This window comes from Daktulosphaira vitifoliae, unplaced genomic scaffold (genome assembly GCF_025091365.1).
Source record: "Daktulosphaira vitifoliae isolate Bord-2020 unplaced genomic scaffold, ASM2509136v1 Scaffold_5, whole genome shotgun sequence".
Taxonomy (NCBI): domain Eukaryota; kingdom Metazoa; phylum Arthropoda; class Insecta; order Hemiptera; family Phylloxeridae; genus Daktulosphaira; species Daktulosphaira vitifoliae.
In genome coordinates, this window is record NW_026099576.1 from 14,101,711 (window position 1) to 14,235,092 (window position 133,382).

At 27.1% G+C, this 133,382-nt stretch overlaps 9 protein-coding genes across 14 annotated transcripts in view; 3 read left to right on the plus strand and 6 right to left on the minus strand.

Moving 5' to 3' along the window:
• The window catches only part of LOC126908501 (Kv channel-interacting protein 4-like), a 73,505-nt gene extending 57,220 nt beyond the window's left edge, over window positions 1-16,285 (plus strand). Inside the window, exons 5-6 of the mRNA XM_050690635.1 lie at window positions 1,421-1,636; window positions 14,540-16,285. Of these exons, the coding sequence (XP_050546592.1) occupies window positions 1,421-1,636; window positions 14,540-14,638 (315 nt within the window). The 3' untranslated portion in view covers window positions 14,639-16,285. The remainder of the gene's footprint in view (window positions 1-1,420; window positions 1,637-14,539) is intronic.
• Window positions 16,286-17,747: 1,462 nt separating this feature from the next.
• On the minus strand, window positions 17,748-29,192 carry LOC126908500 (uncharacterized). The gene is made up of 3 exons (XM_050690634.1): window positions 28,896-29,192; window positions 18,663-18,875; window positions 17,748-18,557 (listed from the first exon to the last, which is right to left on the minus strand). Exons 1-3 carry the CDS (start codon window positions 29,107-29,109, stop codon window positions 18,295-18,297), a joined length of 690 nt encoding a protein of 229 aa, XP_050546591.1. The 5' UTR covers window positions 29,110-29,192; the 3' UTR covers window positions 17,748-18,294.
• Window positions 29,193-38,112: 8,920 nt separating this feature from the next.
• LOC126907110 (astakine-like) lies at window positions 38,113-50,022 on the minus strand. Its single transcript, XM_050688180.1, has 3 exons — window positions 49,130-50,022; window positions 39,002-39,145; window positions 38,113-38,601 (listed from the first exon to the last, which is right to left on the minus strand). The coding sequence occupies exons 2-3, from the start codon at window positions 39,135-39,137 to the stop codon at window positions 38,339-38,341; spliced, it is 399 nt and encodes a 132-aa protein (XP_050544137.1). The 5' UTR covers window positions 39,138-39,145; window positions 49,130-50,022; the 3' UTR covers window positions 38,113-38,338.
• A 2,749-nt stretch (window positions 50,023-52,771) lies between these two features.
• On the minus strand, window positions 52,772-86,554 carry LOC126907006 (Kv channel-interacting protein 4). Its single transcript, XM_050687987.1, has 7 exons — window positions 86,288-86,554; window positions 82,287-82,620; window positions 61,890-61,959; window positions 59,598-59,668; window positions 57,974-58,135; window positions 53,711-53,821; window positions 52,772-53,072 (listed from the first exon to the last, which is right to left on the minus strand). The coding sequence occupies exons 2-7, from the start codon at window positions 82,461-82,463 to the stop codon at window positions 53,022-53,024; spliced, it is 642 nt and encodes a 213-aa protein (XP_050543944.1). The 5' UTR covers window positions 82,464-82,620; window positions 86,288-86,554; the 3' UTR covers window positions 52,772-53,021.
• A 4,719-nt stretch (window positions 86,555-91,273) lies between these two features.
• LOC126907154 (retinol dehydrogenase 13-like) lies at window positions 91,274-94,232 on the plus strand. Its single transcript, XM_050688253.1, has 6 exons — window positions 91,274-91,470; window positions 91,541-91,706; window positions 92,207-92,315; window positions 92,421-92,735; window positions 93,364-93,568; window positions 94,010-94,232. The coding sequence occupies exons 1-6, from the start codon at window positions 91,397-91,399 to the stop codon at window positions 94,113-94,115; spliced, it is 975 nt and encodes a 324-aa protein (XP_050544210.1). The 5' UTR covers window positions 91,274-91,396; the 3' UTR covers window positions 94,116-94,232.
• LOC126907155 (uncharacterized) lies at window positions 94,113-96,527 on the minus strand. 3 transcript variants are annotated; one of them, XM_050688254.1, is made up of 4 exons: window positions 96,375-96,464; window positions 95,717-95,779; window positions 94,394-94,562; window positions 94,113-94,336 (listed from the first exon to the last, which is right to left on the minus strand). In XM_050688254.1, the coding sequence occupies exons 2-4, from the start codon at window positions 95,747-95,749 to the stop codon at window positions 94,257-94,259; spliced, it is 282 nt and encodes a 93-aa protein (XP_050544211.1). In that variant the 5' UTR covers window positions 95,750-95,779; window positions 96,375-96,464; the 3' UTR covers window positions 94,113-94,256. The 3 variants fall into 3 exon arrangements, with proteins under 3 accessions (XP_050544211.1, XP_050544212.1, XP_050544213.1); XM_050688255.1 differs by having other exon boundaries at window positions 95,713-95,779; window positions 96,375-96,415; XM_050688256.1 differs by lacking the exon at window positions 95,717-95,779 and having other exon boundaries at window positions 96,375-96,527.
• Window positions 96,528-98,711: 2,184 nt separating this feature from the next.
• Window positions 98,712-111,153, minus strand: LOC126906743 (bromodomain adjacent to zinc finger domain protein 1A-like). 3 transcript variants are annotated; one of them, XM_050687516.1, is made up of 24 exons: window positions 110,715-111,153; window positions 109,850-109,988; window positions 109,412-109,551; window positions 108,477-108,548; window positions 108,198-108,417; window positions 107,695-107,997; window positions 107,445-107,622; window positions 107,025-107,319; window positions 106,839-106,954; window positions 106,610-106,772; window positions 106,323-106,346; window positions 106,017-106,256; window positions 105,317-105,743; window positions 104,734-104,922; window positions 104,330-104,422; window positions 104,091-104,133; window positions 103,887-104,012; window positions 103,678-103,797; window positions 102,316-102,455; window positions 102,170-102,255; window positions 101,932-102,089; window positions 101,225-101,341; window positions 99,756-100,095; window positions 98,712-98,942 (listed from the first exon to the last, which is right to left on the minus strand). In XM_050687516.1, the coding sequence occupies exons 1-24, from the start codon at window positions 110,825-110,827 to the stop codon at window positions 98,822-98,824; spliced, it is 3,963 nt and encodes a 1,320-aa protein (XP_050543473.1). In that variant the 5' UTR covers window positions 110,828-111,153; the 3' UTR covers window positions 98,712-98,821. The 3 variants fall into 3 exon arrangements, with proteins under 3 accessions (XP_050543473.1, XP_050543474.1, XP_050543475.1); XM_050687517.1 differs by lacking the exon at window positions 106,323-106,346; XM_050687518.1 differs by lacking the exon at window positions 101,225-101,341.
• A 10,500-nt stretch (window positions 111,154-121,653) lies between these two features.
• LOC126906744 (uncharacterized) lies at window positions 121,654-122,729 on the plus strand. Its single transcript, XM_050687519.1, has 2 exons — window positions 121,654-122,533; window positions 122,607-122,729. Exons 1-2 carry the CDS (start codon window positions 121,663-121,665, stop codon window positions 122,675-122,677), a joined length of 942 nt encoding a protein of 313 aa, XP_050543476.1. The 5' UTR covers window positions 121,654-121,662; the 3' UTR covers window positions 122,678-122,729.
• A 95-nt stretch (window positions 122,730-122,824) lies between these two features.
• Window positions 122,825-133,382, minus strand: part of LOC126906897 (uncharacterized) — a 15,175-nt gene continuing 4,617 nt past the window's right edge. For both annotated transcript variants that reach the window (XM_050687823.1, XM_050687822.1), the window contains one exon: window positions 122,825-123,303. The gene's annotated coding sequence lies outside the window, so the exon portion shown is untranslated. The remainder of the gene's footprint in view (window positions 123,304-133,382) is intronic.

Genomic DNA, 133,382 nt, shown 5'->3' on the forward strand with positions numbered 1-133,382 from the left:
ATTTTTTTCTATTTAATAATATTTATTTCAAACTTGCAAGTTGAGTTAAAAGTTATGGTAATAAATTCATTTTTTTTTTATTAAAACTTTCACTTTAAAGAACAAAAAGAAGTAGGTTCAAAATGATTACTTTTAACATATTAAAAATCAATAATAATTTGAAAATAATTAATTATAAAAATTATATAATATATAATTAAAATAATTACTAATCTGGATATAATTAAGGAAATAGGAGTTGATGTTGGGTTGGGTTGGTTACATTTTTAACTTTATAATGCTATAACTCATTGAAAAGTGTACGAATCAACACAATTTTTTTATGAGAAATAATATTTTTTAATAATCCCTTTTTCATTCGACATACTTTATCTTAATCAGGGTATTAATAAGAAACTAGCAGATAATGTAGCTTTTGTAATTATCCACCAATTTCTTAGAATTAAACACTATCTACTGATTTGCATCGAAGCGTTTCTTATGATAGTGATTTTAATCACTGTCAGATTAAATCTATACTGGACCCAACTATGCAACATCCCCACTATGCCGCGACCCCACTGTGCTGGGTTTTTTTATAGTATATTCTTAATACCAAAAAATATAGCTTTCTCTTTTACAATATTCTTCTCAAAACAATAAAATATTAAGTTAAATTTCAGTGTTCAGTGTGATAAAATCATCAAAAGAATGTAAATAAATCATAAAATTATCTTAATACTAATTTTTAACATTAACATGATTTTTTGTGACGCTTTATAGAGTTCAACTTAAGATAAATTGAGGCAAGATTTTAGTTTCTCTTACCAATATTTACACACTGTTAAATGACAAATTTTACGTTCATACATTTTATAGCTTGAAGTTTATTGGAATTATTAGGACTACCATTATATAATTATAATAAAAATGTTACTTTAAATAATATTATAGTAGACTTCAGAACATAAAACGTGTTTACAAATTAAAATAAGGTTATAAATCTAAAGATTGGCATCGAAGCGATTTTTATGATAGTGATTTAAATAACTGTCTGATATAATTATATCTGATCCAACTATGCCTCGTCCCCCCTGTGCAGGGTTTTTTATGTATACAGAACTTTGCGACTTCTTTCGGAGTGAGTTTCCCTGCAGTTTTTTTTATTTTACATTAAAAATTTAATTGGAAAAATTTACACATATTTTAATTTTGAGATAACCTAGTTCTAGTTTGTTAAGTTACATTGCTAAAACATATCAAAGAATATATTGAAATTTGTAATTTGTTTTATTTTTTTAAATCAATTATAACTAATAATTTTTAATATTTTCGAAAATTTCTTTTAAAAATTTGCGTATATACCTTGCTGTCCATGGTTTTTAAAAATTCTAATAAACTAAATAAACATGTTATTAACCTTAAATTTATTTATTTTTAGGATATGGTGCAAGGCCTTTGGACATTATCTCGAGGAACAGTCGACGATAAACTCAGATGGGCATTTACACTGTATGATTTAGATGGTGATGGGCATATATGTCGAGATGAGATGACACGTGTGGTAACTGCTGTTTATGAACTAATGGGTAAATTTGCCGAGCCGTGGCTAAAAGACGGCACGGCGGTAGCTGCTCACGTGGATTTGGTATTCCAGGTTAGTTGTAAATTTCACATTAATTAAACTTCTAACCAGTTCAATTCAATCTTCTTCAGTATTCAATCCTGAGATTGGTTTGTAGCAATTCTCCACTCTTCCCTGTTACTTGCTTTCCTCTTTGTCTCTTCATAAGAAGTACATCCTTGGTCCTCTATTATTTGTTGCATATATTCCATTCGTGGTCTTCCTCTAGCATTTTTTCCTTCCACACAGCCTTCTATAATCAATCCTAGCAACCCACCATGTCTCAATACATGTCCAATCCATTCATTTCTCCTTTTCTTGATACTGCTCCATAAAGTTCTTCTCTCGGACATTCTTTCTAATACTTCCTCGTTTGTTACCATGCCCGTCCAACTTATTTTGAGCATTCTTCTGAAACACCACATCTCGAAAGCTTCTATTCTTCTTCGCTCTTCTTTGGCAATCGTCCACGTCTCACTGCCATACAGCATTATACTCCATACGTATGTCTTCAGGAGATATATTCTGGTACGTATGCTAATATTTTTTGAAGTAAAAAGTCCTCTCTTTTTGTTAAATGCTATCTTAGCTTGGCATATTCGCTTTACTATTTCTTTTTTACTTCTGCCATCCTTACTTACTATGCTTCCCAAGTATGCGAACTCTTCTACTTGCTTTATTTCTTGGTTATTTTGCAGATGTATTCTTGTCGTAATATTATTGCTCCTGCTGCATACGAGAACTTTGGTCTTTTTCGTATTTATTTTCATGCTCAGTTCATTGAGCAGAGTTTCTTCCATACACCTTAGCATCCTTTGCAAATCTTCTTCATTTTCAGCTATGACTGCTATATCGTCTGCGAACCGTAGCATATCGATTTTCCTGCCATTTATCTTTATACCCAAATGTATTTTCTCTCTTATTATGTTAATTGCCTCCTGGATGTATGCATTGAATATGCTAGGTGAGAGAGTACAACCCTGCCTTACTCCTTTTCTTATGCGTGCTTCTTCCTCAGTTTCGCCAAATCGTATAACAGCTGTTTCCTTCTGGTATAGATTAAAGAGTAGTCTCCTTTCAGTGTATTCTATACCTATTTTTTTAAGCATCTTGAACATTATTGCCCAGTTGACATTGTCGAACGCTTTTTCTATATCCACAAAAGCTATGTATGTAGGCTTATCTTTTCTAATTCTTTTCTCGATAATTATTCTTAAAGCCAGTATTGCTTCCCTTGTACCCATGTTTTTTCTGAATCCAAACTGGTCTTCTGACAATATGGCTTCGATCTTATATTCCATTCTTCTTGACATAATTATTGTCAGTATTTTTGACACATGTGTCAGCAAGCTAATTGTACGGTACTGATCACATTTGTTTGCGGTTGCTTTTTTCGGAATAGGAATAATCTTACACTTAGTAAAGTCTACAGGAAGTTTTCCTGAGTTAAATATCTCCTTTATGAGTTTAAAAAGCTCACTGCGCATGTTTTCGCCAGATTCTTTCCAAAGTTCTGCTTGGATTTCGTCAATTCCTGCAGCCTTCTTCTTTTTTAGATCTCTAAGTGCTTTATCAAATTCTTCTCTCAGTACACTATAATTTGAGTTATTATCCATTACTTCTTCATGCTCTATTTCTTGTCCCGTGAGTTCTGGTCCCTCATATAGCTGTTCTAGATACTTCTTCCATATGTTACCTTTATGTTTGTCCTCGTAAATAATTACTCCGTTGTTATCCTCTATTGCCCCCCTTTTTGGTTTATAATCGGTAAAAAAATTTTTAACTGATTTATACGCTGCATCTCTGCTACCATTCCTCATTTGTATCTCTATTTCTTTGCACTTTTCCTCTAAAAATATTTCCTTTGCTTCTTTTGACTTTCGTATTACACGATTTCTTAGTTCTCTGTATTTCCGCTGACTTTCAAGAGTAGTTCCATTCTTAAGCTTTCTTCTTTCTTCTATCATACTTGCTATCTCTGTTGTTATCCATTCTTTCCTAGGTACTGTCTTTTTATTTTCTTTCAGAGTTTTTGATGCTGCTTCTGTCACTGTGCTCTTTATAATACCCCACCTATAGTTTATATCGGTTCTCTCATTTATATTTATATTGTTCGTAAGTTCTTTAAACTTATCATTTGCCTTTTCTTCTTTTAATTTATTTATTTGCCATCGATCATTTTTTCTTGTTGATACTATTTTCTTGAGCTTTAGGTTACTTTTCATCATTAATAAGTTATGGTCACTATCTATGTCTGCTCCTGGGTAGCTTCTGCAGTCTTTTACTTGGTTTCTAAATCTCTCCTTGACCATAATATAATCTATTTGATATCTACCTATGTCTCCCGGCATTTTCCATGTATATCTTCTTCTTGGATGGTGATTGAAGTAGGTATTTGTTATTAATAATTTGTGTTTTGAACAGAAATCTATTAATCTGTCTCCTCTTTCATTTCGGTTTCCTAGACCATAATTTCCTATTATGTGCCCTAGGCTTTCTTTTCCTACTACAGCGTTCCAATCACCCATAATGATAAGATTTTCATCTCCTTTGACTTTTTCAATGACTTTTTCTATTCCTTCGTAGACTTCTTCCATTTCCTTCTCACTGCTATTAGAAGTAGGCATGTAAACTTGGACTATGATTGTATCCTTAGGTTTCGTTTCGATTTTGACTAATATTATTCTTTCATTGTACTGTACAAATCCTTTAACTTTTATCCCAATAGCCTTACTCATTATTATGCCTACCCCTCCAATTCCTGGGTTATTTTCCGCTGTTCCTGTGTGTATCAACCTATATTCCCCACTCCATAGATCTCCAGCTCTTGGCCATCTCATTTCTGATAGGCCAAGGATATCAATCTTCATTCTTTCCATTTCTATTTTCAAGTTTTCTAGTTTTCCGCATTGCAACATAGTTCTAACGTTCCAAGTAGCTATTCTTCTCCAATTCTTAACATTTCCTTCTTCTCCAGTAGTCCCCACCCGGAGATCCGATCGGGGGACTATTTTATCTCCGGAATATTTTACTTTAGAAGATTTCATGTTATTGCTATTTCTTGGGATGATTTATACGGTGGTCTCCCCTTGCCTTCCGTATCGCAGTGCAGCCACCAGTTATACAGTTCCCGTATCTGCTGGCTGCTGTTTGGTGTGTAGCTGTTTCTACCATTCTAGGTTACCTGCACCTACACCCAATATTGTAGTAGCTGCTGCCCTACTACAAGTCCCTTTCAGTCGCTTTTTACGACAGGCAGGAACAACCGATGGTCTATTCTAACCCCGACCAATAATAGGGGGTTCAATTCAATGTCACAAATTTATTTTGACGGCTCGAGTTGGCGTAAATTTAAGTATCAATAGCATTTTTAACCTCTGTTTTTTTTTAATTACTTAACAACATTTGTGAGTAATGCGTTGACTTATGAAACTCCAGTTTTTAAATATTCCACTGTAATCACAAGGCGTGTGTTTATTTCTATTTCAAATTAACTATCACGCTTGACGTGATTAAATACTTGTGTATGGATTGAAAATCTTCCGTTTATCCAAAAACAACGAAATCGATGTGGCCGTTTTACTGTGCGCCTCCGGCTTAACACCATCCACAATCATTGTCATTGTTTGTGATTCAACAAAAATTCAGTCCACAACTTAAGTATACCAAAAACAAAAATTACTTTTTAAAAATTAGTTTATTGACACATACATATAAATAGAATCTAAAATAATAGGTAAGACTGTACATGCAGCTTGTACTATGACTTTTGTTGCTCGGCTTCCGATCAATAGTTTTCTGTTAAGAATAACACCATTCATACAATGGAAACGGAATGACATTTAAATTAATGACATTTTTGTTTTTATTTTACAGAAAAGAATAATTAAAAAAAAATAAAAATTTCCGCATTATTGATCAAAGTATATAACTATAGGTTAACCCTTCCCCTACGCATTCGACTTTAATCAGATTAAATAGGCACTGCGACTTCTTTGATTATCAAACAAAATATTTATAATGAGGGTTATTTTTTTAATGTGTCTAAGGTAGAAAATAATGTCGACAGATATCAATATAATTTATTTACGATAATACTTGTATGACACGAGTCAGCTGACCACTTGTCCGAAATTCGCAACTTTGATCAATTTGTTTATAAATCTAATCTAAATACACGACATTGCTAGTGTATCATTAAACGAAAAAAAGCGATCAGAAAAGTCATTTGAGGGCGAGGGAGTGGGCAGTTGCCTGTTTTGATTTTTTAATAGCTCATGAAAATTATGTATTTTGCTTGCTTAAACCAAAAACGAAATAATATCATCAAAAAAAAAAAAAGAGCTAAATTATTAAATATACTTTAGAAATTTCATCATACCTAGTAAAGAAAATTCTTGTCTTTGTGTCACAACGAGAGTGCAAAAGTAAATAACATTCATTTATAAAGACGAATCAAAGGATCAAAAAATCATATTCATAAAAAGTTATAAAATAATAGTTTTTTGTTACAATTTATTTTTATTTATTATTTATTATTTATTATTATTATTATTTATTTATTTTTACATATTTTATCGATTTAAACTATTTCTGTTCAACTAACAATGATGTAAAAAATACGTTGAAAATTGTACTTAATTAGAGATACAAATATTGTCACATAATAAGTATTTAAAAAACATTTTAAATATGTTCGCAAAAATGTATTTAAAAAAACATAAAGATACACTTAATTTATTTTAGCTTCGATGAGAAGCTTAGAAGGTGTTAATTTTACTATGTTTTTTTTTTTGTGTCTGTTTTCTCAGCTCCCACCGAACTGATTTCTTTAACTTTAACTTAATTTTTGAAAGTGTTAAAAAATTTTTTACTTTTTTTGTCTTCGCGGTAAAAATGGCTACCGAATGTTACTTTTATTACTAGATTTATAAATAGGAGTAATATAAGAACTTTTCCAAATTTTCGGTAAATATCCACTAGCAAGCCATAAATAAATTAAATAATGTAGTGATTTGACTAAAACTGACTTACAAGCCTTTAAAAATGACGAATCGATTCCATCAGGACCAGAACTTGCATAAACACTTAATGAATCTAACATATTATAAATTTCATATTCTGAAATATGTAAAGAATTTAAATTAAGATTGCTTTCAACTAATGAACTGTCATATAAATCAATTTTATTAGAATAATCTGTATAAACAGGAAAGAAATATTTTGCAAATAATTCAGTTGTTTCAGTGATATGTTTAGATACTACATTATCAAGATAAACTGCATTAGGATCTATTAGTTCTCAAGGACTGGATATAATGCCAAAATGATTTAGGATTTACATTTACACCATTTTCAATTTTTTGTATGTAATTTATATGAATTTTAAAAAATTTTTAAAAAGAGCTTAATACATGTACTTCAAATAGTTTCTTTTTGTTCATGCATAAATGTTTTGTAATTTTAACATATTGTATAAAAATTGTAGCGCATGTTAAAAGTCTATAAGAGAAAGTAGTATAAGCATATTTTAATAAATTATTATAACGTTACTATAGAAGAACACATCATATTTAAAAAATTATGTGTCTAATATTATATGTAAATTTATTCCATTCAAAGTCTCTTATGAGGTATTTTTATTCTGTAGTTTTATAGAGTTTTAAATTATGTCTAAATACACTTAACAGCATAATTGTTTTACATTTAATTATATATTCCTTTTCTTATAAGTTAATACTTTGTAAGTACGTTAAAGTAGTATTTAACCGAATAAACAATTTAATTAATTTTCTTTTCAATTTGAGATATCAGAAGAAGTTTTGTTAAGGAAAAGGGTTAAAAATTATATTAAAAATAAAAAAAATTACAATTTTATAGAATTTAATACATTTTCTGATTTTTTCACAACGTGAATTTTCAAAATTATCTATATAAAAATGAATTAAAGTTAATTCTTGTTTTACATTATTTTCATCCACTGTACTACTAGTGGTGAGTTTATCGACAGAGAAAACAAAAACATCCTCTGTTCATTGTTCAAGTACACTTGACGTACTTTTAAAATGATTATCATTATAATAATAGTAACATTAAATGTTGTAATTTTAAAGATATGTCACATAATAGAAGTTAAGACTTTTTTTCGAATCAATGATTTTTTCTTAAATCAACAATATAATTGGCGACAAACAGTCTAACTATGTCGAAACGTGTTTATTAAGTGACACTTCATTTCTAACAGCTTCACTCATTTTTTGTGACATTGCAAAGAGCAAATAGTTGGTACAATATTTTTTGCAAGTACTTAATCTTATTTTACTACTCAGAATATTTTATCCTACTTCAGTTACATCACAATTAAACTAAAAATAAATGATAATTGATGAAATTTATTATAACTTTCAGCTCATTATGGATATATTTAAAATCTAAGTTTTATTATAAAAATAATTGTATAAAAAACAATAGTATTTTTAATCAAAACAAGTTGCCAATGAAAATACTTTTTAGAAAAAAATATAAAAAGTTTAAATGAATTAATTATACAAAAATTGATACCATTAATATTAGGTCATTTATTTAAAATAGTTTCAACACAGTTTATTAAGTGATATTATAAGGATATTATTTTATGTATGAATATCGTTATAATTTTCCCATATTGTTTTGTAATATTAGTGGGTTAAATAGGATTTTGTCATAAAGGGAGTGGATATGACACGCATATCTATCTCCCTATTATGCCAGTGAGTGATATCAAATTCGAACGGTATTTATATCATTTCGGTAATATTGAATTATAAATTAACAAAAAATAATTTTTGTGTTCAATTTACATTAAAAAAAAAACTATATCCATTTTTATAGATTATTTAAAATTATCTGTTACAAAAATGTACAATAATTGACATTTCCCACGAATACATGGACAATATATAAACAACATTGGATATCGTCGCTCATTTCTATAAAAAAAAGTATAATTATAGCTCCATAATTATCTTTTATCACATTTATTATTTTTAAGAAGTAGTTTTTAGAAATAGTACAACAAGTTTTAAGGGTATATTAAAATAAATCTCGATAAGATAATGTACAAGGTTGACACCACTGAGCAAAGATGGATAATTTGTGTTTTTCGTTAAAACAATATGATATATATATATAAATATAGATTTAAACAAAAAATAAAAACTATTCATGAGTGATTGCTGCTTACTTTACAATTTTTTTTCAGTTTATTTTGATAATAAAGTATGAATTATTGATGAATAGTAAATGAAAGTCAATACACTTTATATAATCCATTGAAATACTATATTTTTTTAACAATGGCTTAACTAAATATACATGACGTATACAAACTTTTGTTTGTGTAAGTTTAATGAAATGTATTGTTTCAGTGTTGTGTATGTTTTTCTGTCGCTTGATTTGCAGTTTTATATTATTAGTGAAAGTAAAAAAAAAATTGTGATTATATTATCCGAACAGCATGAAAGTCTGCTTTGAATTGAACATAATATTAAATTATAAAATAAAAAAGAAGAAAGAGCACCTGATCCTTTAGTATTTGACAATTGCGCATCATGTATGTTTGAAATACTCTAAGTCAACTAATATTTTATTTTTAGTATGTTTATCACAAACCCAACCCAACTTCACACGTTTCTCAAATTATCTACGTCGTTTTTGTAATATGAAATTCTATACATACGTAGTGTATATCTAACATTCATTATAAAATAGTTGAATTGAAAAAACTCAAAGATAAAAATAATTAAATAACCTGACAGTCTTTTTAAAATAAATAATAATAACGTAAAAGCACTATCATGTAACAGGTATAACTTTTTGTTACTTAATACTCATATTTCACTTAATGTTAGTAAAAATGTATTAAATACATTTTTCCGCGCGTTTACATATTTCTAAATAAACGGGTAAAAATAATTAGTAATATTTACCTCAAAGTAATTATTAGAACCAATCGTAAACATGTTATTAACCGTTAGCCGCAGATGTATTCAAGTGAAAAAAAATATGTTAACAGTCATACAATTAATTAATTTTGTTCAATCCCTCTTTAGCATTTGTCACTTGGGTAATATTTGCTTACCTTTTTCTGCTAATTTTGGTGCCAGTAATAATAACAATTCTATAAAATTGCTGTCAATGACATAATTTCATTCAACATTTTCGTTTTGTTCAAAACACCCGAATGAGAAACTCAAATACTCGACAGACAACTGCCAGTCATCCGTATATTCATTCAACCACTTTGAAGGGAGAAAAACAAAGTTTGAAGTGTAGTGACTTGGCACGTGTAAAATGGGTGATAGGGGCAGTTTAATTTACTTTGTTTCTTTATCTGTGTATGTTGACGACGGCAGAGGATTGATTACTGCTAGTTTCATGTATGTTTTATCGGTGAATGATGCACGAACTCGCGTTAACGCAAGAACTTTAATTTTAAATGAAAGCAGTTTGTTTAAAATCGATGGCATGTATTTTTATTATAGACAAGTATTTTTCACATCACTTACGGTAGCTGAATCAAAGAATGGTACAACTTTAAACTCAATAATAAAAATGAAATGTTGTGTCTAATAGTTTTTGAAAATTCTTTAACTTAATATGTTTTTTTAAGTAAAAACTAAAATATGACTGAACTGACGTTCGGTATATTATATTAAACTTTGTTATTAAATAAATTACATAAAAAACAAAGCTAGAAATAATAATACAATATGTAAATTTTAACTTAATTAAAATGAAAGGAAATGGAAGAAAAAAATTTACTACAAGAGGGAAATCTTTAGAAGGCTTGAGAGAAATACCATTCTTCGGGTTAGAGGTAATTTATAGTACTTTATAGTAGAATTTCTGCTATCAAAGTGTTGTTTCAGAATGATAAATATACTAGAAATTCAATAAACTATCCGACTAACAATAAAAATATTTTTAATTACTATAGATAGTTAAATTAACATGTTTATTGTTAATTTTTTTTTTCTAATGTTAAAATAACAATCTTAAATAGACTTATAGAGCTGAAAAACGTTTAAAAATAAAAATTTTATTAGCAGTAATAATAGCACAATTTTGATAATTTGCATAGTAAAATTAATTAATATTTTTATAATTACTATATGATGTAATTATGGTACTATTTCGTAAATACAATTAAAAAATGTAAATAAAATTTTACAGTAATTTTAATATAAAAATAATGAAAACTAAAAAGTTCAACACTTCTAAATTAATGTTATACATATATTTTTGTATTTTAGAAACTTAAATTTCAAATACAATAAATATTCAATCAAATTTTATTGAAATCTGAATTAAAAAAAATTTAATGAGATCACACGGTAAAATGGATAATTTCAATTTTAGCTTCGATGAGAAGCTGAGAAGGTATTGGTTTTCCAATGATGTGTTTTTTTTTTTTATGTATCTTTCGCCACTTTTTCTCAGCTCTCACCGAACCGTTTTCTTTCAATGATACGTCAAAAGATCACAAATTGTATCTAGTCGAAGACATTATCCTCAAAAATTAAAAAAATTTCCCTCGTTCCCTGTAAATGGGGGAAACCTCCAAAAAAATTACAAAATTTAAAAATCGCTAATTTTTTTAATTTTTTTTACTTAAAATTGCCATAACAATTTAAAAATAACCAATTCAATATAATATGATACATGATATCATTACCGTTCATTTGGTATATTTTTTTTATATATCTGACCCTTTACCTGCCCACAGGGGGGGTTTTAAAATGACAATTTTTTCACAAAAAATTAATTTTTTCAACTTGACTTTTGAAATTGTTCGAGAAAGTCTGATACTGTTATATATATCTTAAATTAAAGCTAATGTAATATACTTTATCATGGAAAAAAAAAATTGGGACTTTATTTTGTCTTCACAGTGAAAAAGGCTACCAAGTGCTATTTTTGTGTGAAAATTCTCGATTTTTTTTTTTAACATTTTTAACTTTATAATGCTATATATTATTGTAAAGTGTATGGATCAACACAATTTTTTTATAAGAAATAATATTTTTTAATAATCCCTTTTTCATTCGATATACTTTATCTTAATCAGGATATTAATAAGGAAATAATAGATCATGTAGCTTTTGGAAAAATTCACCAATTTTTAAAATAAACACTATCTAAAGATTTGCATCGAAGCGTCTTTTTTTTATAGTGATTTTAATCACTGTCAGATATCACTATACTTGATCCAACTATGCCACGTCACCACTATGCCACGTCACCACTATGCCACGTCACCACTATGCCGCGACCCCCCTGTGCTGGGTTTTTTTGAATTGAAGTTAAATTTCTTGAACATATTTTTAACATAACAATTTAAAAAGTTTAAACGTGGTTACCTTTTTTGTATTTCATAGATAATCACTTAATCACTAAATTGTATATACTAATTTACAATGAGTAAAATTGTACATTCCTGATTGTACTTCTTAATCAAACATTGTTTTTTTTTACTAAATATACTTGCTATTGTTTTTCCGGTTTTTTATTTGTTTTTTATTCCACGCATAAGCTTTTCAATATAAAAACTACTAATCCTACATGTTTTTCCGCCATTTGTACGTATGAATCACTCAACATATTATTTGGGTATGAATAATTTACATAAAATATTTTTTTAGCCTATTTTTAAAGTGTTTTTTTTTTTTTTGCTTAAAGTAGACTTTTATGTAGGGTTTTTATTTTCTATTAATGCTGTAGAACTATAAATAAAAGTAATAAATCACTTTTTCTCGAGTATAATAATTTGATCTCAAATAGATTAAGGATGAAATAGCTTTTTTTTTACATTTTAAAAATATTAAACTTAAGTTAGTAATCATAACATACGATTACTAATTTATTTCTTTAAAATATATCATAAAAACTGGTCATTAACTTAGATGTATTTATTTAAAAAATGCCGCGATAACATTCAAACTTCTTACAAGACTTTAAGAGTATACAATTTTTCAAAAAAGAGATTTCAATAACTTTTAAATTTTAGTAGTAACTAAGACCGATTCTTAACTAAACTATTGATGAAAACAACATAGTCTATAATACTATTATAGTTAAATATTTGTCAGTACACATTAAAACAAATATCTATTATTAAAATTTTTATATAGATTTTATCTGTTTTGGATAAATTGTCTTTAATAGATTTTAGTTTAAATAAAAACTACTCTAAGTACCCAGAGCAATAATTGCAAAATGGAAACTTTCGTCATTTCTTTTAGAATACCTTAAGTCAGGAAAATAAAATAACTTTTCTTATTTACAATTATTAGAAAAAAAATAAATGAATCATTTGACATTTTTTTAATGACTTATCAGATGGGTTGATTACCCATGGAAGTATGAATAATAATTTTGAAAAAATAATACAAAAAAAAAAATGATTGCTTTGAAAAATGAGGATTATCTTGTCGTCTTAAACACATGCTTATAGTGCTTTGAAATGGTATTTGTTTTATTTTACAATAACATAGTATTTATTTTATTTTACAAATATATAAAAAATAGGTTTGATTACAATTCATTAACATAATAAGCAAACTATAGTTTTCTGTGTTAAAACAATAATTAAATTTATGCCAGTATTTATATAAAATTAAACATATTAATTCCAATGGTTGTATAGTATGTGAATGTCTTGCGTATGATTAGTGGTTTAAATTCTGACTTTTATAACGTCGTTTTCGGTGATATCGCATTCACTGGTCCATGAACCCGAATATATTTTATATTCGTTGCCATTTTTTCATTATTTTCATTTTAATTCATATTAGAGAGAAGAAAATAAAAATGTGTTGTTCATTAAAACATATTCAAAATTACCAATGGTCTATGATAACGCATCACCAGCGCCACCACCACTGATGGAAAGCCCCATCTGATAGTGCACGTGTTACTATTTATAACAGCAAATCGTCTTATCTAAATGTACCATTACAGCTTATTATTATTAGCAAAGAGTAAGAAAAGGTCGAGTTATTAGTTAGAAAATTACAATTACGATCAAAACAATATTTCTATTGTAATACAAAATATCAATTTATTATTACTCAATATGAAACATTAATAATTAACTAATTAAGATAAATTCTAAATTGATAAATAGGCTGTTATAAATCACTTAAATAATTAATAAATAAAAAGACCGTGAGACCTACTAGAAGGAATAATTATAATGTAAAAATAAAAATATTATATTCAAAGTGATAAAACCAATAGAAATAAGTAATAATCGAAAAAGAAATTTTAGTTTTAATTTAGAAATCTAGAAAACTTATAAATGTATCAATGAGTTTCGAGTAATATATAGCCCATGGTTACAAAATAATTATCTGCAGAATTATATTTATACTAAGAGAGCAGTTATTAGTTTAAACGCTTTCAATTTCGTTAATTAATCAAAGAACTTGGTGAATGTTACATTGAACCATGAAACGTAAATCAAATATATTTTTCAAAATTGAATAATGTGCTAATATTTTTAGCTTTAATAAAATATACTTGATATAAATATTATATAAGGTTTTATGCCACTTCTGCCGTTTGTGTCACCAGTTATTACCTACTTACACTTTTCAATTTCATCATATTGTCTCTCATTTGTAGTGTTTTTCATTTTAAAATATTATTTTCAAAAAAGTAATGCATAAATTATTATAGCATAAAATTTTATAAAGTATAGTTTTACCAGTCAAAATAAACTAAACCAAAGTTAAAACAATTGATTTTTCAGTACCAGTCAAGTTTTTTAAATAATAGAGTAAATATTAACATCACTATAAAGTTATCAAATCGTGGTATTGCTACAATAGTTAAAACTTATTCATACTTAATTAAGTTTCTAACATTTTATAATATCAATTTTTATTTTTACAGAAAATGGATCTTAATTGTGATGGACTGGTGTCTTTCGAGGAGTTCATGGAGAGTTGCAAAGGTGATGAGAACATAACTCGTGCAATGGTTTCAATGTAATCATAATGACCTTTAACGCTAACATTTTTAAATATTGAATAGATAAACGATAGTCAGATGCTGTCTTTTAGTTTGACTGGTTGATAATGATATATTTCACCAGTTTTAAAATTGACGTGAAAAGTCATAATTTCAATAATTTATACAACAAAAGTATAAAGTTATACCAAGGCTTAAGTACAAAATAGATTTACTAAGCCATAATTTCTTTATATTTTATATACATACAGTACTTAACATACGTTATAATGTATGTTGAACATTGTACATATTAATATGAGGTGTTAATATGAAATTTTGATATACATACATTTATTATTTTGTCAAATTTTTAGTGAACTTAATCTTTTAATATTAAAAAGGCAAAACAAATTTTATGCCACCAATATTCTGACGAACTTTCCTCTTTTAAAATGGTGAGTGCTTTATAATTTAATGATTAAATATATTGAAAAGTTGTGTTACGGTACATAGTTGTAATCTATGTACAAAATATAATCATGATAATAATGATGATGTGATTTTATATAAATTTATAAAAATAGGTGTGATTTTTACACAGAATAAGCATTGAGTTTGCATTGTTTACCTGATAATAATATAAACAGCAATGATTATTACATGTTCATATATTTATCAATACATTTCAAGTATATCATTTGTTATCAATTATCGTTAATCCGGCGAACAGGGTACGAGAAATAATAATTAAAAATATTAAATAATAATTGACGGTATTTGAATTAGATTTGTTTTTTGTCTGTTTTATTTTTATTGTAAAATAAAAAAATATTCCATTATAACTAATTGTATTAATTATTGAGAATTACATTTCAAATGAATTATTTTTTCAAATAATAATAATAATAAATTGTTAATCACCTAGTCTGTTCGTTGTACCAGGGTTTTCTATAGGGATGGAGAATTTCAGTAAATTAACCATTTAATTAATAGTATATTAATTAATTTGTTAAATGATTTTTTTACTAAAATTCACCACTCTTAATTTTATATATATCATTTTTTTCAATCGAATTTGTGTTGCTCAAATTACTATATTGGAATTAAAACCAAAATCATCATTTTATTTATCAGTTATCTCAGCCAATTTTGAAAAAATGATTTTTTGAAAATATTCAACTTATATCAAGTTATCACGTTATAATTTATTGAAAAATATTAAAATAACTAAACTATAGATTAATTTAAAATGTTTTGATTAAAATACATTTTTAAAAAACGCTTTACTTACATTTCTTTTACATCAAATCATACATTTAAATTTAGTTGAAAAGATTATCAGTTTGTAATTTACTGTTGTAATGATAATATGAAGTTTATCTAAATGAGTATGCATAAGTTAAGTGCAAATTTAATTTGGGTTAGTGTATATTATTACAAAATTAAAAACTAAAAATTGGTACAACGACTGTTTTAAAAATTAAAAAAAATGGAGTTTATTTTAAAAATTTTAAATTTAATTACAAATTGACTAAAGTAAATGAGTAATTTTAAACATGAAACAAATTTTCTTAAAATTAAGTACAGTCACGAGGCTTTAATCAAACAAGAAATATAGTACCATTAAAATTTTTAAACTCTAAGGTGATTATACAATTGTATTTATTTTTAAATACAATTAAAAATATATTATTAATGTTAAAAGTATAATAATTATTTATATATACAAAGTGCAAATGCAATTAACTATAAAACAAAAATAATAATTATTATTATATATTTATTAAAGTACATAAATTTATATGATAAAATTTATACTAATATATGTGTCTAAAATTATATTATATACTCAAACATGTTTACTATAGTTGATGATTGTAAGTTTCGCTTGAATTATGTTGGATGTTTTCAATCTTTGCTATTTGTGTTAAATTATATGGAAAAAAAATTATAAAATAAATTATAAAAATATACGTTGTTTAAAAAATTTTGTATGTGATTTAAATTTTTTTACCTTTAAAGGAATTATCATAAAATTATTGACTTCCCATCGTTGGAGTTAATAAAACATATAGCTTCCTAAAACCTAACAGTCAATAAAAAAATCTGTCTTGTTCTATTTATTGCTATTTTATTGTAATTATGCAAGTAATACTACATAAAAGTAAATATTTTTATCTAATTAAAATCAATATTTTATAAGCAATATTAAATTTAAACAAATACAAGCTTAAAGATATATAAATTTTATCAACTTAAATTAAAGATAGTAAAATTATTTTATTTTATATTCTATAAAATTGGAACAACAGTTTCGCTGATACTTGCTGTTATTCTTTCTCTGTTACAAATAATACTGTTATAAGCCCAGAAAAAGTGGATTTGGAATAGTTAGGACAAGTAGCAGAGCCGTACCTAGAATTTTTTTTTGGGGTGGTTTTAATTTTTTGATGTTAGTATTAAATTTACAATTATATCATTAAAATAAGTAGGTATAAAATAAACTATCCTAAGTGTATTAATAAAAGCCCATAATATTTTAATACCACTGTCAAATATTAAAAGCACATTTGAAGACTTAATCTTATAAAAATAAAATTTTATTTCACCGTAACTGTAATGTACTATAATATATAATTTTTACTTCATGAAAAAAATTAGGTTAAAAATTTAAAAAGTCAATTTGGAGGTGGTTTGAACCCCCAAAACTACCTCCTAGGCACGCCCTTGACAAGTAGAGATAATATTTGTCAGTAATAAACAAAAAAAAAAAGTTTATTAAGTATAATATACTCCATTAAAATTTCATAAGAATCAATAATAATATAATTTTGAATAAGAAATAGCAATATGGAAAAAAAGGACCAATTTGTAAAGAAATTCAGGGTTTTTCAATTTATTAATGTGATATTTTCAACTAGATTAAATTAGGATTCTTTTGACATATAGATCTTTAAGATCGGCTCAGTGCGAGCTCAAATTTACATAGACAGACACAAAAAATAAAATACAAATTATGGTAAAAATAATACTTTCTCAGCTCCTCATCGAAGCGGGGATAGGAAAATGTTCCAATTTTTTCTCGATGTATTCGAAGTGTTTAATGTGTAAAAGTTGTGTAAGAGAAAATTTTGATGAATTATAATAAAAATGTTATATTTGGATTCAAAATTATAATACTTAATGTCAAAATTAACGTGTGTATTAAAAATATTTTACTGACTAATAGAAATTTTTGAACCATTTCTTATAGTGAAAGTATAATTTTCATAATTTATACAGCTTTAAAATTCACCAATTACTAATGTAAACATATATTGTAGATATTTACTGCTCATTTTCAGACACATTAAATCAATGAATGTATAAAGTAAATTAACAGTATGTACCCTTATTTAGCTTTGACGCCCTCCCATTTTGGCTTACATCCAATGAGTTTTGTGTAAACACGCACGATTTATCTACACCTACTAACCATTTACAAAAGGTTTACTTGCTGTAGAAATTTTCAATATTTCACACCCTACTATAACTTATTTAATAGTATTACTTATTTATGATCTAGATGTTATAATTTAGTCAATAAAGTAATCATGGCCAAGTCTTTTTTATAATTAATACATATTCATTATCATTCTTATACCTATAATTCGTTTAAAAAAATATTCACAAATCATAGTTGTGTCTAGTAAAAGTTATTTTAATTTTGATTGGTCTTCATAGTTTTGCCATTTTTGTACTACTGAATCCACGACAGATTTTTTGTATTCTTCCCACCTCTCAGAAGTCACAAACTTTTGAAAACATTGTTGGACAGAAAGTGTACTTAAATTTAATGAACATACTATTCGGCCCCATATGTTGGCCGTATTGTGTTTCGTCAAGAAATTCAATGGCACTAGCAAAAACTTGACTTCGCTTATTGTTACTACTAAACATCCATTTTCAGATTTTTCACCTACCATGTAAAATGAAAATCACTAAAATTATATTTTATTAATTTATAAGCCTTATGTTTAATAATATTGAATATCTGTTTTTATGTTTTAAGTTATAAATTTACCGATGTTAAATACAGATCCTGGCCCGAGTTCAGAAGTTTTAACGTAAACTGTGCGGTGTTTTGGATCTTTACAATTTTTGCAGTCGCTCTTAATAAGTCTGTATTGATATTTTCCCACCGATAAAAAACATTTTATATGCAATTTTTGAATACGTAGACAACGACCACTTAGTAAAAAGTACGCATCACCTGAACACATGCTTGAATCTTTTTCTGTTAAAATTAAAACCATAATTTACAAATTATACTTTTATATTATTTCAGTAACCCAAATTAAAAATAGCCTTTCCGTAATTTAATTATTTATGTTTTAGCTTAATACAATGCTAAGAAGGTATTCATGTTATTATGACGTGTTTTTTTAGACCGACATTGTATTTTATAGGTGTTGAAACAATTATTAACTTTATTATACAAAATTATTTAAATGATATGAAACTTATCTTTATAAATTCTAATGTAATAAACAACAGACAATATGAATTTTTGCATACAATTATTTTTAATAAATATGTCGTAAGAATGTGAAAATCAGATTTTTTGTCGTTTTCCTTAATTTTATTAGAAAAGTAAACTGAACAAAAAATTAATAATTTTTTAGAAAAAATAAGTTACAAGAATTTTAATTATATACAATTTTTTTTTTTTAGTAATTAAAAAAATTATTGCCAAAAATATAAAAAAAAAGGAAATTTTCAAAAAATGTGATTATTATCTGTTTTTATTTAGTTTTTTATAAAAAAACAATTGTCTATGCAAGTATTCTTATTGATAAGAATACTTTAAAAGTTAATTACAAATTCTACAAAAATGTTTCTGAAAACTGTTTTGAAAAATCAAAACTTTTGAGGAATTATCTAAAAACTTACATATTTTTATATTTTCTTAACCTTAAGCTTAAAGTACGCACTTTTAATCATGTCCTATAATATTCAAATTATGAAGATATTATTTTTAAGATAATTTATTTATCAGTTATTTAAGAAAAATTTCCGGGCGTCAATTCTTAGTTTTTTAAAAAATTAACCTTTTATATCTAGCCATTAATACTATACAAATTTTTAATTCTTTTAAAATACAAATTATTATTAAATCAAATTTTTAATTAATTTTTTTTAGGTAGCCCACTTCATTTAAATATGCAGTGTGCACAATTTGGAAAATAAGATCTTGTAATTGTTACAAGTAGTATAAAATACTATAGTATAAAATAAGTATAAGGAAGTACGTTATCATTAAGAGATTTTTTATTTAATGTATACAGTAGTAACCTTCTGAAATTACCTCTTCTAGATACATAGCTGTAATATCTACGTCTGTAATAATCATTTTCTGACGGCTACTTCAATAAAAACAGTATGTGTTATAACTTTACTTATATATCTGTTAATTCACATTATTCAAACCGACAAATTAAAATAACTATTCTTATTTGCAATTTGGTAGCCATTTCAATCAAAACATTATTTTGTATAAATGCATGTAAAAAATGAAATAAGACCAATCAGTGGTGAATTATTCTTATTAATCACGCAAGAAATATTTTTAGTAAAATAAATCCTACAATATTTAAAATTTTTTGTTTTCAGTTACATATCTAAGAACAACAAGAAAGTTCATACCCCTTCATCGCTTTAATTGGCGAACTTTAAATAAGAATAGTTCAAAAAAAATATTACATGTTTATTAAAAGAGTGCAAAATTCTAAATAAATTAATTCAGTGAGACATAATTTATATAATATTTAATAAATTAATAGTAGGCACTATTTTATTTATTTATAGTGTATTTAAATATGTCGTTTGTCTAGTCTAGTAGACTTATATGTATCAAATTATATTATTTGATATCTTTATATACAAATGGTTTAAAAGATAAAATTTAGTTTAAGCGTTAATTTATCTAATAAATTGATTTAACTTAAAATATAACAATATTAAAATATTATGTTAATCAAATAAAAAGTCAATTTCAATTATCAGTATATATATATACAAAACTAAAATGACTTTCTAACTTAATTAATAAATGTCAAGGCATTTGGTTATACTTGATTTTAGACACCCTTCATTAATATTATTCAGTTAAAAAAATTTTAATGCAACAAACTATATTTTGTTTTTACTATTTTCTTATTATACTAAAACTAAAATTATAGTGAAAATGAAAAATAAAATTATCCAAATAACTGAAAAGAAATACTGCGAACTTACCCCAACAATCATTTAAAAGTACTATTTTATTTGGAATAATATTTGTATAAACATTTTTAATGCTCTAAAATTAAAAATGTAAAATATCGGGATTTAAAATATTAATAATATTTATAAAAATATTTTACCGTTTATAATCGTTTTATATGATTAACTCAGATATTTTTATGTAAATACATTATGCAAATTAGTTGGTAACAAAATACGTCTAATCAAGAAAATTACACAGAGGTGTACATTTAATTTTTTTTTACTAACTTCATTAATTGTATACAATCCTTACTTTACTATGTTGGCTTTTATTAATTTGTTTGAAACAAATTAATCAAAATTAAAATGAGACAAATTGTCTCATTTTGATTCAAACCAAATATGTTTTAATTTCATTCGTTTTTATTTCAAGGAGTATTTTTTAATCAAAGTTGACACTTCATTGCAATCATTCAATATAAATTTGGTTTCGGTTAGATTAGCCATGCGTTAAAAATTACTTAATTGTAATTATTATTAACGGACATACATTTTACTTTGGGATGAATTGGGCCCAATATTCACAAACTATTCAGTATCCTGTGTATCGTCTAATATTATTCGGATGTAGTAACTAATGCCTAATTTTGAAAATTAAACTAGGTGAGTACATAGATAAAATATTGAAAGTGAGTATCGTTGCTGATAGCAAATATAAATATCGATAACACTAAAATATTAGAAAAAAAATATCGAAAAAAATTATTGGTTAAAGTTTTTTTTGGTTTATAATATACATTCTACTAAAATACAATTTGACATAAGCAAACTTCACTTTAAAAGTAAAACAATTTGTAAAAATAATTTTAATAAATTATACATTATTCAATATCATTAATAAAATTAAAACTCGGGTGTCTTATACCATTACCCCACTTTGATCATTTAATGGTAGCAGTTCTTATCACTATGTAGATGAAACATATATTGAATTATAAAATCTGTTGTAGAAAATAAACAAAAACGTAATTATTTAACACTTCATTTTTATTAAGCTTAATATCATAGAGTTATTCTTTTATTATGAAACACTTAATTAATCAAAAAATAAAATAATACTGAGATTTTTTTTTAGGTGCATATTTTTCTCAATTCATTAATCATAATGTATTATTTATGTTTATCTCATATACTTTATAAGGATGTTAATTAAATTTTTTCAAATGACAACATCATAACTAAATAACTAATTTAATAGATAATGATCTAATTAATAAAATGACTGGTCGATAACAACTTTTAAATTATGATTTCGGATGTTAACATTTTATAGTAATAGCTGGAGATGAGACACGATGTTGTTATTTTTGTCATTTACCAGCTGATTTTCTACACGTCACAGTATAAAAAAAATTATATTCATTAAGTGATTTATAATGAATAAATCACCTGTATACATCCTTATACTCCTACTTGAGTATCGTTTAAAGTAAAATATCAACACTTTACTTATATCGGCAATGAAACTACTTCAAATGGAACACTATAATAGTTAATGAAAAAAAATATAAATAATATATACTGTCAGAAAGTGGAACGCTGTAATTACTTAAAATATAACTAAATGTGATAAGAATTTAAATTGTTATAATATAACAATTAAAACGGTTTCGTATGAGGCATCTAGACCGTAGGACGGCTAGTTGTGCACTAGAATGCTGTTTTGCCTTAAGCCTGTTTAAATCGCTATTATTGAAGAGTGAGAAGGGTCACCTGGAAGGATGACGGCTAACCGCACTTCCAATAAGTAACGAGAGTAGACAATAATTAAATAACAAGTAACCACTTATATTAGAAGTTCTTCAAAGTGTATCTTAAATTTAAAGGATAACGGGGGGTCTTTAAATACCAATGGCCGGCGAAGCGGCATATAAAAAAATAATTTAACTAAATTGATACCATAGGAAAATTATAAAAAAAAAATAAAATTCAACAAACTTCAAAATGTTCCATAAATCTAACTACTGAATTAAAATAAGAATTTTTGGTATCAAAATTTTACTTTATGACTTATCTATAAAATGGCTATTTTCAAATCTTAAAAAAAATTTTAATAAAAAAATTAATTTTTAAAATATTTTTTGAAATTGCGAAAAATAACATAAAACATATTTTAAATATAGTTCTATATTGTAAAATTTTATTTTAAAAAAAGTATAAAATGTTATGTAGATCATAAGTTATATGAGTTGTCAGTTAGATCTGTTCCATTGTGTATATTCAGTAAATTAAAAGTAAATTAGATTTGTGAAAATATTGTGAACCCCTTGCATAAAATTTTTATAGCATGAAAATGTTTCACTCTTCAATGCAATAAAAAATTGCAGTCATGAACAAAGGTTCACACCTGCTCCACTCAAATGAGACCTTGAATTCTTATAAAATATTTATAGACAAGTCGTTGATAACGCACATAAATGTAAACAAATTCTAGTACTATTAATTCGAACAATATGGCACGATTAAACAGTAGTAAAATAAAATTAATAAAAACTGAATGCACGTAAGCTGCACTTAAAACAAGATGAAATTTCAGCTGAACCGTTTTTTACTTGTTTTTTTAATTCAAAATAATAAATTAGACTTTTCTATCATTAGACGCCTTTGATCGCAAAACTTTTTTATGCACGTTCGTTGTTCATAGTGTGTGTAATCATATGTCGCGTGCACCACTAGATTTAATAAATGAAAAGCTTAACTTCATAATATGTTATATAAGATATAAAGTATCCTGATGTATTTAGTTAAGTAAATTTGACATGAATCTAGTGAAATACTAACCGTAAATTTGTTTACCTTAATCAGTTGTTCCACTAAAATGAAGTCATTTTTAACAAATTTACATAACTATTTTTTAATTCAAAGTTTTAATGAAGGATCCTAAAAGTTCTTCTTATAAACCTAAGTAGTTCAAAACCGCATAAAGTTTAAAATAATATATGTAAACTCCGATGCGCTGTTATAATAGTCTTGGAGAAATATTGCCATATTAAAATTGAACTGTATAATAACTTGGAATATTTTCCGTGAAATTCAAAGTTAAAATATTTCATATTTCTTATTTTCCAAAAGGAATACTGTACACAAACGTATAATATTATTTTAAATAAATTAGGTAACTCAAGAGTGAATTAAAAAAAACACAAAATTTACTATCAAAGTTTTTATTCTGAACAATTTTTTAATAAAAATAATTTAATTGGTATAAATTATTTAATGTAATATTAAGTTCACTAAAGAATGCCCAACTTTATCTTTGGGTATAGTAGTTAAAAAAGTTTTTCTGCAAAAAAAGTAACGTATATTTATATTCATATAGCTTTCACAAAATATTTCAAATTGCAATGCGTTATAAGTTGATTATTTTTATTCTTCAGCGAATACTATGATTTTTTTTTTTTTTTTTGTGTCATCAAGTGGTTATCTTATTGATCTTAGTTCAAAGTACACTTTAAATTACAATAGAGCAATTATAATAATGATAAAGAAAAATCTTAATACTTAAATTATTGTACATTTAATGAATATATAATAAAAGATACATTTTATCCTTATACGTCTATAAGAGGTTTAGTTAGATTTGACTTAAATGCTCTTGGTGTTTATTGGAAATAACTTTCTTTTTTTACATAATGATGAATTATTTATACAATGAGTTGTGAAAATGATTAAGTTAGTCTTTTCATTGTACAATCATGTTTGTTCATTACCAGACAACAGACTTTTCTATGTAAAAATTTTTATTCATTACATAAATAATGAAAAACAAGAAGGATGGAGAACGGAAAATATTTTCATAATATTATTCGGCGTAATACTTTTTTCAAACTCATTTGTCTTACTTAATATGTTTAGCCCATTAAACATGTTTAATACCAACTCACATCTCTAAAGCTTAATAAAATGTGTAATAATCACTGTTGTTTTTATGTATTGTTTTTTTTTTTTTTTTTGACAATGACCAAAAGGTATAATAATTTAAAAAGTTTTATCATAACCTACAAGCCATCAATCAAATTAAGCATGCATTGCTTCTTTGTGTTGGCTCAAATTTATTTATAATTCATAATTCAACCATTTTGGTGTTTACAATATTTAGAGGTTTTTATATTAAATTTCGATGTTAACTCCAAAGTTGTCATTTTAAGAATTTAACTGTCTTATGTATTGTTTGACATTTAAGACAACGATGTAATAAGTTTTTGCGTATGACAATTAGTGCCATATCACAAATAAATTACAAATGACGATTAGTAACTTGGTTGTTTTGGAAGTTAAAAATAAACAAATAAATCATGAAATAAACGTCATACACAAAATCTAATGACATCAAATAAAACATAAGGTTGTAAAACTATGAAAAACTGTCCTAAAAAAATATTTTTCGAATTTTTGATCATTACCTATATTTTTCTCATAATTGTGATTTTGCTGGTTATTTGCAATATAAAATGAATATTTCTAAATTCCTCATAATATTATCCTTCTACTAGTACTAATTTCATAATTATGAAATTAATTCAATAATAGCTTAAGGGAAACTTCAGCTTTTTTTTTCTAAAAAATAGTCATCAAACTGAAATTTAATGGTCTTTAAAAAAGATTAAAAATTTGTGAAACTTTTTAATATCATCAAATTTGTTTGTTTTTTTAGTAGTTAAATTGTTTAATTATTGCTTAATTAATAATTATTAATAATCTCAAAAACTAGATATGATAAAAAAAAATTTTAAGCTAGATTCGGAATCAACGTTAAAGTTCTACAGAGAGTCTATTTTAATATCGTTAACAACAAATAATAGAGCTTAGGTTTACTTTAGTTTTGTTGCTGGAAAATTTAGGATCTATCAGTATTGGAAGAATGTTCTAACTTCAAAACTAATAGTGATGACTACACAATAGTGTACCAAAAATCTGAAAGGGTTAGCAAATTCATTTTTTAATGACTTTTGAATGATAACCATTTTAAAAAAGCAGTTCAGTGATAACTGAACGCGGCACGTGCCTCCCGTGGACCGAATTTTCTGCTGATCATAAGAGCAAAATTAAAAACATTCCTTTTATTTTTCGTAGTTTATACCTAATCAACTAGTAAAATAGACGTTATCAAAGGAAACTTATTTAAATGTATATCGCTAAAATGTAAACAATATCGGTGTGTGAATTTATCTCGTTACCAATAATTAATTAAAAATAAATAACTTAAGCTCTATTTTTACATCGAAACAATGCATATAGACGCAACTAGGTGAATTGTTATCTAAGTGTTTAAAATACATTTGTAATTCTTTTTATTGTGGGTTTATATTATTCTATTTATCTGCAATAAATTTGTGGACCTTTTTGCAAATTGGCTAATGTGCTTCCCATTATTATTAATTGATTGGGTTTTAAAAACGATTTGTATGATGCGGGCACTTTTCCACAGTAGTAAACTAATATTTATCTTTATAAATAATCATAATTATTCATAATGTTGTGAACATCAGGTTTATTATGATAACGATTTCCCGTTTACACTACAATACATTAAATGATAAGCATAATGTTTAAGGCGAATGTTCAACTACTAATTAAATTAGTAGTTAATTTAGCATTAAAACTTCCATTCTGCTAATTGTATAGATAACTATTATGTCATCTAACCTTCAAAAAGAATTCAGATAAATACAGGTGTAGGACATTAAGTTTAGTATTCGAGTAAATGTAATAACTTTTGTATTGGTGAAAAATCGAGTTAAAATTTATTGTAAAATATATTTTATATATATATATATATTTTCATACAGATATATGGAAACGAAAGAATACATTTTCTACTAAAAAAATACATCAATTCATAGATGACTATTTTTAAAATTACATTAATTTATTAATTTGTCTTATCTATTTTTTTAATTTATCTAATTCATTTTTTAAATTCGTTAAGTATTTTATACTACACCTGTTTAAAATTCGTCTATAGTTTCTATTAAATTATTAATTAAACTATTAACTTAATTTAATTCAATATAAAAATTGTTTTTGCTTGACCCAAGTCATTTTTAAATATTTGTTTAGTTTCAAAATTGTATTTTCAACTTAAATAAGAAATACATTTTGAACATATTTATAACATAAATCAATTTTGGGTATCGTCTGTAAAATTGAAAGAGTAAATAAAAGTATAATTTATTGTACCAACAGCTGTGTTAAAATGAATATTATCAATCATGTTTACAATGGATTCGTAAACTGACTTATTTATCATTCGAAGAAAAATAAATTTTCAAAGAACCCATAAAAGTAAAAAATAGTGGTCACTTATTAAGCTGAACATACGTGGTATAACTAAAATAAATAAAGTTATCTTTCTTGGGTACCTTTGGGGAGTCTAAAAAGGTCATTTTTAGTTGGCGATATTCTTTGTCTTTTTAGGTTTAGATAATCCTTAGAGACGTTCAAATTAAATGAAAAAAATCGATTTTCAAAAAAAAAAAAAAAATGCATTCGTTGTGTTGTTGTATAATGACAATAATATCTATTAATAAAAAATAAAAATCCTTCTTTAGCTCGTGAGAAATAATTATAAATAAAGTATTCAATTTTGCCTAGTTAATAACACTTTATCATTTTTCACTAAACTTAGTAAGTTTATTAAATATTTCATTGATAATTTCGAGTAAAATATTCAAATATAGCATTGTGAAGCTTATAAAAAAATGCTTGATATATAAATTATTATTAGTTTCAATAAAGATTTAATAAAAACTATAAATGAATTTTAAACAAGTGCAGATAAAACACTTAACGCATTTAAAAATAAATAAAATAAAATAGATAGATTATAAAAATAGATAAGACAAATTCATAAATAAATTTAATTTTAAAAATATTCATGTGTTTGATAGATTAAATTAGAGAAAAAAAGTTGAATTAAAACAATTCAAGCTTCAAAGATATTTTATTATACCGCAAAGATTCACATTTGTGGTACAAGTAAGTATATTTGCCATATATTTTAGAAGAAAAGAGCGAACCTTTTATAAAGTTATTGTATTTAATGCTCCTAACAATTTTCGCTCTGAATAATGAAAACCTCTTGAGACATTTTAAAGGTATATGAAAAGAAATACACAGAGATAGCCATCAAAAGGAAAAGCTTTAGGTTGAATGACCCATTGATATTCAGTCTTAAAAATGATTTATTGTTTGAACACCTTAAGTCATACAGTTAACAATTGTTGTCTTAAAAAATATCTGATAAAACGAAATATTTTTAATGCAAAATAATTTTCAATACTATTTAAGTTAAATTAAAAATAATAATTATCGACCAAAACAAGTACTCAATTTTAAAAATAAGTTAGAATTACCGAGAAACGTGAATTTTTATATAATCTAGAGGTATATCATAAAATATTATGAATATTATTATTACAACGATGTATTTTTCTATTTTTTAGGAGTTACTTTGATATTTTTAATTTTATACACAATGATTATGTTGAAATATTATGTTCAATTTTATTAAACAATTCCCTTTTTATTTTGAATATTTATATCTATTCACTCCCTCGTTTAGTAAATTGTTAAAGTCTTACAGCACTAAAACATAATTAGTTTTATTTATTAAATAAATGAGATCTATTTAGTTTTAATGTTTATTGTGGTACTAAATCGGATGCATGAACATAAATATTCTTTTGAATAACTGATTAAGTAATAGGTATTTTAATGTTTGAATATATATAAACACAATTTTACGGTTTAATTTTTAAGTAAGTCCATTAACATTTTTATGCTAGTGGGCATTTTTTTAATTATTTAAAATTTAATATTTTGACTTACGGATTATATAAAATTAAAAACTAAAGGCTTATAAAAAAAGTATCCTATTATAGGATTCCCTATGTAGCTCAAATCATTACATATAGTATAGGTTCTTAAATTTTTTATCTTAAATATTTTTATTGAAGTAAATATTTAAACATAAATATCTTAATATTACCGTGAACAATACATTTGGTCGGATAATATTTAACTGAAGATATTTTAGCACATTCGTGTTTTTCAATGTCTGTTAATTCCGCAAGAGGACGGATTTCATTTAAAGCTCTCATCACTTCCAAAAGTTGTTCTTGGACGGAAGCCATTAAATCATAGTCCAGCTGATCTTTAGGTTTACCCATTACTCGTTCTACGGCGCACCTGAACGCCTCCATGATAACAAAAGAACTTAAGATTTAGAATTACAAGTGTATTATATTACAATAATTAAGTTTACTATACGATACTATTGATTAAAATTAATAATTAATGCAGCACAAAAACACATTATAAGATGTAAGAAACAAACATAGTACATAGAAATTCACATACTAATTGTCTTCAGTTTGATCAATAATATAGTCAAGGGTCTTATCATAAATACGTTATAAATATCAGAAACATTTAAAAATATACTGACGGAATAATGAAAAAAATTGATTAAAATTAAATAGTTAAATTCTCTTTACTAAAGAAGAAAGTATTAGAAACATATAAATAAATTTTCAAGATATCCAAGAATCGTCCGTCCTATTGATTGACCCATAACAACGTGCTTTTTGAATATTATTATAATATACACATATATTTAAGATTCAATGAAAAGGTATTAATTTTACCATGATTTACATAATTATTTTTTGTGTCTATCACTACTTTTTTCGGCTATCATTGGACTGGTTTTTTAATGATATGTCAAAATATCACAAATTGTATCTAATTTTAACCTCAATAATTTGAAAAAATAACTACACATAAATGGGAGAAATCTCAAAAAAATTGTCATTTTTTAAATCGGCAAATTTAAAATTTCTTTAAACTTATAGCTTCGATACGAAGCTGAGAAGGTATTGGTTTTACTAAGATGTGTTTATTTATTATTTTTTTTTTTTTTGTGTCTGTTATCACTTTTTCTCAGCTCTCACCGAACCGATTTCTTTCAATGATACGTCAAAAGATCACAAATCGTATCTAGTCGAAGACATTACCCTCAAAAATTGAAAAAAATTCCCTCGTTCCCCGTAAATGGGGGAAACCTCCAAAAAAATTACAAATTTAAAAATCGCTAATTTTCGAAATTTTTTCAATTTTTTTTACTAAAAACTGCCGTAACTTTTTCAAAATTGAACATATTAATAAATTTTTTTTTATATAGATGCTTGATGTTTTTAACCATTATTTGATATATTTTTTTTGTAAATTTGACCCTTCACCTGCCCACAGGGGAGAATTGAAAATGACAACTTTTTCACAAAAATTTAATTTTAGCTTCGATGCGAAGCTGAGAAGGTATTGGTTTTACTAAGATGTGTTTATTTATTTGTGTTTTTTTTTTGTGTCTGTTACCACTTTTTCTCAGCTCTCACCGAACCGATTTCTTTCAATGATACGTCAAAAGATCACAAATCGTATCTAGTCGAAGACATTACCCTCACAAATTGAAAAAAATTCCCTCGTTCCCCGTAAATGGGGAAAACCTCCAAAAAAATTACAAATTTAAAAATCGCTAATTTTTTCAATTTTTTTTACTTTAAAGTGCCATAACTTTTTCAAAATTGAACATATCAATATAATTTTTTTTATATAGATTTATAATATCATAACCTTTCATTTGGTATATTTTTTTTTATATGTGACTCTTTACTTGCCCACAGGGGGGGTTTTAAAATGACAACTTTTTCATAAAAAATTAATTTTTTCAACTTGACTTTTGAAATTGTTCCGGAAAGTCTGATACTTTTATATATATCTTAAATTAAAGCTAATGTAATATACTTTATCATGAAAAAAAAAAATTTCGGACTTTATTTTATCTTCACGGTGAAAATGGCTACCGAATGCTATTTTTGTGTGAAAATTTTCGATTTTGTATTTTACATTTTTAACTTTATTATGCTATAACTTATTGAAAAGTGTATTGATCAATATAATTTTTTTATGGGAAATATTATTTTTTAATAATCCCTTTTTCATTCGACATACTTTATCTTAATCAGGATATTAATAAGGAACTAGCAGTTTATGAAGCTTTTGGAATAATCCACCAATTTTTTAAAATTAAACACTATCTAAAGATTTGCATCGAAGCGTTTTTTTTTTATAGTGATTTTAATCACTGTCAGATATCATTATATTTGATCCAACTATGCCACGTCACCACTGTGCCGCGACCCCCCTGTGCTGGGTTTTTTTTTTCTTTGAAACTATCATAACTATTTGAAAATTTAATGTATTAAAACTATTTTTTTATAAAATAGTTTTGCATAATAAGTTAACTTTTTGAACTTTTAAAAATATTTCGGAAATACTCTGAGATTTAAACATATTTTTAAACAATATTTTATATCACATACTATTAGTTAAGATAAAAAACTTTTTTCTCGACACCTTATCTTCTACTTGCAAATGACCCTCAAAGTTAAACAAATAATGTTATTTTGGCATGAAAAATCACTATTTTTTGTGGTACTATAATTTTTTGTTTCAATAATTTTTTTCAATTATTTATATTATATTATGTCAAATGGTGTAGTCATATAGGAGGAGGGTAATTCTCCCATTTAATCCCTCTTTTATAAAAATATAAATAATAAAAAATATTTAGGGGTTAGTTATAAATATTTTCAACTTTTAATGGCAATCCAATAAGTTTATTACAAGAAAGGGGTTGTCCTATCCAAAAGAGTCACGTACGCATTATGATATGTTTTTATATTACTTATAATGTAAAAAATATTTATTTATAATTGGGTAATTTTTATATGTTATGTATCTTATCCTAAAACGAACCTAGAAAATATTAAGCTATCTTGATTAAAGATCTTATCGTCTACTTTAAACTAATGTCTACTTAATAGTAGATTATCTTACAAAAAGTTAACTCAAACAACAATATATATTATTACTATTATTATCGTATATACTACATAATAATGTTATTATTACTTTAACTTCATTTTTAATATCAGTTTATGATTTATTTATTGACTATGGATGGACCACGGGTTATAATATTTCATAATGAAAAGATTTTATTAGTATCCAAAAATAAATAAACCATCAAATAAATAATAAGGGATACATGTAACTCCACATCCACATTGAATTGCATTATTTGTTAATCATTTAAATAATTTATAAAGAAAATTTACGCCATACATATTTACTTAACTATACCGATATTGATGTTCAAGATACAGTTAATAGTATTAGAGAAAATACCGGAAGCATGTACTTTAGTTACTTTAATATATTATAAGTTTAGCTATTTTGTCTAAGTTGTAGCTATCTGAATATAGATTTATTAGCATATAAAAACTATTGATGCTTCGAGTTTTATGCCATTATTCTTTATATGATTAATTATTTTAATTAATTAACCACATTATCGTTTATTATTTTAAGAAATATCATTTCTAATGATTTTTTTTAATCACCTAGAAAAATTTTTTAAATATATTACGATATATTTTTTTTTAAATAAAAACATTATTGTTGTACAGTAATTTTGAATATACATGGTAATTTTCTAACTATATGATAAGCTTCATAATAAAAAATATAATATAAAATTTTTGTTTTTTTTTTTCAAAAGTATTTAATATACTAGTTGCTTTAATTGACACAAAGAATATATATTTCTATAGATAAAAATTGTATCAACTTTAGTAACATACATATCTAACTAAGAAATAAGAAAATAATCGAATTAAGAAAAAGACTGATCGATAACAACTACTTTTAGTATTTGAGACATTATTAAGAATTAAGGAAAAGAATAGTGGTAAAGAACTGGTCTGTTTATTTTTATCTCTGAGCATTTCTAAAAAAAGGGAGGATAGAATTATATTTTTTTGTATGAATTAAAATGGGTAGGACACTAATAACTTCTGATAAATTATATTTTATCTTATTCTCTTGAAAATATTATGGCATATCAAACTGTGTTGGTAAAGAACATATAAAGTGGGTCCGGATAGTAAGTCTTAGCTTGTACTAGTCCTAGGTAAACTTATATAAGACCTAGCTAGACCTTAGACAAATCTTAATACAAATAAGCCTTATTACTTGCATCAATTTTTATTGAATAAATATTAAATATAATTATTTAGTAGTTTTGTTGAATAATATATATCTTGAAAAAATACAACTAAAAGCAAATTATCAATATTGATAACATTTTTTTTGTGATTACTAGGTTATACATATACATTGAAATATTCTTTTAATTATCTGATCGTATAAAAATTACTTTCTTACGCTTCAAATTAACATTGTGTTGTTTTTTGAAGTATTAGTAAAGATACATACACATAATGTATCTTAAAAGTAAATTACCTTACTAATTTTTTTACTATGATAAAGCTATCAATTATAACAAATTTAACAAAATTATCATTAACTATTGAATGATTACATATTAAAAACAGAAAAATTAAATTATTCGCAGTAATAAAATTTATATTCACAAAAATATAACTTAGATCTATTATCATTTTTAATTTATAAAACAAAAAAAAGATATTATGATGAGTCTTTTCAAGGAACTTGACGGAAAGTGAACACTAATGGAAATTTTTAAATCAATGTTATGGTATTCCTTCAGGATTAATTTAATTTAAATTATGAATTTTAATTAAAGATAATTTTAGTGAAAATCAAAGAATAAAAAATGTAGTTCCAGGTTAAAATAGAATTATCATTATACCAACATTAGAAAATTACTGGGAAAATTTCCTTAAAGAAATAAACAGGATCTTAAGAGTTGTCCTATCATTACATGGTATATAAAAACAAGTTTTTGTACTTAGCTTATTATAAAAAATAAGCTTTCGACCCGAATTGATTTTTCTCAAATTTATAAATTTTGAGTCGTAAAACTCGTGTTCCCGGCATTTTAAATTATAAGATAAATGAGTTCAATGACGAACAAATTATAAAAAATTACAAATTTCAAATTACGACTCACAGTTAGCACAAGCTTAGATAACTACTGGTACGAGTGGCGTTATTGATAATTTATGTTTGATAATTAAACAAAATAATTTCTTTTTCAAACTATTATTATATTAATAAATGTTCTTACATCACTTTATTTTTCTGTATTTTACGTTTTCTCATCAAACCCTCGTACTCATACCCCGAGATAAAATTATATTATATCATTATATTCAATAAATACATAGTAACTTGATCATTCTCATGCTCATACGAGACCAACCAGTAACAAATACTATTAAATCATTTTAATCATAGTTTCCAAAATTTTTATTTTTATACTTTATTTTGATTTACTATAATAGAAAAAGTCAATTAAATTTGATTATATGAACAACATCGTTAAAAGTGCCTCGAAAAATTGCATCCAGTTTGAAAATTGAGAAATAATCATCAACCATTAGAGTTATTAGATCCATAATTACTGGTTTTAATTACTGGTCATCTAACATAAAAATTCAAAGTAATTCTAATAATAATATTGTTTCTAGTAATCATAAAATAGACTCAGTGATATGATTAATTTAACGACCATTAATAAAGATTATAATAAAATGAATTGCATATTTTAGATAAAATAATAAATTCTTTCAAAATCAAAATAAAATATTGAAATTACATTTTAATAAAATAGTCATCTCACAAGATATCGAATAATTAATGAACGTTGTACTAGAATTTTGATCAATTGTCAAAAACGTTAACTTCTTCAATCTGCTAAAAAACTTTATTACTTAAGCCATATACTTTTTGAGCAACAAAGTTTTGAACACATTCAATCTTTCAGCAAAGTTTCAGTTTAGTATAAAAATAGTTAAGCCACTGTTTCATCGAGTTAAATTTATTATTAAAGTGTCAGTTGATCGTTTCAAGTATGTTATTTTGTATTAGAAGTTTTACAATGTGGATATTGATTGGGGCGCCTATAGCCGACAATAGTGGACAAATCGTAAGTGATTAATGTTTGTTTTATAATATATTGCCATCCGACGATTGTACTTTGATTTTGAATTCGGTCGGCACTTTTAAAATACGCCCCGAATATGTGGTTCGGGTGATGAAACAATAAATGGCAACGTGATATCCCTATCGCCAACAGGCTTACTGCTGTCAAAACATTTATTAATGCTTGAATTTTACTTTAGTATAGCTTGGTCGATTCCACGTTGTTTATACTTTCTTAAAAAAAATATCCGAATTTTCACATGCATTTATTAGAACTTGTTAACACATAAATCGTAAAAGAAATTTTTGATAAAAAGTTATGATAAAAATGTCTGTGTACGAATTTTTGGTCCTTTATGTCAAAATTACACTACTTGTCGGTAATATTAACGTGTGTATTGAAAACATTACATTTATGTACATGAATGAATTTCTAGATGATTTTTTACAGTGTACATTTACAGCTTACCATAATTGACATAGAAACTTTGACAATTGTTTTTATCCCTATGGTGTTATATAATGTGTAATCGAGTGGAAAATACCTTAAAGAGTCTAATAAAATAAAATTGTATAGTTACGTCTTGCAAAATATATTTTCTTAGTTAGCAAAGACAAAATTTCAATACTAGTTCAGGTGAACTTATGATAAAATACGTTAAACTAATACATCTTAAATTTTTCAGTGTTAAAGTATACAGCTTTGTAAGTTTAATAAAAAAACAAATAGTTAGTTTTTATAATAAATAGTTAATATTTAGAAGATGCTGTATAATAATATGTATAATGAAAAAATTAGTGTGTTATGAAAAATTCTTTATGAGAAATATAATTCTCGCAATAATTTTTTATAGAATTTTTAGGAATATTTATACTTTTTACACTTATAAACTCAAGTAATTTGCATTTTATATTCTTCAATAGGAAAATTGTATTACAATGTTGATTTTTATAAGTATTTAGTGAAAATGACTTTCATTATAAAATCGTCTTATTATTTATTCTACAATAATGTGAGCAATATTTTTACTGGATTATAATACGTCGTATTTATATTTAAATATTGATTTTTTTAAACTACTCGAATGTTCAAAATATTACATTATTTAGCAAATCAAAACGATAAATTAATAATTACCTAGTAACTTGGCTAATACAGTTATTTTCATGTATTTTTTTTATTTATTTACTTTGTCAATCAACAGAGAATAAAACTAAAAAATAATCACATTTTATTTTTTAATAATTAATAATAATATATTAATTAATGATAATTGTATAATAATAATAATAATAATTAGTTCTCAGTGTGATTTATTATGAATACTACCCACGTTTTTTTCATTATTTCTTGAAAACAAACTAAATAAAGTTCAATTATTCATATAAATTATAGTTAAGAACCAAGATTATTTAAAAAATATAATTTTTGAGGGTAGTTTTTTGAGCAACTGTTAAAAAACAAATAGGAAATTAAAATTAATTACTTAAAATTTCATAGAGAATGGACTAATTAAAATTTTTAGTGGACAATAATCAGCTTGTAAATTTAACTTTTAATATATTATGAAATTTATACATGGTAATCAATTTTGGGTAAGACACTTATTTTTTCAGAAATTAGATAATAATTTCTTTACAAAAATTTTAAATGTTTAAAATATTCTAAAAAATGTGTCCCTTACCCAAAATATATCACCCTGTTTATTTTTTAATCTACTAATAAATTAGTATATTATAAAATATTTAATATATTTTTATAAGTAATAAAATTTATGGAACACAGTAATAATTAAAAAAGAGTAATTTAAGTAAACTTATATAGCCATGTTTAAAGTTAAGAGAAGTGATCAAGTTTTTAAAAAAGTATACAAAAATAAATTTCTTTAATTTTGCCCAAAAAATATCACTGATTTAAGTACTTCTACAAATACATTTGGCAATTTTTTAACAAAAACATAATTATTATTTCAGAAAATCGAGAGATTAGCGTTAAAACAATCACTCTGTATTTAGTAAAACCTTAAAAAAATACATTAAAATTTTGTATTACCATATTTATTACGATTCAAATTTGTCTGGGTTTCCAAAAGATGCGTATGTAACGTTACGTTCATATTGAAATAATGTATTTTCTAGTTTTATGGCTATTTCTCTGGTGAACGGCAAACAAAAGTTGCTATTTGTTAGCAACTTTTTATACCTTTTTTCTTGCTAGAAAAAAGGTTCATAAACTACTTGTTTTGTCATAGAGTAAAATTGAGTTTGTTTTTACAATAACTATTTAGCCATAATTCGTTATTAGCTTCGATGCGAAGATGAGAAGGTATTAATTTTACTATGATGTGTTTTTTTTGTGTGTGTGTGTGTTACCACTTTTTTCAGCTCTCACCGAACCGTTTTCTTTCAACGATACGTCAAAAAATTACAAATCATAACTAGTTGATGACATACACTCAAAAATTGAAAAAATTTCCCTAGTTCCCCGTAAATGGAGGAAACCTCCAAAAAACTTACAAATTTTAAAATAACTAATTTTCAAAAATTTTTCAATTTTTTTTACTTAAAACTACCATAAGCTTTCAAAAGTGAACAAATCAATATAATTTTTTTTATAGATGATTGATGTTTTTACCAATCATTTGGTATATTTTTTTTATAAATCTGACCCTTTACCTGCACACAGGGGGGGATTTAAAATGAGAACTTTTCACAAAAAAATTACTTTTTCAACTTAACTTTTGAAAATGTTCCAGAAAGTCTGACACTTTTATATATATCTTAAATTAAAGCTAATGTAATGTATATTTTTATGAAAAAAAAAAATGTCGGACTTTATTTTGTCTTCATGGTGAAAATGGCTACTAAATGCTATTTTTGTGTGAAAATTCTCGATTTTATATTTTACACATTTAACTTTATATTTATATAACTTTTTGAAAAATGAATGGATCAATACAATTTTTTTATGATAAATACTATTAATATACCTCTTTTCGATATATTTTTTTTTAAGTAAAACCATTTTCCTTTTTATATTTATATACTATAATTAAATAAATATATAAATTTTTTTTGTTGTTTTTTAACACCTCCTCAGAATAAATGTATTATTGACTTTTAACTAAATTACAACAAATCAATTTTAAATACAATAATATTTTTAGACGCCTAGAATTTTTAAAGAATATGAACTTAGAGAATTTTAGGAATAATAAATATAAACTAACAACAAGTATTAAATCAATAATTGAATTTTATATCTATTTAACAGCTTAATAAATAAAATATAATTATATATGTACATAATTTTACGATGCTAATTAATAAGTAATACTATACACGATAAATAATGTATAATTGAACATTATATCAATACACATATTTTTACGTATACATTGATTTAAATAGATACTTAATAGCTGATAATTAACTGTAGATCTCTGCAATATGTATATAATTTTATAGCCTATTAATATCGTCTATGTCAGTATAATCTTCTCTTAGCAACAATTTGCCGGCGCCTTCCAGTCCCAAACAAGTACTGGTAAGGTCAGAACACTCCAAACCTACAGCGCATGGACATATAACGAAGTGGGCACTAATATCGGCAGAAGACCCATCTGGATACGAAACAGTAATGTTATGTGGTTCTTCTGACTGGCGGCATGTGTCTCCTACACTAGCCAATGGTTTACACGTTGGAACGCTGTATCTATTCATACCTGTAAAGAACAATACAATTGCGTCAACAAAGTTAAAGAAACAGCTCTTTAATATTTTATTAAATAAAAAGGAAAAACGTTCACTGTTTTTTAGTAATAAATAGAATCATATTTTTATTTCCTAGTAGCTAAATGAAAATCTAATCAAATGATTGATAACTACTAAACATTGAAACTTCTAAAACGTTGTTAAGAGTAAAATTTTAATTACAAAGCATTTTTACGTTTGTATTTGTCATAAACTGTTTAAATATTTTTTATTTTTGACTAGAAAATTAATAATAATTTACATTTACATGCGATTATTAAATTACGTTTGTTAGTCAAGTTCATCTAATTTAGTATGGTCATTAAAAATATTCTTTATAACTTTTTGTTCATAGTTATTATATGTGTATACCTATTACGCAGCATTCATCAACTCCGCAGTCATCTGGACCAACGCAACCAAGAAAAGATGGTTTGCTAGGATAAGTCGAAACAGCAGCCACAAATGTAGCAATTACAACCAATAGCATTTTGGATGTACTTTCCATTTTGAATTCTGAAAAAAAAAATCGATTAATAATTATTATTATTTATAAAAGTATTTGGTGCAACCAACTCAAATAGCCATCTATACAAGAATATTCTCAAAATAATAAGACACAAGAAATTTTTGAAACATCTTTTACATGACCTATGATTTTTGTGCTAATATGCATTACACACTATTTTTAATATTGCGAATAAAAGCATTTTTGAGAATTATAAATAAGGGTTGTTGCCCTGGAGGTATACATAAAATATATAATAACAATATTAGTCAAGTATAAAAATTTCAGTGCCCTTTTTTAAAAATAATTGGATGCTAGTGGGTTATAATGATACTAGTCGTTTGTGACACGGCTTACACTTAATATACGAGCACGTAATATACTGCTTAAAAAGAACAAGGCTGTAACTAAACTGAATTTATGGCAATAAAAAAAATACAATTTGTCCATATTGATATTGTCATTATAGATATTGATTTTAACAAGTTTTCATCCATAAACTTTTATTTCATTAGGTCAATTCATTATAAAACTTGTAAACTTGAATGGAGTAGAGAATTAAATTTAAAATTCTATATTTACTCATTAAACAATTTATGACATTACAATCTGTAATAATACAAAAAGTATTGTGATAATGACAATAGAAAATATCAAATCTTCAAAAATATTTTATTGTTATGAAATGTAATATTAAATGTTTGCACATAGAATTCAACACAATATTACTTCCTAATCTTTGCACTCATTGCACTATCGTGTATGTTTTGTAAAAATAACAGCATGCAACTTTCCGTAAATGGACTATATGCTATTGCCAAACAGACTGTAAAGTCTATTGTTCCATAAATGATTCCTGTTAGATATTATTTGAATAATTAATATTTAAAAAACGACAATAACAACAACAAAGTTTTCACTACAAGGTTATCATATTATTTAGTACTGGTCATCTTAAAATGATATTTGCAATGACATATCACCCAACGTAACATAAAATTTATTGTATTTATTAATGTCAATCATTTTTTAATTGAATACTTTTATTGTAGCACTTCTATTATTAGAAAATTACGTACATAATATTTAACATAAAATGTATTCGTAAATTTTAAGTATAATATTATACTACATAACTGTAAATACTTAATTTTTTTTATCAAAAAGTTGACAAACAACTTTTTAATAATTTAGAGATGTATTTTTACTGTAAAAAAAATGATGAAAATGTACGGAAAGTTTTTCGTAAAACCCGTAGATTTGTAAATTATGCTTAAAATTAAAAATATAAATATTACTAAAAATATATAACTTTACTTAAATTATTTTAAACAATTTTGTTCGCGAAATGAATAGAATGGGCCATAATGTTTTGACAAATTTATTAACTTTTGATCTACTAAATATTTTGTGTTAATCTTTTTTAAATAATTTATACATTCTTAGACTACATTAAAGTCATATTTTTTATTATTTGTTTTAAATTATAAAAATAATTAAATGTGTTTCGAATTCTAATTCTAATTTTTGTAAGATAATTATAATATAACTAAAACTATATAAATATGAAAGAACACAATAAATATTATTTATCATAGTAATTAGGCGTACTAAAAGTTATGTATTAAATAATACATAATAATAATAATAATGAAAAATACTAATACGTCGTCAACAAATATATTTTTTATCCTTCTGTATAATCTGTAACTCCACTATTAAAATTTCGGAAAAAAAAAAAAAAAAAGAGTACTGTAAAATTTATATAAATTTATTTTTACAATTAAACTTTAACTGGTAATTTCATTGACAAACAGATATAATCAGACTAAGTTGATCTACACTATAATAATTACATAAAGTAATTGTACATTAGCATTGTTAGTTTTGCAATAAGATAAATGGACATGAAAGTGGAATATTAACAAACGCAATAAAATTTCACTTCAACGCAATCTGTGAGAATGATTTTATTTTATTTTTTATTTTAGAAAAACACAAAGAGAGCGCTTCAACCCTAAATGTAGGTATATTACATTGTTTAAAAAGAAAGATTAAAACAAATAAATTCATATCGACAAATATTTAACTAAAACAAAAAATATTTCTTATTACAATAAAAATAAAAAATTGTATAAAACGCGTTGTTAAGATTAACTTAGTTGTTATAGAAGTGGGCAAGAACTGCCTATAAACTCTAACCTTTATGCACAAAGATTATCTTAAAATAACATTTATTATTTTAATTTCTCTTATTAACCTAACCTATTAAAAAGTTTTTTTGAAAATTACAATTTAATAACTTCATAATTAATATTTCTTAAACGTCTACCATAATAAATAATTATTGGAACAATCAACAATTTCATATATCCATTTTCATATTACACAATATTATAATAACTCAATTGTGAGTATGGTAAAATTGAACAAAATATACTATTCCATTTGTTTTGTTTTTTTGAAAAAAAATAATATCATTATAGAATAAAAATTTGAAAGTATGTTATTAATATATATATAATCTTAGTTTTATAAAAACTAAAAGTTTTAATGTTAGTCTATAAAATAGAACATGAATAAGTAAAACGTAAAATAAAAATTTTTTGAAACATTTTCAAATAAAGTGAGTTGAATTACAAATTCCAACTTCAAAACACATATTTAGAAACTAAGAGGGAATAGCAAATGACACTATTTAATCTTAATATGATTTTGTCTTTCCAAAAAAAATCTTATATAAACCTTTAAAAAGTAAAAAGTGTGCTTATATTTTTGGTATTATAGTGAAATATTTGCATTAATACAAAAAATGAAATACAGACTTTTTTCTTTAAAAATATTTCTTATTAATTATTATTTTCATAAAAATAAAAACTATTTTTCTGCTGTATATACTATTGTTATTATACATTGAAAATATAATGAAATCGCTTTTGTAAAAATGCTTCCTAAATAAAAAATAATAATTAAAAGGTTTTGAAAATAACCAAAATAATTTAGATAAGCAATTAAGATATATACATCAAATTTTCTTGTATTGTTTTAAAAACTTTAAAATGTAAAATAATAATTTTTTTTATACAATTTTAACATGATACTTTTTAAAACATAGTACTTGATTATTTGTTTAAGTAGCCATCATGTCCTTATCCTAATTTTAACTACAAAAATATAGTGTTTTAAGCTCATTTTATTTATCTTAGTACCAGTCCCTATCGAAGTGGAATATTTTAAAGTCACAAACAGCTATTTTAAATTTTTATAAATGGCATTACGTTTAAATTATCTGTGCTCATAAACTATACACTTCATATAAAAATCAATTATATCAAATGGAACATTTTAAGCTGCTATAAATTATAACAGTAGTTTTAACATTTCCAGATTCATTAACTTTTATAATAAGAATTAGTCACTTATTTCTAATATTGAGTGCATGGGCAGTTATGTTCTTAGGCCTATAAGTCCATTGTGCACACCCCTTGCCGAATTATATTTCTTCAGTTTCTTCCACCGAAATGTTGTTGTCATTGTTGAATACTCAAGATAGAACGTCTTACTAGGCCACGCCTATATATATTCAAGGAGTCCTGTTTCTCATGGGAAATTAAGTCTCTATTTGGGTTTCAAGTTTATTGCCTCCCTTATATTAATTATAATCCCTAAAATTTCACAAAATTACGAATTGTAAAAAATGGCATTAATCAAATTCTTTTTGTGAATTTAAAAATTGCAAAAACTATTTTTTAAGTCTTATCCTTACAATGCTGCGCTTTATATTCCGCGACCTTAGTGTGTCACAACCTTACTATGTTGGATTAATTATTATTTTAACAAAGTCTAAATATGTGAATGATCTTTTTGTGATTCTAGATACATAGAAAAAATAAGTAGATATTTAAAACCAAAATTATGAACAATTGAATGAAAATCTACTATTTTTTCATGTTTAATGTACTACACATTAAATATATACGATTAATCACTAAAAAATATTTTAATAAAAATCTAATACCTATTTTTTTATACAAGATAGATATTTTTTTTTAATTTCCTTTGCTCAAGAACAAAAGGTATGAAAGGAAATAATCTCTTAATTTAGTAGAATTTCTAGAAGCGTCTTTAAAACCCTATTGTGGGAGTTCAATTTTTTAACAATGATATTTTGATAAAGAATATATTTTTGCTAAAATATTCTAAAAAAATTAGAGACAACCAAAAAAGGGTATTATTAAAATATATATTTCAAAAATATGAATGCTACTTTAAGAGTCTTAGAATTGACCACCCCCTTAAAATATGCCACTGAAAATTTCTTATAAAAATTAATTTTACGCGAAAGATGTAACATACGTAAATGTAGACTATGATGTTATTTAATACGTAAAAAAAAAATTATTAAAATTCATAGAGTGGCACATATTTTATTCTATTGATTACTCATACATTCAAGTATGCGGACGTGTATTTTTTTTAACATATTTAAAATCTCAAAAACAACTTAATGTTAGTTATGCAAAAATACATATTTTCTAATTAGTTAAAAGTTCAAGACATTATTAAAGGATTAAAATATTTTTTGTACTATTCAATAATTTTAGCATTATGGGCAGTATTAAAAATAAATTACAAACCATAAAGATTATAAGTGATCATTATTGGTGAATTCTTTAAAAAAACTATTAACCAAAAATTAAACACAAAAATATTAAATGTATTTTTGTTAATATTTTTTTTATTCTAAAAAACTAATACAAAATTATTTATAAGTAAACTATTTGGAAGGTCTCAAAAATAGTTTTGCAAAAAATATATGTAATGAGTTAGCATAACTCAAGACACTACTCAATTTATTATACAAATAACAAAGTATGTTTGATTCAAAACGCTCCCACGGCCATGAAGCACATAGAAAAACATCTTTATTTTCATACAAATACATCGTAGGTAAAAATAAGCTTATTGCGAAAACCCATTATTAAATGGAATATATTGTGAAGTATATGCGTAGGACTAATATTTTTTTTTACTTAACGTGTATAGACTTTAAAAGAAGTCCAGATGATTCGCATACGTCACTTAGCAGCGACTCAAAGTGTGTTTATTGGCTAACTTATTACTCAATATACATTTTCTGTAGTTGTAAACATCAGCTTAACTTCCCTGGAATGATCAAACTCCCAAGCAAAACTAAATGTTTAATGTATAATTCCTAAGAAAACATAGAATTACACTTGTCTCAGGTATTAATATTTACAGGAATTTTAGAAATGTAGAACTTGATAAAAAATTATATGACGTCTGATAAATAAAAAGTTAAAATCGTTCAAGTTCAACAACCTTTTTGAGCCAAACAAAAATTTTATGCTTATAATAAAAAGAGTGGGTTAAACCTTGAAGACAAATTTTTATAGCTACACTAATAATAGTTATTTTTCCTATCTAAATTACCAGTTAGTATTCACGTAGTAACTTTGTTCTTTAAATATGTCTTAAAATTATATACTAATACTTAATTGAATCGTAATAATAAATATTATGATCACTATTTTTTTTTTGGTTTAACTTGAATTATATATAAAGGAAAAATAAATTTATGAATAAAATGTAAAATAATACAATAGTTTCTTCATTCGTATTAGATGAACTAGCGTTTTTCATAGCGTCCGTTCACGAAATTTATTTAACACATCAAAAAGGTCATGCGATCTATAAGTTTGATCATCTTTATATATTGATTGGAACGTAAAAAAGTATTGCCCGAGGTTTAAATATCTAATTCACATCATTAGAAGAAGTTATTTTTTAAATTATATTTAGAAATAAAAAACCATTTCCAAAATATCGGTTTTTAAAGCTATGATAGCATTTAAATTATTCAATAGTTCTGCTATAATATGGAATTCTTAATATATTTTTGTTCTATAATTGTAACAATTCTATATACCTCACACACGGATCAACAAACTTTATGGTGCGGATTAAGCGAAGTAATCTTGTTATAATTGACTTCTGTCTACTGTTTATAATAACGATAATTCATTCTATACACAATTAGGATTGTAGAGAAATAAGCTCTTTAAATTCTATTTGAAATTAGTCTGTAAACTTTACGACGTCTCATTTACGACTAGGTTACAGTTGAAGTAACATTCACACAAACATAATAGGTAGATTCGATACAGTGATCAATATCACTGTATTGAAATATTTATCATTCGTTATTGGCATAAACAAGCACTAGGCTTCAAAGTAAATAATGATAGTATAGATAAATTACTTCTTAATTCGATTTTTAAACACCAAGTTGGGGTCAACATAAATGTAAAATTAACTTTAAAATGAAATCACCCATAAAACTTTTAATTAAAATTTTCATTTGACGTTGTTAAATATGTAGATTATACATATTTAACAATGTACATTTTATAAGTTACCGTAAAACTTGGAACTGTAGTTATATACTTGAAACAGTTTATATTTTACATGCATTATCATTTAATTTTTGTAAACAAATATTTTATATTTATTAACAGTTTTTGTAAACATTTTACAAGTACTGTAGGTAGATAAGATTAAATATCTATTATTATTATTTTATTAAATATTAAAGATTGTAATGTTTAGTCTTGAGGGAGATGTACAAAAGAAATTGTATTACTAACTATTCCAAAATACATCTTAGTCATGTATTTATTCCTACGCGAGAACACCCATATTACTACCTTATTTGATAGTTATATATTTATAAATATATAATTATTTGTCATTTGAATATGAAATATTTTCATAACATTTTCCGTCATTTTTCATTAATAACAAATTTTATAAGTATTAGTTGATGTCTCAACGATTTCACTTGGTTTTTTGAGTTAGATGTCTCAATTTCTGCATAAAGTTCAATGATTTTTGTGTCAATTATAAAAAGCAAAAAATGTTTAATACAACTACTCGTTTTAAGATAAATATAATGAGCCAAATGTAGCATTTCAATTTCTGACTGCCAGAATTATTTAAAATAAAATAAGAAACTCTGCGTAAAATATCTATTTTATTTATTTATCATACCTTAATTATTGAATTAATATACTAAAGTATTAAGCACTGTATTCTTGATTAAAAACGCCCGCATGAAATATAACAAGCTGTTTGTTAAGCGGAAGCAACTGGTAACGCGTTACTTAATTACAATTTAATTACCCCGATTTTTAAATAGAATATCAACAAAATACCAGCAGATTGTAATGTTTTGTAATTTTAATTGTAATGTATTTATAATAAAATCATTCTACTAAAAACAATAACAATTATTTTAAGCCGCACCAGGAACCCGCTGACTTTCTATAGGTATTTCACTACCGCGATAAAAATTTCATAATATTGTAAGTATCACATTCACTTTGTGGCAGACCGTATTCGTGCAGTTGGTGACCGCAAATCATCGAACGTTTTTGTATATGTTACACAACCGAAGATGATAGTAGAGATGCGGCGTTATCTTTAAAACATTACAAATAGCAGCCTATAAAGACGTATAAAATAATCGTTTTCCCTGTTGTCGAGGATTTCATTAATGAATAATAATTACGTTGTTTTTTAAAAAGATTTCAAAATTATTAGAGGGTACACCTCGGGCAAAAAAATATATAATAATAATTCCAATAAGATTCTTCACGACCGGAGCGAATCTGCGTAAAGCGTCCTGTTATAATTATTGTTATTGCCATTATGCCAACAGTTCTTTTGTTTCACCAACCCATTACTTACATAAAAACAATGCGGATCGTATGTGAGAGATTTCAAACATATTCTTGTAATACCTTAGTCCTTGAACGTGCTATCATTAAGATTAATACTCACACAATCGAACTACAGTAATGCATGTCATTTTTCTGCTAAATGCATTAGTTCTTAGTTACGATTATTTTGATTTAGTCTATTATTCACTTAACCGCGACCTTCCTATTACTAGATAAAATAACCAGAAAATTTGATGACACATACATACGCACTATTTGACCTAACGACCGTAACCGGAATATAGGAAGAGGATCAAACAGTCAAGGACGCGTGGTGCAAACCAAAAATTAAAATTCAGTCGAATGTTTTTTTTATTTTTTTAAGTAATAATTTTTAATTCTAGATAATTGTAGCTATTTGAACGTTTTATCGTTAATATTATACATTTTTTCGTTTCGAATGATGATAACACGCGATGAAAACAATTAGTACTTTTGTATAATTGAATTTCACAGTTAGTGATTTAATATAAAATGACTTATAAATGAAGTGCTGGAAATTTACTTATCATATTGAATTATCGAAGTTTATAAACAGGATTTATACAAAAACTCAATTATAAAAGGGTTTACCTCTTCTAATTCTTCAATTAAGAAAGGCCTCACACTACAGAAATTATTTATTTGTAAACTGACGTAATAATATTAGATTGACATTGTTTGCAACAGAAGAGTTCAAGTTAATCTAATTGAAATTGTATAATTATGTTTGCAGCCACTAAATTTTAGAGTGAAATTTAAAATATTGCATTCATTACCCGAAATATTAATTGTTACATCCATAAAATCAATTACTAAAGTCAAGTTATTTGTATCATTAAAACAAACAAAAAATTCAAAAGTGTTAAGTTTCATTATTTTTGACATAAAAGATTGTTACAATGTAAATAGATTTACTATAATCTTCATATTTTAGGAATATCTCGTGACTATAAATTCAAACAAAACAAAAATGAGTAGGTAGCGACAATTGATCAAAATTTAATAACGCAGAATGAACAATATGAATTAATTAGAATTTAACAACTTTATTTTATAGATAACATACACTAAAATACTACGCTATAACATTTTTTTAATTTCAATACTTTCAAAGAAAATTCCATGAAATAAAAAATTTATTTTGCAGTAAAAATATTCATAGCCTTAAGGTTAAATTTTATGAACTCATAAAAAAAATTTAAAAAAAAAGTTAACTTTTTAAAATTGTAGCTAAATAAATCGTTATAAATATAAAATAATAATAAAAGTCTTATTTTCTTATATTATTTTTCTTTTTAATTTTTCAGTGTTTCTATTAATTTAAACTTATGATCATACATGACAATGTTTATAAAATTAAAAGTCCATTGATTGTATAAAACATTTTCTTTTTAATCTTTAAGTTTTTTTTATACTGTATACCATATTTTAAAATGAATTATTGATTAATGTTTTTCAATAACTAAACATGATTTATCACACAACAATTGTATTATTTTAATATTGCATCTTTTATTACAACATAAAAGTTTCAAATTTAATCATTTTTTAAATTATTTTTTTACACAACTATATTTATTTAGTTAGAAAAAATATTACGTATATATATATATATATTTAGAACTGTTAAGACCATCATTTATGACAAATATTAAATATAATTTTTATATAATAAGTACAAAATGTTTGTGTAATAATACAAACATAAGGTACAGTCAATAAATCTTATTTTTTATATACGCAACCATATGAACAGTCGTAATTTTATTCTAACTTTTTTTTAATTAGTAACTTAAAAATTTTAATTTAGTGTTGAAAAGTAAGTCAGTCACATTGAAATTAATTATTTGAGTTTAATTTAAAAAAAAAAAAAAAAAAAATTGGTAAAGAGAAGTAGTTTTATTTATTGCGTGCTGTTCAGTGTGACATTTGGACATTTTTATCACACCATAAAAAAATTACACTTTACTAGCGAGCTTTACGCTGTCATGACAAGGATGAGGAAACTGTGAATTAAAGCTGTCGTTGTATGTTACAAATGAATCTTTCATTCCAAGCGTCGTTAACCCTTAATTGAGCAAAAAACCCTGACGCTTATCTGTTGCTGTGCATCCGGTCAATACAATAGTCGGCCTTGTTTTGTTGCTTAATACTTGGTCATGGCGTTTTAGTGTGTGACAAATATATTTATAAAGTAAAGTAACTTACCCAAATTGGTTTGTATTTCTACCAAGTGTTATCCACCGGGTTGAAAGGTGATCGACTTGAGGCCTTAACTTGTGACTCACGTTAAAAACGGCACCGAGTGTTATTGGAAATAAAAATCTTAAAAATCAAACTGATTAATTAATAGGAAAATTCATGAGTGCAAAACCGGTTGGCACAACGGTTCCGTGACAATTGATCGGGCACGCGCGTCTCACCTGAAGTTATATAGATATAAATGATGATGTACTGGTCGCAAGCATTAAGTCCTCCTCTGACACCCTCGGGGAGGGGACTGGCTGAGGTCACGGGTACGCGAATCGCGAGTGTCCCGTACGGTATTTGTAAGTTTTATGGTGCCCACGTTTCTAATCGCAGTAATTTTCAAGTGACGTCAGGGCACGCGGAACACCAGTATAGTATTACATAGTTTATCTTTAACACAAAACTGAAATGTCAGACCGTCGTGGGCGTTTACTTACTTGGTCTTGGGGCAGTTGTCTGCCGAACGGTACAACCGCATAATATTATGCATGATAAGTAATAACACCAAACAAGACTATAATATATACCAACAGTCACGGCTGTGGCCGAGTCGTGGGACCACCTTTGGAGGAGGCGTTTGGAAAGGATGCGAACACAGCACTATGCAGCTCTTCCACCACACTGTAGACTATTTCAGATCTGTCACTTGCATTCATATTTTATATTTCCCGATTATTGACCTCGTCCTCGTACTTAAAAACCACACAGAAACGAGTCAACGTCTTATCGGTCATCAACAAACGGTAGAACTTCCATGTAACAAAGTTTTTTTGAACATTTCGAACAGTACGTTAATATTTATTAGCTTTTTTTGGTAACTGTTACACAATAGTATTACAGTATGTGAAATCGTGTGCTAAATCATACACTGTAGACCGACGTTGTCTTCCGTAATAAAAAAAATAATGACAGCAGCAGTTTGTTTCTTGATTGTCCTTGATTGACCCCCGAATACTACTGAGGATTTCCCCTGATAACCTTTTCAGTAGGATGTATTATGTGGTTCTAAATGACTAATCATGTTCAAATTTTCTCGAAGATAGTTTGTAAACAGATCGTTATCAAACCGGTTTATCTAATGCTCATAATACATAAACATAATATGTAAATTTTACACTTAAACTCTTGTATTTCTTTAACTCTATTATTAAAATATTAATAAATTTAAATGGTCAAAGTATCTAAATAGCTCAGAAAAGTTACTTTATGTTTCTATTTATTCTATAAACTTGTAATTGTTGCTTGTATTAATTTAACAGGGAAAACTGCGGGGGCTAAGTAGATAGTCCAGCAGGCAAAGAAGTCCCTTAAAATTAAAAAATTATATAGTGAACTCCATAAGATAAACTTTTGAATCGGTAAACTTTTTTTTTTATAAATAATTTTTAATCTTGAACATATTTTTACATTTTTTTCAAAATTACAATATAGCTATTTTTTAATTATTTTCTTACGAAAAAATTGAATGGGTCGATAGCAATGTTAGGATAATTACTAATTGAGTTACAAACATTTAAATACATAGGTAGGTATGTAGTGTGAGTGGGTACAGCTCGTACAAGTGTATATTTATAATGAATACTACATCCGTGTTCTATAATCACTTTATATATAAAATTCTTGTAACTTGATAATTACTCATTCTAAAATTATTATCAACTCCTCAACATATTTTGTAAGAAATAGGCTAAAAAATGGCTATTTTAAAATTGAAAAAAACACAAATTAGGTTTTTATTATTAAAAACAAACAGTAAAATTTATAACTTTAACGTAATGTAAGAATGTAAAAATTATTTAAAAAAAAACTTACAGTTAAATTTTAATTGTATAAAAAGTTGTAAGAGTTGTCAATTCGATCTGTTGCACTATGTATATTTTTAAAATAAAAAATTTTAGGTTAAGGAAAAATTAATTTTGCAATACCAAAAATGATAATTAAAAAAGCAAATAAATGTGAACAAGATTTTTCTGATTATTCCAAAAATACTTCGAAAATATTCATTTTTAGCATATTATGCTTTAATTTTTAAAAGAAGTCGTTAATGAATATATGTTCTCTAAGTTAAACAGATATTCAACCTCATACTTTGAAGGAAGCATCTTAAGCACTTGACCTATATTATCTTATTTGTCCATTACACCATTCTTAAATAACATTTTAATTTTATGGATACTTATATGATAATCCTTAGAAATTGGTTCATGTAAAAACGAACTAAACTACAATAATTGTAGTTTAAATCATTACATTTCACTAAAGTATGACATAACATTTATTGTGATCTCATATTTCAAAGACTTATACAAAAATTGGATTTAAAACATATTCAGAACTTTTCAATGTGTAAATCATATATCTAAAAAAAAAAAAATCATGAAATAAAATCAACATATAATTTATTATAAATTTATTGGACGATTAATACAATTGACAAGTTTTATTAAAGTTATAGTATCTCTTTCAAGTCTTATAAATCATTATTACTTCTTCATAATAAACGACACAAATACAAATGGGTAGAATTATTTTAAATATTATAAATATAAAATAAAACAAATTACAACTAATATTTAATCCCAAATTATACTAAAACATAATAATATTATTAATTAAATTACTAGTATTAAATATGATATTTGCTCATTAACAACGTGCAATAATTCGATTAATACCAACACAATTTTAAAGTCAACTACAAAACTATGATCAAGCGTGGGTTTATTAGATATCTATAAAAATCACTCTTAATCTTTTAAAATTAAAATTACACTTGCTAAAGTCTATCGCTATTAATTGTATAGTATGGTTATTACAGCTAAATTTACTTACATTAAATATAATATAGCCATAATTTTTAATCAACGTATACGTAATAATACGTTTTAATATTTCTTTTTTTTTAATGAAATTAGCTTACTGATAGGAATGGTTTACTGAAATAGTAGTAAAATAGTTAAATCGAGCGTTAAAACGTGTTTTATCGAATAACAATGTAAGACCAATAAATTCAAACTAAAATAACGGGGTGGGTTGGGTTAGGATGAGTTTCAAGATACAGGATTTATACACATCTATAAGTTTGTAGGCGGATATATTAATTTTCTTTTAGGGATCAAAAATAGTGTAGATAAAAAAATAATCACCAAATCAAGTAAATATTCACGATCGAAATAAATTCTCTCTTAATATTTGTTATTACTATTATTATTTATTTAATACAAATAAATAATTAACTATTTTACATCCTTCCGACATAATTTACTACTATTTTTATGTATTACATAATGATATTCCGCAACTTTACTAGAGTTTTATTGCAATAGTTATTATTTAATTAATTCGCTTAAAAATATATTATATTTTAATTACACAATCGGTTGTTGATTATGCGATCGATTTTTACAATATTATTGTTCTTATTAACATTATTTTTTAATGTATAATTATAGTACATCAGTTTATGTGTGCGGTAACAACGTGAAGGACGGACAAAGCGATTGAACAATGACGCCAATACTTTATTTAGTTATGAAAACGACATTAAATATTTAAGAAAGATAATTGAAACAATTAATATTTAAAAAAATTACACACAACTTAAAATATGTTAACGGTGTTATAATTTAAAATTTCACTTACAATCCTAAGAAGATCGATAAATTAATATATTTTTATGATAATGATATAATTAAAAATCAAAGAAAATATTGTTTTGGGAAGACTGCTGCTGATTGCCTGCTGATCGCGTTTGACATTGATCCTCCGCCATTTTCTCTTCCTGATCTTGCTCAGATTGTTCACAAGACAAGAGTGATACTTCTACAGAATTGACGGAGGATAGCGATAATCACAGAGATCTCGAATCAAACACTTGTAATGAGTTGGTAATTCCTTCATCCTGAAAATGATATTGAACAATTTTTAATTTTTACAATAATTTTATTTATATATTTATATTAAATATTTTAATTTTTTAATTTTTAATGTATCTCAAAAAATTAAAAAAAAAACAGCTCATATTATAAGTAATAATTTTTAATTCCCGTATAATGTAAATTAATTACAAATTATTGTAACTGAAGTCTTAAGTAAACTAAGCAATTAATACTAAACTGTTTTATATATTGAGCTTATATTTAACAGACTGCATTTAGTAATTTGTTTAAATCATTATAATTGCATAATTTTACAAATAATTACAAAAACTAGTGAGCAACTAAGTACACTTCATAAACTCAATTTAATTGTGCTATGTTTTTTTTTTTTAATGATTATAATGATAAATAAATTCTATCTAAATAATTAAAAATGTAATTTATTGATATTAATTATTTTACAGACGTCTCATATTTGTTAACTAATAGTTGTGTTCTGAGATTTTTTAAAAGTTATTTTATCGATTCATTTACAATAAATATTTCAAATTTTAGAATATTGTAATTCAATTTAAATCTTAGATGCAAACTTAAAAAATGAACTGACTGTCAATCAAAATGTAATAATGGTTTATTCGGTTTTGAGTGGAATTAGTTTTACCTTTAAACAAGATTCAATGAATTCTTCAAATGTTATAACACCATCTTGGTTGATATCAAGCTTTTGAAAAACCATATCTGTTTGATCCTTTGATTTGCTATTGCTACGGCCCTATAGTAAAAATAATAATAATACACGATAATTTAATAAACTGTAAACTCTTAGCATTTTATTATTATATAACAAATTTAACAAAACGGTAGAACAGTGTATACGTGACATAGTTGGTTAAAATCACTATCATAGAAACGCTTCAATGCAAATTTATAAATTGTGTTTAATATTATGGAATTGATGTATTATTACAAAAGCAAAATTAACTCCTATTTCCTTCATTATGCCTAATTAGTAGTTTTATGATTTATAAGTATAATGTATGAATAAATGTCTATTATAGCAATTAAACGAAGTATGAAATTGATATTTAATAATTTATTATTTACGCTTTATTTCCATTTTTTCAGATACAAGAAAGTCCATTGGACAGCGCTGCATATTAACTTTTATTCAAAAGATTATAATATAATATACTTTTATCCAATACAATGAAAAATAATGCTTGTAAACTCTTTTTATATTACATATCAGTCACAATAGGAACTTGCAATTTTAAAGATATACAAAAAAAAATAAAAAAAAAGCATTTATTTACTACAAACTATTAAAAAGTAAATAAACAATTAAGCTATACGACCCAAGTAGTATCAATTAGTATTAAGTACACCCTCGCTGCCCTCATAATTGTCTCTTTTTTTTTTTTTATTAGTCTAGTCTTTGCTACAATTATTGCCTACTAGTCTAACATTGATTGTAAGCTGCACCTCTGGGTAACTTTTCTATTATTTCTTTCTTAACCTTCTAAATTTAATATTTTGCTATTTCGACGGTGTTCGTAACTGAATTAATCTACTGTTTCAACCGTGATCAAAGATTTATAAATTTCAATTTATAAAGTTAGTTAATCTTCAACGGTGCATGATCACCTTCGAGTTATTACGTGATCAAGATAACTGGTTTCTTCTCTTATCCCTTTAATCTTTTGCAACGGTATTATAATAATACGTTATCAACCGTGATCCAAAGGGTTATACTTATCTCTTTACTTAATTTAATTAGTTCCTAAAGCAAGTCTGATATGATAGGAAATTATTATTTATTAATTAATAATATTTAATAATTATTTATTATAGACATTTTTTGTTTCTTTTTAAATAAAACGAAATAAGCTGGTTATTTGAGAAAATTGTGTTGTGCTTTCATTTCATTGGTAATTTTAAGTTAAGTAAAAACGTTTTTATAGTTCTGAATATTTCAATTGTAGCATCTATTTAAACACCAAGGTTTACATAGAAATGAATTCTAATACTTCTATTTAAATGATTTATTATAATAAAACATTTTTAACGAAATTTTGAATTTTTCTTATAAATTTACAGATAATAATAATTATATAAGTTTCGGATCACATATCAATCTAAAGAATAGAATATTTTATTCTACATAAAATTTTCTATTTAATGATTTTAATTCTAAACTTTCAAGTTGAAATAAAAGTTGTTGAAAAGTTCAACATTTTTAAATTATAATATTTCATAAAAATTAACTTTAAAGGATCATGAAAAGAAGTTAAAATGTCATTTTGCACAGAATATTTTTAAAAACTATAATAACCTCATAAAAAAATTAATTTTTTTATGGATTTCTCCCATTTACATTGAACGAGGAAATTTTTTTTTCAATTTTTAAGAGAAATGTCTTTAACTAGGTACGATTTGTGATTTATTGACATATTATTGAAATAAATCGGTTCGACTAGAGCTAAAAAAAATTGTTGATAGATATAAAAATTAATACTTCTCAGCTCGTATCGATGCTAAAAAAACAATATCATAGTAAAATTAATACCTTCTCAAGTGCGCATCAAAGTTATAATGATTAAATCGTAATATTGTTTACTTAAATCTACTCTTTGCGTTGTTAGACAAAATCATCAGTTTTATGTAATCTTGACTTCTTTTGACATCATTGTCATTTTACCTTCTTATTAAGCAAACAATTTCTATTAGGCATCATTAAAATGTGTTTCGAACATTTTATGGAAACTATAACCTACAGCATGAAAAATTTCTCGATAGAAGTAATAGAGTTAGTTTCTATAAAAAGTAATGTTTTTAACTTTCGAATAAATTTATCTATATTTTTTCTTCAAATTTATATATAGGTAACATTGTAAGTTATTTAATAAGAATACATAACATTTTTAAAAAGTTAGTATCAAAAGTTTGTATAGATTATTTAATAACTACTATTAATTTTGTTATAAAATCAGTTTACATTTAGATATTCAAAATTAAGAGCTACTATTTCTTTACTGTACACTTATAGAAAATATTTATTCAATATAAATAATACTAACAATATTCATTTAATCTTTTTATTTAGCTACTTGATTAAAAAATCTGTTAATATTAAATAAAACATTTTTTAGTGAATTTTATTCATATTTTTGTTAATTATTTATTTAATATAAATCTTCTTCTTTTTTTCCTCTCCTTTATTACAATTACTTGAAGTCAGCTCCCCTTATCTTAAACTTGACATGATCTCCCATATCATATACGGTCACAGCTTCTGATTCTTCTCTCCTCATAACATAACCAAACCATCTAAGTCTATGTTCTGTCATCTTATCCACAATTGATGCAACCCTCTTATATGCTCGACCCTTGTCCTATCTTTTCTAGTCAATCCACTAGTCCATCATTCTCATCTTTGCTACACTCATTCTCTACTCTATTCTCGTTTCAACCGCCATTCTTAGGTAATATTCTTATAGAACTTACCTTTCAGCCTCATTGAAATTCTCTTACTAAACTCTCTTAGATGCACTACTACTCTTACCCTAAAATCTTCCGTTACTCTAGCCACACTTTTTACCCTGGTACAAGTGCTATCTTTATTATATTGTCCCAGATAGACATTTTGAAAAATAATTTTATAAAAACATTTTCATAACATTAATATAATGTTATATGTAATAATAACGTTGTAAAAACATTATTATAACATTATTTTTAAAAAATGATGTCTGGTAATGTAACTTTTGTGACTTTTCTTATCATTAACATTCACTTTAAAACCTTTCTCGGTATTTTATCATAATCTTCTCTTAATTTATAAATACCATACACAGCTTTTTCTTCTTTTCCCTAAACTTTTCTATTAGTTGTCTTACACAAAATACTGGTTCCTTCGTTGACTTTCAAGGCAAAAAAACAAATTGGTTCTTTGTTACAGATGTTTCTTCTTTATTTCTTTGTTTATTACCTTTTTTCAAATCTTCATACCATGACTCATAAGCTTTATGCCTCTATAATTTCTACACACCATATATCTCCTTTACCTTTAAATAGCGATTACTCAATACTATTTCTTTATTTTTTTAGAATTTTTCCTTTAATAGTATTTTATTTAAAAGATCCTTCAAACACCTTTTGCCAACACTGTCTATTATTTTTTATACTTTTACTGGCACTTCATCTGGTCCTATTGATTTATTCTTTTTCATTAATGCCACAGCCTACCATACCTCTTTCTTGCTAATTAAATCTACCATTTCCTCATTTCAATAGATATCCTCAAATGTCTCTCTTCGATTATCCATATTCAGTAATTTCTCAAAATATTCTTTTCATCTCTTTTTCACATTATTATCGATTTTTTGAACTCTTTTATCATGACTTTTTATACACCTTACATTGTGATAATCTTCAGACCATATGTTCTTACTTTTTCAAGTAAATTTCTGAAAAATAAGTCTTTTTTACCTTCCTTTGTTCCTAGCCTATAATATAACTCATCATATCTTTTTATTTGATATAAATTCAACAAAATATTAGTAATTCAATAAAATGCTGAGTAAAATATTTTATGCATACTATTACATATTTTAAAAACTTTTCAATAGACTGATATCACTTATGACAATCGATGAAAACTTTATAAAATTGTTTGAAAATAATATCTGCAATTAACATTTTTAAAGTAATGTTCACACGTTTAAAAAAAAAATGTTTAATAACTAGTAATTAAATAAAATTAATTTGTTAACTAAAATTTAATATTGAACATATATCTCTCCATTATCCTGTCAACTATATTATTCAATGAAACCTAGCTTTCATTTTGTTCGAGTCATTTATAATTAGGACTTCGAGAGATTAGAGATAGGGGATGAAGAGAAATTATATTGTAGTCACGTACTTGTGGTCTCTTGCCCATTAGCTCGTGAATGGCCAGCACGATTTGACCGAGCTCAGACCTTGTTATGCATCCGTCACCATTCAAATCGTAAAGCTTAAAAGTCCATCGGAGCTTTTCGTAAATAGATCCACGCAGTAGTGTGGATAATGTCATTAACATATCCTATAAACAATAAAAAAAAATAATTTCATTACAATTTAAGTAAATTCATTTTAATAAGTTATTTTTCTCTCACTCTCTTCCGAGTTTATAGAACTATTGCAGTTAGGCAATTTATATAATATATACATTTATTAAAATAAATATATATATATCGTTACTTAAACAGTTTGAAAAAAAATCTTTTAAATATTACAACGAATTTTTTCCAAATTTATAATTGAGTAAGAAAACGGATCATGAGTATTTCAATCTAATCATGTTCAAATGAGAATATATCAAAAATACAAGATAGAATTCTACATTTCTATTGAAATTTTGACTAACTGTGTTTATTTTTTTAGGACGTTTCCGTTTACTTAAAATAAGCTCATAAAGCCTTATAATATTATTATTCGTTTTAGCATCCGTAACAGATTATGCTGGAAAATTTTAAAGCTCATCATCTTTGTACACAACGATCGATAGTTTCAAAACTTGAAACCCAACAATGCTCCAGTAGAATGACGAGAGGCAACGTAAAATATAATAGTTTCTAACCAGCCATATTCAATGATCAAACATCACAAATAAGAAAACTAATGTCATCTTGTTGAATACATTCAAGTAAAATAAAATTCTAAAAACGATCGAATAGTATTAAAATATGCTTTTCTACTTTTTTGTTAAACATCAATAACAACATGGATTTATGCTCGAATAAATTGAAAAAGTTTTTACCGTTCTCACAACATATTGAATAAATATTTTTAAAGTATCTTAAATTCAAACTGTATATTTGTTTAAATATGATTTTACCTATTACAAATAATAACTTTTATTAAATACGCATTTTTTTTTTTGAAAGCTAAAAAAGTGTTTGTAGAATATTTAGGTGTAAGAACAAAACTCAAAGTACATACATGTTTATAGATTGACAAACAAACAATAAATTAATATACAAATGATTAATAAATTTTATTTAATATTAGTGATTAACATTTTTAAGGATTAACTTCTGAAAATTTTCCCTACTTTTTGAGAAATATTATTTAATATTTAATGCATTTAAATATAATTTTAAATATTTCTATATTACCTCAAGGGAAAACATTATTTTTCTAATTAAATAAAACTAATTTCATAATATTCATTTAGATTTAACCGAATTTATAAAAACAAACCGAGCACCACATTGAATACTAAACATTGTTCGACTAAATTAATGACTAAGAGGAGAATTATTTAAAGGATTAATGTTTTCCACATAATAAAATAATTACATTAAAATCGTCTATTCAAATTGGGTATCAAGTATATTTTATAATATTGTAATTTAAATGCATTTCTTGGCTTCTAAAAAAATACAAAACAGCACTTGAACGATTTCCTTCTTAAAAATTCCATTGCACGCAATACTTATGCTTGCAAAAAGTTGCATGTTGTATTGTTTTGATAATGTACATTATTGAAATTTAATACTTACTTTAAAACTAATTGCGCCGTTGCATTTGACATCGAATGCTTTGAACACAAAATGAGCATATAAATTCGAATCTAAACAGACAAATTTAATATAAGTACTAAACTTTATTACAAAGTGTTTAGACTAACTGTAATAAATACAATGAAAATGAAATGCTGGTGGCTAAAAATTTTATCGAATTTTTTGGTTGGTCAAGAAATATCTCCCGTTTAATATTTGGAATATTTTCTGATAAAGAAAAAATTAAGGACTACCCGTTTTATTATTTAAGTATAATCTCTGAATTATTATTATCATTGTTATTATTATTTAAAATAATTTTATTCTTGTGGAAGAGGCTTAGAATAATTCTACAGCCCTTCTGGTAGTTGTAAGAGATGACAAATAAAGTTATATCAGGTGAACAGCCAAAATTCTGTCAAAAAATATGAGGAATCCTAAAAAAAACTAGGGNGTAGTTGTAAGAGATGACAAATAAAGTTATATCAGGTGAACAGCCAAAATTCTGTCAAAAAATATGAGGAATCCTAAAAAAAAATTGCACGAATTGTCTCATGTCAGATGTCACTACTAAACTTTTGGTTAATCTTGTATCTAGGTGCGACAGATAGATATACAGCGAAAATAGGTACGTGAAATGTTGCTACGTTAACTTGTGGGATCAAAAAATTAGTAGGCGTTTTAAAAAGAAGAATAGTTAGTATTTGTTATGACCAGATACTATGCCTGTTGCCTACAGAATAACGAAAGAAGAGATGAAAAGTAATGTAATAGACGTTAAGAAAAAGGATACAATGATTGCAGTAAAATTAATTTTTAAGGAAAAAAACTTAAATCTGCATATTGTCCACAAGTATGCTCTGAAGAAAAAAGAATATACTAAAAATTATGATTTTAGCAGAAAATTGAGGCTAAAGGAAAAGTCTTAGATTTTACAATATCGTGATTTTGATGTAGCTAATACCGATTTTAGGAAGAGGGAAGAGCATAACATATCTAATCATAAAGGGAGTAATAGACCACAAATTGATTATTTTATGCGGAAGAGAGAAAGCGTGTAAAGTTTGACAATAGCAGAAGACAAAAAGATTGGAAAGAGTACTGAAGTTTGTGTAAAGAAATAAAAGGTGGAGTAAGTAAGGCAAAGTTTATGAGATATGAGTTTTATGATAAGTTAGGAACAAAGAAAGGTGAAAAAAGCTTTACATGATATTCATAAATTTAGAGAAAATGTGTGATAGAGTACCAAGACAGATTTTTAATTGGATGTAATAAGAAAAGTAGTTCCAAAAACATATGTATGAAGGTATTTGAACTTGGATAAAAAGTGTATATGGAAAAACAGAGGATTTAAGTGTAAAAGTAAGTGTACAGCAAAGTTCGACTTTAAGCCCTTATCTATTTGAATGAAATTACTAAAGAAATACAAAGAGAAGTTGAGATTAGACCTTGAAGATAAGGGATTAAGGATCAGTTGGTGTAAGACAGAGTATACAAATAGAGTATAAATTTGACGAAATATAACATGAGGTCAATTTATTTTGTGTACTTTATAAACAAGTAAATAATTTAGACATCACTTTAGCGCGCTGTTTTAGCTATGCTATTTGCAAATGGGTGACCATATTGGAGCTTAACAGTGATAAACAGTTTTGCCTCCTTACTGGCTCCCTCGGCCACAATGAGGTTACACCAGACAGACAGCCGGTGTAAAACTACAATCGTATCGTAAGGTAGAGTCAACATCAAATAGTTGAGATAGAAGCTAAGGAGATAATGATGACTTTATAGACCCAATAAAAATTAAGTAAAATTCAGGAGATGTGTTTGGATGGAGTACATTTATTTCCCCTTTTAAAATATATTTTATATAACAAAATAATTTTTTGTAAATGGATGGTAAAAAATGAAATGGGAGAAGGGACTAAATCTATCTTCCTCTATTAAGCACGACTTGTGAAAATGGTCTGAACACGACTACCAATATATTAACTAACATAAACCACTTAAATGTCAACTATACAGTTGAAATGTATGCTAAACAAAAGTTTAAAAACATTTAAATTCATGTAGACATATAATTTACAATGTTATACCATTGTTTTTGTTTCTTTATACAAAATTGTAGTGTTCCTCAAATATTTAAAAAAAACACAATTGTATGCTTTAACATACACTGGTTCGTTGTGTTTTATCTGAAAATTAGTTTTAACATACACCACAATAAGATAACAAAATAAATTAAGTTATGTGATAATTTAAATTACACATTTTGTGTAAACGTTCACGTACTTCCGTGAGGGAAAAACTTGGAGTATATATCTTTGAACAAATCTTCATGCACAACTCCTTCCGGACATTTCTGTAACATAACAAATATAACATACAATTAGTATAAAATAAAATTATAATAAATGGTAAGTATATTATTACTTTAATTGTATCTCCCTATCTTTGTATGATATTTATAATATAGAATAAACATTTTTAATGTGATTGAAAAAACTAATTAAGTATAAATTTAATACTACACTTAGTTATTTTAAAATAAAAGTTTACAATTTGAATTTTTTTTTATTTTTATGGTAAATTCTAAATCAATAACCAAATAAAGTGCTTTAGAAACCACTGTAATATCAAAAAGTTCTCGGAAATAAAATACAAGGAAAAAAATACCAAAATAAATTAAAAAAAAGTATTCCTTTACAAAATAAAAAAAGGGGTCCAAATTGTAGTAGAATGATAATACCTCAACAAAAAGGAATTTATAGTCCGAATTATCCTGTAAAACTATAGTTGCTATTAAGACAAATAATTTTAAATAATTATAAACACACTGGATGAGCTTAAAAAATTACAAAATTAATTAATATTTTGTATAAATAGTATTAATAACAATTTTATAATTTAAAGTTAAACGTTTACACGCACTCATTAATAAAAATTTAAATACAATTTTTATATTTACAATTTGAATGTCGTGAAATATTTAAAAAGGAAAAGAAATTAAATACTTAAAAATTTGAATATTACATTATACAACTCCTAAAATTTAATACAACATGTTATCTTTATAATATACTAATTATAATTTACCACTTGAGGATTTTTTAAGGTCAATGAATTCTCAAAGATACCCTTGGCTAAAATTAAGCTGTGTGTTTTTTATATTTTCGGCAAGAAACCATAAAACAAACTTTATGGTGTACCATTATGTTTAAGTTAGTTAAATACTTCAACAGGTTGAAATCGCTTAAGACCACAAAGCTATTTGGCGCTGAGCCCTAATAAAGTTATTTACCACAAAAGAAAATTAGATATTAAATTTTACGAGTAATAATTGATACTGTCAAACACACACATGTATCAAAATTGCCGACCAAAACTCCGTGTTTTATTTTAAAAATTGAAATAATAAAGTTTTATTATAACTATATTTATGAATTTTTATGCATTTGAATATTTTTTTTATTACGGTAAATAAAAAAATTTATTTGACAAAAAATGTTGACATTAATTTGTATAATAAAAAATAATCTAATAAAATATTTTTGTTTAAAATGTCGATTGTTTTAGTATGTTCACATATTTTTTTTGCTTCACTTATTCGTGCACATTTAAATGCGAAATAACTTAATAATAATTATATAGCGTCATATTGTACATTTAATAACAACTATGAATAGCAACAGTGTTTTAAACTAAAATATTTATTAATTTTTAAATGTATTGTATTAATGTATTAATATTACATATTTCAATTTTAAATTTTCTTTGTATTTTAAGAATTAAACTAACCATTATTAAATATTATGAAAAACAACATATTATAATGTAGAAAGTGTTTTAATTTTATGAATTTACGTACATTATTATTAAATTAATTTTAAATAGCAAATAATGCGTTTTAGACAATTTTAATCATTTTTTATAATAATTCAAATTATTAGAACACTGAACCTATTCAAATTCCAGAACAAGTATAAAACATTTTTTTTCATTTTATTGATTGATTGGTTAGATTTTTTTCAAATATTTTTTAATTCATTCAATAAACCTACATACAATATTATTGGTTCAAAGAAATGAGATATATCTTTTAAAAATTTGATTGATGTCATAACTTCACCTAGAGTTATATATTTTATATATACATAAATAATTAAATTTGACGATTGAAAAGATGACCTTTTTAGATGGAATTCGTCAGAAAAATTACTCGATGCCTAATTTTTGACTTCTTCCCTAAAATTTAAAAAACTCAAGTAATTTTTTTGTTTATAACTCCCCGTAATATTGAATTCAATCACGTTATATTTATATTAAACATAGTTTTACTATATAAAACAAACTATTGTTGTATTAATAAACGTCACTGTTAAATTGCTAGTCATAATAATTTATAAACATTTACTAGAAATTTGTCAAATTTAATTATATTATCTTTTAAATTACACAAGACAACATTTGTATGCCCTTTTTTGTTTAAAATTTCAAAGGAACACCTCTTCAGTTGATTAGTATAATTTTTGTAGACATTTAATAAATATTTAAAAATACACGTTTTTACAAAATATTAATACTATATATTAATCTGTAGATAAAAACTTTGAACCAACGCATAATTTTATTTAATATGTTTATCTACTNTATATATTAATCTGTAGATAAAAACTTTGAACCAACGCATAATTTTATTTAATATGTTTATCTACTACGTGTGTATAAAAAATTAGATACAATTTTTTTTTGTCAACGTTAGACGGTTTATCAAAAAAAATATTGTAATACAGGTATGAATTTATACGAAATTTAACATTTTTTCCACGTAACGTTTATAACAGACAGAAAAAAACAAAGTTTTATTTTGTATATTATTTTGTTACAATAAATTTTAATACGTAAACACGAACCGGCACGTTCGGAGAGATTGTAAGTACAGAATGATAAAACGTTTTTCCTGTCAGCCGCTCGCCCTTTTCCTCACGGTAACAGTTGTGAGTACTTTTTCTTTCATTTCCCACAGGTGCCGCCGCCCCCTTTAGTAGTGTGTACCTCGTTGTGAGCTGCAAAGATATTATATTAACAAAGAGAANTCATTTTTACCTCGTTGGGAGCTGCAAAGATATTATATTAACAAAGAGAAGCGCGCGCACGAGATAGAAGGGAAAGTATTCCGGTAAGCTCAATGTTCAATTCAATTGGCTATCTCGACCACCGTAACTGTCAGATTAGCCGAGTACACTCACAGGACACGACGATATATACGTGTACAATATTTATTTGCACATGTGATATATATGAGGGGATTGCGGTGAGGGGGTACGCGGAGAATATAATGTCACAGCCACCCACAGAATGCCCCTTTGCACTATCCGGTCGTTGTAAAAAAGCACTGTAACCGTGACGTCACCGGAACTCATCGATTGTTGTAAACGACATTGGAGAACTGGCTGTGGCAGCAGTCCCTGAGAGAGTAAAACCATCAGCGGTGCTGTTAGCGTGACACTGCGGGTTAACAGGAAGACGCTAAGGCCACGACTATATTGCGCTTTTTCAATTATTTGCTTTACTTGTTTTTACCTTTAGTTGTTGCATTTCCCATCTACTTTATATGTTCGCGACTCTATAACATTCCTGTTACACTTCCCACAGTATGAATACTATACGGTTAATCAATAAATTCAATTATAAAAAAAATATGAAATGAAGCAAACTTATTTCTACGACAAAGCATCAAGCACTACCCACTTCAATCTCTTTGCTCTCGGCTAATACCCCTAAACCAACCCCCGCCTTCAGTAAAGTAATAAATTTTTATGAACTTTGATTACGTATACGAAAGAAAAATAACTTTTCACTTCCTATGCTGACTATAATAGATTCGATAGTGTAAATACATAACTTTAAGATAGAATTCAATGAATTTAAAAAGACAAAAACGGTCTAAAATATTTTTTTTATCTATACATTTTAATGTTTCAAAACCTATAGAACCCACTTCAAATATCTTTTTTTGTGAAAATTCAATGAAAATCAGAAAGTACAGAAAGGGTTTAAAAAAGACCACCACGCATGTAAAAAAAAGCGTTTTCAACTCGATTTTTGAAATGTTTTTAATAAAACATTTTATTAATCAATTTAAAGGAAATTTTGAATAAATAGTGTTTAAAATATTATAATTGTGAACGAATTTTCGATATTTTATGTCAAATTTACAATGCTAGTGTATACAATTAACATGTGTATTAAAAATATCATACTGAGATTTGAGAACTTTTAAATCATTTATTATAGTGTATTAACAAAGTTATAACCGTTGTTTTAAAAAAATATCGTTTGTTGCAATTGAACGAATAAATGACAAAGATATGTTGAACAACATTTTTTTTTACACATTAACATTTTAAAAATAAAAGGAAATTCGTTTAATGTTAACCAACAGATTTCTTTTAAAATAATAAAAAAAAAATTTATTTTTTTATAATTTATATACTTCTTGATTTATTAATTATTAAAAAATTTAGGCTATTCATTATAAATTATAATAATGTAAATTTTATTTTTTAAGCAACAACATGTATATATACATATGTAGTTTATATAAATGAAAATGGTCTTATAATGAAAATAACTGGTTGATACCAACTTTTTGTCCAGTACTTTTGAAGTTCTTAAAATTGCATACCTAGGCGAAGGAAGAGTGCAGCAAAAAAGTATCTAATAATAAAAAAATCATGCTCACGTCACATTCCAGTCTATATTTTAGAATCGTAAACACTTATAAAATAGTAGGCTATTAGTTGTTATAGACCAGTCATTTTCCTAATTGGATAATTTTCTTATATATAAGCTGCTTAAATATATAATATACAGCAACTAATTGTATATTATTTCAAATTTCAAAATAGCCAGATTTCAGCTTTATTTAGGAAACATTTTGATGATTCAAAAACAATTTTAGTATAAGGACTTTACAAACATCTTAATGAATACAGTGGGTAGGTGTCGTAAGTGAGTAAAGCTCGTACTGGTGTATATTTAAAATGCATACTCCATCCGCAGTACATTCTCAGTGAGTATGTATCGCTGAATTTTGTTCTACGTATAAAGACCACATTTTTGGTAAATGTGAGCATGTTACTTCAATCGCTTTAAAGAGGCTGAGAATTGATTACAAAGGTTAGAAACGATATTTATTGCGTATATATTTTTAAACACTGTAAATATTTATTTACAATGTACATATTATAATTTTACCGTATCATTGATTAGTTTTTATAAATTGAATTTTCTGCCAAGTTACAAATAAGCATTTTTTTTTCATATCTATAATATTTAAAAATATGTATGTAATAAACAACGTTTATACCATTTTTAGCTAATTTTCATCCTCTCTGAGGTCCGTAAAAGAATCATCATGCTCAAGATTTAACAAAAATGTTATAATTTAATGTTTTACTATATATTATGTTTTTATTTAATAATAAAATTGTGCCAACATAGGATATATTAGATGCACTTAAAAAGTGTTTAATGATTGATAAACAGGCAAGTGTATGAAAATAAAAGTCAAACAAAAAAAATATTAATACTGTCGTTATTTTATGAGAGTGTCTAACGTTGAAATATTACCCTGACTATTGTTTTATTTAATAACGTTAAGGATTTACTATACATATTACGTCGTGATACTTATGTTTCTCGACGATGACTGTAACGCAACGAAAATGTATCCCCTTCGAAATCAAATTGAATAACTGTTCTCAGAAACTATTAATACCAATCTACTGCTGTTAGGAACTATCTATAAAACTGATCAAGTTAACATCTCAACGTTACATTTCTCGTAAATCAATTTGAAATTTATGCCTCACAGAAGATGAACAATCCCTTGATTTAAAAAAGCCTTTTTTGTCAAATTGTTTAATTTATGAAACTTTATGTATTATAAATAAAGTTTTGTCTAAAAGTTTAACCTCCTCGTGCGAGTCCGTGAAATAAGTAATTTACACGCATCCAATAGATACTACCCGTGTAACCCTAACTCGGTTAACATTCTAGGCCACTTAACTGTATTTTGAATAACGTTTAAGGGTTTGTTCAAAATACTTCTAGTGATAAACTATAGAATAGTTGAAAGTTTTGAGTTGGACCGTAAAAACATAATTTTAAATAAACTATTCAGATTACGCAAACCCGAATTTTCCATGAAACAAAATCAAAGCAATTAATAAACACATATCGTTCCGTGAAATTTTCTTTCACACATTTTCCTGACAACTTTGTTAACATATCTACTTCTGTTAAAAACCATTGAAACTATTAAATAATTTAAGCATGAAAAAAAAAAATGCTTCAATAATAAAAAAAAATCATAATTTATATATTTAAATAATATCTCGTATTTTACTTTATTAAAACGTATGAGATAATTAATCATATATCTTGAAAATAATTATGATTTAAATGATCTAAAATTGTAAAACGTTATTTTGGTAGAATCTATAGAAAGATTTTGAAAACTTAAAAAAGGTGTACAACTGTATTTAAGATTTTATAATGTCAACTTAATTATTTTTCAAGAACTGCCATTCAATAATAAATTGACAGTTGTTTGATATGAAGCAGAAATAATTCGTTTGAAAAATGACTGCATAAAATAAATGATAGTGACCAAACGACAGAGACGACTTCCGTTAAAATAAAAATTAATGATACAGCAACTGATGTATTAAGTTCCCTTGATCGACATCTTTTTTACTTTTAGTACAAATAAAAATGAATATATTATCAAAGTAAAACATAATACCCAATCATAAACTCGATAGTAATATTTAAACATAATAATTTTATTGTTTCTTAAACATATGTATTAGCTTTCAACCCTCTAGCGTTTGTGAAACGGTTTATGTGCCATACACTATAAATTCATTAAAAATGAATGTGTGTGTTTTGTCGTTCCTAGTAACGGTACAATCGTTGAATAACTTGAGTGTAACTTTGTTTGCGTTTGCGCCTAATGTAACATTTCAATTTGAGCACAAATATCAGTACAAAAAAAATAGGGCGACACCTTAAGTCACAAAAATGAAATACAAAGAAAATTGTAGGCCCAGCAAAGATAATATTCATATAACGGATACTTTTTTCTAGATCCAGACAAACCAGCTTCTAACAGATGAAACACTGTTTAAGTATTAATTAAATATTTGATAAACCAATTACGTCTATTGCAATATTTTGTTTGAAAATGACATTTTGCTTTCGTCAGACAAGTCAAATTCGAAAACAACACTTTATTTACCGACCAGACAATTAGCTAGTCCTTTTCACGTTAACGATTCCTGATGATTTCATCACGGCGCTGGAGTTTTAAAACAAATAACAATTGAAGAGAAAAATACAACCACAGTTGACTTATATATTTTAGCACTGACCGATAAGCTGCAGACTTCGACGACCCCTCCAATTGCAATTCCGATTTTTAACCCACTAGTCAATAATAGGAAATGGACGCCACTATGTTTTATCGCCCAGATAACTGTACCCTGTCGTTGTAGTCAATCTCCTAGTAATATCAAAACTTTTCACGATAATATAGAACAAAGCGGAGGAGCAAATCATTTCAAAACTCTCATTTTATGTGCAAAACACTTTTACAAAAAACAAAGAACAAATTCTCGAATTCCCTCCCGGGCCCAATGAAAGAAACCCAAAATTAAATAACTCAACTACGAGTATTATTTTTGAATGAATTCGCAAAAGCATGCACACCCATAAGATAATGCAATGTTTTTCTAGTGGCGTAAAAAACTGATAAACTAAATGAAAATTTGCGATAACAGCAGCTATAAAATAAATGGCCTCTTCTTTATGTCGACGCAGTAAATACCAAGCGGCCCCATGTGACCTAAACGGGAGTGTTCACTGAACTGAGTAGTAAAAAAGATAAGATGTTTGCTGTGTACCAGATGCAAGCATCGAGTATTGTATAATTTATACAAAATGAGAGCCCATGTCACAGCCATGTACGCGACTACTGTATTATAGTTTCGATAATATAATATAATAACTACTGTATTATTATATTTAAAATTGAGCTTTATGATTTGAATTTGTATCGTACGTACATCTTAACGATAAATTTCGTGCACGTGTTCAATGGCACATGTGCCCGTACTTTTTATTAGACATTATATTGTATCGTGTCACTTAACATGAGCAACTTTATTCGAGAAATATTCACAATTTCACTTCAAGATTATTCTCAATAAATGTAAATAATGTGCTCTAGTAGGAATTACTGTTTTTATCCAAATGATTTCTCATTTGCAACACAAATTTTCGGTGTGCTGATTTAAGTGGTACATCAAAATTGACTTAAAATATCTCTGTATTAGTGTTATGTAAAATATATTTGTAATGTCACTAGTAGTTTTTACATCAGTACAACGAGAACATATTTTATACTAACGTAGTATAAAAATGGCATGTTTGTTGACGGTTCCATCTTAATGGCGTATTCAAATGCAAATGAGCCTGTGTAAGCATGTAGATGTCATGAACTATTGTTAGAATTTACAGATACTTACTCACGATAAAAAAAATATACCCCAAAACATGTGCTTTTCTTTGATATTTAAATATATTTTTAAAAACTTTTACAATTTTCCAAGGTATTATTAAGTTTTAATTATAACAATTTAAATACATATCTAATTTCTAGTCAGTAATTATAGTTGCAAAATAAAATATATTATTTGTATTCCAATTACACATGAGAATATTTTTTTAAATGCATAAAAAGCAAAAATATGACTTCATTAGATATAATTTAATCTTTTTTTATGACATATTCATACTTTTAATTATGGTGCACCATAAGCACGCAAGCTGATGAAGTTTAATTCAAATCTACTGTCTTGTTTGAAAACTTGTTCGTATAAAAAAATACTTTAAAACAAATGTGTGCGCTTACAAGGGATATGCTAATGGAAAAGTTGTGAAAAATGCACAATTTTTCGCCTTTTTAATTTTAATTGTCAATCACCGCAAATAACTAATTAATTTTGAAGATTGTTATGTGTGGGCAAAAGGATTCAATTCATTATCATGGCCTTCGTCGATACATAATTAAAAATATACATTATTAATCGATTAATCATGAGTATGGGACACGTATTCCTTATTGTTTAAGAATAGTTATTGAATGTTTGATTTTGTTCATATTGTAACAATAATATTCAATTATAAATAAATCACTATGATAATAATTAATTTTATTATTTTCTTAGCTATAGAGATATGTTACATAATATTACAATATTATTACATTATTTTAATTGGATCTTAGTCGATAACAAATCGAAGCATTGTTGTTTTTACAAAGCAATTAGAAAACCGACGCACGTTCGAAATACTCAAAAAGCTATAAATATCATAAAATAGATTCTACGCCTAACGTACTCACAATATATTAGGATTAGATTCGAAATCAACGAAAATATTTTTTTCCGATTGGTTTTTTACTGTTTGCCGATATTACAAAATATTTGTATCATTAACTATTGTCTGCTGTGCAGTTATAATTTTTGATTTGTATTTATTACAAATAAAGAAGTAAATTAAAAAAATTATTGAGTAAAAAAAAATTTTATATAATAATTTACTACTACGCTAAAAATCTTAAATTATTTTGACGTATTTATAGTTAAACTTATAATTACAAAAAGAGAACCTTTTATTTTTAACGGTGTATACTGCATTGTACAGTGTACTTCATTAAAACACCTAAGAGCCAAAGTTTATAGAAAAGGGAATACAATTCATAAATAGCCCATTGTGATGAAAAACTGTTTTATGTTGTTAGTTTCTTCGCGAGATTCTTTGGGAATCGCGATAAATTGGAAAGCAGGAAAGAAAAAACTCTTAAATTTTAATCCCCACTTTATATAATAATATTATAAAGAACATTGAGTGAATATTTTAACGTTTTTACGTTCTCAGTTGCTCCGAAAAAAAGATACGATAAAATAATTAATTTTTTTATGAATATACATTATCGGACGGAAATTTTCGCTTTACTATTACCCTGGAACGCTTTTTATTTAAATTGTTTTTAAAAATCTTATTGCAAAGTAATTTGATTTAATTTTTATTGGTTTGCTATCTGCGTACAATCTAGGGATTAGTTTTGATTAAGAAGCCAAATTATTTAAATATCACCGAGCCGCCAAAAGCTGTATTTTCTTTTTGTTTGTCTTGAGCTTCGACTCAGGATTTTTATCTCAAAAACTTTACAGAGCACTGGAAAATAATTAAATTTTAATTAAACTCGCGGAAGGAAAACAATCACAACTGGGTCGTGTACCTGGCTACTATTTCAACGGGCCGTTCCGAGTATATATAATGATAATATTATATAAATGTATACAACCCCCTTCGTTGCCCATCCCTTTTCATTACGGCCGGCACTACCTACTTTGTTCGACGGAGGAAAGTTTAAACGATTTGGTCCGTATTTTATTACCGCATTCCACAGCGTTCGCCTACCTCGTATATATTTTGCTTCGTTAAAATATCGTACAAATGAATTTCCATGTCCCGCAAACGTTTTTCCAAACACGATTGTCTACAGTTATCACTATGGGATTTTGTTCGACATTTCCAATCCGGCGGTATTACAGATTAAATGTATTTACAAATGGCGAAATTTGGAGATGACATTTTGTCTGTTCAACAAATATTCACAAGCTTCGAACTTTAAATGCCAAAACGAACACAGACGCTGTGCATTCGCAAAAAGACAATCGCAGCTGTGGCCTTTTATTTTTAGTTCGAAAGCGCACTCGGCTAAGGATCGATAGGACGTGATTTATGACCGCCAACAGTGTGTTTCACCTTTAGTGTCCGTCTTTTAGGGTCGCCATTATAGTAAAACCTATTAATTTACATAAAATCGCCGGATCGCGTGTGTCGTTGTTGGCAGGTGACTACAGTCGTGATTCGTGAGTGTCGGTTACGTGCTAAGAGGCATTATACTTTTCACTGCCATTTCCCGTTTGAATCCAATAACTCCTATTTGTTGGGTCACACGTCAATGGAGTGGTCTGCAATGATCGCCGATCGAATTACACTAATGTAAATGGTAAAAACACCGCCACCTCATGAATTCGACTTATTATTTATTTTAATAGTTCAAAATGAATCAATTCTATAAATTTATATTAAATATTGTAACATCTAATTTTTTGCGAAAAAATGTATCAACGTAAAAAAAAATATTATTTATTTATAAAATGAAAAGTTCAAATAATGCAGCAAAATATAAATACCGTCCAATTTGTTTTACGAAATCGTCTATTTTAAGTCCGACAATTATGTTATGTAGAACCATTTTTTACAATACAACATCCACAAGAATCTCTCATATAAGAAAATGTTTAAATTATGAAGAATCTCTTATTGAATTATTGGGAAAACTTTACATCTTATTTATCAAAAACTTAAAAAGTTACAATAGTATTTTTTTATCCTTAATTCGTGTAAAAATATGATAACCTTATTTAAATTCTTTTCATACGAAAAATAAAATCGTTGCTAGCTATTCAACCTTTTATTAATTCTTGCTTAAAAATAAAAGCTAACCAAAATTCCAAATTTAAAATTACCGATATTACTTCCAAAAATTAATCAACAATACTTTTTATAGAGCTCGAATCGTAACCCAGGTAGCATTTTCTCTGGCGGTATTCGTATACGGTAAATTTAAATTAACAAAGAGCACACACTGTGAACCGAGGTAAAAATTGTCACCTTAGTTTAAGTGTTCGGTGTTACCGTGTTAAATAATGAGGAATTAAACTATTCAGAATAGATTCATTAGTGTATCTCATATCAAAGTGCACAAGTGCTGGTTTATACTGTTTTTTGAATATCCAAATAACTATAATCATAATTAATGTTGTGCTAGAACCATAATTATTATAATTTTTAAACACTATGCGTCATCAATGTCGTGCTAACTGTCTGTGGCGCCCTAACATAATCATACACTTGGTGCCTTTATTCAATATATTTTTAAGCAGATATATCTTATGCAAAAAAAAGTGTATTCCTATTTTTCTGGTGCCCTAGAGCACTTGACCACCTCCTTACCACAGGAAAGGGGGGGCCTAAACATAAACCTGTGTATTAAAAAGTCATGCTCATTATCAATAGTGGGGCATTAACTAGTTATAAAGTTAATTTTTTTTCTAATAAACTTTTTAACTTAACTAATTAAATTTATATTGAACTTAGTATCTTAATTTTACATAAATTAGCTGTTTTCAGTTAATTAGTTAACATAACAATTAAGCTAAATTCAAAATTTCATTTCATCAAATGTATATCTTTGTACGCTGCGTACAAGGTTTAATATAAAAAAAAATTGAATATTCCCTATCCCAAATATTATATTTATATGACATTAAGTATAATTTTTGAATTTGTTCAAAAATATATGTGATTTTTAACTGATTTTTTTTTTTGATACCTAATTTTAATGATAAAACAACCAACGCCAAAATGTACAAAACGAATAAAAAAAAATTTTGTTATCATTAATGTTTTCTTCCTATTCAGTTGAAAATCGATTCTTAGCTTTTCCTTGCATCGCCAACCCATAAAAAATGTTTGAAGAGATTTTAGCCGAAAAATTATTTTAAATAAAATAAACTTTTTTTAAACTAGTTAAGTTAAAAAAAATTCATCTTATCTTTTAACTTAACTAGTTAAATTATTATTTTATAACTTTTATCGACATTGTTGTTATCTTAACTTGAGTTAATTATTTCGTTTAACTTGCCCATCCTAGCTCATTATTATATCTTATACTATGGAATGTATAAAAATAACATTTATTTTAGTAAATGTCTATTCATACTATTTCACTGGAAACAAATTAGTACTTATTTGAGGATTGCTAGGTAGCAGTATCATCTATTAGTCATAAATCACTAAACATATTAGTAAATATTTTTAATTAAATTAAATCTTCTTTCAGGCTTTTTAGACAAATGTAACTTTTTCTAAAATATGTTTTTCATCATTTTCGATATAAAAAATTAAGTGATCGTACATATTTTAATAAATCATTTTTAATTAACAAGTTAATTTAATAGATGATATTATAAAAAAAAAAAACTATTGTTAACAATTCATTGTTTCTTAAACATTTATAAGAAAATTTCCTTTAAAAATTTGCATAAGTTGTAAAAAACTTAAGTTTATCACTATAGTCAATAAACCACAATTATCAGTATTTCTTTTAAGACTTGTATTTAAATTAAATTTTTTTATTAACTGAAAATTTGTCTTTTAATTCTGTAAATAAATTAATTTAAAACATGTTTATAGACGTGTTATGAGGTTTAGGAACCTAAATAGCTGATCAAAGTCTTTTTAAGAGTCATTGACAATTTCTATTGTCACCTGAAACTTAAAATTCCACAAAATGTTAAATTTTTTACATAATTTGATTATTAATTTCAATATTCATGTTCAAATCATATTACGTATGTTATTACATATTATCTATGTTAACTAATGTGATTTCTATATGTTAATAATAAATTAGGGGCGCTATTTTCAGCACGCGAAGTATTCATTTTTGGCCTCCAAGGCCTTGGAGAATTCCCACATTACTGCCAATATTTCCATACTCCATCCACCCTCTATTAATATATAATGGCCTCTTCTATTTATATGCATACTAAAAAAAATCGAAATGACACCATACTAGTATACAGAATTTAGATGTTTTTCTAATCACAGTAAAATATTATATTTACAGTAATTGAAGACATTCAAATTTAAATTTGATATTTATCTGATATGTTATGAACAGTCATATTTTTTATCCAGTTGAATTTTCAATGTAAGTAAAAATGTATAATAAATACAAATCATAGTGTTAAAATATTTATTCGGCTCTATAAGCAAACGAATTGCATTTATAAAATGAAAAACTATTCAACTACCCAATTAGTGACAAGATCGTAGCACTTTTATTTAACGCCAATCTAACTATACTAAGCACCGCACCCGGTCGGATCGTAGCACTGTAATTAATCGAACAATCGTACCGTGCAAAATTTAACTTCGAAACTAATCATGCACTTACGAGTGCTCCTAATTTTCACCGTGTTTTCCGTGCAAATTATCGGTATTGATTTCGACCAAAAATACTGTGCAGTGGTGCAAATGTGCACGGTCAGCTGCACCATAAGTTAGTTGTTCCGCACCTTACGGAAGCTGTAGTTGCTATTCGGGTAAAGTCGAGTTTTTGCTTAATTTTCATCAAATATAGTTCTGCGGAACAACATGATAAGAACATGTGGTACACCGGTTTATTTGAAAGACGTTTGCTTCAGATGCAAATACTGACTACTTGGTTCACCTACAAAACGAAATAATAAACGCTTATTGTTACGCGAATTTGTAAGTGAAAAGATTGGACGGTAGTTGTGCACGTCAAAGAATCAGACCCGTAGCGTTCATTTATTAATGATCGCAGGTCGGCTATTTATAAGGGCGTACCATTTTTCAGGCCCAACTCTTTTTTTCTACGTCAATATACGTCGAATAGCTGTCATCGTTTTACATCGTACACCGCCCTGTCGTGATCAGGCGACAAACATCCGATCGGAAGTGCGATAATCGGCTCAGTTGCCGTTTTTCAAACACATTGCCTCCACATCTCTTTTATTCAGTTGTTTGTTTATACCACAGATTACGTTAACGACAATGATCATTTCTTCTCTTTGTGTTTCCGCTATCGACAAATGAAACCGATACACTAGTACTTAACTCTCTTCAATCCGCACTCTTAAGTATTTTCTCAACTTAAAGGTTGTGCCGTTTGAACGATATCAAGTCTTTCGAACTTCGTAGCATTTAAAAGATAAAATATCTTATTTCAAAAATAAAAATAGTGAGGTAAATTTAATGCAAGATAGTTATGTCAGGGGCTTAATATTACATTACAATACTATTTTGTTCAGTTTTCTAAAATGTTAATTTTTTATTTTGAATAACTATAAAATTTATAGTTATTCAAAAAAAAAAATTAAGATTATCTGTTGTTACATCACAATTCTTAATGAGTTTTTGAACCCAAAACCTCCCAATACCAACGCCCCCGAGTTATATTAACTGAGTAATACTTATTGCGATTAGTAAATAATTACAAAAAGTAAAATGAATTATGATTTCAATTGTATAGTTTAAAAAATGGAATTTTATTTACTAAAAAAAAAACACAAATTTAAAGATCTTAAATGCAAATATGATCTCATTAAATACATTTTAATTATAATGATTGAATAATATTAATGAATTTTGATGGATATTAATTAAAACTACGCACAAATAAAATGTATATATACCTAAAACTCACCCCTTACAATACATTTCACTTGGAACAATGCATGATAACACATATACAAAACGGGATAATTATTATCAAACCATGTGGTAAAATCAGATGCAGACTATTAACGTTCAATAAAATCCTTTGTTCAAATTATGGAATATAAACTCATAATAATGAGCACTCGCATTATGGTAGTAGAAATATGTTCGTTATTAATAAAATTTAACTATGTCAAAAGTTTACAATGTAATTTCTGTAATATAATTTTATGAAAATACATAAATTTCTAATGGATATTTAAAAAATTAGAAATTCAATACTATCTTATTGTTTTAATAAATAATAAACACAATACATCCTAAAAATTTAGTCGATTTTGAATTAGTCATAACAAATAATCTACTATATAATTCAATTCTCATTGTTTTAAATGTTCAAGACAACAGTCACCTTACTGTTTACAACACTTAGGTAAATTCTATGTGGAATTTCTATGCAGATTTTAAATCAGGCTTTCAATTTTTTTCTATCACATCTAATTTTTGTGGTAGTAATTACTAATTCGTCATTATGCATTTATTAAACAAGTTATTATAAAAGTTAAAAATAACTTTTTTTTAAACTTTCATAATATAATATGATGATGTTAAAAATGAGTAATTCAAAATTTAAAACTGATCTGCCAGCTTAACTGTTTTTAAAGGCCTTGAAGTAGAAGTTTGATGGCAGTTTTAAAAAACTACACTGTCAATTTCAACTTTTTTGAGGTTAATCTCATAATTTTAAAATTGGTACCAATAGATTGATAATTTTGCGAGCAGTGCAAATATACCATTTTTTGTATTCGATTTGAAAAATAACCAGCAAAACTGCAATTATGAGAAAAAATATACGAAAAGCTAACACATTTACATTTTATTTTGATAAGTCTATTTAATGCAGTTTTTTGAGTGTGAAAAAGTTTAAAAAAGTACAATCTCTTATATTTTTTTATGCTTATTACAATAGTGTATTTATTTCACGTAAGACAATTATGTATTAGTTGTTTTTATTACTTTCAGAGTGACCAATCGTTATTTGTAAAATATTTGTGACTTTTTTTATAATTAGACAATCTTATTTCAAAAATTTAAAAATATCATGAAATTTTATTAATAATACTCAAAAACTAGATATGATGGGAAAATTTTAAATCCAGATTCGAAATAAGTGTCAAAATTTCATAGTAAATCCACCTAAATATTTTAAACAACTAAAAAAATTGTATTATTTATTAAACTGTGATATTAATACATGTCAATTGTAAACAGATACGTAATGGTCGTAAATTCGAGTTCGAGTTTGAGTAAACTTTAAGGTAATCGAATAGTTTTACCTTTAATCAGAGCTCGTATTATCCATTGAATACTATACCTAAAGTCCTGTACTTAGGGACTACAAGAATAAAGAACCACTAAATTTTTTTTTATAGATTATTTTTTTGTTTTGCACTCTGGTTACTATAACATTTTTAATAAAAAAAAATGTCTTCAATTAAAGGGGTCTCGAAAAGAGATATCTTACAAAAAGTTTTTTTTTCAATTAGTGCCTAGAGCCTACAAATAGCTTGACCCGACATTGCCTTTATTAAAAACAACCCTTAAATTGTATTCTTTAAAAAGCACTCTTAATTGCACCAGATCCTAAAGTTTAGAGTTTTAGATTTTCGTAATCAATTTTTTGATCTAACATGCAAAGAGCCAAAAACTTTTTTATCCTGAATCATTCTAAAGTCTAATCCGCTTCTGATACAAACCTTTGTTTTAAACAAATATTTATTAATATATGACAAGAGAAAGAATGACAAGAGAATATATAATGAAGCTATTATAATTAATATGACAAAATACCTAAAGGAAATCCCCAAAGTACAAATGTATTTATGGTTTATATTGTTATAACTGGCATTTTCTACAGAAAATAATATAAATGTTACGATTCACTATTGAAAGGAAATAGCAGCATCCAATCCAAAATGAGAAATGGATTCCAAAGGACACTGTTAGAAAATAATATCTTATCTTTGATTGCCTTTGCTATGGTAACAGCCAACTAAATCCCTGTTTATTTTGTATATGCTATAGGCCAACTAATGGCATTCATAACAATGATAATCTAGCTGAATGAAAATATTTTAATAAAGCATAAATAGAAAATAAAAAAATAATAGATATGATATTAAAACGATTATATTTTAAACAGTCATTCATTTATTCGGCGTTGGGCTAACCACTAGGGTATAAAGTTAAAAAACCACTGTATTCTTATTCGAGAACAATCCAGGACAATTTTGATTTCTTTCACTAAAAAGGCATGTAGATTATTAATAATATTAAATAAAATTGCCTTTACATATTTAGTTGAATTATTACACATGGAATATTTAAAGAGGTTTTCATTTTGATTTTTTTCGATGTTATTAGATTTTTAAAATTAAAAATGTTTATAATATTCCATACATTTTAGATATTGTGCAATATTATTACGAACATCTGTATCGGTTTGGTACAGTGGTATGCTCAAAGGGCTAAGCTTTACGTAAAAGTATACTTTTTTTATTGACTATTGAAAGAACAACATTAATATAATACATGCTACACATTGTGCATATTATATTAATAAAATAAATATTACTCAAATACTTTTTGTAAAAATTATAAGCTATACTGTGAAAGTAATGAGTCAAAAAAGTCTTCAAAAATAAGTTCCCCTTATTAGAAAATCCTGAGTAAGCCACTGGTTTGATATATAGCGATATTAAATATATTGATCATACTTCTAAATATTTTTTTAGTGAATGTTCAAATTACATGCCGTTACAGTGAGATATTACAATGTCTTCTTTAGACGTGTAATCGTCTCTCAGAGCAATAAAAATTTACCATAAACTCTGCTGTTTAACTATCGCGAATAACAATAATACAATATGGCGACAATTTTGAAAACCATCATGACCATTATAAGTCATTATTATGATTAAGCATAATACAAAATGCAGAGCACTGTAAGTACATAATAATATATAGCAAACATTAATGATTTTGTAGAATGACCCAGTACAAAATCGCGGTGCCTGCCATAAGATTATAACTCAAAGTGCTATGATGAAAAAACATTATAAATTAAGTAAACTGGATTATTTAGTTAACGTATAAAGACAAATATACAAACGAGCAAACTAAAATAATCTAACTAAGTGAAATTTGGAAAATTACTTAGCATTTATAAATTCATTTTTAATCGTCTCTTAATATCTCAATAAATTTTTGACAATACCAAAAGAACATTTAAGTAGATTTTATTTTATTTTTGCTAAGACCTCTAAATAAAAAATGCGCAGAGTTAATTTTTTTTAATGATGTCATTTTTTAAATAGCGTATATATTTGTATTTAAATTACTTCGCCACAACTGAGAAATGTTTTCAGACAATTTTGGTTTTACAAATTCGTGTTTTAGAGTTGAATTTTACTATCCGGCATACACAGCAAAATGTTGTCTAACACAATTCACGTTAGGACTAATCTGACGACGGTAAGTTTTCACCAGCTGATGAAAAATGACGATAAACTCAGTATATTTCCAGTTCATTAAAAACGAATGACGCCATTCGTTATATGCCATTTGTATAACACATTGAAAATGATATTAGCGCAACTGTCATAACGGCTAATTAAGTTTATTAATGGGTTTATGTACCTTTCTTTGACAGTTTTGATCGCATTGGACCTAGTATTTAACTGATATTTAACTGATACTACAAAGGTAATTTATATTATCAATAATTTTACTGCGAATATGTTAAAAATCATTATTTTAGCTAAGCAAAGTGTACATGATTACTTATAATAAATTGGAGAATCTTGAAATATTTTGAAATTTTTTATAATATTGAATATACCCATCGATTTACCCGAAAAAGTAAACAATGGTCATCTATTCAGTTATTATAATTATTAGTATAAACTTCCTTTGAATTTTAGAGAATATTTAGAATATGTTTTACAAAATAAACGAAAATTATACAGGGTGATTTTTTTATCATAACCCACTCAATTACTTGCAGAATAATAATAATTTAAACATTTTTTTTTTTATTATCTTTAGTTACACATTATTCTTGAATTTTTAACTATGTAATACTTTTTAAGTTCATCCCTTATGTCTTGGAGGGGGGTCAACTTTGTTTTTTTAAATGGTAACACATATTTTTAATTTAATAAAATGTTTGAGTTTTTAATTTAATAGTAAATGGCATTTGAATTTTTAATATAACTTTATTAGCTTATTAGATATAAACATTTAAAGTTTCAAAATTTTGAGTTAATATACATGTATAATACACATGGGATTGTAAATACAGGTAGCTAATTGGATTTTTATGACATTGCTGTCTCAGTCACGGATTGTTTATTATCAATTATGATTATCAATAGATATACTTTCTGTATTGTCAGTTAGTGTATTTATAAACTCATAGCAATGTGCCTTACTACAATTGATAATAACAATGATGTGTACCTGCTAATATCGATGTTATAAAAAAACAATTAGCTACCTATATTTGTAATCCCTTGTGTATTATACCTGTATATTAATTCAAAAATTGGAAACTTTAAATAATTATATCTAATAAACGAATTAAGTTATATTAAAAATTCAAATGACATTTTTTATTAAATTAAAAATATGTGTTACCATTTAAAAAAACAAAGTTGACCCCCTTCCAAGGCATAAGGGATGAACTTAAAAAGTATTACATAGTTAAAAATTCAAGAATAATGTGTAACTAAAAATAATGAAAAAAAAAAATGTTTAAATTATTATTATTCTGCAAGTAATTGAGTGGGTTATGATAAAAAAATCACTCTGTAGATATATCAAAAAATAATATCTTAATGGTAAGATTTATAATAAATTACTACAAAATGTTCTTTGTATTTTTAATATTAAATATATTTTAAAAAATCCTTTGTTTATTTTTCAATAATAGGTACAATTTGGCAGTATCAAGAAATAAGAAAAGGATTATTTAAGTAAGTATAGAAACATATTATGATTTAAGTGTATTACTTCTAAGTTGATAAATGAAAGAATAGAGCTTATAGAAAATTAATTAATTTATATATGTATCTAATTTACTTTGTGTGTTACACTTCATAAATAGTATTGATCTAACTAAAATCTATATCCATAGAATAGCTACTGAATATTGATATATTATCTCATTACCTGTTTAAATCCTCTATACATAATACGAATTTCTTGTCTAGTAAATTTAGTTTGTCGACAAAGATCCTCTAAAGCCACTGGCCTAGCGTGCTGGAAAGCAGATGAATTATATAATTGCTCCTCAAGCTCAATGAGTGTTACATCTTCTATGATCGGGCTGTCGGGGGGCGTTGCCATCGCACGGTGGCCCCCCAACTGTTTACAGGTGCTTCAAGACACTGTTTGCAGTCTGTCTTTTGCTGGCAGTGAAGTTCTGCATTTTTTGTAACATCATTTAGCCTATGCCATTAATACTCGAAAATTGTCATCATTTTACATGTCAATTGTAGTTCATCTAAAATATATTATAATTAATAGAACAAGTTTCATACAAAATTTAATACATTATCCATATTGTTATAATTTAACCAATGTTATAAGTGTTAAAGTAACCAATTTTCATTTATTGTATGAAATTGGGGCAACTGTAAAAGTAATCATATATTATAATATATATATTTGAACAAAATAAATGAATTGACACATGTCATTGATGTATGGTTGAATACTTGTTTATCTATTAATAAATTGTAGCACATAAAGTCTATAAAATCTATAAAAACCAGAGACTGAAGCCTTTGTTTTTGAAGATTATAATTATGTTCGGGTCTTAAAACATTTTTTTAAGTTTTAGGCTACATTCAACATTTTAGAAAATAAAATTTTCAATTTAAAACTCTTCTTTTGAAATTTTTTTATTTTAAATTATATATTTTATAACTATTTTATAGTAAAAAATTCCCGAATAGGTTTGGATAGCCCTACCATTATATTTGTAATATACATACAATATTAAACCCTTATATTTTTAAAAATTTCTAGCATAAATTATATGTTGAACCTACTCCCAGCAGAGGTAGTCATAGGGAAGAATATTCAGCATCCTTTAATATTTCATCATACTCCAGAAATTTAAAAAATAATCTGTATTTTTGTTCCCTAAAAAAAATGAACTCACTAAAAAATGTTTAATGTTAATGGATTTTTTCTTCATGAAAATTTCATATAATGAATGCCAAAATTAAATGGGAAAATATCTCAAAGATAGAAATGAGTCACTATTAAAAAAAAAAAAAATGCAACCCATATAAATTTAAATCGATAAACTTAAAATAAAATACAATAAATTCTTACTTTTATATGATTTATTATTTTAATAAGATTTATGTTTTATAAGTTAATGGCAAACAGTAATAAAATATTATATTTTGTTTTCAAAAACTTCCTACGCAACAAAAAACGTTTTTCTAGCGACCTAAAAAAAATTATATTCTGGGAGCACGTACAATGCTCCCCTTGAATAAAAAGAAAGAAAGATACGGGAAAGCCGACAGGAAAAATAGGAACCTGAATCACTTTCCTTTTTGTCTGACATAAATTTACAAACGTGGCTTTAGAGCATTTGCAAAGTAAATAAATAAGCTTACCATATCTGATTAGCAATATAAAAACAAATACTTTAATGCATTAATTAAAAGTTAAAACATTTTTAATATCATACAAAATTAAATGAAATGGAAGCTTTAAATTATTGAAGTAATTAAAATTTTATGTTAGCGTTGTTTAATAATAAAATACTCAAAAATAAATTATTTTTAAATTGAGATAAGTAGATTAATTACCTATATTACCTCAAAGTAATCAAAAGCCGTTAAGTGTTTTTTTGTAAAAAAAATTAGTTATCGCCTGCGTCCTAACCATATACATTCTTGTTGGAAAAGTTCAAAGAAAATGTATGACGGGCGTTTAAACCGCTTAGACAACGCATAATAAATATAAAAGAAAGTAAAGTAGGCAAAACGAAGTCAATTAGTAATCTAAAAGGGTCTCGTTTCCGCAAGTTTTAGATAGACAAGGGTTCTTATAGTTTTTTTTTTGTACATATTTAGGAACAACGCCAACAACCCCAATGGTTTTATAACTCCGAAAGTAATGTTTACATCGTTTTTTCTACCGTGTAATGAATCAGTCATCCTTTAAGATGAAATATTTATACGCCCGTTTAAGTAATATATTTTTAAGAACAACTTTACAGAGCCAACTGAAATGTATACCTATATCCAGCTCTGTACTAGATAAAAAGTATTTAAGCTTTAAATAGGAAATCTTGGTGGAATAGACAACAGTTATATTAATTTTTAAACATTAAAGTTTTAGTTCAAAACGAACGTATCATAGAGATCCACAAAGTAATTAATTAAGAAGACTTAAATTAAATTTGTATATTCCATTTAAACTAATGTGCTACAAAAATTAATTTTTTAAAATTTTGAGATAAATTGCAGGAATATTTTAAAAATGTATAAAACAATTTATCAGGATGATTATTTTCTCCTGAAAAATGACTAAAAGTGACATAACAGCTTTTGTATAATTTAAACATAACTGTAATTAATACAATTATAAAAAAAAACTTTTATCTAAAACAGTAAATATTTATTACTATTTTTCTTTTAAAAGATTATTATATAAAAATTTGAACAACATTTTATTAACTATACCAGATTGTTTTAGTCAATATCTTAATATTCAACCGGTAATTATTTATCTCTCAGGTAACACAATAGTTTTGGAACAAAACCAAAATATATTTACACCGACAAACCCACATTTTCGTTCTATTGTATTAATAAATAGGATATTATATAAACATATCAACTATCCACAGATTTACTTATCTTTGCCTTTATGTCCTCATAAATAAACAAAAGAACGTATACAAATAAATTTGTGAAGAGAAATTTTCGGTAAATTTTAAATCTATCAAACAAATAACCAGCTGTAATTATAAGGGAAACATTTTAATTAATTTTCCTTTTATCCAGTTTTAATTCAGGTTTTTTGTCGTATATTTGGAAAAGAACAAAGAAAGAAAATTTTTTCAATAACACTAATAGAAAATACATTATTTACTTATAATGCGTATAAAATTATTCGATCGATCTAATTTTTATAATAATTTTTTATTAAACAATTCGATTAATATTTTTAACGATAAATCTTTACGTTAAACATCATAAATAACTTCTGATTTTTACATGCAGTTTTAAAACTAATTACAACTCAAAATTTTGATACTGCAAATTTTAGTCAGAAATTAGTAATATAAAAGAGAATTAATGCAAATCCAGATTCTGGTATATATTGGATATTATGTAAAATATATATAATAATATTATATATAAATACATATTATAACATTATTATTACATATTATGTATTCTAAATAAATTTTCAAAAAACGGGATAAAATTTGTATAATTTTTCTCATAATAGTAAAATTCTACAAAAATATTTAGAAACTTGTGATTAAAATTACATTTTATAGTAAGTTAGAAAACATTTATAACGTTTTTCAACTTTTTTTTCAAGAGAAACTCATTTAAATTTTAAAGACTATTTGCAGATAAGCAGAGGAAATTTTTTATCATAAACAATTTAAAATATTTTTCTCTTGAAAAACTCTAAAAAACAGTTATTGTTTCTTTAACATTAAAAGTGATCAACAAGTAATCATGCACTAGAAACAACTATGGCTAACACAACAAGAAAAAATAAAACATTTTTGTCTGTATTTCATTGTTGTTTTAAATCTTCAAAAACATGTAGAAAAATTTTTAATTTTAATACTTAATCATAAATTATTATTAAAGACGTTTATACAATAATATGATATCTACAATATTTTATTTTAATAATAATTAATATTAAATATAAAATACCAACAAAAATGAAAAAAAATTAGTAATGGGCATTGAAAATAATTTTTTTTAAAATTCCTTTTTTTCAGTAAACTTGAAAAATATCCATTTTATTTCATCTTTAAAGTTTTTTTAAAAATGAGCAACACGATTTTTATTCCATCACTCTCAGCTATACAATTAATTTAAACGAAATTACATGTTAGCTACGATATGAAACTGATAAGTTATTTTATAAAAATATATTTTTATAAAACTCACCTGTATTTAAATTTTTTTAATTTTAGTGTTCGTAATATTTGTTTATAAAAACATAAGTTAACAAATATTTACAAGTATTCACGGACGGAGAAAATTGAAAATTATGTAATTTTTTTAAATAAAATATAATTGAATAATTGTTTGAGCATTTAAAATTAGTGAATCGTAAATTTTTGTTAAAGACCAAATCGCTATAAAATCAAGACAAATGTGCATGGGCTAACTAAAAAAGCAAGTTCGTGAGCGGTGTCGACAACTTGATTCGAAGCTGCTAAAGCTACTGTGGTGGCCGCAGCCACCGCCAGGACCTACCAAAGGCTCAATCAGTGTTACCAAAAACACATAAGTACCATAATATAGTTTTACCGTATATTGTACTTCATTAGAGGGTCGAAAGTTGTCAACAAACAATGTTATTGTTAATAATGGTTAGTGATCGAGTACATTACACTATAAATATAAGTACAGTGTAAATATGTGTTTAATATACCGAAAGATGCAAACATCATTTTGTTTTCATAAATACTAACTAAGAAATATACCATAGTAGATATTCCTGAAGTTACTGAGAAATAAATAAAATTGACAATAGCTTATAGAAAATGGCTAAAATAGAATCAACATATTGATACAAATATTTACAAACAGACCCTAATTACGAAGGCCTACCAAGAATTTTTCTCGGTAGCTGATACAACTCATCTGAGAATGAGAATAGCCTATTTTGGGCCACTTGAGACATTTAAGTATTTCCTAGAAAGCATTCCAAATTTTAAATCGACGACTTGGTGCAGAAATTCACTAAAGGATATTTTTGTAACGGTTATTATTATTCATTTTTTTATTGCCACCATTCTATACAATTGGTTTCTAATAAAGACGGCGGTAAAGTTAAAAATATTGTCTTTCACGTAATCTTAAAAAAATTGGGATCTTACAATAGTACAACAAATGGTGGTAATGACAACTTAAAAAAAAAAGAGAGTGATTAGAAAGGGGCTAAAAAACCTAGTACAGTGGGGTCGTCGCACAGTAAAAATGTGGCATAATTAACACAAGTATAGATAGTATTTGACAGTATTACAAATCACTATTATAAAATGACTGGTCAATAATAATTTTTGAAACAATACTTTGAAAAGGAAATACCAAATGTGTTTATAAAATAATTTTTGTTTTGATTCATTTATTTTTAAAGAATTTATGACATTTTTAAGAAAAAAAAAATTTTAAAAATTTAAAAATTTGTCAAACATTAAAAATTGTAATTTTGTGGGGGATGTCCCCAATTAAAGGGAGTTAGAGAATTTTTTTCAATTTTTAAGAGCAATGTCTTTAATTAGATACGGCTTGTGATCTTTTGACATATTGTTGAAAGAAATCGGTCCGGTGAGAGCTGAAAAAAAGAATCTACAAACAAAACAATAAACGCATCGTAGTAAAGTTAATACCTCCTCAGCTTTGCATCAAAGCTAAAAATTACAATTATAATCGTAAATCCACACGAACCTGATAAAACACAACAATGATACCTATGCACAATTTCAAATGTCTTGAAATTTTTACATCAATTAGTTTTTATTTTTACTACTTAAAGAACACAAAAACAGTCGATGACCAGCGATATAGATAACACAAAAAAAAAAGTATAATAACAGTATGTACTAAACAACCTTAGTCACGCTAAGTAAAAATTTTAAACCACAAACAACCTCTTATTTTATGAATCAGTAAAAAAAACTAAAAAATTTGACAGGCATATTTACAACATTATTTATCCAATATGAACCAGTTTTGTCTAAAAATGTCTAATAGACCATAAAGCTTTCACATTCCTTTAAATCCTATAGCTAATGTCCGTTATAGGTGTAATTTTTAATAAAATCACTTTAATTATTTGATCAATTAAATCTTAAAAACTACTTATCTATCACTAATTATCATAATCATAAACCAGATACTTACACTAAGGTGATGCAAAAAAGTTGATTTTAGAAATGTTAATGGAACATTATTCGATAAATGTTAAATATTTATATAATATAGTTTATTTTACTTTTGTTAATAATATAATATTTTACTCATTATTAATTACTAATTATTGTAATAATTATTACAATATAATAATTTTTTAATTATTTTTAAATATAAGAGTTTATGGATATTACAACAGTAGTAACGTTTATACAGTATTTTGAAGTTTGTTAAATCGTATCAAATATATAGAGTATGAGTTTGACCAAGGAGAACACGAGGTAGGTGAAATTAGGAAATCAGTAACAATAAGCGAAGACATGATAAGAAAAAATATGATTTACTACAATAATGAATAAATGGATGATTGAAGGGACTAGAGAAGACTGGATAAAGAACGAACATATAAGAGGAAGTATAGGTGTAGCGTCAATCGTGGATAAGATGAGAGAAAATATACTTATATGGTTTGGTCATGTTATGAGGAGAGGAATCGGAAGCTGTAAGAACAACTAAGGAAATAATTTTGAAGGAAAATAGGTAGAGGAAGACTAAAAAAGAGATGGAAGGACGTTATTGAATGCAATATAAGGACAGTTGATGTGTGCGTAGATGATGTGGGAGATCGTGTCAAGTGGTAGTATAGGATAAGGATGGCCAACCCCCAGTAGTTGTGATTAAGGCTAGGAAAAATAAGATGTACTTCGAAAATTAGTGCGGTACATAAATTAATAGAGATTAAAATAAATAGATACGTGCTTCACCTTCAATGGTTAGAGTAAAGTGTTAAAAATACTAAACAATTATCTTATATAATTATATACCTGAAGTATTTATTTCAAAAATTTTATCAAAATAAAAATATGTTTTAGCTTCATATGGCATTTGTTTTATTTTGTAACTACATAAAAATATTAAATATTGAAAATGTCTTATAATATTGTACAATAATAATACTTTATACAGTTTTTTTCAATAAAACTAATTTTTGACAATTTTATTATTTTTAAGCAAATTAAACATATGTTTCCATCTAAAAAAAATGAAGTTATTATTAATTTAAAGGGGAAAGAGGAGAGATAGGACCATTTTTTTTAAATTATAGATTATAGAATGGAGAATAAATTATTATGATTTATACTTTTAAAGGCATTACGTGGGACATAGTTAATCAATCACCTGTGCTAGTACGTTAATTAGACTTTTTACATAGAAAAAAAAATGTATATTAGCAGTTCATTAACTACCTCCTGTATAACCATCAAAGTCTATTTTCTCTCATTTTATCCACGATTGACGCTACACCTATATTTCCTCTTATATGCTCGTTCCTTATCCTATCTTCTCTAGTCATTCCACTCATCCATCTAAGCATTCTCATCTCTGCTACACTCATTCTCTGCTCTACTTTCTTATCAACCGTCCAACACTATGAACCATACATCATAGCTGTCCTCACTATAGTATTATAGAATTTATTTTTCAGCCTCATTGGAATTCTTTTATCGCATAAGACACCAGACGCTTTTCTTCACTTCAACCACCCACACTTAATCCTGTGTCTTACATTCTCGTCAATACCACCGCTCTTTTACACAACTGATCCTAAATTTTCTTCAAATTTTCGATCTCCCCATTCACGTTCTCACCTATTGTCACTGATCTCCTCATTTCACCTACCTCATGTTCTCTTTTATCAACCCAGCCAGAATTTTGGTAATGATTATATTAATTGTCATAAAGTGTATAAAATTGGTCTTGTTCTAGTAAACTCAATGGTGGATAATAACTTTCATGATATAAATCTTAAAAGGTCAAATAAAGTTATAACTCTATCTTCAATAACTTCTATTGTTAAAATTAATAATGAAATAATTAAAGTAAACCCATTGCTACTATTTCAACTAATCGCTATTTAAAAAAAAACCAGCAGTGTCCCGGCACAGTGTGTATAATTGGGTGCAGTATAGATGATATGTGACAGTGATTAAAATCATTATCATAAAAAAACGCCTTGATGCAAATCTGTAGATAGTGTTTAATTTTAATGGATTATTACAAAAGCTACATCATCTCCTATTTCCTTATTTATATCCTAAATACAAGTTATATGCATTACTAGTGCAAAGTGTGTAATCGATGGAGGATTTCTCCTCTATAAAATTATTTAACAAATGTACCAAACAAAATTTTTTCCATTTTCTTATTCATTTTCCCACTCTAAATTTTGATAGAATATATCTTCAACAAAAGTACAATCTTCTCAATCTTCAATCTTTATTTCTATTGTATTTGTACGCCATTGACCTTTGCAATGTTCACATATAATACAATATTTAAGCCCTGTTTTTCGGCAGCCACAATTTTTACCAGCTTCAGCAACTGACTAAAGGCCAATACGTTTTATGACAATTATATTTATCATTACCAGAATTTCCGGTGGCAATTGACATAATATAATTATTGTTTGGAAATGTACAATTTAGCGTTTGGTTGGGTTTAAAAAATATAGCGTCAAATTAATTACCTACTCTATCGGTTGTATCTTAATACACACTACACTTTAATGATATTGTAAATAAATAAACTCACACATACACACATATGCATTTATAACATCGTGTCTAATATATAACATGATAAAAAGTAACCGTAAAATGAAAAAAATGGAAAATAAATTATAGTACTCATATTAAATGTAATGAAACTCGAAAAATATTTGTTTAAATAAAAAAATATAAGATACCTTTTTTGTTTAAAATTGTCTTTTAACAACTATTGTACGAAACTTTTTTTGCAAGTTAAATATTTTTTGAAAAAATTAAAAAAGCTCATATTTTTGAACTTTTGCTAGGGTATAAAAAAAACTCAATTCCAATCAATAAGAACTTTTAGTATGTCATTATTTATATTTTCATTCAACTTTAAAAAAAAATTTTGGTTGGGAATTTTTTCCACCATTTTTCCTTTGTTGACTGGGCTAATATATTGATAAGTTTTTAAATTAATTGATAAGATCAACTAGCCAAAAATATTGTTGCAAATTGTTACATTGTAAATATATTTGTGATACAAATTTATTTGACTAAAATTATTGCATACGCTTTATTGTTATTTTAATTTTTAATTCGTACCATGATTAATATACCGAAACCTTTGCTTTATGTAAGCGCTTTTAGTACGGTTATTGGAGGCGCATATATTTTTAAGTCTGTATTTTAAAAAATGATTGAAAACCTCATTGATGACTAAATTGAATGAAATCATTTACTTTTTTAGAGAAACAGTTACTGGAAAATCTTATAAAATTAAAACGTCAGCAGCCAAAAAAGTTATTATTATTACAGGAGCTAATACAGGTCTTGGAAAAGAAGCAGCTCGTTTGTTTGCTATTAAAAATGCTACAGTAATAATGGCTTGTCGAGATATGGAAAAGTGTGAAAAGGTATTTTATTTAACTAATTTTTTTACAATTTACTGCATATTTTAGACTTACTAAAAACAAGATGTATGTTACTAGTTATAACAAAGAAAGATTGACTTCTATAAGCCTCACCAAAAATTTTTCACAAATTTAATTATTGTTGCTTTAAAATAAATCTATATTTTTTATAATTCAATCTCTATAATCATTTTTGCCTAACCAAACAAACCTATAATGACAGTTAAATATGTCTATGCAATAGAATTAAGTTTTAAAACTTTTTAGTTAAACAAGTTTTATATGAAGTTGTCACAAAAATTTTAATGTTAACATTTAAATTATAAATAAAATATACAATAAAATTTCATATTACAAGTATAAATTTTTTATTTTCTTAATACAATTTTATCATAACGTGATTTTAATGAAAAAAATCAGAACAAGAGTGAAATTGCATTGATACTATAAATTTTATCAATACTTTATTACTTTAAATATTTTTAATTTTTGTCTTAGAATAGAGTCGAGTGGAATTAGTTCTTCAGTCAAGAAACAAACGTTTATACTGCAGAAAATGTGATTTATCTTCTCAAGAATCTATTAGAGAATTTGCTAATAATTTTAAAAAAGGTTTATAGTTAAATTCTGAAAAGAATAATTAATGCTTAAATTTAATTAAAAATAAATTTTTCTAGAATAAAATTAATTTATAATCATACTGTACTTTAAATTTAGAATTTGATCATTTGGATGCTTTAATTAACAATGCTGGAGTGATGAGATGTAAACAATCGATAACAAAAGATGGCATTGAAACCCATTTGGGCGTAAATTACATAGGACATTTTTTGTTAACCCATTTATTGTTAGACTGCTTGAAAAAAAGTGCCCCAAGTCGCATAGTTAATGTGACTACAATTCAACATAAAAATAGTGCAATTAATAAAGATGATTTTAATATGACTAAGACATATAATGAGGAAGCGGCTTACAATCAGAGTAAATTAGCCATACTAATGTATACTACTAAATTAGCTGAAATCTTGAAAGGTATGTATATGACTATTTATAGCACAATAATTTGTTATGATAAATGATTACTTATATTTTACATTGTTTAAAAAGTTAAAATAAGTTTTGAAAATATATATAATTAATTTCAAAAGTCTTTCATTCCATTGTCACACACATTGATGCAATAATCTATTACTGTGAGCCTTCTACAGAGCATCCCACAATTTTAGAAAAGAAAATGTTTGGCTTGTATTTTATCTTACAGATAGGAGCACCAGTCTAATAAAAAGTGTACGTTTAGTTTTCAAATAGATCCTATGCTTAATTTAGACAGTGTAAAGATAAATATTTCAAAAGTAGTGATGATAATTTTTTCTCAATTTTAAAAATAATGCAATAATTAGTGTGCTTAAGTTCAAAATTCAATTGAGTTAATGCAGTTTCAATAGATAATAAAGAAATTCTAAATATTTAAAAAAAAATGTTTTAGGAAGTAAAAATGGTTTAAGAAGTAAATAGCACTTGATTTAAAAAAAATCCACTGTAATAATGTTTGTGTGAACTTGTAGAAATACTTTGTCTATATTTAGCTCAAATATTACAAAATTACTAATATGTTCAATAATGCTTGAAAAGCAATTTGTGGTTAAATTATTTTTTCTAGATTCTGGAGTTACTGTAAATGCTGTCTATCCTGGTGTTTGTACTACTGATCTTTCGAGACATTTGCCTTACTATACAAGTGTATCAAGATACTTTGTAAAACCTATGGCATGGTTATTTTTAAAATCAGCTTCAAAAGGAGCACAAACATTAATTCACGCAGCGATAGAGCCTCAATTAGAAAATGTTACGGGACAATTTTTAAGGTAACTATAGTAGAATATGTTTATAAGAAGTACACACTTATATATGGCTAAAAAATTAACTTCAAAAACTAAATAAAGAAAATTATGTCACCATTGCAATGAGACTATAATTGAGGCACCTAAAGTTGAAAGCATTAAAGTGATAAAAACTCATTTCTCAATAATACAATTTTTGTAATTCAATTGGTTTAGGAAGTAAATAGCACTTGATTTAAAAAAAATCCACTGTAATAATCCAATCAAAAAGTCGGTATTTTACTTTTTGTTTTGACAAACTTCATTTTTTCTAAAATGTCTCTTTGATCTCTCTAGCTTTTGATGTCTCAAATAAAGTTTGAAACATTTATAAAGTTAAAAAAAAAAACAAAGAATTTTTTCAAAATAAATGTATAACATTATAAAATTTATAACTTTGAGTAATTTCCTTCATTTTTTCTTTAGTAACTTTGAACAAATACCTATGCCAGTTCAAGTGAAAGATCAAAAAAATATAGAATGGTTGTGGAAAGTAAGTGAAAAGTGGACAAGAATCAATGTAAAAAAGTAATGAAATTTTAAAGTTTTATTAATTAATTTTTGTAACATGTTTTTAATTTCATTAATTGAAAAACTCGCAGTAACACTAATAGAAATGACATTTATATATTAAATATGATTTTTTTTATTTTCTACAAATTTACATTTTAACTTAATCCCATTTATGCTTATGATGTTCCTCTTCAAGTCTCCTTTTTTCAGCCCAAATTTTAATATTCGCTTCACAGTTGGCTGAAATAAAAATATATATTATACTCAGTAATAAGTAATTTTAAAACATAAAATTACCAGCTTGTTGAATCTTATAAAATAATGGCATAGATAAGATGGCAGCACCAATGAACCAAGGGTACATCCAATGATGTTGGAAATGCAATTTGTGAGGGAACTGAACTATTTTTGCAGTGAATGTATATGGAAAGACCATCTTGCGACTTAATTTATCTTCAACACCCATCTAGATACAGAAACAAATTATTATATTCTCACTTATAAAGAAATATTAAATAAAATCTCAAAAACATTGAAATTAATAAAACAAATATTTTTCTAATATTGCAGTTCAATGCTAGAACAAATGTGATTCTTATATTTCAACTTATAAAAATTGAATTTAAATTTTATTTTATTCAATAATAATAACTATAAGTTATCAACTAGAAACTTTATTACTCAGTTAAAATAAATATATATGATATAAAAATCTACTGATCTAAATTTTTAATAGTATTAATTTTTGTTATTTAATTTTAGAAATATTTAGTTATTAAAAAAGAAAAGAAAATTAAAACAAAACTTTACTTCAATTTATTATATTAAGTCTCAACTACAGTAACATTTAATAGCTTATTTTTTACATTACATAATTTGAAAAATTAATTTTTACTTCTTTTATTGATCTATTATTCTTATTAAAAATAATGGAAAAACTGATATAATTCAGCAAAACACAATCGGAGCATTGTTATACCTACTCGAAGAAGAATATTACCCATTGAACTATACAAGTTGACACTAATATAAAGATAACAGTGTACATAATAATTACACACATTTTATTTATAAGAGATAACAGAAAATAATAAATTAATTTGAATACTAATATTTATTTATTTATAAACCGATGGCTGACCTCAAGTAGTTGAGATTAAAGGGAGGAAAAAGAAGAAGACTCATGGTTACCAAAATAATAAAATTTAGAATGTATTCCATGTACATTCTAAAAAATTATTTTTTATTAAAAATTGGTTTTACAAATTAATTTTTTTATAAAAATATTAAATGGGTTACTAAAGTAAGTTATTACTAGATAATAGCATTTTTATACAGAGATGGTACTGAGAAATGAGAATGATTTATTACCCCCTCAAATCAAATATTTTCTCTTTTCTTGATCCCAAGTATTTTATCTCTAGGAAAACTGCTGTTAACTGACAACAGCTATATAAAAAATTATATTAATAAGTCTTGTTAGGTAATATAGATTATTTATTTTCATATTCCACTGTTGCACTAGTAGTCACATTATTATTACAGATTAGATATCGACTATTGATTATATATAATACTTGATTTATAATTTGTATTATTTATTTGAAAATATTTACTTGCCCTTTCCGCCTCATTAAGAAATTCTGGCACCATATATTATCATTATGTGATTATTATTTATAACTATATAAACAAGTTTAATACTAATAAAAATTTTATTATCAAATCAAAAAAATTATATAATATATATTGTTTTTTTTAATAAATGTACACAAATCATGTTTATCTCTATAGCTAATTATAGTTTATAAAATATGGGTAAAAAATATGTAGAAAAACTATTTTATCAGTTACAATTATTTATTGACTTATATAAGGTTGCAGACTGATCAACAATAAGTTTTATCATACTTTTGTTAAAAGATTGAACATTTTTTTATAGATTTTATATCAAATGACGAATTTACATTTACATTCTATAAAAAAAATAAACGTATTTGAATTAATTTTTCCTTAATAATAATGTGAAATTTTATAATCATAAATGAATCATAATATATGTTTAAGTTACTGAAAAATATAAAGATTTAAAAATTAAAAGGAAAGAAATAAAAATAATATATAATATTCCTTGTTGGCTATGATAAAACAATAAAAAGTATAATTATTTGATAATTTTGTAATAAAAAACCTATTAACAGTAATAGAAGTGCTTTCAGTTAATGTCGGACAGCATTATAAAAAATTAAGTTATCTTCACAATCAGAATAAATCTTACCTTGTAATTTTCTCAACAAAACGTTAAAAACAAAACTAAATTTACATGTCGTTGAAAGGTAAGAATACATTATTGGAAGATAAATTATGAAGGGCGATGTGTACTTCAGTCCGTAGCTGCAAACATGTTATTGACGAGTTACCACAGTTACAAAACAGCTGTTTTGGTTTTAACACTAAGTATGTTCAAATTATAAAAGCGGGTTATTTTAAATAAAGATTCATTCGACGTATAGTTATATTTTGCACTGATTGCAAATCGGTGGTACATGATGGTATGTAAAAATCAGATTATTGGTAAAGAGTTAATCTTTTCAAAAAGGAATTAGTCTTTAATTAAAAATTAAGTGCTATTTGGAAAAACATTTTTATAACTAGTGTTGGAAGAATCTAAATTTTTAAACTTAAATAAAAATAATATTATCTTTTATATTAGTTAAATGACTTTATAAATGATTATCTAAACGTCATCATAAGTGAGGGGTACGTGTAACCCCTAGATCCAAATATTTTTTAATGGCTTTTTTTATTTTCCATGATTGATTGTTAAGCTCTATAATTTAAGTGTTCAAATATGATAATTTAATATTATTTAATGGTATTATATAATAATAATATTTCTAATTGTTTTGTTAACTATGAATTGTTTATAAAAGTTCTAAACGTAAAAAATAAATTCACATTAATTTTATAGACTTGGTTATTCTAAAGTAAACTGATGAATAAAATTTATAAATATTATCTATTTATGGAACATTATTTAAGCGAATTATAAATAGTTGGGATAAAGGCTAAGGAATGATAATGATGATTTATTAAATATAATGTACGCCCAAAAATAAAATATAATTTATATTTAATAAAATAATAATATATTATTTTATATAGTAATTATTAATATTTATGTATAGTTTGAAAACACGGAAAAGGTGATAATTAAAATTTACAAATTATAATAAAATTGGGCAAGTCTATTGTATAAATGTTTTTAAATACCTAAATTTAAATATATGCCAATGAATTTTTATTAAATTTATTTTTAACTTTTTAAAGTTGAAAAATAAATTATAAAAATTCATAAAATCTTAAGTATAACATATATGTTGTATTTAAGTTATAAGCAAATAACTAATAAAACAAACTTTTTTCTCAGTTTTCGAGTTTCTAAGTCTTATGTAAAACCAAATTTTTAAGGACGCGAATGAGGGGAAAATTCCTTTTCAAACTTTTAAAATATTAACTTATTTTTTTTAATTGGGAAGATGTTTACATTTTTTAAAGATAAGAAAGTTTCATTCAATTTGATGTAAATTCTTTTATTGAAACATATGAACTTGCAAGCATTATAAACATATAAAAGTTTGCGCATATATTCCTTAACACTCCTAAATAATTGTGTCGTTTATTATATCATTTATAATTTATATTCATACATTTATGCATAATTTATCACCCTTATTACTAATCAATTTTTTTATATGTAACTTGTTAAAATATATCAGACATAGGTTAAATAAAAAACAAATTTTATTTCTTAGTTTATGTTATCATGTTTAATTTTTGTTGAACTATAACTATTTTTAAAAAAACGATAATAAAAATACCATTATTGGGCAATAAAATAAGAAAATAGGAATTGAATTACACAAAACTAAAATACTTATACATTTATAGTAAAAAATAAAGATGGATTAAATCAAAATCTAACTTAATACTGCTCTCTTAATACATACAAGCAGCAAAGTATGCAATAGAGAAATTAAATAACAAGAACCTAGTATTTTGAATGAAAAAAATTACATTATAATACATAATTTAATTGTTTACTAAAAAAAAAAAAAAATATGATATACAAAATTTATATTAAAAAAATGTGTAAAGGTTATACTTCGAATTTCACATTCAGTTTAAATTTTGTCCATAACATACAAAATTTTATATTTTATAAATGTACTTTCCTCAATGAATTTTTCAATCTTAAATATTACACTAAATATCCTAACAAAAATCTATTATATTACATTTTTTTTGTTAAATTATAAAAGTTGATTACATTTTTTAAAAAATCACAAAAGTAATAAGGAGATACAACAATGATCAGTAATTTATATAAATATACATTTTTCACTTAAAATGAATATTAGTAATTCTTATTTACAACTAGTAAACTATTAAAAATAAAAGAATCACAAATTATTTTGTCAATTACAAATTAAAAGCATCTTCAAATAAAAAATAAAAAAATCATAAAATAAAATTTTTATTCCTAAGTTAATTTAATAATTTACTTAAAGCTATCATTGTAAGTATGTCACTATCATTGATTCCGTTATGAATCTTTTAAATAGTTATATTTTTAAACTACCACATATTAAAGAAATTTTGCAAGTAATTAATGACTCAATGTAAAAAATATAAATTAAATGTTAACTTATAACATGTCATTGATTAAAAACTATGTTTTGATTTCTTTGGCGGAGGTCCATCAAATTGTCCATCCTCACTGAAATCTTTCAGGTTACATTCTTGACATAATTTTTTATAATAATTATAGACTTCTTCCCCACATCTAAAAAACATAGATTAGGTTGTAAAACATTTTACCAAATTTATTTTTATTTTTTATATAACTATGAATCATCTCACATGTTATTGGAGGATGAAAATAATATACATTTTATTTTTATCAAAATTAGAAACAATTATTTTTATAACTAATTTTTATACCAAGATATAATATTTCTTAAAAAATCATTTAAAATCAACATTGAATTTAAATTATAGGTATTTATTTTTATAAAAACTCATATGGTAGAAACCAGAAAAATGAACTTTGTAATGAACAAACCCAAAATGTTTACATTCATACAAAATAAGAACCGAGTTCATGTTTAAGTTCATTTTTTAAAATTTAAATGCTTTTTGTGTTAAAATCATATAAAATGAACACGTTTGTATGAGCGTGTTAACATAAATGTGTTTTATTCCATCACTGATAACTAGTATTTGATTTTTGAAATTTTGCTTATTATCTGCTCTACAAAATGGTTATCTTAAAAATTTTTTATACAGATTTCATACATTTTGTAAATTTATATATTTTATTAATAAAGTTAAAAATTATTAGAGTTAATATTATTATTGTCATCTAAAAGCACAAAAATTATTTTTAAAAAAAACACCTCAATATAGTCATTAAATCAATGTTACAGGATTTGTTAGAACATGCAAGACTATATAAATAGTATCATTTAATTTAACACTTATAAATAATAATTATTCTCTTTTTATTAAAAAAATATAATTGATTTTTAATCATAATGTATAACTGAATGTAAGTTTAAATAATTTTAATTTTGTTTAATTAATATTATAAACATACTTATAAACTTCTGAACTTTCTGAGTTATAATAGAAGCAATTTTCGAATATAAGCTCCATATCACTTAACAGATCCTCATTTGTCCTATAAGACAGCATATTTAGTTTATACTTAACAGTTCCCAAATCCATAGGATTTTTTATAATAGCATGGTAATCTGGACACTGTGACTTAGTAACAGGCCGTAAGAATGGCCAAGCATCTGGATGATGCATGACTTGATTTAAAAGTAATTGCAATAGTGCATTGTCTAACGGTAAATCTCCAGCTGTTGTTAAAGTTGTATTTTCTGAATGCCTAGCTCTTCGTCGACTTTTTTCCTCAGTTACATTTTCTTCTTCTGTTATTTAAGTAAAAAAAAAATTTAATAAATTATACTCAAGTTAATAATTTTTTAATAAATTAAAAGACTTCTGAAATTAGGTAATTATTCATGCAAAAATCAAACTCCAACTATATAATTAATGTTGAATTAATGAATTCTCGTATTTAAGTTTAAAATTAAAAATTCTAATAAATGACAAAATATTCCAAAACTAAACCAACAGAATATTTTCAATTATCAAAGAACATAAAATTTAAAGAAATCTCTTTTTCAAAGCTATCTATTAAATACATATGTATATACATTTACATATAAATGTATGTATCTAACATTAAAAAAAAAAACCATTAATTTACTTAAAATTAAAAATAAGTACAAATGTTTAATAAAAACTAGATCATGCATTATTAATTTTTGTACCAACAATTTCTTTTTAAGATCATTTTTGTTACTATTTGCTAGTAACAACAATGACTTCATTAAATCACAGATCCAAGAATGTAAATTGGATAATTAAGTTTAGATTTACTGTTATAATATTACATTTTAATTTTCTAACTTTAAAATCAAGTAATCATAAAATATAATATATTATTCTTCACAAAATAATGGTGTAATTAAATATAATATAAAATTTATTAAATAACTTATTTGTTATGTAATAAAAAAAAATATATATATAATATTTTTTTTACTAAAAACTCTCATTTTATATTTTAATAAGGAATTAATCAACGTAATAATAAAATATGAAATCAAGAAACCAAATGAGTGTAATATTTTTTAATACAGTGAATCATGAATTCTAAGTTGTTATAAACTAAGACAACATTTATGTTAATATTTATTTACTTAGTCCAAAAATGTATTTTAAATCTAAAATTTTATATAGACTAATAGTTATAAGAGATAAGTTAAATCTGTTGCACCTTATATAGTATAAACACACAAAAATAATTATTCAGTATTCCTGTCCTGATACTTAAAGCAAATTGAAATGCTAAGAGAAACTACACGAAAATCCCAAAATTAATAATTGAATAATTCTTATTATAAGTAAAACTATTCTGGATCTGTGTTAATAGTAAATAATATACTGTCTTAACACCAAAATAAACAAATAGCTTTAACTTCAGTGACAGACCATAATATCTGGCTGTTGTGTGCAACAACTGCCGAGCAAATTCAGATATTTTAGCAGTGGCAGCCTGCGAGCTCTTTCGCCTGCTACACCTTTCAACCTCAACCTGTTCCATATCATCTGTAAATAACATTTAACAGGTTCAAATTTAATGAAGTTTTGTATTAATTTTAAGAAACTCCCCATTAGTATTTTAATTCTGAATAAACCAAATCAACAAAACTTTCCTACTTAAAAGTACAATGAGAAAAATAAATTACTATAGAAACAAAAGAAGATATAAGTAAGATTAGTAATTATATTTTTCAATTAAAGAATGATTTTTAATTATTAAATTAATTCTATTCAGAGTAAATATATTTAATGTTGTATTGAATAGATTTTAAAATCTATAATGTAGATTACATAAATTACCTGAAATAATTAAACTACACAATCACAACCAATTTTAAATAAGTTGACAAAATATTTAGTATTCTTTAATATTTACAAAACTTATTATTACAATTTATAATTGTAAAAAGTTTTAAATTATAAATAAATTTAATTATATTTAATTAATTAATTATAAATTTATTATCAAACACTGTAGTTTGATTAGTATACAATACTTATCTTAAAGCTCAGTGATATGTTTTGCATATGTTAAGTAATTACGTTGATGTATCAATCTACACTTTTCTTTAAATTTAGTGAAAAAATGCAATTACCTTTGCAAGAAGTTTGACGGCAAATGAAACATGTCCAATTTCGTTTAGGTGGAACACGCTTTGGAGGATTTAAACAAGATAGATGATAATTTTTGGAACAATCATCACAAGTTATTACAGAACCTTCTTCTTTACATATATGACAAATATCAATTTTCCTAAAAAAACATTTGTCATTTTAATAATGTCATATCATTTTTCTATAAAAAATGAATTATAAATTTTAATTTATCATTACACTTTTTCTTCTGGTTCATATTCATCAGATTGATTTTTTACTAAAGGTTTACATTTTTGACAATACCAGTCTCCTGAAGGAATTTTCTACAAAAAACATTTTTAATTAAAATAAAAATTATTTAATTGTTATAGAAAAAAACTCACTTTAAGTTTAGGCTTTAAACAGTAAATATGGTGACCTCTATTACAATTATCACATAACAACATTACATCTTCATCTTTATTACTTCTGCATAAGACACAATTGACTTTCATAATAGATTTTGACCATTCAATACTTTTTTCTGAAATTTATATTGAATTATTATTAAGTTTCAACTAGAATATACAGAATATTAAAAAATTAAGAAAATGGTCAATTTATAAAAACAATAAGAACAATAAAAATTCATTTTCTTAATGAACATCCTACATACTAACTTCATCTATAAAGAGTGATTGATTTAACACTTACTACTAAATTTAACATGAAAAAATAATAATTTTGAGAATCTTTTTCTTGTTTTTGTTGATTAGTATTTATTTCTCATGTAATAAGTAGTTAAATATTTTTTTATTTCATTCTTTATCTCTTACTAACTTAATTTTTTTCAGGTAACATACATAATTAGCCCATAAAAAAAATTATTTAGTTAAGAAAATAACTAATTGATAACAATTATTGAACCATTATTTTGGAAGTTATTAAAATCTAATTTATAAACAGAAGTTTAAGTGAGAGTTGTTATTATTAAAATTACACCATACTGTGCTGCATCACTCCTTCTACCTAGGTATAAAAATAGTCACAATTTCTGAAATATTGATTCAAAAGTTGTTATCAACCATTCATTTTCTTAATTAGAATACCATTCAATAACATTTAAAATATTCAAATTATTATATTGTCATTGACAAAAAAAAGTTAGGAACCAGCATAGTAGACATCTATCATAGAAGACTCTAGTATAGATTGTTATTTAATAGTAATTAATAACACTATCACGAAATGATTCTTCTTTATAAAGAGACTTAAAAAAAAAAAAAAAATTGAAATATTTCAACAAAATTTTAGATTTTAGCAACCAAATAAAAAGCAAATTGTTAGGATTTTTCCTTTTTTATCATTAAGTGCATATAAATAACTTTGATTTGATACATACCTAAACCAATTTCAAAAATTGAAAACTTAACATTTTTATGGAAAAAGTTGCAATATTTTTTTATTTCATATAGTAAAACAATTTTGGGGACAAATTTTTTTTTATATTATAGTACATTCAAAAGCTTTAATGTAATAAAAGTTAAAAGTTGTTAGACGCTCTAAAACATTTTCAAAAATTTTAAAGGTAGACAAGAGAAACAATTCATTTTTTGATAAATCACAAAAAAAAAATTGCTTTTTTTCTTCTGAAATATTATTTAAGACTATTAAAAATATAATACCTTTTATAACTACACTTAATCAAATAAAATTTCTTACAACCTAACTAAATTATGAAATGTTCATTATTACTAGTTACTTACCTAAAGTTATAAGATGTAAAAATAATTGAGAAAAATTAACAGAACTCATTAGTGATAACTCCCATTTATCTAACATGGGATTTATTGCAGAAACACCCATTTTTTCTTTTTTATCATAGCCTGGAATTGAAAGATCAATGAAAACAAAAAATTTTATTAACAACTTTATTTAGCTTATAACTAGAGCTATAAGTAATAAAAAAATTTACCTAATGGTCGTTTCAAAAATTTTAGCTCTACAGATTGTTCTAATATAAGAATAATTGATGCTAAATTAGTTACTTTCTCGTTAATATTAACATTATCAATTACATAATTAATAGGATCTTGGTAATCTAAAAAATTAAAACAAAATATTTTGTATTCTTATTATTTATTTCAATTATTAATATTACAAAATTAAAAATACTTACTTAGAGGCTCTGGTGAACTATCTTTTTCATTTTCATTAATATTCTAAAAAAATAAAAAATAAAATTTAATAACATTTCTTTTCAAATTACTATATTATAATATGATTTTTTTTATTTATGAAATTAAATACAAATGATTAATTTTTATGTTACTTGTTTACAATTACAAAATTATGCCTATTTTAAAAATATTTAATTTTAATCTCCTAAAAATAAGTATTTTATGTACAATGACTTACCACCACTTTGCTTCTATTACCCCATGATAAATGACCCTCAACTTCATAGATTCCACTTAAAATATCATCTCTCCAATCATCGCGCTTGGGTATCTAATAACAAAGCACACTTACTAAACATTGAATTACAAAAAAAAAAAAATTTTAATATTCATATGCAATACATAAAAAACATTACATTAAATAAATTTAAAAAGAAATTATAAATTATAAAAAAAAAAACAAATTTTTGTTGCAACTTTTATAATAAAAAAAGTACACTGCCCAAAAAATCATAATTACATAATTTATCATTATTACAACAATTTAATAGTCAAAAAACAAATATACACTTTACAATTTATATAAATAATTATCAAAATTTTATGTGACCTGGCATGTAAAGATACCATATAATTATTTACCTTTGTTGAAAGGTTACCAAGAGCTGTTGTATTTAATCGTCTTTCAACATCTAAAATATATTCTCTCAATGTTAGTTCTAGGGATGTATCAACATCATCATCAACGCGGAGAAATTTTACGTTTACTTTCTTAAATTCACAAAATTCTGTTTTTAAACGTTTTTGAATTCTTTTATCATCTTCTATCATCTAAAAATTTATATTTACATAAAATCAATATTACTTTAAGTAATTAAAAATAAGTATTAAATTTAAAAAACTAAATGACTATTATTTATCTAAAATTTTAAAATTTGACAATTTTTATTATAAAAAGAAAAATAGATAACGTATAACCATTATAAATGTATTTAAAAATTATTTTCAGGTACTTCTAGTAATTTTTTAAGATTTCCTGAATTACAGTAGAGCCTATTAAATTAAAAAATCTTGATAAAACAAAGTAAAATCTGTTTCTTTCATAAAACCTGGAGTACTTTTTTAACTTTATATTTAAATAAAATTCTAAAATGTCTAAATTAAAAATAAGAAATTATTATTAGCTGTTATTTATTTAAAATTCGCTATTAATATTTGATCTTACCATCGAAGGATCTAAGAGACAATTAGTACACTTTTCCATGCTAGAAATTATTCTATGTTTTTCTAATGCTATGGTTTTTTTCAGTTCACTTTCTCTTAAACCTCTTGAATTAAGATTTTCAAGTAGAATTTCTAATTCTTCAGGTGTATTAAAGTAGCTCCATGTGAGTCTATCATGATTTTCATCATGTACAGGACAATTATTATCTGGACCCCAACAACTGTAAATTGATTTTTTTGGATCTTCTCTAAAACTACCATTACTCATGAATGATGATTCATTTATACTGTCAACAAGTTTTTTCTTTAAAGGCATGTTTGAAAGACTAGTTCTTGTTTCATCAACATTTTCTTTTTCATTCATTTCAAATAGACGTTTAACATAACTTACAGTATCTTTATCTGTGATGTTACTAACAGGTGTTCCACTATAATTAAAAATTGATAAAAATTTCTTTGATAAATTTATATTTAAAAGAAATTTTACTAAGATTATAATGTCACATAGTGACATTATAATGTTATTATAATGACCAGTGACTAGACTATAAAAAGTATGATATTTTTGTACCATGGTATTAAAATTATTTTTTTACTAAAGTTTGTCTATCAAAAACTTTTGTCAAAAGTGAAATAACTCTTTGTTCTAATTAAGAAGATAGCCTGATTATTATGTAAATAATAAATATAACTAATCTTACTCAGGTAAACAAGTTCCTGGATTGGGCTCATAATCTTCAACAAAAAGTCCAGGCATAGATGCAAATATCCAGTATCTTCTAAAAGCTCGGTCGGTGCCAAGTGGTAATATTTGAGCGGTCATACCTAACTCACTAAGTTCATTTAACTTTTTGTTCCATTCATTTTGTTTTGCTTCAATAGCTTTTTGATCTGACTCAACAATACTTGAATCCCCATTTAGAAGTTTCATTTCTTTTTTTCTAAAATAATAACACAATTTTAAGATAAAAATTAACTCAAAATATGCTAATTATCAATTTCATTACTTTAAAAAAATATTCAAATTTTTCCTAAAACAATACAAGACAAAATATTTAATAAAATAAATTGAATGTATAAAGAAAATTAGAATAAAAATATATTAATTAAAGAATAACATATATTTGGTTGTTTATAATTTTAAAAATATTATTATTATATTAATATTATATTATATCATATCTTAATTTGGACCAAACCAAAATAAGTCTGGAAAAATTACTAAAACACAATTATAAATTCAGAGCTCCATACAAATAGTAACAAAATTATAAATATGTAATTTAAAACTCACTTTTGAGATAATTCAACTGATTTTTTTTTCTCAGCTGCAACTGCACTTCTAACTTCTAATCTAGCATTTCTTGTTTTAACTACAGTATTTTGTAATTGTATACGATAAGATGAAAAAGTCAAAATCTGATTCATAAGACAATTAAGAATGGCCATTTTGTCAGCTAAATAAGAACACTACTTATGTAGATCAACTATAATAAAAACATGATTATATTATACTTAATTACCAATTGATAGACTAGAAATGTGGTGATGACTGAGAGATTCTAATAAATCTGGACGATTTAACCTCAAAGTAAACCCAGGATCATCAGTAGGACAATAATTTCCTCTCTCTTGATACCTTAATTATAAAAAGTACATTATAAGCCATTTGAAATTCATAAAATTATAACAATTATACAACTATTTACATCCACTTAGCCATTTTTTCTGAGTGTTTTCCACCTGATGATAGTAAATGTAATCTCAAAACTTCGGATATTACAGTTGGTTGCAACATGATTTTATTTAAATGTTGTCCAAGATGATTTATAGTCCAATTTTTTACATTGGTGGCATACTTTATAGCATTGCGAATTTTTTCATCACAAATATTGTAAACAGGTTCTGAGCCAGATATATGACTATCTTTCATGTCAGCCTCTTCGTCCTCTTCAAGATCAAATATTGTTGTCAGTAGCACTTGTATAAGTGTATTCAAAGGTCCTAGAAAAGTTAACTTAATAAATTTAAATAGAAAATATTTGTTAGTGATATTGATTTGATATTTAAAAATTATATTAAAATATAAATAAATAACAAAACCATATATTTATATAAATATATATTACCAGCAACTTCTGATTCAACAATACATTTTTCCAACAACTCTATACTTAAGCCCTGAGGAAAATAACTGCCTGCATCAAGCTGAGACCAAAAGTTTTGAAAAAACTCATAGATCATAACAAATTCGCCAAAAAGTTTATTTGGAATTTTTAAATTTACTGGTTTAGCAACTGGTAACTCCTAAAATAAATTAAAAAGCAGAAATTTAAGTAAAATCTAATGCAACAGAAAAACTAAAATAAAAAAACTAACTTTTAAATCTTCTAACTCTAGATCCTCTTTCTTCTTACTCCATTCTTTCATAAACTTAGCAAGTTTCTCTTTTTCTTCCTTTCTTTTCTCTTTAACCCTTAACTTTTCTTCTTTTATTTTCTCAGCTACTTCTTGAATTGTTTTTTCATTTTTCTTAGATGTTTCTCCATTTATTAATTCTTGTTTCTTAACTAAACCATTCTTAGCTAATACTTTGTTCTTTTTAGTTTCAGAAAATTGTGGAATTTCACCACTAAAAATATCTTCAAATTTCATATTTGCTATTTGACTTGCAACACTTTCCTAAAATAATAATTTATTACTTAAACTTAATATAGAAAATGTAATATTGAAAGTTTAAATACAAATTAAAAATCTCAAAAAATAAACAACAAAACTACTTTACAATAATTCATTATCATACTTTATGTATAACACAAACATTTTGAAAATAAAAATCTCATAAAATTTGTACTATTTTTAATGAAAATATAAAATAATACTTTTAGTAAAATAAGTCCATTTTTAAGTTCAACATTATGTGTAATAAAAAATCTGCATCTATCTCTTGTAAAACAATTTTTCGATCTTTTTATTTGAACTGCATCTACTCGATAAATAGGTTCGTTATTGGGGTTTCCCTTTTTAGAAGGGCTATTAAGAAGTTCTACATCATAACTGTATGACAAATGACCTCCACTTTGACCACTGTCATTTGATTTCCTTAAAAATAAATATACATTGTAACTTGCACAAAAAATTGTTAAGTTAAGATAAATTACTTAGGAGTACGACTCCGATCTGTCCCTTTTTGATCTGATGGTGAATGTACTGCTAATACTCTACATTTTAACCTAAAAATAGAAATATTTATTTTTCAGTAATAAAAATTCCAAAATGATTTTAAAATAGTATAATATTATATTAACACTATAATTTAAAAATGCATTACTTTAATTGCAGTAATAGAAAATATAACTAATTGAATGGCAACATGTTAAACTTTAGTATTTTTAATTATTTAAGGGATTGGAGTGGCCAAAGGACTGAAATGATGAGTATTTTATTTTGACAGTTAATTTATTTTATAAACAAATGATAAGAAGTTATTATTTTATGAATTAATTATATGACAAAAAATATCATTGTAGAACAAGTTATAGCTATATTTGTTGGACCATCTATCAGAGATGACCTATGTAATTCCAAAATCACTTGGAGGTAAGAAAGTATTTATACAGCTTATTGAAAGCAATTACTAGATTTTTTTTTTATTAAAAATTATATTTTTTATAAACAATAAACTAGTGCTTTTTTCCTTAAAAATCCATAAAAAATTATCAGTAACTACTATTTGGTTTATTTAAAAATATGTATACATTGTCGATTCGACATTAGATTAACTAATGATTTCTTTTTTTGTTAAATTGATTTAATATGAAATAGTAAGATTTTATGATGGGAATAGTAAGGCATGACTTTTGAGAAGGGCCCAAGAAATTCTGCCATAATTTGATAAACAATAATTTTAGCTTCAATGTGAAGCTAAGAAGGTATTACTTTTTTCTTTTTGTCAAAAAACAAAATTTAAACATAATATAATAACCTTGTTTTATAAAAAAAAAAATTAAAACTTTAAAATACTCATTTTTTCATGCCTATCAATCCCTACCAATTATACATATATATATATAATATATTGTAATTTGAATCTTACCACTGATCTTGTTCTAAGGCAACTTCTACAATTTCAGATATAAAATAACGATATCTGACATAGTTAAATATTTGTTCTATGAGTTCTTTTAATGAAGAACATTTGGTCAAAGATAATAAAAAGAGAATTGGTTTTTGAAGCTGAAATAAATACAATAATATTAATTATAATGAAGAAAAAATTTTGACAGACCATTTAAGGTCATAGTAGCCTTCTCAAAAGAGGTTTTTTAACAATAAACATTCTGGAATGGGTGGTTAGCCTACCCGTCCCAGAGTAGGAAGTAACTCCAAATACTTAACTGATCTCTCACTCGGCTATCAGAGTGGCCTGTGACCAAGTCTCAAATTTGAAACAGTGCACATCAGGCACTACTGCATAATCAACTCAGCCACATTGTTTCTCAATGATTAACATAAGAAAAAAAATTAAACTTACTTCATTAGGAAAATCATTCAACATTCTTTTTGATTCTATTTCACAATCTAAAGCTTCTTTATAAGTCATGTTTTTTTTACCAGTAATTTCACATGACCATACTAATGAGTTACAAAGTATAATTCTTTCAACATAATGCCTGTAAATTTTAGAACGAATTTCATTAAATCAGAGTATTTAAAAAAAATAAAAATGTTAAAATTAAATTTTTGAAATAAGAATACTGCATATAATCATTTTAGTACTTTACATTAAAATAATATATAGTTAATATAGTCAACGAACATTCTTTTACTAGAAAGATAAATATTTTAATACAATTTCTCAAAAACAAATAAAAAAACTATGAAAATTTATAAAATAAATATGATATCTATTAAATAATGTAAAGATCAATATAACAGTATTGTGATAAATATCATAAAAAAAATATTTAAGATTTCCTCATTATTCATTTTATAGGAAAAATTTAATTTATCATTTATAAAATAATCACAATAAGTAGCAAATAATGAATAACTATATTAAATTAAATAATATATGAGCAGGTTTAATCGTTTTAAACTATCGACTAGGATTCCATTTTTAGTTTAATAGATATCAAATCTGATCACTGGTATAGTGATAATTAGTAAATGACTAAAAAAGAAAATAACCTTAAATTTAAAACCATGATGTGTTAGCCCAATTACTAAGAAATAACAAAATTATAATGAAAGTTGATACATATATGTTCAAAATCTAAACAAAAATTCTTAATCACCAACTTTATAAATGTTTTAAGACGAAATGCAAGTTAAGTCGATTAATATGAGAAAGAGGACGGACAATCTACTTGTACTAATAACATAACAGGAGTACTTACTCGTAATTGAGGAATATCTCTTTTGTCATCTCACAGTAGAACACTTCATCTGTGTCCCGAAGCCCCCTTGGGACCGGGTTTTTAGAGAAAGGTTTTTTGTGAAGAAGCGGCATGGCGTCTCCGATGTCGTCGCCGCGATCCTTTGTTGTCTATGATCTGATACGTTACGCGCACACACTTGGCGTGTCTCAAAAATGAAAGTCGATTTGGAGGGAACGGCCTGCACAGCCACTCACTGGACGTGTTGGCTGACTGCAGTGGTAAAGCCGAAAGATTTTTCGGCTAATTTCACTCAAAATAGCTATACAAAAATGTTGAATTGTGTCTATCCGGTAAATTGACGGGCGCTCACGGTCAGTAGAACGAGAAAATATCATCGGTAAAACAACAAAAACCAGCAGCGGAGCAACGGGATGAAATGTATATAAACGGTAGGAAAAAAAACAATAATTACTGTGATTACAAGTTCTAACCGTTCCTCAGTTCATTCAGTTCAGTACCAGGTCGGTAGCAGCTGTTCTGTAGGTTGCATTACATACATAAATATACTTAATACCGGTGAACCACCCCTCTGTTTGCCATTTATGAAGCCCGGAAGAACAGAACCTAGAAACGTTATCCGAAATATGTTATCAAATAAATATAAAATTAACAGCCGCTTTATTCCATTTTCAATATAGTGATACTTGGTCTGCAAACAACAACACCTACTACTTAATTGTTATTTCTTACAAAAAATAAAAGTATTAAAATATTCAACAAACAGTTGCATTATATTACATTACAATCAACAACTGGGATAAAATATTATTTTAATTTATAATACATAATTGGGAACAAGTAGATAAATTGAAACTAGAATAGCGCTCCATGTGAAAAGCATATTATTGGAAGAATGCAATTCTATTTGAGATTCTATAATAATCGTTATGAATGTTAGATTTTTTTTATTTACCAATATACAATTTGGAGAGCTTAATACTACTAAAAATATATAAATTCACAAGAAGCTAATTTATAGTTATTCGTACTTAAAGTATTTAACGATGTGGACGAACGTTGAGGAGCCCATAAGCTCAGAGGACTTATCACACATTTTCTAGACTGTCATGGTTAATGACATACAGTATTTTTGGTTTCTTTTTTGTTCATCACTTATTAATAGTAACAATATTTTTCATAGGGGATTCCCTACGTCTCAAATAAAAGAAAAAGTTCTATTATGATAATTATTATGTAAAAAATCAAAAGAGTTTAGTTGTTAGGAAACAAATCGCGAGCGAAACGAGCGAGTTTAAAAATTGTTTATAACATGAATAAATTATGTTTAAAACATTTTAATCCTGTTTAAAACGATTAAAACCGATTTTTTTATATCGGATTTTTTTTGTACATTGAACAATTAAATATAGGATATTATATGTTTTTTTCATTAAATAAAAATTGATTTTAACTAAATTTCTTAGATTATGATAAATTGGCATTTAACGAGGAATATTACTAATTGAAGGCCCCAGTTCTTAAATTAAAAATTAGTCTGAGGTAAATGCTCAAGTTGTCATCCCTAAAAAAAATCTATTTTCTCAACCCTGTGATAAATTCATAGAATATGGTTTGATTACAGAAATGTTAATATTCGCAATGTTTTTCACATAAAAAAAAATTTTAATTTCCATAAACGAAAATAGAATAAAAAAATTTTTAATAAAAATGTTCAACAGACACGTATTTAGACATTATTTTAGGTTGTGTGGACTGAAAATTTTTTTGTTATAATTTTATAGTAAATGTTATTTTTGATGACCTTTATTTAAAAAATTGGGTAAGAATATCTGTAATCTAGATTTTCTCTTTAAAAGTGAATATTAGTAGATTAAACTTGCTTTGTTAACTTGTAGTCTAGTGTGGTATAGTAAATGTTTACAATATTAAGTTATAATATATGAAGAGTGAATGTGTGCAAACGTTCTATGTGCCAAAAAAGTGAAAAATTTTTTTATTTCTGATTCATGTTCTATATGCCAAAGGCCACAATCTTGTATGTGTTTCAAATGTCAATTAAATTTTTTACTTGTACAAAATTGCATTCATAGATGGTGTTCGATATGTGAGACCTGCCCATGTGTACCATTGTTTTTTGTGTTTTCTGAACAAATATGTTTTTGGCACATAGAACGTTTGACACATTCACTCTTCATATATTGTTTTATTATCCATTTACAGGGTTATTTACAGGGGGGTAGTAATAATTGTACTTCTTTTAGTAGCTTGGGGAGTAATTATAATGTACTAGTCCATAATGTCAATATATTGCCTAATTTTGGACTAGATATTTTCAACTGTGAATTTTGCTTTTATGCGCCTAGTGGTATTTGGGTTAGTATCCAAATGATCATTTGTGTATAAATATTTAACTTACAAAATATGCTATCTGTAGAGATATCAAGGAGATTCGAATAGCAAAATGTTCGTAGGTCAAATAAGATATCATGAAACCTTTATATACGTTAAAATCTTTCTTCTTTTTCCTCGCCTTAATCACAACTACTGGGGGTTGGCCATCCTTATCCTATACTACTACTTGACACGATCTCCCACATCATCTACGCACACATCAACTGTCCTTATATTGCATTCAATAACGTCCTTCCATCTCTTTTTTAGTCTTCCTCTACCTATTTTCCTTCAAAATTATTTCCTTAGTTGTTCTTACAGCTTCCGATTCCTCTCCTCATAACATGACCAAACCATATAAGTATATTTTCTCTCATCTTATCCACGATTGACGCTACACCTATACTTCCTCTTATATGTTCGTTCTTTATCCAGTCTTCTCTAGTCCCTTCAATCATCCATTTATTCATTATTGTAGTAAATCATGTTTTTTCTTATCATGTCTTCGCTTATTGTTACTGATTTCCTAATTTCACCTACCTCGTGTTCACCTTGGTCAAACTCATACTCTATATATTTGATACGATTTAATAAACTTCAAAATACTGTATAAACGTTACTACTGTTGTAATATCCATAAACTCTTTTATTTTAATTATTCTAAATAATATGTAACCAATTTTGTACATCTAAATTATTCAAAAAATGTAACTTTTATATTTTGTCACTACAATGTACCTTAAACTATGTAGATAAGACTTTATAGCGCGTGGCTACCTAACACTATTATCATGTATAACTTTATTGTATTGTACATTGTACTATGTCACTTTTTATATAATAAAGAGTCATAGATGGTTTGCCCTGATAATCGAGATCTTCCATAACCCTCCACAACTCCTACACCCTCTTATATGTTCCTTCCTTATCCTCTTCTCTAGTCACTCCACTCATCCATCTAAGCATTCTCATCTCTGCTACATTCATTCTCTGCTCTACTTTCTTGTCAACTGCCCAGCACTCTTAACCATACATCATAGCTGTCCTCATTATAGTATTATAGAATTTATTTTTCAGCCTCATTGGAATTCTTTTACCGCATTGCACACCAGACGCTTCTCTCCACTTAAACCACCAACACTTAATCCTTTTTGTACACGTTAATATCTATGGCGAAAATTAATTTAAGTCATAAGTCGTAACACAAAACAGAGAGTAAAGGGTACGAAGAAGGATGAGCATGTTGTCAAGGTATTCATGTGCGTGTTATCGTACAGCAGTCACCGTGCTCGGCTGACACTCCGGGATAGCTGTGGGTGTCGAAAGGCTGTTGTTATAGGAATGGAATTAGGGTAACACCTAGCTATGAGGTGCAGACGAAGTGCAAGACACAAATACTCTGAAATATTGAGGACGGGAGTAGGTAGGTGAAAAAGAAAAAAACAAAGACTTGACTTTATACAGTAAGCCGGACAGCGACAACCGAGTACTGAGACCGATGAATGACACAAGGTATTGGAGTCTACTGACCAAGATGGCCAGGTCATTTGGGTTTTTATAATAATTTGGATTATTGCTAATTTACCAATAAATGTTAATTGTTAATTCATCAGTCTTAGGAAGCGGATGTGCTGTTTGTATTTTATTATAATAAATTCTCACAATAATGAAAACATGACACTATCACACATACATAGGTTTCAATTACTATAAAATTTTGAAATATTCTTCATTGTTGTAGTAGTTTATAGGAATAACTTTTAAAAGTTAAATGGGAATGTACAATTATTTTATTTACTATTAATTAGAGAATAATTTAAAATTAATTAAGACTGATCGATAACCAGTTTTATTACATTACTTTTAGATTTAATATAATTTTAAGTACAGATAAAAAGCTGCGCAACTTAGAACAGTTCTTATCTATAAATTATGGTTAAAATATAGCTTCGCCTAACACTAGCCTATTTCTCTTCTTTTCTAAATTTTTAAATGTTAATATCTCTAAAAGTAATGTTACAAAACTGTTGGATGGATTAGTAGACATTTTATTTATACCATTCTCTTCCATTTAATAGTAAAATAAAATCAACACAGAGGTGTCGCTGGTTTTGGGGGTTGCGATATAATTGGAACAAACAGATGGTATTACTATCAGATAATATCTGTCAATAATTTATACCATTTACATAAAAAACACTTGGATATCAATCTGTTAAATTTCATATTAATATCATTTCTATTAATATGATATAAAATAAATTCCTTTCGAATATTATATATTTGTTAAATTATTTTAGCTTCGATGCGAAGCGGAGAAGGTATTAATTTTACTATGATGTGTTTTTTTTTTTTTTTATGTCTGTTGCCACTTTTTCTCAGCTCTCACTGGACCGATTTCTTTCAAAAATACGTCAAAAGATCACAAATCGTATCTAGTTGAAGACATTACCCTTAAAAATTGAAAAAAATTCCCTCGTTCCCCGCAAATGGGGGAAATATCCAAAAAAATTACAAATTTAAAAATCGCTAATTTTCGAAATTTTTTCACTTTTTTTTCTTAAAACTTCCATAACTTTTTGAAAAATCAACAAATCAACATAATTTTTTTTTATACTAAAACCTTAGATATTTACCTTTCATTTGATATCATTTTTTTGAAAATCTATCACTTAACCTGCTCATTGGGGGGGATTTAAAATGGCAACTTTTTTACAAAAATTAATTTTTTCAACTTAATTTTTGAAAATGTTCCGGAAAGACTGCGTCCTTTAAACATATATCAAATTAAAGCTTATTTTATGTACTACAAAATGAAAAAAAAAAATTTGTCCCGACACTTTTTTTTCTACATTTAAACGGCTGCCGTAGTTAAAAAAACACTATTTTTGTGTTAAAATTTTCGATTTTCGATTTTAAATTTTCAACTTAAAAATGCTATAACTTTTTGAAAAATGTATATATCAGCACAAATTTTTTTTTTCTAAATACATTATAAGTACATCTTTCATTTGACATACTTTTTATTAAAATTGGACAATTTCCCCTTATATAGGGGGCGTTCAAAACTTAAAATATTGTAAAAAACATAGATCTTTTTCAACTGAACTTTTGAAAATGTTCCGGAAATACTGCGTCCTTTAAACATATATCAAATCAAAGGTTATGTTATATACTATCAAATGAAAAAAAAAAATTTGTCCCGACATCTTATCTTCTATGTGCAAATGGCTGTCGAAAATTTAAAAAAAAATGTAATGTTTGCGATAAAAATTACATTTTATCGGGATGTTTTTTGTACTTAAAACTGCCATAACTTTTTCAAAAATGAACAAATAAAAATAATATTTTTTTGTATTGAAACCTTAGATATTTCCCTTTCATTTGATATAATTTTTTTTGAAAATCTAACACTTATTCTGCTCACTGGGAGGATTTAAAATAGTAACTTTTTTACAAAAAATAACTTTTTCAACTTAATTTTTGAAAATGTTCCGGAAATACTGCGTCCTTTAAACATATATAAAATTAAAGCTTATTTTATGTACTACAAAATGAAAAAAAAAAATTTGTCCCGACGATCTATCTTCTATACGCAAATGGCTACCATATTGAAAAATATACTATTTTTGTATGATAATTATGGGTTTTGTATTTTATTTTAATAGAAGTTGATGTTGCTTTTGCAATTATCCATCAATTTTTTAAAATTAAACACTATCTACAGATTTGCATCGAAGCGTTTCTTATGATAGTGATTTTAATCACTGTCAGATTAAATCTATACTGGACCCTACTATGCAATGTCTCTACTATGCCGCGACCCCACTGTGCTACCGTTTTTTTAATTGAAAATAAAGTTTCTCTTTCAAAACAATATTCTTCCAGTGCTTATGTTTTATATTAGATCTTCATAAAAAGCATACAAGAAGTAAGCTTATCGTCTTAAAAGTTGTACAATTTTATATGCAAATATTTTGTTTTCAAAATACCATTTTTTACAGCATAGAAATTTTGAGATATTGTTTAAATTGATAAAGTCAGGTGTTTTTTTTTTCAAATTTTTACCATTAAAAGCTTTTTATCATTGAAAGTTTTCAATGTTTCAAATCTTGAAAATCTTTGACAATAAAAATAAAAATTTTTTTTTTACCCTGATTTTTATAAATAAAAACATGAAAAAATACCTTGTTATAGAGTCTTTAATTACAACTTAATTCAAAATAGACTATCACTGCGAAACTAGCACTGCGTTACTTACAATAATAATACTTTAATTTTATTCAAATTTATGAACTTATAATTTTTTTATTATTTTGGTTCAAAATTTTTACATTATACAGTAATTTAATAGCAAAATATCGAGGTCAAAACTTAAATTTTTTTTCTCGCATACTTTAGATTATGCTTTCTTAACTCATATCACATTTAAATTAATTTATAAATATTTTGTCATTATTTTACGATTTTTAACACACGTGGTGTGCTGTAAATAGCCAACTTTATTATCTCATTTCATAAAAGTGATTAAACAAATTTATTTCAAATTTACATAGTACTTACAATTAGGCAATTAAAATTTAATGAAATTCTAAAAATGGAAAAATAATTTTAACACCACTTGTGTAGTTTCAACTTTTTTAACACGTTTATATTAGTTTCACCTGTATGTATGTTTGTAACTCTCCAAGCGACACGCGTTATCCCATATTCCGTCGTCTATGGCCTTGAGACTAGACTGTCTTAACGCATTCACCTCATCCCATGCCTCGCTCACCACACGGCATCACTATCCCTGTATAAATTTATTTTTGGTTATCGTTCCCGTACACAAGTGCGTGTCATCAATATTATATATATATAAACAAATTTTTATTTTGACTGACCAATACCATCCGCGTGCCATGCGGCTTACGAAAATATTCTTACAGCCGTTTATACCTCAGGTATAACGTTAGTCCGACCCACCCGCCCATAAAACACGGCTATACCTAGTGCATGATACGTTTACGTCGCTTTACATGTATATTAATACGCTTTATTCTCATTAAGAGATATAGAGTGTATTCATTTCGATTACAAAGGATGATTCCCGTATCGTCATTTTTCATCACTACCTGCATGTTCCGGGAGTGGGTGGTAATTTACGCGCCTGCTGCTTTCCTTGGAAGTAGTAGCCGTTTCTCAGACTCCCTCCCCGGAATCGAACCCTGATTTCCCGTTACAACCATGATATTGATAGTAACTACTATCATAACATGAAACTAAAAAGTGAAAAATAAATATAGCTTAAAAAAACTAAAAAAATACGCTTTTAAACTATATTTATTAATTTACGATTCTAGAAAATTCACATACCACGTATTTTTAAACAATAAATTTTTTTTTATTCATTTTTCTGTACCAAAATAAAATAATACATACCTATGTAACTAATTTTAAACTTGTAAATTTTTCAAATATTATGTGTTTTAGATAATTTTATTATTCTAAAAATTAAATAAAATGCATACTATTTTTGAATATAGTTTAGAATTTTCATTATTAACTTCCTTATCATTTTTTTTTACAAAATATATAATTACATTTATATAATATACAAATAAAAGGTTTATTTCTGTTAACTTCATACCTAATAATTAATAATAGGAACATTAGTTAAATTTAAATAAAATTTCATAAAACATTAAATATGTTAACAGACGTGTATAAGTATCTACTTTTGATGACTAATAATAGTTGAGTTTATATATTGTACAAAGTGTTCAGTAAGTAATAAAACCAGTAAATTGATACAAGCAATGAAAACAATAGATACCAGTTTCCTTATATACTGAACTTTCTATATAATTATAATAGTTGAAGTTGTGTACTTTGAAGTTATCTAAATTAGATAAATTTATCTTAGTTACTAATACCTATATTTTTGTGTTCAATACTTACATCAAATCATGCAAAATATGAATTTCTAAACATAACTAAAATTAAATTACACGCAAATATGTTAATTCCCAATTTTCCAAACTAAAAGTTTATAATTTTATATTATTAGATTTTATGTTGATATCTTGCTCCACAGGTAGCTATATCTACTATATAGCTATACTATATCTACCTTAGATACTGTGGTTTCCTATTTAATTTATATACCCTTGGAAGAACTATCAAGAGTCACACTACAATAATATATATATAACACTTTCGATCAACCCAACAATACACTTTATTGTATAAACTAACTGCTAATAGACTAAAACAACTTGCTGGACACCTAGAGACTCTAGGTAATTAATTTGACTGACCGCGAATATCTAAAGTGTTTATGTGTGCAGTTTGCCCTCCCGCCAGTATTAATATGTATTACTGTGTTAAAGCTCTTATGTCAAGTTGAGGGCTTATGTTAACTGCAGAAACAGAAATATGAGCACCGTATGTGATCGTATCAGCGTTTTATATTAATGATTTTATTGTAAGTGAAAAATAATAATTATTTATAAATTATCTCGTACTAGGATAAGTTTTATCACGTATGTGTGCATAGATAAATACTTAAACATAAATAAATATATATATATATACTAGACATCGCTTAGCTGGGTCCCTACAAACCCCACGCGCGTAAGTCTCTTTGGGACATCCTCGTAAGTAGGCGACTGATTCCGGTAAGAGTACCAGGCTACGCCTGGTACGAAAAGTGTTTTGCAGGAAAAATATTACATCAGAATCAGTGTAACAAAAACATGTTAAAAATTTAATTCATAAAATCATAAGTAATTTTCCCAGAATAACGTTTTTTTCCTTGTTCTATTATATAATAAGATAAATAAAAGTGTATGTGTTAATAAATATACTTTTAAAGTATTTCCAATTATAGAAGGATGTGATATAAAAGATGAATCTTTGTATTAACATATTATTTTATGAATATTTATTCTTCAGAAATACAATTTTATATTCAAAGTTCTGCCGTCACTATAAGCTCTATTCCTATTTATGATTTTTTTATTAAAATTATTATTAATGCGTATTTGTCGTAGTTTATATCAGACTTAAAATTAAATTATAATTAGTATTTTTTTGAATAATAAACATATTTTTAATGATTATTCTACATTTAAAGCTAATAATATTGTTCAAATAAATTATGAAAAATACTTTTCATAATTCAAAAATTTTTACTTTTCATTCAAATGTTTAAATTATTTTAAAACGCAAATGGTTGATTAAATAGTTAAGGTTATGAAATAAAAACCCAGCACAACGGTGTTCCAATTTTGTAGAGATATGGCATAGCTGTAACAATATAAAAAATATTATCTGTACTATCAAATATTAACTGACAAATACACTATCACAAAAAATATTTCGACACATATCTATTAAAATTCACAACATATTTGTAATTATATGATTTATATGTTTTAACATTTCACTAAAATATTAAATACATGTTATATTATTTACTTAATTGAAAATAAAGTTTATTTTTGTTTTTGAATTTATTATTTCGTCGGCCAATTTAACATAAGAAAAAAATAATGGGTATTAAAAAAAAAAATTGTAGTAATTTTAATGTGCTACAATGTTTTTTTAAATGCCATTTTTTATACTATTGCAACATTAGAATATATTTTTAAATTTCTAAAATTGGGGTTATTTTGGACAAACACAAAAAAATCTACAACATAGTAAAACTAATACTTTCTATGATTCACTTCGAAGCTAAAAATTGTATGTAATTTTTTCTCTGTCATAACAATTTTAAATTAGGGATTCCTATTAAAAATAATGCATTTTTGATTTTTTTATCATTAAAAAGACGAAAACAAAAATTATGTAACTACATATTATTGTAAAGTTTTAAGGTACACTCTTTATTATCACGTGAATAATAAAAGTGAAAAAAGTGTACTTCTAAAATATATATTTGATATTGGATTTAAAGAACATAAATCATAAAAATAGAAGTAATAAAATAGTTAAATAACAATTATATGTTGCAGAATTATATAATGCGATTGTAATTTAAATAGTTATTTATACTTTATTTAATTTTTCTCATAGATAGACAAAAGATTACAAATCGTAATTAGTTGAAGACATTACCCCCAAAAATTGAAAAAATTTCACTCATTCAGTATAAATGAGAGAAATCCTCAAAAAAATTATAATTTTTAATATCGTTAATTTACGATCAGTTAATAACAATCAATATAAATATGTTAAAAATTGATTTTTAATTTTTTTTAAATATAAACAATAAATAATTTTTCAAAATAATTATAATTATATTTATATATTTTTTATTTACTCATAGATAAAAAAAATTGAAAAATTGCGGGTATATGTTTAATTAGGTGAATAATACTTACATATAAAAGTATCAAAAAATTTATTATAATACCACAAATATTTTGTCATAAATGTTTGTTTTATTATTTATAAATATAAAACACAATAAAAATGAGTGTTTTGAGATTCATCGAATTATATTTTTATCAAACATTTTCATATTAATTATTTTTAATTTTAAATAATCATTATTATTTTCCAAATGTTTTCATTAAAACTTTTTATGTTAAGTTTTTTATTATTTTCATCAATTTTGTACACAAAAGCAAAAACGAGTAAAAAAGTAAAACATATACAATGGATACTAAAGTATTCGGGATGGAAACATTTGAACGATGTAAAATCTATATCATATTACCAAAAAAAATTTGATTTGCATAGTTTATTTGAAATACCTAAAACTTACCTTGAATGTGATAAAAAAATACGAAATATGACTATATATCTTGCATGTACGTACGCAAAAGTTTTAAAAAATTTCTCTTCAGTTATTATTCACACCCAAAAAATCTGTAAAAATAAATTTCAGGAAAAAGACATAATAAGTGGATGCATTTGTACCGAAGAACTAGTAAACATGATATCAATTTTCATTGTTCCGATGATAACATTAATGAAAAGTGCCATTGATGCTTTAGATTTATTACACAAGAAACCATGGGTTACTGGTGATAGAAATAACTTAATAATAAGTATTTTATTAGAGATTATTCCAAATATTATTGACAAATTTAACAAACAAACTTTATCACGTAATGAAATGTCTACATATTATCAGACATTAAAAATTGTAAAATCATATTTTAAAACAATAATAATAAGAAATGTAAACGAAGGAAGAAATGTGCATTGTGAATATGTACCTTATGATACGAATTATTTATGGAATGAATGGGTTCAAGAATATAATGACATTATTGACAAAGACATAAAATTATCATTTTTTAAATTCTTAAACAGGAAAATTATGGTTTATATAAGAAGTGTAATTATAGAAAAATATTTTCAACTGGGATTCAAATTTGATCCAATCACAGAAGAAACGTTTGTACCAATAGGTCCGACTGAACTAGGTATTTAAAATTTAAATTATTTATTATATTTTATATAAATTCGTTGTCTTACAATAATTTTTTATGAATCTAGAATTAGAATTTAAAGCAATAGATGAAGAGCCTTCAACACCAATACAAATAGAAAATTATAAATTGTTGTAATAAAATAATTTTATCCTATATTTAGAAATTTATGAAATGGTTTGCATTAAATTACATATATATTTTTTTTAATAAAAAGAACTAATATTAAAAATAAATATTATCAAATAGTAAAAGAAATAATTAATATATTACTTGAATGGCCAACTTAAAGTACTAATAAGTGAACTACTAAGTAATCTTATATTAGACTAATTACTAGTTTTTCAGATGATAAATTTTTAAACATGATAAAATAATTTGATTCAATCACCGGAGAAACATTTGTATTAAAGAATCTAATTGAATTAAGTACAGTATGTACTTTAATAATTTCTTATTATTGTAATTTTAATCATTGTCAGATATCATCTTTATTTGTTCCAACTATGCCACTGAGCCGCCGATCCTCCTACTGTGCTCGGTATTTTTATTTAATTTTTGAAAATGTTCCAGATATATCTAGAGCTTCAAATTTAATAAAATTTACAAACTAACATTCTTTAAGTTAAAATACCAGCTATTTTGTGGTCAAATTTTATATTTTAATATTCAATTTTAAATTTCTATAACTGATATGTATTCTTTTCTTCCGATATATTTTTTTGAAATCAGACCACTCTCCTTATTCTAGAGGGGTTCAAAACCTGAAACAGTCGTATAAAAATAAAACTTTTCCAATTTACTTTTGAAAATGTTCTAAAAATACTCCAAACTTAAATAATATGTAAAATTAAATTTTAAAAAAAAGGTGTCCGGACACCTTATTATCTATATCTAAACGGCCCCTAAACTTTTTGTTAAACAGAAACATTATTTTGATGTAAAAATCATCATTTTTCGTGTTGTAATAATTTTTATTTAAATTTTTTTCAATTGATTTGTTAATATTTTTTAATATTGATCAAACGTTATAGTTATATTAGAGAGAATGGTCAAGTACACAATTATACACTCTACAACAAAAAATTATAAGAATGATTATAATATGTTAGTTATAAATATAATTCAAGAAAAATATTAGCAACTTTTAATTTTAGTGAGATATATATATTAAAAGGAAAGGAGCAGTTTTAAAAAAATATTCTAGCTACTAATAGCTTATGAAACATTATGATAACGAAATACAGAGTGATCCTATTAATATTCACTTAATTAATTACTAATTGACAGACCACTCTTTTGCCTATTATAAAAGGGCTAAGACCATAGTCCTCCTCATTCTCCATATTTGGGGGGGGTTGGGGGTTACCCCCCCCCACGAAACTATTTAATAGTTAATAAACTGAACTTTAAAATTTAATAATTTACATAATAATACAGATAACTCTCTAAACATATTTATATTGTTGTAAAATATTATATTATTTTATAATCCAGAAATTGTGTGGATACGAATTCTAATGGCGTATTTTATAAATAGCATATTAAAATATATACATAGATATATACATCACTAGCGATTTATTGTAAACGATTGACAGACGACGATAACATGTTGAAGAGTAGAATTATTATCTGTAGGCCGTATTACCGTTTTTCAAAGAATGTTATCGGTATTCAGTATCTCCAATAATAATATTATTAATAACTTTATTTTATACAACAAAATCGTTTATTATTTTTTTTTTTTCATAGTTGTATGTACATGTTATCTTGTACCGCCTGCTTGAGACTCATAGAGCAATGCGAATTTTACTGTTTAAGGTGTAACTCTGTGTTGAGACGCCTATGAACAAAGTTATTAATTATTAAGTGGTGATATTTCTCTTGGAAATGAATATAATACTCGTAGTTATTTTAATTTATTTATATTTTCTATAAAATGTCAACTCGTAAGAGCAATTGTGCTAATACTTTAACAAACTATTTTAATAAAAAAATAAAAACAACCCATGACGGAAATGAAGTCTGTACTTCAAGTCCAATATTGACTGCAATCACACCAGGTACAACAGAAAAATCTAAGAGTGATGTAGCTGATATTGGTTGCTGTTTTGATCAAAAAGTTAGTGATGAATTAAAATATAAGTTACTTTCTAATGTTTGGATTCCTGATGAAAAGTTTAAATTTCCTATATCAGGAAATAGAAAGTTAAAATTTCAATTAAATTGGATTAATCGATTCCCTTGGTTATGTTACACTAATATGCAAGGTTCTGGAGCGGTGTGCAAATATTGTGCTATATTTTATCATAATTTTACCGGTAAAGGTGCACATCAAAAACCCGGCGTATTAGTAACAAAACCATTCAATAAATGGAAAAATGCAATTGAAATTTTTAGCACGCATAAGGACACAGAGTATCATAAAAATAACGTTTAATTTGCTGNAGGACACAGAGTATCATAAAAACAACGTTTTTTTTGCTGAAAATTTTATTTCCATATATTGCAACAAACAGTTAGATATTTGTCAAAAAATTGATTCGGCACGTGCTAATCAAATAGTTGAAAATAGAAAAAAATTAACACCAGTTATTCAAACAATAATTTTGTGTGGTCGTCAAGAATTGGCTCTTCGTGGTACATCTGATTCTGGACCACTCACTTTAAATGAGCCAGTCCACAATGATGGTAATTTTAGAGCTCTTCTGCGAATGCGAATGAACTGCGGTAATAAAATGATGACTGATTGTATTGAAAATGAAACATTTAAAGCTATGTATTTAAGTCCTACTATTCAAAATAATTTAATTGATATAATTGGAAAAATAATTCAAAATTGTTTAGTGGATAGAATCAATAGGGCAAAATCATTTTCAATTTTAGTAGACGAGACGACTGATATATCGCGAATTGAACAAATGTCACTTTGTATTCGATATATCGATGAAGATCCTGAACATCAATTCATTTTACGTGAAGATTTTTTAAAATTCGTGTCTGTAGAAAATATGACTGGTAAAAATTTAGCCAATATCATCTTAGATAGTATTAAATCTCTTGGAATAAATCCGAAGTATATGGTAGGACAAGGATACGACGGGGCGGCTGCAATGAGCGGAAATTTCAAAGAAGTGCAAGCAATTATTCGAAAAGAATTCTTTAACTCATTCTTTAAATTTGGCTCTCTCTCATTCCTGTAGTATTCAACATATTCGTAACTGTATTGGTACCATAAAATCGGTGGGAAATTTCATTAAAGGTTCAGCAATGCGAACCAAAATTTTAAAAAAATACATCAAAGAACAATTTCCTGAATCTAAGTGGACCAAACTTACATCAATGTGCGAGACACGTTGGGTAGAAAATCACGACGGACTAATAAGATTTACAGAAATTTATAAGGCAATTGTTAATACATTGGAAGAATTACAGTTCACTCGTGATATTGAAACGTCATCAAAAGCATTACAATTTGGAAAAACTATTATAACCAGTAATTTTGTAATAAGTATGGTCTCAGCATCTATACTTTTTTCCTTAACATTGCCACTGTGTAAGAATTTACAGTCTGTAAATTGTGATTTGACCGAAGCAATGGCGTATGTTGATATTGTGCTACACGAAATAAATGATATGCGAAGTAATATGGATAATACATTTTCCAATATTTTTAAAAAAGCTCTTATGAGGCTCTTATAAAATCAATTGATGACGAAGAATGTATAAGAATACCTAGAATTGTTGGACATCAAAAAAATCGAAGTAATATTGTCGTGAATTCACCTGAAGAATACTACCGTATTACAATAGCTATTCCTTTTTTTGACGACTTTATTGAACAGCTTCAAACAAGGTTAAATAATCATAAAAAAATAATTTCTTCATCGCACAAGTTATTACCAAAAACATGCGATACATTTGAAATTGATTTAAATGATTTTGAAATATATTCAGAATTTTTGGATTTGGAAGTACTGCCACAAGAAATTGTAGCGAGGTGTAATATATACAATATATTAATTAATATATATAGAAGTAATAAACACTTTTACGATTTAATAACAACTATACTATATTACAACGAACTAACAAATAACAGCGAGAGACGAAGCGCGTTTAAGACAGAATGCGTAAGTGATTGACTGATCGATTGATTAACTGGAGCGACGATCTTGCCCTTAAATAGTCAGAGGAATCTTCTAGAGGCGGTGGCGGAACTCTCTAGAACATTCGACCGTCACACGTTTATGTAGAGCGACGAATCTTCTAGAGGCGGCAGCGGCCGAACATTCTAGAACATTCGACCGCCACACTACCCCCCTACGGAGTGGAGTTAGCTAGGGTCAAAAATGTCCGGGAATCTGACTCGGCGGCCTGAGCGAGTTGTTCGTACTGGCTGTGTTGATGGATCGGTATTAGGCGGTTGTTTTTGTTTGGGCGTATTCGGGGCAGTCGCTGGTGGAGCATGTGCCTGGCTATCGGTTGTGCTTTCGTTCACCATGAGGTAGGCAGGTTTTACTCTATCAATCGTCACCGTAACTGGTTGATTTCGAACTTTTATTGTGAACGTTTTGTCATTTCGGGCAATTACTTCGTAGGGACCTTGATATGGCGGTTGAAGTGCTGCTCGGACACCTCCCTCCCTGAGAAATACGTGTGAACAGTCCTTAAGGTCCGCAAAAACAAATGATCGTGGATTTGAGTGGCGAGATGCAGGTACTGGACGGATTTTATTCATAACACTGCGAAGACGATCTAGTAAGCTAGTAGGGTCGTTCGTACTGCTATTATCTTGATTGTCTGTGAAGAAATCACCAGGAAGATTAAGAGGCTCCCCATAAACAAGTTCCGCAGACGTGGCTTTTAAGTCTTCCTTAAACGCAGAACGTATTCCGAGAAGCACGATAGGCAGTGACTCAGTCCACGAGTCTTTTGCGTGGGCCATGATGGCTGCCTTTAGTTGTCGGTGCATTCGTTCGACGAATCCGTTTGCAGCAGGATGCCAACTGGTAGTGGGGCGAAGCGTAAAACCAAAACGTTTTGCTAAAGTTTTTAAAGTAGCTGAAACAAACTGAGTACCACGGTCAGTCGTAACGTATTGAGGTACTCCGAAGCGTGAAATCCAGCAATTGAGGAAACCCTTAGTGACATCATCTGCTGTTATACGTTCGAGTGGATACACCTCCGGCCAACGGGTGAAACGGTCGATTACCGTCAGACAGTACCTAAAGGACTGTGATGGCGGCAATGGACCGATGATATCGACATGAACATGTTTGAATCGGCGTGAAGGTGTTTCAAAGTTTCCCAGTGGGGCTGAGACGTGTCGGCTTATTTTCGATCGCTGACAGTGGACGCAGGCACGTGCCCAGGAACGGCAATCCTTTTTCATTGCTGGCCACACAAATCGTTCTGAAACTAAGTGAGCTGTTGCGCGTGCACCGGGGTGACTAAGGTTGTGTAACTGATCAAATGCGTGACGCCGGAATCGTTGTGGCAAAAATGGTCGTGGGCGTCCCGTTGACGTGTCGCAATAAATATAGGCTGAAGATCCTGGCACTAGTACCTTCTCCAAATGAAGAGATGAATTGTTGTCAGTAAAATGTTTGAGTTCATCATCCGTGTCTTGAGATGCAGCAAGAGCTCGGTAGTCCAGCGGGAGAGACACAACTTCAATGCGTGACATTGTATCCGCGACGATATTTTCATCACCTTTAATGTGTTGAATGTCGGTGGTGAATTCGGATATGAATGTCAACTGGTTGAGTTGCGTAGGAGGTATCTTTTCTCTCCGTTGGGTGAAAGCATATACGAGTGGCTTATGATCGGTGAAAATGGTACATGGTTGTGCTTCGACAATGTGCCTGAAATACTTCACCGATTCATAGATGGCAAGCAACTCACGATAATACGCAGGCCACGCACTTTGTTTCACCGACATTTTCTTTGAAAAAAATGCTATGGGTTGCCAGATGTTATTGACTCGCTGCTGCAGACATGCGCCGATAGATTGGCTAGATGCGTCTGTGAATAGTCCAAGTCGTGCGGCTGGATGAGGATGTGCTAAAAGAGTAGCGGTCGCAAGACTTTCTTTGCATGTGGTGAACGCTTTTTCTAACTCGGGAGTCCATTCTATCGGTTGGGAACCTTTTGTCTTCGGGCCTTTGAGAATACCGTGAAGTGGTGCTTGCAGGTCGGCAGCTTTGGGAATAAACCGGCGATAAAAATTTACCATTCCCAAAAACCGGCGTAATCCTTGCATAGATTTTGGCAATGGATACTGTCGTAGGGCTTCGACGCGTTCCGGTGGCGGGCGGGTGCCTTCAGAAGATACTAGGTAACCTAGAAATTTCACCTCAGCCGAACCTAATACACATTTTTGCGGGTTAACGACAACACCGTAGTCAGAAAGTCTCCCGAAAAGAGTGCGTAAATGCTGTTTGTGGTCCTCTTCCGATTTAGAGAATACCAAAATGTCATCAATATATGCATAACAGAAGTCCAACCCATTGGTAACTTCGTCTATGAAGCGTTGAAAAGTTTGTCCAGCATTTCGCAATCCGAATGTCATAAAAGGAAATTCGTAAAGTCCGAATGGAGTGGTAATGGCTGTTTTGCATATATCGTCCGGATTAACAGGTATTTGATGGTAAGCCTTTACCAGATCGATTGTGGAAAATAGCGTGCAATTAGCCAGGTTGTGCGAGAAATCATGTATGTGTCTGACTGGATAGGAGTCTGGTATAGTTCGGGCGTTCAGCGCGCGGTAATCACCGCAAGGACGCCAGCTGTTCTCCCCTTTCGGTGCTAAATGTAATGGTGAAGACCACGGACTGCTTGAAGGTCTAGCGGTACCTGCCTTGACCATTTCCGCGAATTCCTGTTTGGCGATTTTTAGTCTACCTGGAGCTAAGCGGCGTGGGCGGCAGGCTATTGGCTGACCAGGTGTCGTAAGAATGTGGTGCACTGTTTGATGTTTTATTGTCCTGGGCAATCCGGTGGGACGTGTGATGTCCGGAAATTCTGCGAGAAGTGCAGCCCAAGGGGAAGTGTTGGCAACTGATTTTATGCTGCATTGATTTACAGAGGAAACCTTACCATTCACAGCCAAGCCTGTGACACCATCAATAAGACGTTTGGTACGGCAATCCGGCAGCAAGTGGTAGTATGCCATGAAGTCGGAACCAATGATAGGAGTACTCACGTCGGCGACAATAAAACTCCACGGGAAACTGCGTCGAAGTCCTAAATTCAAATTGAGATGGACCGTCCCGTAAGTTTTTATGGTACTGTTGTTGGCCGCGCTGAGGTCGTAATCGGTGGCATGGCGTCGTTCCCGTAGTAGCCGTTGAGGGTAACAAGATAAGTCGGAACCGGAGTCGACTAAAAATTGGCGTTTTGTTATTTGATCTGTAACAAACAGGCGGCTGCTCGGGTTCGGACAGTCTGTTGCCGCCGCTACTGACTGTCGTTGGAATTTTCCTGATACTTGCAGGGAGCCTTACATTTGGCAGCCTTTTCTCCATAAGTGCTATGATACCAACACCATCCTTTGCCGTTAGTCAGTTCCACGTTTGAACGGTTACGTGACCTAGAGCGGGAACGTTGCGGGCGTTTAGCACATAATTCGCTTACCTGTTTTGTGAGTGCTTCAATGGCAGCTAAAACATCGAGTTCCTTTTTATTGTTCGTCGTGGCAACAGCATGGACGAATTGCGAGGGGGCTGGCTGCACTTCAGAAGTTTGACTGCAGTTGATCTCTTCAACGCTGACGGGACACCAAAGAGGGTCATTGGCCGGACCGACGAGGTGTTGTCGGCTGGGCTAGACCTCGCCAGGGAGCAGGCGGGCCAGCTCTCCGACGTGCTGGAGGTCTACAGCCCTCACAGGCGAGTGGTGAAGATGGCCACAGCCCTTATCGAAACCATAAGGGCCTTGGCTGATCTTCACCTCACAAGCACGCCTGGGGGGAGATCACCTGTACCTACGTCGGAGAGCACTAAGTGCCTCCAGGACTGTGCGTCCCAGACGAACTACTGGTGGGACACATTTGACCCACCATCTAAGGCCGTCAGGGACGCAGCGTCCACCCTACAAGGCGGCGAGGTGGCAGTGGGTGCGCTCCTGCCTGCCACCGCCGCCAAAAAGCGAAAAAGAAGGAAAAAGAAGAAGAAGGGAGTGGCAAAGGACGCTGGGTGTTCGATCGCGGACACAATGGCGTCCTTGCCACTCGGTGGCGTGGCCCCTCCTCCTCCGAAAGCTCCTGCCACCGCTTCAGCCCCACAACCGGCCACCTTGTGGACTGAGGTGGTGAAGCGGAGGGGGACCAAGAAATTGGAGCGCATGGCAACGACGGCTCCCAAAGAGGAGGTTAATGGTGGGCCCAAGCCCAAGCCGCCGCCACTGTCCCGAGGCCCGACTGCCGCTCAGCTTAGGGCTAAAGTTCCGAGGACGGAGGCGGTAGTGATTGGACCCCTCAAGGAGGGACAACAGTACGCCGCGATCATAAGGACCGCGATGGCTGCTGTTGACCTCAATGCCCTTGGGGTTCAATTGGCGGGCACCAGGCGGACCCGAACGGGAGCAGTCCTTTTGGAGGTCCGGGGATCGGGCGCCCAGGCTGACAGCCTAGCTGACAGCTTGAAGGGTGCCCTGAAGGAGCATAACGTGCGGGTCCACCGTCCGGTGATGACAGTGCCCGTCATGCTCCTGGACGTGGAGGAATGGACGGAGGAGGGCGACGTGCAGAGTGCACTTCTGGACGCCCTCCGCCGTCCAGAGGACAAGGTGCCGCCGGAAATCGGGCCCGTTGTGGTCCGAGAGAACTCCGGCGGCAAAGGGCGTTACGCCCGGGTGGAGGTGCCGGCAAGGCTGGCCCCTCGCCTCGCAGGTCTCGCCCGTATCCGCGTGGGATGGGTCACCTGTAGGCTGAGGATCCTTGGCGACAAGGGTCCGAGGTGCTACAGGTGCCTGGAGCACGGGCACGTGGCTCAGACCTGCAAGGGACCGGACAGGTCCAAGGGGTGCTTCTCCTGTAAAAAGGAGGGGCACCAGGCCAAGGACTGTTCGGGTGCGGGGCCGGCCTCAAAGGCCGCGAAGACAAAGGGGGGCCTGGAAAGAAGGCTCCCCCTGGCAAGAAGTAAGGGGGAAAGGCCGAGGGGACTCCCGGAGCGCAGCCCGCTAGTGGATGAGATTCCTTCAAGCGAATCTCAACCACTGTCGGGCCGCTCAGGACCTGATCCGGCGGGCGGCGCACGAGATGGGCACCGACGTGTGCATCGATTNGGTCCGGGACTCTGCCGGCTGGTTATTGGACCGGTCCGGCAGAGCGGCGATCGGTGTGATGGACCGCGGCCTGACGGTCGCGGACATCGAGTCGGGCGACGGTTACGTAGTGGCGAGGATAGACGGCATGGACGTCTTGAGCTGCTACGCGCCGCCCAGCTTGCCGATCGCCGGACTCCTCGAGTCCGTGTCCTCCTACCTACGGGCGAGGAGGCTCGGGCGGCCGCGGGGAGCTCGTGGCCGGGGATTTTAACGCTCACTCCCCGGTCTTGGGGTCGGCGGACACGAATCAGCGTGGCGAAGAACTGTTGGACTTGATGTCGGTCCTCGGGCTGGTGTCGGCCAACAGGGGATCCACCCCGACGTTCGAGGGTCACTCCTCGAGCTCGGTGGTGGACGTCACGCTGGTGTCTCCGTCGCTGCACCCGCACGTGACCGGCTGGTCGGTTCTCCCGTACAGGGAAAACCTCAGCGACCACCGGTACATCATGTACGAGTGCGGCGATGGCGGCCGTCCCCCTCGAGCCGTGCCCCGCGTGCCGTCTCGGGGTGGGCGAGTGGGCTGGCGAGTCGGACCTACCACGGACGTCGACGCTTTTGAGACGGGCTTACTGCTCGCTCAATGGTCGGCGCCCGCGGTACCGGACCGGCGCGTCTCCGCGAGCGAAGCGGCGGAAGAGTTGGACCGGAGGGTGGTCGCAGCCTGCGACTTCGCCCTCCCGGCCAAACGACCGCCGTCGACTCGCGGACCGCCAGTCCACTGGTGGAACGCCGAGGTGGCGGTCAGGCGTGAGGAGTGCGTCAGGGTCAGGAGGACTATGACGCGCTCCAACCGTTGGCCGCGGGACCTGGAATCTCCGGACCCGAGGGAGGCGCTGAGGTCGGCCCGTAAGGAGCTGAAGCTCGCCATCAGGCGGGCCAAAGCGAAATGCTGGGCCGAACTCGTAAAGTCGGTGGATCACGACCCGTGGGGGAAACCCTATCGGGTCGTAATGCGGAAGCTCCGCGGTCCACCGGCTTCGGGTCAGCTGGAGGCGGAAGTGCTGGAAAGGGCGGTAGACACGCTCTTTCCGACACATCTGCCCCTGCCTCCCCCGGCGTTTGGGGACGACGTGTCGGTGGTGGAATTCACCAGCCAAGAAGTAGCTGACACGGTGGAGCGTGTGCGAGGCTGGAACACAGCTCCCGGCCCCGACGGGATTCCAAACCGGGTGTGGGGGTTGGTCCACGACCTCGCCCCGGATTGGATACGCGCCGTCGCGAACCTCTGCCTCTCGGAGGGTGAATTCCCCACGAAATGGAAGAAGGCCAGGCTGGTACTTCTGAGAAAGGGTGACAAGCCCGAGGGTCTCCCCTCGTCGTACCGACCGCTTTGCATGTTGGACGACTTGGGGAAGATCCTCGAGCGGCTGCTCGTCACCCGGATCGAAGCCCACCTGGCCGACGTCGGCGGACTGGCCGAGGGCCAGTATGGTTTCAGGAGGGGGAGGTCGACGGACGATGCGGCCTCCCTCTTCAGGGACTTGGCCCTCAGGGCCAAAACTGAGCAGGG

Excerpts from the sequence above, each read along its gene's own strand:
- LOC126908500 (XM_050690634.1), bottom strand. The coding sequence starts at position 29,109 with ATGGAGGCGTTCAGGTGCGCCGTAGAACGAGTAATGGGTAAACCTAAA. Across the intron at positions 18,876-28,895 it reads GACCAAATGTATTGTTCACG|AAAAAGATTCAAGCATGTGT; the intron begins GTAATATTAAGA and ends TAATTTTAACAG. Across the intron at positions 18,558-18,662 it reads AGGATCTGTATTTAACATCG|GTGAAAAATCTGAAAATGGA; the intron begins GTAAATTTATAA and ends TTTACATGGTAG.
- LOC126907110 (XM_050688180.1), bottom strand. The coding sequence starts at position 39,137 with ATGGAAAGTACATCCAAAATGCTATTGGTTGTAATTGCTACATTTGTG. Across the intron at positions 38,602-39,001 it reads TGATGAATGCTGCGTAATAG|GTATGAATAGATACAGCGTT; the intron begins GTATACACATAT and ends TGTTCTTTACAG.
- LOC126907006 (XM_050687987.1), bottom strand. The coding sequence starts at position 82,463 with ATGGCAACGCCCCCCGACAGCCCGATCATAGAAGATGTAACACTCATT. Across the intron at positions 58,136-59,597 it reads ACGGCGCAATTAGTTTTAAA|GATATGTTAATGACATTATC; the intron begins GTAAGTATTAAA and ends TATTGTTTATAG. Across the intron at positions 53,822-57,973 it reads TAATGGGCAAGAGACCACAA|GGCCGTAGCAATAGCAAATC; the intron begins GTACGTGACTAC and ends TTTTTACTATAG.
- LOC126907154 (XM_050688253.1), top strand. The coding sequence starts at position 91,397 with ATGATTAATATACCGAAACCTTTGCTTTATGTAAGCGCTTTTAGTACG. Across the intron at positions 91,707-92,206 it reads ATATGGAAAAGTGTGAAAAG|AGTCGAGTGGAATTAGTTCT; the intron begins GTATTTTATTTA and ends GTCTTAGAATAG. Across the intron at positions 92,316-92,420 it reads TGCTAATAATTTTAAAAAAG|AATTTGATCATTTGGATGCT; the intron begins GTTTATAGTTAA and ends CTTTAAATTTAG.
- LOC126907155 (XM_050688254.1), bottom strand. The coding sequence starts at position 95,749 with ATGGTGCCAGAATTTCTTAATGAGGCGGAAAGG. Across the intron at positions 94,563-95,716 it reads TTCTTAATGAGGCGGAAAGG|ATGGGTGTTGAAGATAAATT; the intron begins GCAAGTAAATAT and ends TTCTGTATCTAG. Across the intron at positions 94,337-94,393 it reads TTATAAGATTCAACAAGCTG|CCAACTGTGAAGCGAATATT; the intron begins GTAATTTTATGT and ends TTTTTATTTCAG.
- LOC126906743 (XM_050687516.1), bottom strand. The coding sequence starts at position 110,827 with ATGCCGCTTCTTCACAAAAAACCTTTCTCTAAAAACCCGGTCCCAAGG. Across the intron at positions 105,744-106,016 it reads CCAGGAACTTGTTTACCTGA|TGGAACACCTGTTAGTAACA; the intron begins GTAAGATTAGTT and ends TTTTAATTATAG. Across the intron at positions 100,096-101,224 it reads CACAACAGCCAGATATTATG|AAGAAGAAAATGTAACTGAG; the intron begins GTCTGTCACTGA and ends CTTAAATAACAG.
- LOC126906744 (XM_050687519.1), top strand. The coding sequence starts at position 121,663 with ATGTTTTCATTAAAACTTTTTATGTTAAGTTTTTTATTATTTTCATCA. Across the intron at positions 122,534-122,606 it reads AATAGGTCCGACTGAACTAG|AATTAGAATTTAAAGCAATA; the intron begins GTATTTAAAATT and ends TTATGAATCTAG.